This window comes from Passer domesticus, chromosome 5, assembly GCF_036417665.1.
Source record: "Passer domesticus isolate bPasDom1 chromosome 5, bPasDom1.hap1, whole genome shotgun sequence".
In the NCBI taxonomy this organism is placed as follows: Eukaryota; Metazoa; Chordata; class Aves; order Passeriformes; family Passeridae; genus Passer; species Passer domesticus.
Window position 1 is genome coordinate 49,041,642 of NC_087478.1, and position 134,221 is coordinate 49,175,862.

Here is a 134,221-nt window from a genome sequence, read left to right on the forward strand (position 1 = left end):
AGCAGATTATTTTCTCCCTCAAACCCAAAGGTGGGGCAAACTGCTGGATAACAGCACTGCAAGGCTGTTCTCACCCTCTGCCCAGGGTCGCTCCTGTTGCTTTCCCTCACCAAATCCTGAAGAAAGGAAGCAACTGGTCAGTATACACTAAAACCTCAAAAAAAATTACACATACACACACACACAGCCCTCAGCACTGGATTAGGGCCACATGGCAAACCTTCTTCTCAAGGAACACATTTTTCTCAGCGAAAGGGGAAGATTTTATTAAGTTAAAAGTTGAAGGGCACAGCGGAGCAGCAGCAGCTGTCACCTTGGGGAGGTTGGCTCGGGCGGGTGCGGTAGCAGCCTCACAGCTCCTCTTCCCCAGAAAGGAGAAGCCCCGTGGCTCTGGGCTCCTGCCAGTGCAGGTTCTTGCAGGAGCCAAAAGGGCAGCCACGGAGAGAGAGCTCGGTCATGTGGACTCGTGCCAAGGTGTCCTCTTTCAACCGTCTCAGGCAGGCACATCCAAGGCAGACAGCCCCAGCGTTCCTCCTATGGCTCGCGTGTCTTCTCCGCAGGTCCCTGGGGTGGCACAGGGAGGGGGCATGGTCCTTGCCGTACATCCCAGGGGGACCGTGGAGACATTTGGAAGAGAGGGAATATGTGCCAAAGGTGTGTGGCCAGGAGAAATGGGGCTAGGAAAGGGGGAAAAACCAGGTTCTCTTTTTCAGGTTAGAAAAATGCTGGTGATGTAGTAAAATTTTCCTCCTCCTCTTCCCCTCCTTTCCATGGGGAAAAAAAATCCTCTATAAAATATAATTTTCACATATAAAATCCTGAGGAAGGTGCATGTAAGGAGCCAGTCCAAACAATGTGCTCAGGTATGCAGGCAAAAAGGGTTCATCAAAAAAGCTTTGGGAGGGGAGTGAAGAGGTTGGGGGTGTGTGAGACTCCTCGCCAAGGTGGCAACGGATAGGGATTCAACCTCCCTCTCCCCATGAGTGAGGAATGGAGCAAATACAAAACAAGAACAGATAACAAATGTAGAGATGACCTAGAGAGAGACAAAACCAGACAAGGTTTAGAACGATTCCAGGGAACACAGAAATGCCATCCCTTCAGCTCCCTGGGGAGGTGGCTGTCTGGTGCCCTGCTACACTCCCACTCATCTCAGCACCAACAGTAAGCTCTGGTGGACCAGGGTGAGCCCAACACAACCAAGAAGCAGAAGCACTCTGGACAACAGGACGCCCTCATTCCTGTCACCCTGCTCCCCCCATCTGCGGCAGAGATGCCTGCAGGTGAGTGTGGCAGAAGGGCTGGGTCTAGTCGGGCCTGCTTTGATGCAGACCTGAAATCATCGTGCTGCGATAGGGAAACCACTTCAAAGGTGAAGGGAGCAGGAACACTGCCTACACAGGACTACCCACACTGTCACCCAAGCCACGGGGCGAAGGCCAGTATTTGCCTGGCTCCCACAAGCAGCCTGGTGGAGGAGTGATGGGCGCTGGCTGCAACAAGAGCACCATGAAAAGGGAGCTGGAGCCCTTGGGAGGACACCAGGGCCAGCAGTGCAGGCTAAGAGGATGCGAGAAGCAGAGAAGGATGAGTTTAAGCCTGAAGTTTCAAAACGGATTGGAGCAGGAAAAACTGGCAGCTTCCAGGGCCCTGCAGCAGCCAGTCTGAGCCACCTGCACCCACAGGGGACGTGCCAGCATGCCCAGGCTCACCGTTACTTGCTGTTGCACAGCGACTCCTTCTCCTGCAGAGCTGCCATGGCCAGGCGCAGGTGCTCCTTCAGCTGCTCGATCTCGCGCTCCGAGCGCACCTTGATGTGATTCAGCTCTGCATAGACGTCTTGGTATTTCCCTGAGGCAAATCTCTTGTCCTGCCAGGGGAGGGAGAGGGGTCAGGCAGGTTGCAGGGCTGATTTTAGGGAGGGTGGCAGCAAGGTGAGCCCAGAAGAGCCAGCAGGTGAGGAAGGGAGACCTAGCCTTGGGTTTGAAGCCCATCCCAATCTGGGCTAGGCAGAAACCATTCAGAAGAGGAGCATGGAGGTATCACTTTGCACACACCAGGCCAGGGAAGAAGGCAGAGACACTGGTCCCACAGCAGCAGGGATGTGCAGCACCAGGCTGAGGAGGTAATGTGGGCTTTAACACAGCTTGTGTGCATGTGGGGCAGCCATATGGGAAACATAACCCCACCAGGAATGCAGGCCACTGAGAGAGCTGGGTGCAGCTGGTTATGTGGCCAAAAACTGTGAGTAAGTTATAAACTCCTGGAGCATCACTGAATTCCAAAGTCTCTTTCAGGTTCCCCTTTGGCAGGGGCCTTTGAAAATTCCTCTGAAGGAGCTGCTGCCAGTGGAGGGAGCAGCACACCCAGAAACAGTGCCCAAGGAAACCCATCCACTCAGAGAGGGGACAACTAGAGGAAGCAGAAGGCCAGGCAGCCTTCATCCAGGTTTCCCACTTGCAGAAGGTGGTCTCCTGTCTTGTCCATGCTTATGTGTGCATACATCTGGGGAAATCAGCAGCTCTGTGACTCCTCCCTTGTACAAGGTCAGCCTGTGCCAGTCTGTGCTGCTGGAGCTGCTATGTGCTCTGCAGTCAGCAAGGACAGCACAGGCGACAAGAGGGTTTGTCTCGAGCATCCCATCAAACCCAGCCAGACCCTGCTGATAAGCAGCCCTGCTGCTTCCCTGCCTTCCCTCTCCTGCTCTTTCCCAATTGCTCCCAGAAAACACCAACCTTTTGCATCATCTGCAGCTCCTCCCGGAGGCACTGCACCTCCTTCTTTACGTACTGGAGCTCATTCTCCTTCACCCGCAGCAGCACCTGGGCCAGAGAAGGGGGAGAGGAACCAGAGGTGACTCAAGAGCCACCGCCTCGGAAAGGCCGGCAGGGCCTGGCGCAAGCACAGCGGCGGAAAAGGAAGGAAGGGCCAGAAGGGCTGGGGCAGGAAACGGCGCAAGCAGCTTGAGAGAGCAGCGAGGGGAGCCTTGCGCTCTGCTTCCTGCACCGCTCCATCTGTACCCCCTCCCTTGCTCCAAGCCAAAGCCATCAAGAGGAGACTCCCAGGACAGGCGGGGATGGAGGGGCGGGGAAGCCAGGGGGACCCAGGTACCTCCAGCTCGCAGGAACTCCGCTCGTTGTTGTGCGAAGCACGGTCCCCAGAGCCCCGCGAGGAAATAAAGCTTCGCAGCTTCCCGATCTCGTCCGAGAGGCGGGTCTGCAGCTCCTGCAGGCAAAGCCAAAAGATGTCAGAGTAGCCATGGCACAGAGCTCTCGCTGTCCTGACCATTCCACCTCCTTGGCAGCCCTTGTTCAGCTTAGAGTTGTAACCCCCCATGCACAGGTAATGGCAGCATCTACATCCAGCAGAACACACTTGCCATATTTAACGCCACAGTCAAGATGGCCTCTAACTCTTAATAATTTTATTTCTGATTATAAAAATCTCAGAAGGGATGAAATATGAACAAACAGGGGAGTTTTAACAGAGGGGCTGTGCTGTGTGAAGGAGGAACATGCTCCAATGCTCCTCTCTGCTGGCAGGAAAGCCATTCTCTTGCCTGATTTTTCTGGAGGAGGTCCTTCCCCTCCTGCTGACAGCGCTCCAACATCTGCTCCCGCTCTTCTGCCTTCTGGGTGAGCTCCCCAATTTCCAGGCACTTTTGGGAATACTGCTCAGACAGCACCTGCAGTTCCCGCTTCAGCGACTCCACGTCCAACCTGCCAAAGAGGCACCAGCTCATCACTGCCCCAAAACCCTTGCCAGCTCCTGGCCCCGGGCACTGCCTTCCCCCTGCCATGGCCAGTCTCTGCCCACATCAGTCATTCGCACAAGGCAATGTTCCCTGTGAACCCCAGCTTCAGTTCCTGCACTCCTGCACATGAGCATGGTGCTCCTTGGAGCTCCAAGCCATGCAGAAGAAACAGAGGAGCTTTCCATAAAGAAAATAGAGGGGAAATAACTACAGGTATGAGGGAGGTGCTACAGGGCAAAAAGCCAAGCGGAGGACAAACTTTGCATCCCTACAGCTGCAGCAGCCCTGGGAGCCACTACTGGAGACCCAGCCCTGAGGAGGAAGCCGGGGAAGTGGCAGCAGGAAAAGCCCAGGACTAGAGCTGCAGATGGAGTGTGGTGACAGTGGCAAAAGGCAGCATCACCGGGCAAGGGGAGTGACAGAGATGCTTTCTTACTGGTGCTGCTTCTGGAGGGCTTCTGGGAGCGAGCTGCATTGCTGGAAGCTCCGTGTCCTGCCCAGCTCCTTATTCATTTCCTCTCGGTGGGCTTTCTTCAGTGCCTCAATGGCTGCAGAGGGGGACAGTGAGAAATGGGTGATCAGGCTGTGCCAGCTTCATGGAAAACACACCAGAGAACTGGCTAAGCTCTCACCACTGCAGGTTCCCAGATCCCTGTCTGCAGATTCCCCCTCTTCCCTTTCTTCCCTCAGGGTATTCCCCACCATCTCCACAATCCAGGATAACCATGCTGCCAAGGGGACTAACACAGGGCACTGTGGGAGCTCTCTACCATTTATGCCTTGCCCACCTACAAGAAAGTGCTGGTCCTCTCCCACCCATCCAGAGGCATGACCCCATTTCCTTCAGTATCTTTACCACCCCCTCTCCACCAGCGCCACAGGAGCGAGAAGCACCAAAGCTCGTGCTCCAAGGAGCGCCAGCCTCACACCAGTGCAGTCAGCAGTGTGGCTCCAGATGACTGGGACGTCTGGCTTCTGGCAAGAGACATGTGGGGAGCAGCAGGAGGGAGCCAGCAGAGCAGGGGCACGGCGTGGTGTTTGCTCCTACCTGCTGCCGTTGCCGCCGCCTCCTCTGCCAGGAGCCGCTCCTTCTCCTGCCGCAGCCGCTCCAGCTCCCGCTGGTGGTGCCTCTGCAGCTCCTCCATCACTTGCTGGTGGGATGACTCCATCTCAGCCAGGCTGCGCTCACAGGCCTCCTGTTGTGAGGAGGAAAGGAGGTGTGAGAGAGCAGAAGAGAAGGAGGAAGGGCTTGGGGCAAGACAGACACCTGGCTCCAAGTCCAGGGACATTTTGAAAGAAGTGAGACTACTTCCCAGGAGGGTCTTTTCCTTCTGAAAGTGAGGTGGCACTTTAACCACTGAACACAACCATTTTACATGTGGGATACATATCTTGCAACTCCCCTTGTGCTTTACAGAGAAAGAATGTTCCTGTAGCTCTTGAAACTAAAGCAAGACAGGAACATCCCTCTTGGTCCAAGAGCTGGGAATAACATGCCCAACACCACAGTCCCAACCCTACAGCAGGCTGCACTGCCTGGCTGGAAGAGATCAACAGTGGGAACTGCATCTCAGTATCTGCCTTTTAAATGAAGCAGCACCCCCTGGAATCAATGAAAACTGAGCCTCCTCTCCTGAAAAGTGACACCCTGCACTACCCTGAGACATGATGGAGGCTGCCAAAGAGCCCTCCCCACAGCCTAGTGGTTAGGGATCCTCCTCACACAGCTCTCCCTCCTTTCTGATGGTTCTGAGACCAAGGGGATGGTTCTTTCTACGCTGAGTGCTATGATTAACTCGAGCTAGAGCAAAGCAAAGAGGTTCCCACCTTGGCACTATGCCTTCACTCCTCCTCCACATGCTGGCAGTGCCTCCCTGAGCCTCTCAGGAAGGATTTGTTCACCAACAAACCACACCATTGTGATTAATAGCCTAGACCTCAAGGACATCAGCAGAGAGCTAAGACATCATCACATCCCCCAACAGCTCCTTGCCATCCCATTCCTTCCCAGTGAGGACTAAGGCTCATACAAAAGACACTGGAACATGTTGTGTGAATGCAAACCCTTCCTGGCTACTCCTCTCTGCTGTAATGAGGGGAGCTAGGAAGCTTCACAGAACAACAGAGGAAAAGGTGAGGAATCAATTTGGTGACCTATCCAGGGACCAGCTGCAACCCTTGGCAGACAGAGAGAGTGAATCCTTTGGGGAAAGGCCAAGTTTGGCCTCAGATGTGAAATGTTGGCTTTTTGAGCCAAGTTATTAGGAAGATAAGGAAGTTCCTCCCCACTGCTTTTGATATTTTTTTACCATAAAGAGGCCTGTAAGCTGTAAATATTAAATCACGATAACACAGAGACTGGTAAGTGTCTGGGCTGGGTGCTACAAGGCTTGTGGGTTTCTTTATCTGTGCTAGGTACAGCCAGCCCTGTGGAACAGACTTCACCAGCCCCAATTTCCTGCCCTGCCATCCCACTCTGCCCCAGTATCTTCCAGCACGTAAGGCCTATCCTGAAAACCCCACTCTATGGTCAAACAGCAGCCTCCACACAGGAAATCCCTGCGGGATGTGACCCTGCTTGCTTTGGATCACTCCATGAGAGGGGAAAATAAATAAACAAAGAGAAGTGAGAGGATGAAGCATGAGCAAATTCTGCTTTGCTGGCTCTCCCACATGCTGGCCCAGCAAACGAATGGGCTGTGCTGTCAAAGTGACCTTCAGGGCTCGGGCTGTCCCCAGGGACTGGCTGACTGACTGACTGCTTCTAACAAGACACGTGGGAGCCCCAGTTAGCAAGAACCACATGTGGTGAGCACCAAACCACCAGGGAGTGACCAGAGGCTCAGCAGGAAGCTGCTGACCCCTCCTGAGCTGGGGGATGGCTCACCCCAATCCCAGGACAGCATTGTGCCCACATGCAAAGCAGGACACAGATCCTGCACCTCTCCCCAAATTATCCTTCTCTCCCTTTATAACCCTGGCCCCTTTAAGGCCAGGCAACATGCACCAGCCTTTATGTAATTAACATTGATTACAAATGGGCTCAGTTAGGGTCACCATGGCAACCCAATGATTAGCGATACCTGCTCGGCAATAAGCTGTGTGCCAGAATTTCCCAGTTTGGTACTGGGAGTGACCCCCCAGCCCCGGGTCCGGCACTCTACTCACCTGTGAGATGTACCCTCGGGGCACATGGCTGTCCCCCTGGGATTTTGCTGCCTCCCGAAGGCTCTCATTTCTGGCCCGGCAGGATTCCAGCTGCGCCCGCAGTGACTGGATCTGTGCCAGGGAGGACAGAGAAAGATCTTCAGCCAAGGGTGGAAAAGTGCCATGGCCTGACCAATGTGCCACATCCAAACCCTGGGCTTAGGGATGGGGAGGACAACACATGGCCAGTGGAGGCCTCTGCTTCCCCCGCAGCCTGCCAAGAGACCACACTGCCAAAGCCAGCCCCAGCCTGGTCAGTGCCAGCAAGGAAGGGAGGAGACATCCCAGCTTTCAGAGGTGGATCCATGCTGGAGGAAACCACCACAGCATGGCTCCTTTCAAAGGCTGGCAGGTGAAGCGCTTGCAGGCTTGGGAATAGCCAGAGAAGAAAGGCTGTGAATGCACTCCCAGGAAACATGGATTCCACACAAGTAGTACCAGCAAATGAATTATCCTGGACCGAAACATGCTCTGAGGAACCTCTGCAGCTGTGTGAGAGCTGGCCTCTAGCCTTGCATTACCAGGTTCCAAAAGCTTCCATGCACTTGAGGAGCCAGAAAGAACGAACATCTCCCTGCACCTCTGCTCTTCTGCAGAGCCTCCTGTAGCCAAGCACCAGGTTAAGGGGCCACCAGAATCCCAGAGACTCAGAGAGGAGCGATGCTCTTACCTCCTTTTTCAGCGCCTCGTTGGTGTCTCCCTGGCCCCCCTTGCTCTGGTTCAGCAGTGTTGTCAAGGGCACCCGCCGCAAGTCCTTCAAGGGCAGGTGCTCCAGCTCCAGCCACTTCTTCTCTATCTCCTCATTCAGACGGATCCGTTGGTCCTCCGAAAGCGGCGGAGTGGGGAGGTCCTGCTCCCCGGCCTTGTGGGCAGGGTCCCCTGCTGGGCCATCGCTGTTGGGGACCCTGCCGTCGGGGGTCTCGAACCACTTCCGCCTCTCCTCTGAACGCATGGCCAGATCCCGCTCCAGCTCCTCATGCCTGGCAGTTCGGTCGCAGACCTTCAAGCTCCCTTTCGTCCTCTGCAGGGAGCCCTGACTTCCAGGGTCTTGTGGCAAGGGAGACAGCTCCACATAGTCAAAGGCATGGCGCTGCCCCTCCGCCTTCCAGTGACTGCCCTTTGAGCTCCCCTCGGAGCCCGAGCCCGGCCGCGGCTGCTCCTCCGCCCGCAGCGAGCCTTTCTGGGGAACGCAGTTACGGAAGTTCTCCTTGTCACAGTCAGGGAGTCTGAAAGCAGAGCAGGAGCTGGTGAAGGAGAGGCGCTGTGTGGGAAAGGATGCCAGCAGAGGCATAGCCAACTGCTCACTGCTCAGACCCTCCCTCAGCCCAGCCTCACAAAACCCCACCCTGAGTGCAGAGCTGGGCCTGTAGCACCCCATCCCTCAGGGAAATGGATTTCTCCACCAGGCAGCAAGGATCCATCCTGGTTGCAGCTATGCTGGTGGAGAAATGTCTAAACTTAGAGGCAAAAAGCAGGTACAAGGAAGGGAGCCATCAGGCTCTCAACCCCTGTCACTGGCTGGTGTAACCAAACCACTTTCAGAAGGAGCAGAGGGCAGGGTTGCTCTGGGACTGGTGAGATTTCCAGAGGGGCCTTCCTTGCCTCTGCCAGTCAGGGCAGAGGGACAGCAAGGGAGAAGAGGACAAGCAGCACTTGGCAGCTCTTACTTGGTGACATCTGGAGCACTGACTGGGCGCACATTCTTCCTCAGGGCCTCAATCCAGTTGCGCCGGATGCCAGAGGTCATCGCTGACAGGGTGAAGACGGCATCCTTTGTCTGCAACAGGGAGGTGACAGAGGCCCTCTCAGCACTCAGGGGACGTGCAGCAGCTGCCTCTTGCTCCCTGAGACCCACAGCCACTTGCATACACCTGTGCTGGGCTGTTAGAAAGGCCACCCTCTGTCTCAGGCTCTTGGGGACAGGTGGAGAGGTGGGAGGGGTGTTGGAGGTGGATCCTTCATGAGACCATCTCCAAGCAAAGGCAAAAGAAACCTTGGCACACTGGGCCAAACATGCACTGGTGCAATCCAGTTGTTGAGGTGCCAGGAGTCAGGTGCCAGCACGGGTGTACGGCAGGAGGGCACAGGGAAACCCATACCATCAAATGCCCATCCCTGCACACCCACAGAAATGCCATTTCTCATGCTGCCTTAGCAGCCACCTCCTGCTGCTACAACAAATAGCCAAGGACAGAACTGTACTGGGGCTGGATCCAGGGTACAGGTTGTCACTCAGAGCATGGTCAGACAGGTTACATCGAGATCTGCAGTGCTCACCACTCCCCCCTGCAGCTGTGGAAAAGTTGCCTTGGCCAACACACTCAGACACTCCTGGCATTTAGCTTGGCTCCTGGACTGCCTCCAGCACAGCCTTCAGCCAGCCCTGCAAAGCCTCCTCCTCCTCCTCCTTCCTTCCTTTGCAGGGAAGCAGCCCTGACGTCCCAGAGCACTGTCACCCATGTGTCAAAAAAACAACCTTGGGCCACCAAGCTGGCACAAGATCTGTAGGAATTGCCTCTCAGCATCTCGGCACCGGGAGGGAGCACACATTCCCAGCCCGTGTCCCTCGGTGCCGCCGCTGCCGGGCACTCACGTGTATCTGGAAGCCATAGTTGCGCTGCACCGCGAACTCCGTCACATCCGTGCAGGAACGGAGGTCGATTTCTCCGTCAAGGTCATCAGCCTGCAAGCACAGCCACCCGCTAGGACATCAGTGCGCAGACAGCTTTGGAAAAGGCCACCTCTGCCTTCAACCCACGGTTCCCTAGGAGCCAGGCTCAGCTCCCCAGCACAGCGTGGGCTGCCAGCAGCACGGATGGAGAGCATCCCACATACCCAGCCACAGGACCAGCCCTTCTCCCCAACTCCCTCCACTGACAGTCCCCCCAGACTTTGCCACCCTGCCTTCATCCTCTTCATCACCGCTTGGCAAAGAGCAGCTTGGCACCTCAGCCATGCCACAGGAGGACATGGTGCTGCTGCTTGTCCCTGGTCACGCCAGAGCTGTGCTCCTCTGTCCCCGGCCAGGAAGGAAGGAAGGGCTGGTGAAAGGCTGGCTGTGCTTACCTCCTCTGCGTTCGAGTCCCGGTAATACCTCAGGCTCGAGTCGGTCAGCACGAACCAATGTTTCTTCCACTGCAGGCGCACCGGGCAGGGGGAGGGAAGGGAAAAGACAGGAGGGAAATGGATAGGCAGTTACCAGGGAAAGCGTAGGAACAAGGAGGGACGCTCTGCACTATAACCTCCCGGCCTTCTCTTCCCCCTCCTCCCTCCCAGATCCCCCTCGTGACCCTCAGCTGGGAGAGAGGCACTCTATGAACCTCTGTGTCCACACACCTAGCAAGGCGCCTCCACCAAAAGTTTCCCGCTGCCTTTCCCAGCAGGAGAGACCTCAGTAAACAAGGAGGAAGGAAATCAGCTGTCTCACCAGGGCTCTCCAGCAGCAGGGGACAGGGGAAGAGGAAGACTCTCATCTGAGGCTTACCTCTCCAGGCTCATCCAGGATGGACATCCATCCCTTCTTGAAATTGAGAAGATCCGGCTGGAAAAAAACCAGAGAATTACTGTCTTGGAGTGACCCACAAAAGGGCTTTCCATGCCATGGAAGGAGAGTCCCCTGTGGCTGAAGAAAAATGGGAATAGTCTTTTAGGAAACTCATGGGGCTATGCAACCCTATGGCAAAAGAAAACTGGGCATAGCTCTCAGCAGCAGTCATTCCCGTAAGAGGAAGCAGGAGATAAGGGAAGAGGTTTAAAAAAAGTAAAGGAAAACATGCAGCAAAGAGGTTTCCACAAGGTGCCTCAGAGGTATTTATTCAGAGAGGGGGAGGCAGGGACAAGGAGAGTGGGCAGAAGGGAGTGCTCCACCACCACCAATGGGGCTTGCCTCAGACATGGAGACAAAGCCACAAAGAACCAGACACGCCTTGTCCCAATCCTAGCTGTCCATGCCCCAGAGCTACGTCCCTCTGGTAACTTCACCACCAATCATTTATTAAAAACATAGTAGCTCAGCTCTCACCAAAAACCTACAGGAGGCAATTCAACAGCTGTGAAAACACTTTGACTTTAAACGATGTGCCCCAGGGTAGAGATGAAGTCAGTGCCTGATCCTCTCCCCTCTCCCTCCAAGGTTCAAGCCTTTCTGAGATTCTGAGAGTTTTTCTCTTACCCAGCTCTGCCTGCTCCCCCCCCACTACAGAGTCTGCCCTCTGCCCAGCCACAGCTACAGAAGATAAGGATGAAGAGAATTTCACCCAGATTACCCTGTGCCACAAAGAAGTTTCCAGGCACTCTCTGCCTCCTCCTAACCTCATGTCGCTGCTGCAGCATCCCAACCAGTTTATCTTCTTCCCAAGGTGGAGCACCAGAAAGCTGACTCAGGGGAACCTCTCTCCCTAGCTTTGGCCTCAGCCAAACAGGCTCGAGCTAGTCCCTCCTCCCACCCCTGCCGGCTCCCAGGAAGTTGCACCATCAAAGAATTCAGTCCAACGCCTCTTCTTCCATGGAAGTCAGTTTGCCAACCTGCCCCTTCTCAGGCAGCTGAACCAGGCAGGGACAGTGTTGGAGAAGTGATGGTACCAGAGCTGGACTTCCCAGAGGTCCAGCACCAAACCTGCCAGTCCTGTGGAAGCCACCAGCAGTCCCCACATGTCACAACCACCAGAGAGACAGAGCTGGAGAGAAGGAGGTGGCTCACCAGCCGATGGCCGCTCTACATCCCCTGAACAAGCCCAGTGGCCAGCCACACTGCCCCACAAGCCCAGCTCCCTGGCTGAACAGCCAGGCCAAGCCTTTCCCTGCTTTCATCTCCCTGAGCTGCTGCTCGTGCGTTACACCCAAGGTTATGGGGCGGCAAGAGCAGAGTGTGTGCCGACCCACCCTGGCGCTCTGGCTATTGGCTCAAGCAGGAGCAAGGAGTCCTGCCAAGGGGAGGTCACCGCCTGCTGCAGCTTCAGGCCAGGCCAGAAGCATCCGGCAGTCCTGAGCTCCCTGGGAAGGGAGGGAAACCAGAGCAAAAGGACATGGGGGGCTCCCAAACCCCATCTCCTGCTGAAGTGACAGGCACTGCTGGCAGCCAGGAGACACGGGGGATTTATGCACCTGCATCAACCCAGATCTATGGTGGCTCCATTGTTGCCCTGAGAAAACACCCCAAAAATTAATTCTTTCTCTGCGGCAGCAGCTCCACCCTTTTTCCCGTTATTCCTTCCAGTCCGGTGACTTAAGCTCCAGCTCTGAATTCAGAGTGGTGAGAGGGAAGGAAAGGAGACAAAACATCAAAGTACAGCCACCCCCCTCCTGGGACGCACGTGCGCCCAACAGAAGAGAGAGAGATGGGCAGGCTCCATGGAGGCAGAAAAACAATACAGGGAGACAGTGGGGCTGTTGTACAGATCAGCTGGGTCTCATCTTATTGAGGATTTACAATCCCAAAGCATTAGGTGCCAAAATAATTAATATTAATGGGATGCACGCCGCTGGAAAAACTGCCATGAAGTCCTGCCAAAACTGCTGCCCCCAGTGCAGTCCTGGGGCCAGAAAATCCCCCTGGAGGGCTTTTCCCAAGCAGGCAAACTGCACAGGGTTTCTGCTTTCCCTGCCAGCCTTAGGCACAAAGCTGCAGCTCTATAGAATTGTCTTGGAACTATTCTTGTCATAGTGGGGTCAGCACCACAAGTAGAGGCCTCAGTTGACACACAAAGTGCTTAAAGCCACTTTTCTTCCCTTCCCCACAACCAAATCCAGTTTCCTCACCCAGCATAAAAAGCCCAGAGAAGAGCGTGGGGCTCAAAGAGAACCCCTCATCCAGAGGAAACGGCCCAGCAGTGGGAGGAGGAAACATCCAGGAAAGCCGAGCTGCTGGGAGAGATCCGGGTGCCAGAGATGCAATGATGTGGCAGGATGCACCCCCGGCAGAACACGCAGCCCTGCAACTCAGGGCTGCGGAGGGCTTGGGGGGTGGTGGCAGTGATTTTGCCCAGTTGCATCCATACCCATCAGAGTTTTATGTTCAGCCCCACAGCTGGCCAGGTAAAGGCGCTGGAGGGGCTCTCAGGTAGCTGGGACATAGGTGATTTCTGGAAAGACTGGCTTGCAACAGCAGGTTAAGGATCGGCAGCTGCCTGCTCTAGTTGAAGAAGGGCTACAGGGAAGGTGATAACAGTCTGTAAGTATCCGAAGAATGTAAACACCAAAGAAGGAAAAGGGACAGGGTGGGAGCAAAGGAATTGCTCCCGGGTGGTACTGAGGCGCCAGGATGGAGAAGTGGAGGAGAAGAGGCTGTGGGAGGCTGAGAAAGCTCAGTGTCTGAGCAGGATAGTCAGGTGTGTCCTTTCATCACCAGCCTTTGTCATCACCCTGCCTCCTGCTCTTCCCAAAATCTCCTGAGCAATGTAGGTTCTGAGGCACTGCTTCCTCCCACCTTCGGGAGATGGTGCAAGGGACTTTCAAGCCTCCCGGAAAGCACAATGTCTCCGCTCCTCCAAAAAGGGAACCCACTTCATAAGGCGCGGGCCCCAGGCCAAAACACAAAGCAAAACCGCTCCAGCTCAGCTGGGCGAAAGCAAAATCACTCCCAGCCTGGAGCACACATGCAGCTCCCGAACCTACACGTGCAGTGAGGAGAGCCAGCGACGACGGGCTCTCCCTCTCCCACCGCCCCCGTGCGAAAGGCCGGCGGGCACAGCCCAGCCTGTCACCTCCCTCACCCCGCAGCGCCTGTGCCAAGCAAGGTGCGCCCCAGGGGTGGGATGCTCCCTGCCCCAAACCGCATCTGTGTACCACAGGGAGCCGAGCTCCCCACGCCCGGGGGGACACCAATTTCGCACCCGACTGCGGTCATAGGTGCGCCGAGCCGGCCTGGCCTCAGCCCGCTCCACGCTCACGCTTACCGGGGTAGGTGGTGTCCACCGGGGCCGGAGCGGCCACGGGGAGCCCCCGTGGGACCCCGGCGGTGATGGGGAAGGGGACCGAGGAAGAACCGGCACAGCCTCGAGTGCGGGGGCCAGAGTCCCCGGGGAGCTGCGGCTGCAGAGCCCCGGAGCGGCGGCTGACAGCTGGGGTCCCCCGGCCCCGGGGTGTCCCCCGGGCTCCGCAGGAGGGGTCCCCGCCACCTCGGCCCGCCGAGCCCCGAGCCCCAAGTCCGACTCACCGTCATGGCGGGGGCGCCGCGGCCGGCGGGGCCGGGGCCGGGGCCGGGGCCGGGGTCGCGGCGGGGCCGGGCGCTGGCAGCCAGGGCGGCGGGGCGGCTTCAGCGCCCGGGCGGCTGCCACGGCCCCACCATGCCCGCTCCGCCGCCCCGAGCGATCCCCGCGCGCCTCTTCCTTTTTTCTTTCTTCCTTTCTTTTTTCTTTTTTTTTTTTTTTTTAAGAAGAAAAAAAAAAAGGAAAGGAAAAGGAAAGGAGGGGGGAAAAAAAGAAAACCACCCCAAAAAACTTTTCTTTCCTCCCCTCAGAACTTCCTGGGAGGACCCGGGCAGGCCAATGGCAGCCGCCGCCGCCGCCCCGAGCGCCCGCAGCCAATGGAGCCGGCGGGGCGGGCGAGGCCGCCGGTCCGCACGGAAAGGGGCGGCGGCCCCGGGGCCCCGGGGACGGGACGGGACGGGGGCGATGCTGCGGCTGAGCCGTGTCCCCTTCCCGCCCCGCTGGCCCGGGAAAGGTGAAGCCCTGGGAGGGACGGGCTCAGCCGCTGCTGCCCCGGGAAGGGGCTGCCGGGAGCCCAGCCCTTACCCAGGCAGGGTTTGCTCCCAGGCTGGGGTTTTTCGAAGGCAGGGATTTTCAGCAGTGCACACAATGGAGTCCTCGCCTTGGAACCTGGGGCTGCTCGGTTTTATCCAGCGAACTGAACCCCTCTGGGCTCATGGCAGGGGTGGTAGGAGGTCATGGGGAGTCGCCCAGTGCCCCTGGAAAGCCATGCCAGCTGGCTGCAGGAAAGGGAATTGCTAGAGAGGGTTCCAAAGGAAAAGGGGAGAGGGGCTGTGCATCACAATATGCCAGGCTCCACTGTGCAATCACCGAGGTGATGCTTCTTGCTGCAAGGCAAAGGGAAGGTGCCAGAGCTCAGTGCTGAAGAAACCCGGCACAGCTGGGGCGATCTGGCCCGGTTGTGCATGGTGAGTTCGGGGCTTTGGGCTCCTCTCTGGCCTGATGCAGGGAAGTGAGGGAGAGGATGTCACCCGTTTCGAGTTTCAGAGGCCTTTGACAGCCTCTTTCCTGGCTGCAGTTTGTCCTTGTATAAAGAACAAAGGCAGGTCCTAGCAGAGGATGACCTGGCTGAGATGACTGATGTGTGCAGAGAGGGACAGAGGCAGGAACTTGTGTGCAGCTGCCAGCTACATGGGCTCCTGGAATACTTCCTGCAGCCCTCCAAAGCTCCTGCAATGCCAGTTTGCAGGAGTGCCAACACAATACATGGTATCTTCTTTCACACCACTAAAGCCCACTTCATCCCTGTGAAACCCTCGGTGCCATCACAGCACTGGCCAATAATAAAGCAGAGGAAAGCAGCTGCACTGAGATTTTAGTCCCAGATCTACTCTTTGCCCTTCTCTGGCTTTATAAAAAGGCTCTGTGCCTCAGTTTCCCCACCTGAGAAATGGGTGAAGGAAAATGTGAAGGGGAGTGTTGGTGAGCACAGCGTTCAGGACATCAGGGGAAGGCAGCACCATGCTGGACCTGCTCAGGTCAAGTGCTGGAGACCTAGGTCCTGCCCTCAGTGACCCCCAGAGAAGGGCAGCTGCCCTTCCTCATGATTCCCAGGGCCTGGCCCCTACCTTGTTGCGCTTCTTACTGGCATTCAAATGTGGCTGCGGGCTTCCTGAGGAGCCAGTGCTGCTTTGTGGTGGGAAGGTGCTTCCACCCAGCTGGGGCTGCAGGGGAGAAAGCAGGAGCTGAAGCCATTGGGGTTTAGTCCTCACCTCAGTTTCCTAGATCTGAGCATCCATCTCCTGGCGTGAGGCAGGGAAGAAAGCATCTTCCCTCCTCCCAGTGCCAGGCAGGCACTACAGTTTCCCTGGAGAAGCAGAGGACCCGAGGGAATCAGGATGCACATAACTGCAACCCAGTGGACCCACCCAGTCTGTGCTTGCCAGTTTTAGGCCTTGCAGGGCCCCCATCACCTCCAGCTCCTGCCCTACTCACATGGTACATGAGAAGACTCTTCTTCCCCCAGTCAGTTTCCAATGGCTTCTCAGGGCTGTGTGTATCTCGTGCGTGCTCGGGACCCTTCCAGTCCTCCTCCAGATGCTGTACTGGACTCTCAGGCCTTTTCCAGCTGTCATCCGGCCGTAGTCCCACATCCAGACATCTAGCAGGGTTTTTCCAGTCCCTTTCCAGCTGGCGCATCACATCTGCATGGCACACGGGCATCTCTTGGCGCTTCCAGTCCTTCTCCCACACCTGTGCTTGGTGGGCATCCCCCCGGCCCCTCCAGTCCTGCTCCAGTGGCCGTGTTGGGCTTGTGGGGCGCAGGGGCTTGCCCCGGCCTTTCCAGTCGCTGCTGGTGCCCTTTGCGGGCTGGGAGGAGGTCAGCTTTTCCCGCAGGCTCTGCCAGCTGCATTCCGATGGCTTCCTGGGCCCTGCCAGGTGCAGCGGCTCCCCCGGCTTCACTCGTTGCCTCTCTGCCCCTCGCACCAAGCTGGGAGGGGAGATCTCCTTTTGGCTTTTCCTCGTGCTCTCTGCACGCCTCCCGGGACTGAGGGCCCGTGGTGGTGGCCCTGCCCGGCTCAGCCTGACATTATCTGAGCCCTTCCCAGCGCCTGTGGGCTGCAGGGAATCCCCTCGGCTCTTCTTCTCCAGTGCCTGCCGTACACCCCCTGCTTGCCAGGTGCCTCGGCCCCTCTCCGAGTTTGGGGGGCGGGCAGGCTCCCCTCGGCTTCTCCAGCTTCTCTCGGTGCGACAGGGAGGGTTCACGGGCTCCCCTGCTCTCCTCTCCGGCCTGCGGGCTGGGCTCGCGGAGCGTGGGCTCCGGCTGCCTCTCTCCAGCAGCCAGCCGGGGCTGGCAGGGCGGGGGGAGTCCCCCCGGGTCCTGCCGGCCTTCTCGGGGTGCCGAGCTGGGCTGGGGGAACGCCGGGGCTCCTTGGGGTCTCTGCTGCGCTGCTCGAGCTGCCAGGAGAGTCGCTGAGCCTGGGTCACAGGGGAGAGAGAGCAGGGATCCTCTTAAAGAAGTGCCAATGAGCAGGACAAGATGGGATTAGGGCTGGCAGGTGATTTGGTTAAATGGTTCCCCGGAGAGCAGTTGCATTCCTGTGCATAGAGCCAGTCCATACTATAGAGAAGCCTCTTGCACCCGAAGGGTGAAAGGGCTGCTGCATTTTAAGAGCCAAGGGTCCCAATCCATGACAGAGGGAGAGCTGGGATTAAAGGGAAGAGGGAGAAGGAGAATGAAAGAGAGAAGCACGTGGCAGAAGAAGAGGAAAATGTGACAGGAAAAAGCAACTCAGCTTGCAGAGCTGGATGAGGTCCTGCTGTGCAGCCAAGCCTCACCTCCCTGGGCAGGTTGGGGCTGGACCGCCTCCGAGTTAGGTGGCCTTTGCTGGGTGGCACCGGCGTCTTGCCATCGAGCCGCTCCACACGGCCCTCCTCCAGAGCCTGGAAGGCCTCCAGCGTCTCTGATTTCCTGTGGGCACACACAGTTGGTCCAGCTGCCACCCTGCTCAGCTTGGAAGCAGAGCCCCTGCCAACCCTGCTCCACCTTAGCCTGACCCCACAGACCTCCCCCTGCCCCAGACACTGTGAGTGCTGTAGCCCCTCCCTGTCCCCACCAACCACCTCTGCTTTCATACCCTGCTGCCTCACCCATGTCTTCTTCACACTACTCCTCAAGCTTCCCTCCATCTTTACATCCCACCCACTTGCCCAGGATTCTTTTCCATTCCCTCTTTGTGTCCCATCCTGCCCTGTATACCAGTACTGGAGTCGCTCTTGCTCCTCCAGCTAAAGCCTAAACAGCTGCTGGGTACTTCTTGGCATTCCCTATAATTTCCTGAGTGGCTCCTACAGTGAATGTGGAATCCCTGAGGAGCTATTGGTGCTAGGATTGGGAAACACCCCTTTCCTGGCCCTTTTACTGTGGGGAGCCCTGGTTTGCAGCAGGTCCTGCAGCTTCCAGGTGGCTGTGAGGATGAGGAAGGTGGGCTGCTCCTTTCCAGCAGTGCAGCTTAGCTCCACCTTTCCAACAGCCTCAGCTGCCCGTGTGCTGCAATGGAGGAGGCTCTGAGCCTAGATCCAACCCTTGCTTTGAGGGAAACTTAAGCACAGCTGAAAGCTGAGCTCCTGCCTTCCTCCTGAAGCACGGCAATTCGGGAGGGGAGCCCCCCAACAGCACGGAAGGGCAATCCCCTGCCTCTGGAGCACTGTGGGGTCCCGTTACTTCTCACCTGCGCTCACATCCAAATATCCTCTCCACCTCCACTCGGCCAGGGCTGAGTGTCCGGGAACCACAGCGGTCAGCAGCGTCGCGCTGCCCGAGGCGCTTGGGCTTGGGCAGGTCTGCCAGCACCGTGTACTCCTGCCTCTCCAGCCCGTGCCGCGCCTCCGCGCCGCCGCCGTGCCCGTGGCACTCCCGGAGCCGTGGGCCAGAGAGGGGCCCGCTGGCACCCAGCAGGTCGCTGCGGGCCGGCGGGGAGCCGGCCGGGCCGCGCGGCAGGGTGGATGCCCAGGGAGGGTCTGTTTTTCGGTGCTTGGGCCAGCTCTCCTCGGGCTTCTGGCTGGCAGGACGGCGCTCTGGGACGGGGAGAAGGCCGTTACTGGGGGAGGCGCGAGCGACGCGGGATGCCACCACGTCCACGGCAAAGCAGGTCTTCGGAGGAGAGCTAGAAATGGTCCAGGAGGGCAGAGATAAAACCCAGACTCCCTCGAGGCAGGGTGGGAGCACTGGAACACTTCGAGCTGAGGGCATGCCAAACCATGCAGACAGAGAGCACCCGAGACGCCCACGGTTTACAGTCAGCACACACACAGATGGACTCTCACACAGTGCCCATGGATGTGTTGAACACTTCCTGGGACCAGAATTAGATAAAGAGATGCTAAATCTAAACAGAGATCTGCCTTGAACCTCAGAGACCCCTGGGTGGAAAGCAAACCAGAACCAGGATCTCACATAGGAGCAAACCAAGAGTACCTGCTTTCAGTGGACAGATTTCTTTCCTAAAGCCCTGTGCTTCAGTTCTCACCCAGGATCCAGAGGGAACAGGCTGAGCCCACCTGGGTCTGTCTGCCTGTGGGGCTCGTGACCGCACCTCCTCCTTATGGCCCAAGTAGCTCATCATGTCCCGTTTGCCCGATCCCAAAGTGTTGTCCCACAGCCGGGTCATTTCCCCTTCCTGGGAGACAGGATAGGGCAGATCTCTGCAATGGGGACTAGTAGCTTCTGTGGGCTGGAAGGAGGTAAGAGTATACATGAAAACTTACAGCCTGTTCAGCCCAAAGCTGCTGGTAAAAAGGAATCAGAAGAGGAGCTGTGTGTGTGTAAGATGATGCCAGACCAATGACGGCAAGAAACAACATAGAAAAGTCCACATGGGAGTATCCAAGAGCAAATCTCATGAGCTCTTTAGGGGGAGAGCCTCCGTTGTGGGGACTAAGAGTCTCAGCTGATCCCCCCTTGCATCTCAGGACCTTAGAATCATAGAATATCTCAAGTTTTAAGGGACCCATAAGGAACATCAAATCCACCTCCCTGCACATGATGGGCTCTTTCTTCCACCTGCCCAAGGCAGAAGAGCCAGAGGGGCAAATTCAACGTGTCTGTGTGCCCAGGAACCTGCTGAATGGGCCCAGCAAAAGCGGCATTGAAGGGCCAAGGAGCTGGGGAGACCAAAATAACCCAAACCACCAGAGATCCCCATCTCACCCTGGCAAGCGTGGAGTTGGCTTCAGCACAGGCGCTGGGGTCGGTGCCAGTTTCTCTGTGCTCGCCCTCAGCTCCGGGGCTGAGTGGGGGATACCGCCTGCTCTCGTGCCAGCTGTGGGGCAGGGAGAGAGGACAGCTGGTGGTCACCACAGCCCGCAGAGCTCAGGGGCGAGTGACAGCACTGGCAGCCCAAGCCACGCTGACTCAGTCTCTACTGGATGGGCAGGGGCTGGCAGATCCTGAGACCACCAGCCTTGCTCTGGAGGGAATGAGGATGAAGAAGACTCTTTCAGGGGCCCCCTGACCTCTCCAGGGTCAGCCCAGAGGAATGGTTAGAGGGCATGGCATGGGGGTTTCTCAGACCTTTTTCCCAGGCACCAGTGTGCAGAGCATCAGGAAAAAGGCAGCTGATTTCCCCCTGCTTGGCTTCCCGCTCCCCCTCCTCCGTTCTTCCCGCCGAAGGGGCCTGCTGGAGCAGCAGGGCTCCCGCTGGTACTCACCGCTCCGTGCCCTCCGCCGGGCCCACACACACGTATACCTCGCACTGCGGGGCTAAAATATGGAGGGAGTCCCAGGGCTCTCCTGGGGCCGCGTCGCTGCAGGCGTCGCGCCCTGTGACCTCCGTGCCATCATCCTGCCAGGCAGAAGGGGTGCAATGGTGCTGTCAGCGTGCCAGGGATGAGGATGAAGGCTGCCCCTTGGAAATGCCTGCTCCTTCTACCTCCTCCGAGAGCAGCCTGGCCTCCAGGGCTCTTGATATTTCTCCCAGCCCACCGTTGAGATTTTTCTCCTACACTGAGAGGCCAGGGAGGCCCAGCACGCTCCTATTTGATGCTGAATGCTGCAGACATCCCAGAGACTGCATGTGTGCATGAGGGTTCAGGGAAACTGCCCCCCCATGCCAGCACTGATGCTGCTGGTAGCTGCTCTCCCTCACCAGCAGGATAGCTCAGGGAGAGGCAGTGGAGCCGAGAGGAAGGAAGATTTTTGCAGAAAAGGCTGTAGTCCAGCCTCTGCCTCTCTCTGTCAGGGCTTGCAGGCATCTCAGCATCCTCCCTGGCCCCCGTTACCTGCGGGGCTTAGGAGCAGCAGAGGGGGAGGCTCCGGGGAGCCGGCTGTCTGCGCTGCCTTCCCTCCAGCGTCTCGCCTGCACCAGGATGCACTCAGAGCTGACAGCTCTGAGCAGATCGAGGGTGAAGGGCTGAGGTAACCTTAGAGGGCCCGAGGCCAGGAGGAGAGGGGGAGAAGGTGAGAAAGAGAGAGGAAGGCTCATTACTATTTCATCATCCCTGGCCAGTCGCTCCTGGAGGACGTCAAACAACACGAAACCCGCTGTGAACATGAAACCAGCTGCTGCCCAGTCAGAGACAGCCAAGGAGCTTGTGTGTCCAGTCCTGTCCCAAAGGATCGTGTCAGATCAAGGTATCTGGAGCACAAAACCTCATGAGATTTACCCCTCTCCTGCCTTCTCCCCTGGGAACATCTTGCTGAAGCTGCCCCACGGACAGAACGGAGCCCTGGCCCCAAGCCAACAGCTGAGGCCATAGGGAATCGACCAGGACCATATTTAAGGTGAGGCAATGCTGTAAATGCCAGCAAGCGTCAAGCAGAGATTAATGCAGGGCGGGTCCCTGCTCTGCCAGTCTCCAGTTCCCTCCCTGAGGCTTTGCATCTGTGACACCCCTGCTTTCCCTTCCAGCAAAAGGCTATCAAGCCCCTTGTTTCCAGTGTCCAGCACTTCCCTGCTCAGCTTGGTTCCCAGCTTTGGTCTGGCACAGTTAAATGAAGCATTCCTATGCCTGGAAAGGGATGCCTCATAGAGATTTTCCCCACAAAGAAATCTAGAAATCGTGGCTGAGCCTTTGTCTTATGGATTTCTATCTCTAAAAAGACAGGTGGAGTCCCAGTAAAGAGGCCCTTAATGCAGTGTCCACAGCCTGCAGGTGGGATGGAGGAGCTCACCTGGACAGCATGCTGGTGAGCCCCTGCGGCTCGGAAACAGTGCTGGCACAGGCTCTTTGCAAATATGTTGGCTTCAAAGTTCATGCAAGGCACGTCATCCACTGAACCAGACATTGTGCATAGCAGGGACGAAGATCTTTGGCTGATGGGCTGCTGGCAGGGGCCAGCCAGGAGAAAAAGGAGGAAGGAACAGCAGCAGAAGAAGCTGTGGAAGCAGGAATGTTATTTCCAGACTGAAGTTTGCTGGGAGACAGCTGTCAATAGTGGGATCAAAGGGAACCCAGGTACATGGTGATCCATATAAATACAGATAATAAAAGAATGTGCTCTAGCAGAGACCTCTTTTAGAAGGGGCAGTGCACTCTGAAATGACTGCTGACTCTCCTCTGTTTGGGAGTCCTTGTGAACAGAGAGAATGATGCACATGTCCTGCTATTTTGTTTGATGGAAATGGTCTTTCTCCCTCAAAACCCACAAAAACTAAACCTTTCTTCTTAAGAATGTTGGTCATAAAGGGATGTCTCTAAGCAGCTTAGGAAATTTGGAAACCCATTGAGACTCTTGTTAATCCTGCTAAAATTTTCAGACCTGTAGGACAGCAGACTGCAAAACTGAAGGTAACAAGCCTTGCTAGTATGACAGCTGGCATCCACATTTCTGTTCTGTTTTCTTGCAAGCATCCTGCCCACCACCACCTCCTCTGTCCTGCAAGATTTGAGAGTGAGTCCTCAGATTTGAGAATGTGATCTGAGCTGGGAGGGTTCTGCCTAATTTTCCTGGAGGGGGCACCAACAGAAGGACAGGAAATCAGACCAGCATCTGCGAGGTGAACATGCCACTGGTGCCGTAAGCATGGACATTTGAGTCAGAGCAGCTGATCAAGGCTACGGCTGCTCCTCAAAACAACCAAGGCCAAACGTCACTGCCAAAGCAAAGCTATAATTTTTGTTTGCCAGTGCACTCATTTTCAGTACAGCAAGTTGCACTAGGTGCCAGCCTTGCAGCATCCTTCCTCACAATGGGGCATGTTTGCTTGACTTGTTCACACAAAATGCTTGACAGGAACCTAAGCACTCCCCTGCCAGGGATGCAGCACAAAACACGCCAACATCGCTGCCCATCACTACCCGTGGACTGCCACCCGTGGCTGGAACCCCGGGTACCCCACTGCCTGATGGGCAAATCATCACTCCCCACATCCCCTGGGGCCTGCTGCCAGGATAACGCTGCGATCCCCAGGGCGTCTGGCATGCATGCAGTGCTCAGTGCTCCCAGTAACTCCCAGCAGCTCCCAGTATTCCCAGTATCCCCAGTACCTCGGCTTCCCCACGGCTCCCAGCACCTCGCCGCCCGCCGCGCTCCCCCCTCAATGAAGCTCGCCGTGGGAACCGCGGGGCGCGCGGCCCCGCCCCCTCCCCTCTGATTGGCCGCCGCCGGGCAGCGATTTGAATGCCGCCTCCTGATTGGGCGGCGGCGGCGCGCGGCCATGGCGCCCCCGGCGCGGGCTCGCACGTGTCGCGGGCGGCGGGGCCGGGCCCGGGCAGCGGCAGCGGCACCGGCACCGGCAGCGGCTCGGCCTCTGCCCTCCCCAGGGACCGCCCCGTGCTCCTCCGAGGCAGCACCCCAAGAGTTGGTCATCCCGAAGCTAAAACAGATGCCAAACGCCACCGTGTCCCAGCACAGCTCCAACTGGGGGTCATGCACAGCACTCAGAGAGATTTGACTTACGTGGGCTTTACCTACCCTGCCTGACCCTCGCTATTTCTAGCAGAACGCCCTTAAAATCTGTCCTCCACTGCTTCTTCTACAATTCAAACTCCTTCTCTTCCCGATGCTGGTAACAGTTACAAAAAATTCAATTTCACTTTTTGTTCATTCATTAGGGGCAGTCTGCAATCCACTCCTCAAACCCATCTACCTCACACAACCCATTATTCAGTCCCTGAAAGTTCTCATCGCTCTCCCAGTAATTTTTTTCCTCGAGTTCATTTCTGGAACACAGTGCTGGAAGCAGTAGTGTGACTGTACCAAGTACAGCCTTGAGCTCGATACACGACAAAAGCAATAACTACAGTGCACTGATTATCACACAGCTCAGGCACACACTGAAGATGCCATTCCTCCCTTTTGCTGTGCTCCAGTTTTCCCCCAACTGTCTGATCTTTTTGGCTCCCAGTCTGCTTTTGATCCTCTGTAATCCCAATTATATTTTTGTATGTGCATGTGTGCGTAACTGCAGCCTAGCCAGTGAAAGCCATCATGCATGGCAGTCCCAGAGTGGCAGCCCCAGTGTGGCAGCCCATGTCAAAGCCCTGCACCTCCGTGCCAGCCCAGGGCACGTGCACAGCAACGCGCAGGTGCCCGAAGTGACCTCGCTGCAGAACCACACGTGAAATGCCTGTGGAAAAGGGGCTTCACAGGGAGCTGCTGGTCTCTGTTTTTCCTTTACGAAGCAGAAGCTGCACTAGCATGTTCATTTTTGCAAGTACCTTATATTTTTCAAGTACCTTACATTTGGAAGCAGCCTCCTCCTGAGCAGCTAAGGCGAGGAAAAAAACCCAAAATGTTCAAATCCATCTTGAAAACAAGTGGAAGCAGCAAAGAAGAATTTTAAGCCAGTCTGGTATGAACTGTGACGTGTCTGGCAAACACTTCACTCACTGACTTGTGTGCAAAAACTCATATCCTCATTTCAATATATCCAGGGGTAGCCTGACTGTATACCCTGTGCATAACAAAAGCAGCACAGGGTATACAGTCACTGAGGGCTGAGTCAGTAATTCACATTACAGAATAAAGCTTTAATCAATCAAATGGAGAAATCAATAGTGTAGTGAACAATCCTGATGGTTAACACTGCATAGGATTTAACAGTTTTGTTCTCAGTTTTTCCATATGTTTTTTTTTTTTTTTTAATTTGAAAACTCATTTTCTAGCAGGAACTGAAAGATTTCAGAGCATGGAAGGGGCTGTTGGAGACTTCAGCTGACACTTGAGAAAGGCTCAAAAATGTTACTAGGCCAGGGAAACAGCAAACTAAAAGTGAGATTCTTCTAGATCACCTGGCAGCAAAATGACAAAAACTGAAGCCATTCTTAGCACCTCATCTGGAATACAATGAGGTCATCCAGCTCTGTCCCAGCTACCATGCCAGGCTGCCTACAGGCTGGGGAAGGCAACTGAGCCACATTCCACACTCCAGCAGATTTCTCAAACAATAGTGTATTTCTTTTACAGTGGCCATCCCAGCTCCAGAGCAAACTCCTCGGGTGAGGAGGCATACAGGTCACCTTCTGTCCACAGTCAGTCCACAAGGCACTATGTCCTGGAGAGAAGGGAAAGCTGCTGCATGATCCAGACCAAGGATGTCACCCTGTGCTCCAGCTTTGAGCTGCAGTGTCCTTGGTGTGATACACCTCTCCAAACAGAACTTCCCTCTCCTTATCTCCTTCATCCCTCTCAAACTCACTAGAGCACTCTAGAGCATGTAACTCCCAAACCAGTACAAGAAATGATTTATACTCCACGCATGGGACCTCTTGGATACTTTGGCTGAGATCCAGTTGAGCATAACACTTTTGGCCTTGCCCGAGTTGTGTTTTTGCAGCTCTGAAACACCCAAGAACCCCAGGTGAGACAGGTGGATAGGTAAGCTCACCCATCAAATCCCATGACCTTTCTGGAGTGGTCTTTAAGACAGCATTAAAAGGTGAGGTGAGAAAACCACACACACACCTTAATAATGTGACTGAGTTTATTCTGTGTTAGTGCTCAGAACTCAGCCCAGGATGGGACTCTGAATCCAAGCATACAAGGCACCAGTGGTAACAATGTCCACTTCCTCAGCAGTTACCTTCTTCAGAGGGGAAAGGCAAGTGCAAGAGGACCCCATTCCTTACCACAAGCACGCGTGTCCTGCGTTGCCTGGCTCCTTCCAGAAGCCTCCCCGTAGCAGAAATTGTGCTGCTGCTGTCAGTGTTGAGGTCATACCCTCCCCCTTAACACACTCTGGAGAACAGCTCTGTGTGCACACCCTACAAGGAACGATGGAGAGAGACATCAGGCTGGTGCCATTCACTTTAGCGGCTGGTGGCCCTCAGCATTGTTCTGATGTTCCTCCATGTGGCCTCAGGCACTGCTTTACTCTTTTCCCTCCCATTTCTGGCATGAGGAATCTATTTACTTGCCCATTGCTGGGTTGCAAATTTTTCTGGTGTGGGTTTTGGACACATAGGCCTTTTCTTTCTTTGTCATTTCCTTTTCAGTGCACACATGGCATGGGAGGAGGCTTGGCTGACAGAAGTAGAATACTCCAGGATACTCCAGGACAGAGGCCAGCACACTGCCTGGGCTCACTCTCCTCTCAGAGGATTCACTCACAGTTTTGCCACGGATATTCCTAAATCCCAACTATACAATTTTTTTTTCTTCCCCTGCTGAGGGCAACCACAGTAAAAAAACATACACTGAGGTCCTAAGAAGAAAGGCAATTAGCTGCTAATAACTGCAGCAACCCTGAGGTAAGGGACAAGGGCAGCCTGTGCCACTCCCACCCCGGAGAGGGCCACACACACACAGCAAGGGCATTAGGGCATTTCATACTCCCCTGAGCTATCGCAGTTACGATCGGCATATTCAGCAGACAATGGAATGAGCCATTCCTGCTCTAGCTGGCTCTGCCTTGCCACAGAAATAGCTCCTAGCTATTCCATTTTCCAAGCACCAGTGGATTTCAATATCCTTTAAACACCAGGAATTACCTCCCCCACTTTCCAGTTGGTACTGGCGTTAGCATCGCTCCCATTATGCTTCAAATAAGTCACAGATTTTTGTTTTACTTGGCAAAATGACTTCAAATTTATTCACAAAGTTACCCAATTTCACCTGGCACAAGTACCAAACAAAAAGTACCCCTGCATTCAGGTGTGGCACTGTGTTGTGTGGTGAAGAAACACAGGAGACAAGATGACACCACGTCTCCATGGAAAAAGGATTTACTGCACAGCAGAAATGCCAGGGCACTGATGCAGGAGTGCAAGCAGAGCTCTCCCAAGTCTCTCAAATTGCCCTGACAACGATGTGCCTGTTGCACTCTGCCCCAGATCCCCTTCTTTGATAAAGCCAAGTATCAGCTCTGAAAGGGGGGGCCAAGGACAGAAGGGTTATGCCAAACAGAGAACACAACCTTCAGCAGAAGTTTTTAAGATTCTGTGATACCCAGACACTCAGCTGCAGATCACTGCAAAAATAAATGGGTAGAGTGTCTGGTCACCCTGGCCAGTGCTCAGGTGGCTACAGAAAGGCTGAACTGGCCTGGGTTAATGGCTAGCCAGAATGCCATGTAAACAAGGTGCTTGCCCACAATGACAGGGACCCAAAAAGCAGCAGGCCAGATGTGGAGCACTGTCCCAGCTGGTGGTCTGAACATTAGTTTCTCTGTTAATCCTGGTCACGGCCCATTTTCCCAGTCAGCCGCCGACGCTGAGTCTTGGTGGTTCGCCCTGTGCAGGACTTCTGGATTTTCTTACGTGGGCCTTGCCCACGTTGGGATCTCTTTCTTTTTGTCTTCTTTTGGCTGTGCATGTGCAGTGTGGCAGTAAGAGAAGATATTCTGTGCAGGGCAGAAAGAGAAAAGTGTTTGGAGACCAAAGCCTGCAGAAGCAAGGCGACACCACCACAATAGCTGGAGAGCTCTGTGTGGCCCAGCAGGAATGGATGCCACACACAGCAAGACCCAGAGGAACTCTAAGCTATGCAGGAAACCTGCAACCCTCTACGCGCAGTGACAACAAAAATTAATGTTGTGAGCATCGTGCTGCCCAGACCCCACAGAGTTAAAGCAACTCTCCACACCCTTAAAGCAGCCGTAAAACCTGGCTACTGAAAAATGCAGAGAATGCCTTAGCTTTCAGCTTTAGGAGCCTCTGACCTTCAACCCTAGAGACAAGCTCTGCGGCGGTGAAGGAGGGGTGGGAGGAGCGGACGGAGCGCGGCCCGCTCCCGCTCCGCCAGCGCCCTCTGCGGGCCCGCACCGCGCAGCACCGCACCGCACCGCGCAGCACCGCACCGCACCGCGCAGCACCGCACCGCACCGCGCAGCACCGCACCGCGCAGCACCGCACCGCACCGCGCAGCACCGCACCGCACCGCACCGCGCAGCACCGCACCGCACCGCGCGTCCCGGAACCCAGCATCGCCACCGGCTTCCAGAGCCCGACAGAGGCACCGAGCAATCTGTACGCACTTTTCAGACAGGAAGGGGTTTCTGGACTTCTTGGGCATTGTTCTCACAGGCTTGTTCACCACCTCTTCCCCTTTCTCTTCTTCGGATCCATCAGTTTTTCCCTTAACAAGAAAGCACTTTTGTGATTCTGGTGAACTAACTAGTCACAGATGAAGATTTCTTAATTCTCCACACCCCTTGCTGTCCAAGTGTCAAGGTTTCCTGTTGCAGTCCCACAGAAGGGCACAACCAGAGATGTCCTACAGTAATCCATCCCAAGATCCAAAAACTTCAGCATGATCTTAATGGCCATGTGATTGAAGCTTAAACTTGAATGAACCAAAGGTCTTGGCTTTTGCTTAAATTACTACCAAGACATCTCTGAGTGGACTTTCAGATTAGATAACATTAAAAATATAAGCACAACCAACACCTGACAGTCTCTAAGAAACACATACAAGCTCTTAGTTACAATGTATTTTCAGAATAAAAGTGACCACAACCAGAACTGAATGGTTTCCTTATTTGTGGTCCAAGCACGGGATTAGGGAGAGAAAAATGTCTCCTCATGCTAACAGTAATATTTCTGAAGAGGACACAGGAAAGAGGTCAAGGATGGACCATTTGGCAACGTCTGAAATCTTGCTGCTTGTCTTGTATCAGCTTTTAAAGTATTACACTGTTGCAATCCAGTCCAGTAACACTTCATTTAACCAGGGTCAGTCGGGACTAGCAAAGTGTTCCAGAGAGGTGTGGAGTGAGCTATTCATACAGAACATTTCCTTCTCTTTAGAGGCCCAGTTTAAATTGTGGAATAATAGAAAAGTTATGAGCTTCCCTTTCCATCCCTGTTCCCAGCCAGCTGCAAGGCCTTGGTCATACTCAGAGACCACCAGCCCTACCTCACCAGCCCCAGGAGTGTGTACAGGTGATACAGAGAGGTAGCAAGAGGCTTTACCAGGGGGCTGGTCAGTCCCAGCTGGCGTGCTCCCGACAGGTCCAGGTCGCTGATGGTGGTCACTGTTACGATGTGGTTTGGGTGGTCGATGTTCACAGACTCCGTCCGCGATGTCACCAAGTGCTCCAGCTCATCAGCCTCCTCTGGGAACACAAGAAATCCTACACTGCAAAGTGCCCAACTTTTCACAGGATAAACTCACCTGTTTCTGATGCACTACGTTGGGCTGGGGGGACACCTGGCCTTAGTGTGCAGGGATAAAGGGCACAGGGGCCTGGCACTGGAGCCTGGAGGGCAAGCTCCTTCTCCCCACTGAGGGGACCTGCTGACACCTTGCAGATGTCCTCCTGCTCCTTCCTTTCTGTACAACCCCATGACTGGTGGGACAGAGGGCTGCGGGGTCACTGCTCAGATTGCTGCCCAGCTTGTCTGGGGAACACAACAGGCCCGAGCAGCTGTTGTGGGACAGCGTGCGAGCATCCCTGCCCCAACCCTCAACACCCACCCAAGGCTGCCGGAGCACGGGCGCCCACCTCCCTCCCCACCGAGGGCCAGGACGAGGGCCAGGACTTACCGAGCGCCTCCTCCCTCTCGCTCAGCATCTTCAGGTACTCCTGGTGCCGCTGAGGAACAGAAACAGGTCATGGGGCCTCTGCCCGCCCCTCTGGCCCCACTCACGGCCCGCCCTGGCGAGGGGACACATGAGACCCTTCCCTCACCTCCTCTTTAATTTTATTCTGCTCTTTCTTCAGCTTCTGTTTGATCTCCTCCAGCGCCGCCTTCCTCCGCTCCACCTTCCGCTTGTGGAAGCCGGTCAGGTACTCCCTGCCGCCGACAACACAGAACGGCCCGGCTTTCAGCCCCCGGGGCTGCCCGGCTTTCATCCCCCGGGGGCTGCCCGGCTTTCAGCACCGGGGCCGCCCGGCTTTCAGCCCCCGGGGCTGCCCGGCTTTCAGCCCCCGGGGCTGCCCTCCCTCACGGCCTGCTCCCGGGGCCCGCCCGGCCTCACCTCCGCTGCTTCTCGTCGAAAGTGACCACCAGCCGCCCCTCGCGGGCAGAACCCTTCTTGTTCTTCTTGCGGCCCATGGCGCTCCCACGCTGCTGCCGCCCGCCCCTTCCGCCGGAACCCGGCAGCTCTGCCTTCCCCCGGCGGCAGCCGCGGCACGGCCCTGGCAGGCGCCTGTGCCCGGCCCCGGAGTCCGGCCTGGAGCGGGCGGGCTTTGCTTCAGGCGTGGGAGTCTCCGGCCGCGCTCCTCGTCAGCTTCCTCCCAGCAAGAGATTCTGTGGCTCTGCCTTGTGCTGAGAGCGTGGCAGTGTGGCACCCACTCTCACAGTGTAGCCCGAGACTCGTTCTGACGCTCCAGACAGTTTTGTATCTACATCTCTTAAATAAAGGTCACTCTTCCTAATAGTTAACAGCTGCAGTTCTTCAACTGAACATTCTCCAATAGAGCTCTGCGTTTATTTCAAGCTGTTGTCATTTCTTGGTGTTAGCAGAGCATGTGCTCCTTTTACCCGGGGAAGGCAGTTGTGGAGATGGGTCTTGGCTTTGATGCTGTGCCCAAGTCGCAGCACCTAGCTGGACAGCCATGATTTCTGTAGTGGTGGAGAGAGGCACTGGCATGAGTTGGTGGGGGGTGTCAAGACTGCCATGTTCTGATGGCTTGGAGTGACACTGGCTGAGCTCCTGAACCTTTATTGCTCCCCTGTTCTCGCCATAAAAATGGGTGTAATGCCTGTGTGGTGGCCAGCTGATTTCGGTGGAAGCTTCTGAAGTGTTGTTGGGGCAGCCAAAGCCAGCCCCCAGCCCACAGAGCATGACGAGTCCTGACAGGAGTCCTGTCACAGCCTGGCAGTCACTTGTCCACAGCCAGCTTTCCTTTATCAGCTTGCTTGCTGCTTTCGCTCTTTTCCTGGTCCGTCCTTTCACCAGCAGAAATGTGGAAAAACCAGTTCTGTGGTTAGTTGCTGCACTTCCCTCCACGCCCATGGGGCAGGTCTCCTCCTCCTCAGTCCTCACGAACAGTCTGGGTGCACTTCAGCCTCCAGCCTCTTTGCCCCTGCCTGTGCTCAGCCGGCTCAGGTGCACCACAGGCCTCTCCGCCCTTTCCATTTACCTTAACCTTCCTCTTGTCCCTCTGGCTGCCACAGCTTGTCTCTCTGGTGGCTCCTTCTCGCCTGGATAACGCAGTGGGGTGGCCTGCAGGTGCATAAGGTGAAGGAGGCTGCCCTCCTGGCCCTGTCCTGTCCTGCCTGGAGGGATACCGTTCCGAGGTGATGGCTGGAAGGAACGAGCGGAGCATGAAGGCCCTGAAGGAAGTGTGGAAAAGAGCAGAGAACTCTTTGTGTGCGGATTGCGGGAAGCCAGGTGAGTCCCCAAAGGATGCTGGAGGAAGGGTTGGAAGTAGGGAGCTGGGGCTGATCTCTAGCACTTGCTTAGTGCTGGCTATCTGCACTGCACAGGAGCTGGGGTGGAGAGAAAGGGGTCGCATCGCTCTGGGCATTCATTTCCTCTCCCTTGAGGTGGGTTGGCAAGGGAGGAGGGAGAAGACGCTGCCATAGCACTGGTGGGAAGGACAGGGACGTGGGAATGCCAGATTAGCAGGGGCTCCATAGCTGCAGCACCGTGGGTTGTAGTCATGTCAGATCTCAAATGCAAATCAAGGTCATGCCCAGTCAGGACCTGACAGGAAAGCTCGCAGTGAAATCTTCACTTCTCCAGAAAGAAGGCATGATTCAGGAGGGCATTGTCTCTGCCATGACTCAGCTCTGAACTGACAACCTGCCACAGTTGCCTAGGAAATTTCATTTACTGAAGGGCTTGCCCTCTCAGAAGGGTACCCAGTTTGAGGTCCTACAAGTGCTGCTAAAAAGACCCATCTTACACCTCCAAAAGGAGTGTACTACCCAAGCCAAATTAAGACTGGGCAAATTAGTACAATTTTGCCCTATTTAATTATTCCAGGAGAGTTTTAGATTCAAGGTTGTTTTCCACTTTGTGAGCTAAACACTGTTAGGGGTTTGCTGTGATGCACTAAACAACTCCTGGAGTCTTTTCCCAGAGGTGGTTTCATTTTCCTCTGGGTGATCCTTTACACAAAGGGAGTTCACAGACCACTTTGGGGTTTTTCAAGATATAGATCATTAAAAATTCGTCAAAGTGATTGGAACAGGGAATGAGGGACCAATAACTTGGTTTTTCCTGACTGGCATCCATGCCTTGGGCGTTAATTACTCAGCTCAGACGAAACTGTGGCTGTCAGCTCCCTGTTTCTCAGGACTACATTCTCAGGTGAAGCTGAGACATCTCCCAGGGATATTCACCGCTTCTAGTTATACCCTTTTCCATATTCTCAGATCCTGACTGGGCATCCTCAACTTTGGGTGTCTTTATATGCCTCAGCTGTTCAGGAATTCACCGCAACATCCCTAGCATCAGCAAAGTCAAATCCCTGAAGATGGACTACTGGGATGATGCTCAGGTGCAGGTGAGATCTTTATCCCCATGGGTAGGGCAGGTGGTTTGAACTAGGCTTTACACTCAGTGTCCTGGTAAAATTAGTCCTTTGACCTCACACAGTTGGAATGTAATCCGGTTTAATCAGTCTCTTTTCTACTCATGAAAATCAGGGATAACTCTCCAGAACCCACTGGGCCAGGGAGGATACACTTGCTTTGTGTGTCTCCTCATGCCCTGTTACTTTATGGCAAATGCAGAGCTCTTGCAATGTATCTTACCAAGGCTTAGGGTCTTTGTTGCTTCAGATTACTTGTTTTCCACTTTCCAAGACCATCCAGCCTCAATGTCTCCTTTTGATTTCATTAGTCCAAGGGGAAAATCTTGGGCAATTCCATTATCCAAGAAAAGCTTCCAGAGATAATACAATCTCTTGAGAAAAGTGGCACTTATGAGAACTTGACTTCTCCCCGTTACAGCCCCCTCAACTCACTAATCTTCAGGGGACTGAAAATATTTTCTGGAGATCCAAAGAAAATAATCTGTGTCTTGTTGCTCTTTGGAAGAGGTTGGAATGTCCTTCTAGATGCCATTGCAGGGGTGTTGTGGAACCCTCCAGGAGATGTGGCACATGACAGCAAATCCACTGAACGTGTGCGCACCCAGCCTTACGGAAGTGACGTTTATGGCACTCTGTTGATTCAGGTGCAATCACTGTCATGTCTGAGAGTAGATGAGACCTTTGAGACCCACCTTCCTGCAGCCAGACTGCTTGGATGTTGCAATGGAGGGGAAGGAGAATGCTCCATTAGAGTTTGATATGCATTTGACCCTGTAGTGGGTCAGAAAGTAAAAGGTCCAGTAGGAGTCTGTATCAAAGGCAAGGCACTAACTCTCTGTCTAACTCTGCAGTTTCTGGCCAAGCATGGGAATGCTGTGACTAAAGCCATATATGAAGCTCACATCCCTATTTACTATTACCAGCCAACCTACAATGACTGCCAGTAAGTTGCTGCATACAGAAGAAAAGGGGGAAGGGCAATTCTCTGTTCCTCTAATTCCTGTAGTTCATTTCTGAGCTACCTGTCCCCTCTCTCCACAGAGTGCTGAGAGAACAGTGGATACGGGCCAAATATGAACGTAAAGAATTCACTGAGCCGGGAAAACAGCTGCCATATTCTGATGGTAAGAGCAGAACACAGCATCAAAACATCCTTGCCTTTGCTGGACATTTCTGAGCATCATGAGATGTCAGTGTTGCAAATCCCACAAGTACTCCTGAGAACCCAAGTGGTACTTACAGGGCTTCATTTTGGGGTGTCAAATTGTGGACAACATAGGCTGGCATTGCCACAGGTAGCTTAAAAGCCAGATGTTACTAGGTGGCATTTTTCAAAGACATTTGTTTTCTTGGTGGAGACAGACATCTACAATAAGGAATATCTGTCCTGCTGCATGCCACACCCTCTAACCAGGGCAGTTGTCCTGGGCAGTGCCAGTCCTGTGACAAAGGGCAATGGAGCCCAAGAGTCAAGTGGGAAGAATTCTGGTCCCACACCAAAGTCTGCCAGGATTCTAGTGCTCACAGGGACAGCTCTTACACTTTCAGAGGTAGTTGTAGGAGCAGGACTAGGAGGTTGGAAGAATCTGGGAATGTCTTTTGGTGCACACTTATCTGCACTGCAAACATGGGAACACACCATCTTTAGTTGTAAGTCAGAGGTGAAACATCTGAAGTGTTTACTCTCAGCCATAGTGCATCATGTTCTTTGTCCCAGAGGGGTGGTTGGGCCCCAGGCTGCATGTGGCTCCCTGGTGTCTACCATGCCTGTGGGGAATGCTATTATAAGTGGCTTTTCTGCTCCAAGGGGTGAAGGAAGGCATCCTTTGGAAGCGTGGTCGAGACAACGGACAGTTCCTACCCCGCAAGTTCCTCTTGTCTGAGAGAGAGGGATGTCTGAAGTATTTCACCAAGCAGGATGTGAGTATGGTGGTCAACTCCTACCTCAGTGTGTACTCCACCCATAGCAGCGGGGTCACAGAGATGTTCTGACTTCCTACGCATGTTTCTGGGGTTGCCTTGTTCATCCCAGCTCAGAGATGATAACAAAACATGTCACTAAAGAGAAGGGTCCCCTTCCTACTGTCAGAGTGGCTTTTCCTCATGCTCTCCCTTTGTGCTTCCCTCACTACTGAGAAAAGGACTGATCTTTCACTCCACTCCTATCCATCTGCCTGGATGTGTAATCCTGCACCATTCCTGGAACCAACCTCACCCCACTGTGATCCAAGTTGGCAAAGACCTTTTCTCTGATTGGTTTTGAGGAGGGCTACTTTCCTGCTCATTCATCTCTCTGAAATGAGTGGGGCAAAAGCTAAAATGCTGTCACAAGGGAGGGAATGGCTCAGGGTAGGGAGAAGCAGGACATGCCATCCAAAGAAACCTGGACAAGCTCCAGAAGTGGGCTGATATGAACCTCAGAAGGTTTAAAAAGGCCAAGTACAAGGTTCTCCACCTGGGTCAGGCCTCTGACCCTGCCTTACCCCAGGTAATCAGTAGCTCAGATCTCTTTCCTCTAGGATTGCTCATGCATAGTCAATGCCATTCTGTTTTCAGGCCAAAGAACCCAAAATCAATGTTAAAATAGATGTAATCAATGCTACATTCCAACCAGAGAAGATTGGGAACCCCAATGGCCTGCAGATCACCTACCTCAAAGACAATAAGACCCGGAATATATTTGTCTACCATGAAAGTGGAAAGGTATCTGGTTTTAGCATCAAACACTGCAAAGCCATTGAGGTGCTTTGAGGAGCTGCTGATATTAAATAGTATGAAGCACGGGTAGGATGGGGTGTGTGAGTGTGAGCTGCTGTAGGTAATAGGTTGGGGGTTCTGGCTCTATGTTTGTGTATCTGTGAGAGAGTTTTGCTGCAGGGAGCAGGGCAGGAGCACTGGCTGAGGTGGTTTGTGTGGGAGGAGTTCTATAGAAGATGTGCTGTCTGTGCATGTGGGGAATGGGGCACCGTGCTGGCTGTGTGCATGTGAGGGAGATGCTGCGGAGGGAAAGCTGACTGTGTCTGTAGTTAACACAGGCGTGGGTGGATTTAGATGCCCCTCTGTTGCTCTGGCTAAGCTTTCTGTCCTGTCCTGTTCCATCCTCAGGAGGTGGTGGACTGGTTCAATGCCATCCGCTCTGTGCAGTTCCATTACCTGAAGGTAGCATTTCCCATTGCCAGCGATAATGAGGTAAGGCAGCCCGGGAGTCTCCCGCTGCTAACATGATAAAAGAGCTCGTTAGTTACTGTTACAGCTCCAGGTACGGAGGTGGGAATTGCAGGGTAAAGACAGAAGGATGAGAAGGTGCTTTTAAAAGGGCTTGTGGTGGTCAGAAAATAGCTGCTCTCTGCTGGGCATTTTGGAGGCAGAAGTGATGCCTAGCTAGGCAGTTTGGGAAATGTAAATTTAGAAGGTGACTGAATTTGGGAGAATAGAAGGGTGGGGGAGGGAAATGAATAGCGAAGAGGCACAGCTAAGTGAATGTTACTCTTGCCATTTTGTCAGATTAAAAATCGTCTCACAAGAAACTTCTTGAAGGAGGGATACATGGAGAAGACTGGTCCCAAGGTGAGCCTGCTGTGGTAGAAAAAATCTAACAGGGCCCTGCCAGAGCACCACTGGCTTTCCCTACTTCAATATTTTTCCTGCTGTTTCCTCATTCCCCCTGACTTTTTAGACACCCGTGGGAAGAGTGTGTGTGCACCAAGGGAGGGGAGAATGAAAGGAAGGGGAAGGACACATGTGAAAGTAGATGAAGCCAGAGTCCCTGCTTTCTCCCAGAGCGACAGATCTCTCTGCATGTGTCTGTGTGTGCGTGACCTTACAGGTATTTAGTGTCCAGATTTCTCCTGTCTCAACTCTGGGGTCCTTCAGCGCAGTTCAGGAGCTGGGGACAGCAGCTGGGAGTGAATCACCCGATACTGACCCCCACTCTCAGCTCAGAAAGGGCGAGGAGGAGGTTGCTGTTAAGGCAGGGGCTTGCTTCAAACGGTGGGGATGGGTTTGGGGTATCCATTCGCACTGCTCGCAGCAGAGGGCACTGTCCCCTCACACATGTCACCTCTTCCCTTCACAGCAGAGAGAGGCTTTCAAGAAGCGCTGGTTCACGCTGGATCACCGCAGGCTCATGTACTTCAAGGATCCTTTGGTGAGAGGGAGATGTGACCACCGGCAGCTGCAGCAGCGGTGCTGAGGGCAGGGTCAAAGTGGGCACAGAGTCTGTGCTCTGCAGTAAGGGTGGCTTGCAGGTTTCCCAGCTGCTGGGAATGGACTCTAGGTCTTCCCCTTTCCATCCCTTTTAGTTCATCACATGCTTTCTGTGTTTGTTTCACTGCCTGCAAACAATGGGAACAGGGAGGGTAGCAGTGTAAAGGTGGTGATGGGAGGGTGACACAGGGAGATGAGCGCAGCAGTTTCTCTCTCAGACCTCTTGAGATTTATGCCCTTATTTTTTCCTTTTCACTACTGCCTTTTAGCACAGGCTCACTGCTCTTCCGAATCCCTTGACCAGCTCCAAAACCTTTTGCTGCTCCATCCCCGATCCTCACACACTCTCCTCCTGTCCTTAGGTGCCCTGTAATGATTCTCTTGTTCTGGGATTCCATAAATCACTATCTTTCCCTTCTGATGTGCAGGACGCATTTGCTAAGGGTGAGGTATTTGTGGGCAGTGGAGAGAATGGATATAGTGTCCAGAAGGGATTGCCTTCAGGGACACAGGGCAACTTCTCTTGGCACTACGGCATCACCATTGTCACCCCTGACCGGGAATACCTCTTCACCTGCGAGACAGAGACTGACCAGCTGGAGTGGATCAGAGCCTTCACTAGTGTCATCAACCAGGCCATGACTCCACAGGAATATGCAAGTAAGTGCCTGGATGCTGTTTCCTTCCCCTCCTGCCACTCCCATTCAGGGCATTGCTCTAATGCACCACCTTTTCTTTTCACTACAGTTGAAGCCTACTTCAAGTTTAAATCCTAGGAAGCCATGCAGGAATCTCACTATGACTGAACTCTACCTGGTCCTATTGGGTGGCTGTCAGGACAGGAGAGGAGATTGACATCAGAGAAACACAGTGCTCTTGGAGCACCCTTTGAAGCACTTTTGCCCTCATAGAGTATCCACTTTGTTTTGAGGGCCCGATTAAGCTGCTTCTTTTCGAGTGCAAGATTTTGTGCATCTGAATCCTCAGTACAACCTGTCCCTGTTAAATTGCTGTCATCTGACTGGATGCTGACAGGTCTTGCCTGTCAGCTGGGCCTTGGAAACTTTGGCACTTACTATGTTGGACGTGAGACCCTGCATGAAACCACAGCCACCCACCTGACACAAGACAAGAGCTGCCTGGCTGGAGCCAGGCACCACAGCGCGTTACAGGGGCTGCTGGACTAAAAGAGCCTGTTCCTTTACAAGAAATATCATACCTGCTGGTCACAGAGATGTGAAACATCTAGTATTTGATCAGCTAGTGCAGTGGTTGAGAAAGGTCACTTAAAAGATGTAACCTAACAACCAAATGTGAGGCTTGTTTCCTTCTGCCATGTATGGGCTTGAAAGCTTCTTCAGATGACATTTGTTTGCAGACCTTCCTCCAAATGCTTCAGAGACGATTAGGATATCATCTCAAAAATAATGTGGATATACATTTGGGCATGTGGATAATGTGTGTGCACACACGTAACAAAAAGTGATGGAGGCAGAATACTGCCCTAGGGAAGATACTGTGAGGGATCTTCATGCCAGCTGCCAAACTCGAGTCTCTATCAGACCAATGGAGAGGGGTTGGGTCTTGCAGAGAGGAGCTGATAATGTGTGTAGAGTTCTGAGTCTGCTGTCTGTACTAGAGCCTAGGGTTGATGCTGAATGTAGTAATACATGGATCTCTGCTCCCTCATTCCCTGTATGTCAAAGACCTGGCACTTTCATTCTGCCCTGCATATTGCATATATTTATCTTATCCATCACACGTACATGTCTGTATGTTCATGTTCTATTGGTAACAGTTAGCCTAAAACACTAAATCAACCCATGATTCATGTCTTAAAGCTCATCTCTCAAAGCTCTCTTGGGAGAGCTGTGCTTCACGTGCTGGAAGGAGTAGCTGAGTTCTGCTGGTGACTGTAGTATCTGAGGTGTTTGCAGTTTTATGCAGGCAGTGTGAGAGAAGGTATCTTGTGTTAAGGGGAGCTAGCTGGAATTAATGAGACAGCCAGTATTTTAATTAGCTCCTAAAGAAATAATTTAAAAATACCATTGTAATTTATTTTAACTTCCTAAATTAGCTGACATGTTAACTGCTGAGGTATGAGGTGGTTTCTTAGAAAAAAGTACAGACGATCAAACAAAAAGCCATAGCTGTTCATTGTATTTCCTGGGGCATGTGGACTGTGATTATTCCCATCAGAGCCAAATGGGCAGATTCACAGCACCCCTCTGCTTCTCTGGGGACCCCACTCTGTGCCATGACCACCACAATCTGTTGGGAGCATCAACTTTCTGGATGAGTAGAAGCATCACTCACCCTGCCACCATGGTGCAATGGAAATATCCACCTAAAAGTATATTTTCACTGCATTTTGCTGATCTCTTCTAGTTTGGAGCATGATTTTCCTGAAAACCAAAGGTCATTGCACAGTGTGGGGAGTACTGATGGGGTGCCTCCTCCTCCTCCCGTTTGCTGTTGAATTACCACTGCTGGATATGAGCAGAGGCATTTGACTCAGCCGCAATGAAGCTCATACACTGATGATGCAAAGGAGTGTGGCTGGAGCAGCCTGAAACCCTGAACTAAGAGCAGAGTGCCTGTAGTATGGCACAGCTGTGTCTGCTCCGCAAATCCTGTCCCACCGTGTCTTCCTACAGCGAGGGAAGGGCCGGGAGCATCGGGCACGGCTGTTGTGCCATGGTGGCTCGCTAGAAGGCGGTGGTGCCTCTGCAATGGCTTCTGCTCCCCGCTCTGAGGCCAGGCAGCTGCCCGGGGCTTCGAGGGAAGGAGGGGAAAAGCTTAGAGGAGGAGAATGGTCTTTGTGGAGAGGAAGGAAAAACCGAGTCTAAAATATCCAGTCCTTTGAGTCTCTGGGAGCTTGCTGCTGACTTGAGGGCAAAGGTGGAAAAGGGCCAGGACAGAAAACTTGAGAGGTGCTACCATCTGGTGGGCCTGCTTGCAAACTGGGGACTGCATCCACAACACCCAAACCTCAAAGGGCCCTGAAGTCCTTGGGAGGGAGCAGGGGACAGGTTCTTTCAGTCTGGCTTGGCTGGGGAGAGCTGTGTGGTTGCTCCCTGCCTATTGCACTTCCAGGGCTGGCCCTTGTTTCCCCTCTAAAGCCACAGCATGATGCTTTCCCTCCCTGCCATATTGTGGAGTCTTGTCTTTCAGTTGTCTCCTGTCTCAAACGAGGACATCTGTAAAAGGAGAAATGGGAAAAAGAAAGGGAAACAAGAACAAGGAGGAAGACAGAGCAGGATAAAGATGTGGGGGAAGAAAGCATGTCTGCCAGAAAGAGGAGGGAGCCAGGGGGGCTCCTCAGCTAGTGGCCCAGTATAAATTTGGAACTGTATTCACACTGGTGTGTGAAGCTGTGAGCCAGGCACATTCCTCCATGCAGTGGTCAAGGCAGCTCTCAGGGGTTGGTTCAGCGGGGCCTGGCCCACCTCTCCAAAGTCTGTCTGAGCTGAGCTGACAGACTTGGGAGCAGAAATCTACTTGTTCTTCTACTGTTTCTGTGGGCCCAGCAAACTCTGGAGAAGCAACAAGGCTAGCGAAGAAAAGAGACATTTCCTCCGGGCTGGCAGAGGTTACCTTGCATGTATTGGTCTTGAAGGAAAAGGCAGTGTCCCTTTCTTGGCTCTTTCATGGTTAAGGAAAACAACCGGGCAGAGCTTGTGATGGACAACATCAGCAAAATGGACTGGACAGTTGGAGGTGAGGAACAGACTGCTCTGGAGCACCCTGTCTATGTCTGATGAACTCTCCCCATTCTTCCCTTGGCTGTTTTGCTGTTAAGGATAGACGTGTCCCTTACAGCGAGGGCGGAAGGGAGGAGGAAGGAGCAGGTCTCTGACAGCTTGATTTGCTCTTGCTTAACTTACCCAAAGATGTCTTACAACACTTCTCTCATCAGCCCAAGTCCTAGAGAGGATCCCAAGGGTGGCAGTTTCTTGGAGGAAAGCAATGGTGGGGGTGATGACAGCAATGTCCTGGGAGGGGACAGCCTGGTCACAGGGCCGCTGGGCGCAGTGCTGCTGGTCATGTGCCTCACTGGGATGGTGGGGAACATCTACACAGTGGCAGTGGCCTCTGGCAGGGTGGCAGGCTGCTCAGCAGGCCCCTTGGGGGTCTACATGATCAACCTTGCCCTGGCTGACCTCCTGTACCTTTCCACCATCCCCTTTGTGGTTTGCACCTACTTTGCCCACGACTGGTTCTTTGGGGATGTGGGTTGCAGGCTTTTGCTCAGCCTGGACCTCCTCACCATGCACGCCAGCATCTTCCTCCTGACCGCCATGAGCCTGGAGAGGTACTGGGCGGTGGCCAAGCCTCTGCGGGCCCGGCGGGCCGGCAACGCCTGCCGCAGACTGGCCAGCGCCATCCTCTGGCTCCTCTCGCTCCTGCTCACGGCCCCCATGATGGCGATGACTCAGCTGCGGCAGGGGGACGGCCCCCAAAAGCGCATCTGCGTCCCCACCTGGACGCCATCGGCTTTCCGGCTCTACCTGACGGTGCTGTTCGCCACCAGCGTCCTGGCACCCGGCGCCGTGCTGGGCATCGTCTACACCCGCCTGGCCCGGGCGTACCAGTCCTCGGCCTGGCGCCGGGGGCTGCCGGTGGCCGGCCGGGCCCCTGCGCGGCGGCTCCTCTCCAGGATCTCCGCCATCGTGGTGGCCTACTGGGCCTGCTTCCTCCCCTTCTGGGCCTGGCAGCTGGCCGGGCTGTACCAGGGAGAGGGGCTGGGCATCGGCCCCACTGCCCAGGCCTACCTTAACTTCGGTGTCAGCTGCCTGGCCTACGGCAACAGCTGTGTCAACCCCTTCCTGTACACCCTGCTTGCCAGCAGCTACCGCCGGCGCCGTGGCCGCGCTGGGACGGGCGAGGCGCGGCCTGCAGCACCCTCTCGGCAGGCTGTGGGAAGGCACAGCATCCCCCCGGCTTTCAGGGAGTTCTCGGGGTCTGTGAGGGAAAGTGGGCAGTGAGCAAGCTGGGGGCATCCGACCTTCAGCTGGGGTCATCTTGAGAAATAAAAGTGTGTCGCCTTCTGTGCCAGCATGCAGTGTTTTCCATCAATGCTGTTGCAGTGCTTTCCCCTTTGCGTGGCTGCTCATCCTGCTCAGCTGGGCAAGCAGAGTGCTTGTCTCAGGGATCCTGACTCCGTCCTTAGGTCCTTCAGCTCTCACACACCAGCCTCCACCTTGCACAAGGCTGGGGAGTGGGTGGAAGGGAGCAGTCAGCTTCGATATGTCTAAATTATACATCTGGGGAACCTTTGCCACCCCTCATCTCCTTGCTAGCAACGGGCCAAGCCATAACAAAGTCAGGACAACAGTGAGTCATAGATTTCACAAGAACAGTGAGTCACTGCAAGAAACAGCCACGCTAGCAGGAGACCTCACTAAGGTTCATATTGCTGTGGTAAAGCTACCACTGAGCTCTCTTCAAGAAACCATCACAGAAAAATCTTAGAAGAATCTAAAGAAAGATTGCTAAGTGCAATTAAGAGGCATTGTGAGATTCCCTAGCCCAGGCAGTCCAGTACACTTGCTCAGCTTTCAAGATCAGCCCAGCAGAGGAAGCTGCAAGGAGAGAGCTCTCCTCTATGTCCATCATGACAGTTCATGGCACCCTCACCAGCACCTCGGCCCTGCTGTGGTTGAGGGAAATACCCAATTCTCTGGCCTACCAAATGTACCTCAGTCTGCCAGAGTGTGTCTACACCACTGTGCAAACTGAGCCAGGTCTCCTGCCTTGAGACCATCCAGCCTGATTCATTTCCATACGCTGAACCTCTCTTCTCCAGGAAGGATGGCTTCATCCTTATCAGGCCATGGGCAGAGTCCCCAAGCTATGCTGTCTCCTGCCATGCCAATGTGCAGGGTGGCAATGCTAGATGTCATGTTTACAATTGTAGGTGTAGCCCTAAAAAGAGTGTGATGTGATCATCCAAAGCGGCAACACAAGACTTCAAGAGAGATCCAGCTGCAGAGCCTCAGGTTGCTTGTACACCCCAAGTGCCCCTACCTTTCTGCTAAGCTCTCATTGCATCTGGTAAGCTTCCTGCTCAGACTCACAATTCCTAGCAGCCCAGCCTCTCGCTGCATGGGTACGCAGGACCTGGCAGAGCCTCATGAATTATGAAATAAGAGTGACAGGTACAGCTGCTTCAGGGAAAGTCCCTGTTCTCCAGCTGCTCTGGAGACTGCTTAATGTGAGGAATTAGCCCAGGCAGGCCTGCAGGGAATGCTGTAGTACATCAAATTGTTAGTGCTTTGTGTTGCTTGTGGCCAAGCCTTTCATCCCAGACCGACCTGGTAACTGCTGTGCACTGTGGATGGGGCAGAGCCCACCTTTCCTCCACCCACCAGGCACAGTATGCTCAGCAGGAGCACCAAGGCAGCATCAGACTGAGAGAGACCCTGAGGCAGCTATGCAGCAACATCAAACATGCCTGACTGCCCCAGACTCCCAGAGTGAAATAAATGGGCAGGAGATCTTTCTCCTTTTTAATGCCTTTATTAAGAAGAATCAGCTCAGGTGGGGAGAAATCGACCCGCCGCTGCTCCCAGGCGTGGCACGGAGAAGGAGGGTGATGCAGCTTTGTCTGCTGGTCTGCAGGCAGCGCTGGGGATTCAGTCCTCACCACGGGAGAGTAGCAGCTTCCTGCTTTTTTGTCTAACACCCCGGGGCGTCTCTTTAATCAACATCTTTTCAGGTTAGAAAAAGGATCCAAGCAGGTACGGGACTATGCTCCCATCCTTAGACATCACTTAGGTCACTTGTTGGCTCGTAATTTTAGGGGTTTTCCTGGGAAAACGGTAAAAATTCGGGGCGCAATGTATTTCTCATCTGCATACTGGCTCTGATGTCACTCCTATCCTTCTGGTACTTGGGAGGATGCGGGTGTCCCTCCCTGGCAAGCGGCCAGAATCAGGGGGACAATGGTTAAGCACCAGCCATTAACAGGTAATTGAAGAACTCCTCTTTTAACAGTGAAACTAACTTACAGCAACTGGTCTGACTTGTTTTTAACTCTGTAACCTAAAAAAAAAAATAGATAACTTTCTATTCATAACACAGAGTGTAGCCTCAGTTTAGACTGAGAAGTGCTCGGGTTCATGTGGGCCAAGTAAAAGGGGAACAAAAGCATAGAGCACACATCCTTAGCATCCCACACTTCAGCTGGACATTGCTGCCTCCCTCAGCTCTGGATGGAACAGGCAAAGCACAAGGGGCAGAATACAACCAGACACCTCCACATTACTGCCTTCCTGTGCCACAGCACAACACTTTGTGCTCCTGCAGTTACTGAAGAAAGGATTTGGATGAGGAACTCTCCACATGCTCTGCCACACCCAGCAAGGCAGCTTTTCTACTGTCTCCATGCAGCAGTAAGAGGTCCCAAGCACACATAGGAGTAGGAACAGCCTCTACAGAAGGCTGCAGCCAAAACTAGCACAGTGGAGGACTTTCCCCTCACTTCATGCCCCACTAGGCTCAGCTAGCACAGCCACTCAATGCTGTCTTGATGTCAGCCAGGAGTGCTTAGTTTAGGTAGAGTTAATTTGTTCAGGCAGTGTAAGGTGTCAGCCTAGACCTCAACAGCTTGTGACCTCACTTAAAGGATGCTTTTACTCTCCCCTGAGTGACAATTAGCCCCAATGCCTCCTGCTGCAACTCTCCTTGGACTTTAACCTTCTGTGTTCCCAGGCTTTTAACCTTCATCCTCTTCTCCATCCATGACTTTCAAGGACCAAGGCTGGGACAATTGCATCACTTTATGGTACTCAAGCAACTCTGGCTACCCCTCCCCACCCACTCCCAGCAAGGTGCCCAACCCATGAGGACTCGCAATATTAAACAGATTAGATTTTGAGACTTAGTACACCAAAACTCTTATTTATTGATTGTTTTTTCTGTATCTTTGAGATGGAGGTGTCAGAGGAAGTTATTCCCAGCTGAGGGACTGGAGTGTGAAGTCCCCTTGTGTATCAAAGTAGTCAAAGACAGAGAGGTTAAGCCGGTTAGGGAACGTGAACTGGTGGCCTGGCAGGTGGACTGTCACATCATTTTGGTTGACACTAAAAGTGATCTGCAAGGCAAATGGAAAAGTTAGAGAAAGTTTCCTTGAGCCTCCGCAGCACTGCTGTGCCACTCTCTGCTTCACAGAGTGAACAAGCTCAGTAGAATAACCTGTTCATCAACAGCAGGAGTGTTATTCTGGTCTCCCAAGAGATGCCCATTCTCTGCTCTGTTCAATAGCAACGTCTTTGAGCCAGATGGAGCTTAAACATTTATCCCCACCCTCCATCAGAGCTCAGAGCCCTGAGTCGTGGCACTGGCCAAGCAGGAGAAGCCAGCCACCGACTGAACAGACAGCCCTGAGACAGCCCTTGCAGCTGGGTGTCCTGTGCCAAACCCTCCCTTCACCAGAGCATGTACAGAGAGTGTGTATATATATAAATATATGCATGCCTCACCTCTGCTGTGCCCCCCTTCTGGAAAGGAAAGACAGCCTCCCTGTGCTCTGCACCCCACTCTTCCACCTTCTTGGAGTTGCACACGATGGTGTTCACATCGCCATGAGCATCGAAACGGGGATTGAAGTGAAGTCCAAGGAGGGTAGCATCCTTGCCCAGATTCATCACAAAGCTGCAGAGAAAAAAAAAGCAGGCATCAATACAGCTAAAAAAAAAAAAAAATCAATACTGTGGTAGCATGTTTCTTATTACCATGAGCATCCCTGGGTCTGTTTCTTCAAGTCCAGCTGAGGGTAACCTAAGAGAAACCCTTTGCTAAATTATACAGCTTCCCTAAAAAAATGGTGTTGTGGCAGTAAGGGGCACTTTTCTGGGGTGATAGGCTCCAGAGTGCCGTCCCGGGGAGAGACACCACTTCCTCAAAGCTTTTAACAAGAGAATGGATCATACACAGGGCCCTGAACAGAGTTATACACCCAATTCAATTCCCAAGGAGTCAGTTGCTTTCCATAGATTTCCTCAGTCCTGAACAGTTAGCTAGTGCTGCATCCTGCCTGACAGCCACTGCCTTCTCCCCATCCTGCAGGCAGCTGAAATAATTACCATGTCATTAGCTATCCCAAAGTATCTGCAACAGTAGTGGGAGGAAGTTTCCTAGCCTAGTGTCCACCTTGCCTTCAGGCCTCTCACGAAGATGAGAAGAGGCATATTATTTGGCAAGAGAAAGCCTGGGAGGTTTCACTCAGACAGTATCAAACTTCAAAGGCACTGGGAAGAGCTGGGACATGTTTCCTGGAACACCGCTAGTTCTGGTGCAGCAGGAACTACAGGCCCCAACTTACTTGCAAAAGGCACAGGGGCTGGGGGCTGCTGCAGAGGCTTCCTGAGCCACCCCAATCCCTGCACATTTAGGGCTACATTTCCACTTCAGCCCACCTGCCTGCTCTCCACCTTTCTTTTTTCCCCACCACCATGTGAGAGCACCAAATCCACTGGGGCACCATAAATGTCCCTACTCCTGGCCACCTTCGTGCAGGGGAGAGGATGTGGTGGAGCAGATGGTCTCAAACCAAATCTCAGTATAGACACAGCTTCCATTTCCTTTAGCCCTCACTAGAAGGATGTGGTCACTGCCAGCGTGTGCAGTTGGAACTTCACATCTGCTTTGGCTTATCCCCTTGGCAGTACTGTCTGCAATGTGCATTAGGTGATGACTCACTGGAAGCACTGCTGCTCTTAACCCCTTCTCCTCTTCTACCAAGAGACAGAGTCCTTTTGCCACCACCTTTTGCAGACCCCTCAGAGCGGTGCCCTGGCCGTGCCCGGGCAGCACAGCACAACTCACCTCTTGGCATTTGGTGCAATTTTCCCCTTGACAGTGAGGCGCTGGCCAGGCTTGAGACCCAGGTTGGTGCACACTGGTCCCTGGGGAACAGGGAAGCAGAGACATTGGCTCAGTACCTGCTGGATCACTTGTTCTGCCTTGGCAGCTTTCCCTGCTGCCTTACAAGACATGCTTTGCTTTGGACCCGTGGAGAAACAGGGAAGCTCCCTTGCCTTAGGGCATTGTACCAAGGACATCCCAGAGAAGTTACCCCAATCACATGGTACATTTGATTAGAGCTTGATTTCCTAATCTTTCTCCTGCTGCTCTCATCAACATATCTGTATTTCACAGCAGTGAAGTGTAAGCACCTGCACACTCCAATCACACCCACCCCATCCCAAACACACCCATGTGCCTGGCAGGGCTTGTGTCATCCCACACAAATCTGTCTGGGATGGATGGCAGGGATGGAGACTCCACTCCCTTCCCCTAGCTCATGTTTGAACTTCAAGCCTTGCCCAGGTCCAAGGGCTCAGACACCTTGCTTCCCATCTCCCAACAGCTTCAGCTTTTTTTTTATGTAGGCTTGGTATTTGCAAGAACATTCTTCTGCTCCACAGAGACACCTGTCCCCCACCTTCTCTCTAGGAGGACCAAAGCATCCTGGCAAACCCATATTTACTCATTTTTCATCACAGCAGAGCCAAGACCTCAAGAACACTGAAAATCTTTTCCTATCCCACCTTAAAAAATAAGCTTGCTTTTGGGACAGTCCCTGCTTAATCACTCTCAGCCTAATGAAAGGCAAGTCAAAGAAGTGTAATCACTCTTCTAACACAAGCATCTCCCTAGCAGAACAGCTGGGAAGGGATCTTGGACATCCAACCCCCCTACTAAAGCAGGTTCATGTAGAGCAGGTTGCAGTGTCATGTCCAGGTGGCTTTTGAATACCTCCTGAGCAGCAGACTCCACAACCTCTCTGGGCAACCTGTTCCAGTGCTCTGTCACTCTCACAGTGAGGAAGTTTTTCCTCATACTCAACTATAACTCCATTTGTTTCAGTTTGTGTCCCATGCCCCTTCCCAGAGTTGCTGGGCAACTCCGTTAAGAGCCTGGCCCCATACTCTTGATACCCTCCCTTAAGATAACCTCTCTAACTTCTTAAGGTATTTGAAGGTAGTCCTTGACATTCACAGAACACTTCTGTAAGGCACATTCCTTCCAAGAAAGAGAAGAATAACAACTCAGTGACTCATGAAAACTTCAGAGAAAGCAAGCGTCAAGGCTGCCCAGAGAAGATGCTCAGACAGCAATAAATGTTACTGCAGCAGCTTCTGCAGAGGAGAGCTGCAGTAGAACAGGTTACCCCAGCTTAGGGCTCAACCCAGCGAGCATTCCCACACGTACTGCCCCAAAGGCATCCTACAGGAACAAAAACCCACTGCTGCCAGAGCACAAAATAGCAGCCAGCCCTCTGTAGTGGATGCAGCAGGGATCATCCCTCAGCAGTAGCAGGCACCCAGGCTAGCACAAGCACCCTCACACCCAGCCAACACAATCCCACCTCCAGCAAGGGTGCCCGTCCCTTTCCCTACTCACGCAAGACATGGTGCTGCTCTGCAGGGTAGCGCTCCTCTCCACCGAGGTGCAGGGGTCCCAGGCAAGTAGCTCCTACAGCCCCACCCTTGCCTTTAAATAGATGGAGAGCTGAGCTGTCCCAGCCCTTCTCCACCCCATGCACCAATGGGACGGGTGGCAGGGGTTGGTTTTGGGAGGAGGGAGGGTCTATTAGACAGAGCTGCCTCCTCCCACACTCACCCAGCCTCCTCTCGGGGATGCTGAGCACAACCCGTCCAAGCAGGCTGTGGGCCGCTCCAGGAGGAGATCCAGCTGTGTGTGGCCATGAATCCAATGGAAAATAGTTTTACAATGAATGTTTTATTTTCCAAGGTTTTTATCCCACATGGAAAATGGTCATATGGATCGAGACTCGGCGGGAAGGGTCTGTAGGGAGGGTGGGGCTCTTCAGCTCTAGTTAAATCAGGAGTAGAAGAAATGTCACTGATCACACGTAGCGCCTCAGAAACTCTTTGCAGACCAGGTGAAACCCCAGTAACAGAGGACTGAAGCTGCATCCAGAGTCACCCAGCTGCACTGTGAATCCTTTCTGCCCCCAGAGACTGCCCAGCTGCCCAGCCTTTACCACCCACTTTTGTAGGTATGGGAACCAAAGGAGGGAAAACAGCCCTTTTTCTACAGAACCCACAGGCACCTTCAAAACTGTACAGTTCATTTTGGCTGCAGGGCAGAGTAAGCCAGGAGGAAGCCACCTTGGAAGGCTGGGAAGAAATTATCTGGGAAAGTGCTGTGCCTGGCTCTTGCTTCTACCCTGAACACAGCTAGGGGTCTGAGGAAGAAGGGGATGGGAGCAAAATGTTTCTATCACAATAAACCTTAGGATCTATATGTCTTTTATCTGCCTCTGTGTTCTCTTTGTGGCAAGTATGATTCACTGGGTGAAAGGATTCCTTTGGAAAAAGTTACCCAATTACTACATGGCTCAACTGTAATTACACTGAAAGAAGAGGGGAAAAATTCAGGCAGTGTGCCAAGCCTGTGGCTTAGAGCTCTCCTTGTCTTGCATATTTGTCTCTAAATCACAAGACGCTCTGTGATTTCCTTAAGAGGCCCAGAACTGAAACTCTCTGAAACAATTTTTTCTTCCACGACTGTGAGGCCCATCAGTTCCCTCTCTGCTGAGGATGTGAGAGTCCCCAGCCCTGTTACCCCCTCTAGGATCACCCCTGAGGATGGCACTGCTGAGTATTTCCAGGTGATGCCATCAATGCCAGCAGAGGTAGCAGGAAGACCCTCTTGCCTGCCTGATGGAGAGGGCAGGAACGGGCTCCAGACTTTGGCCAGGTTGCTGGTCACTCCACGACACAAGGGGACTAGAGTAAAGGCCAAAGTGGTCTTGTCTGCTCTGACATGCCTGTTCCCCTTTCTCCTTCTGGTCAGTTGCCTCGGGGGTCAGTCCTGAGCCTGATCAAGGGATCATGTCGTGCAGGACGAGAAGTGCTCCATACGAGGAGGAGAAAAAGTAGAGTCAGCCTCCCTCTACTTGGGATGTGTGTGTTATTAAATCAATTCCTTTCAAATCCAAGGTTTTGTGAGACTAAACCCCAGGCATCTCTCCAAGTACTTGAGCTGCTGCTGGAGCCATGGTCTAGGGGGCTGGACTGGTAGGGAGTGTTGGATGGGGAAGGGAAATGTGTAAATATTTGCTCTGTTGGAGATGGAGGTGGAGGGGGCCTTTTAAAAGCTATGAGGTAAGTTCTGTGTTTTCTGCAGCATTTCTGGCACTGTGACCAAGCCTTAGCAGCCACCAAGTCCTTGAGTTATGTCTGTCCAGGGACCTTCCTCCAAATGCTGCTGGGGAGATTAGAGACCAGCTAATGGCTAAGAGGTGATAATGAAGGAGGGACTACCATTCCAGAGAAGGTGCTTAAAGAGCTATTCACATCAAGGAAATTCAGGTTTCAGGCTTGAGTCTACCTCGGGCAGCCTGTATTTGTCTGCTAGAAGTCCAGGTGTCTCCACTGGCTTTCATGAAACCTTGAATTAAATGGCATTAGCACAACAGGCTAATACCACAGGCAAGGGGGCCATGGGATGCCCCATTGCCTGAAGGCCATGGGCCACCACCATCAGGACAATGTCACATTGGCCTTCCTGTTGGAGACATCAGGATGAGACGACAAACTCTAAAGCTGCAGCATCAGCAACCTCACAAGGGATGGCTGAACTGAGGGGAGGAAAGGTCCCTGCTCACCCTGGTGTCACAGCAGGCAGGGATGGTGTCCCCAGGTGTACTGACACATTGGAGACAGAGAGGTGCTTGCCTGTGATTTTCAGGAGCAATGTGGTGTAGGAAGAGCCACTGTGGGTTGAGAAGGGTAGATCCAGACTGGCTAAAGCTGGCAGTCTTCACCGCCTGTCCCCTCCTTCCTTATCAGTGTGCAGTGGCCAGCCAGGGGATGTGCCAGCACTTTAGCAGCCCATTTGATCTGCAGAGGATGCAGATGAGGAAGATGGGGACAGATTACAACAAACTTCAGTGTCATGGGCTTGTGTGGGAGGTCTACACTGGGACAGGGCTCTTCTCCTCCACCATTCCTGCCTCTCCTCACCAGAAGAGCTCTCCTGCATAACATTTTAAATCCCAGCTTTATATTAGAGGCAGAGTCACTGATCTGCATTGTAACTTGGGGAGCAAAGGTCTTTGCTCAGTCCAAAGGGAGTGAGTGGATGTGATGCTCTTGCTTCAAACAGTGCTCTTGTCCATGCCAAACTCTTGGCCAGAGGGAGCCGTGAGTGTGGAGAGAGGAGTGATGACTGTGGGATATGACTTCAGCAGTGCCTCACCTCTGGCTATGAGGGTGAGGCAGGTGGTGTTTGCATCTGCACCTGCTTTCTGCAAACTGGGGTTGTGTCCTGGACAGGATGGAGCCAGGAAAAGCAGGTGTAGAAGAGCCAGCTGCCATGATGAGGACAGACCAAATTCACAGACAATTCACACAGATGTTCAAGCCCAGGCATCACAGCAAAGACCCCACCAAGCATGTACTATGCTAGGTGTAGGCACCCCACTCAGGTCCTGATGTGGGCACCTCCAGTGTGGCCTGTGCTTCAGTCCCCTGCCTCCTGGGAGCAACTGGCTAACCTCTCGCTAGCCTTTCCTTGCACAATCTGCTCACTCTCCTTGGAAAGTGCAAATTGCCCTTGTAAGCAATCCCAGACAGTCCTCCAGCTTTAATGCCTTTGGGGCCTGAACCCATCCCCCGGTGCTGGCTGTGACCCGACATTCCCATACAAGGGACCACACATCCCTGTCTGTCCCTAGGGCTGCTCATGGTGCTCCTTGTGGCTCTTCTGTCAGGGTCCCAGCCTTCTCCCTACACTCTCTCTGGCACTCAAAGATCCCAGGCTGATCTCTCTATGCTGAGATGGCACGTTTTCTTGAGATCACAGCCTCCCTCATGCACATCCTCACACCTCCCAACCTCCAAGCTGCAATACACCTTAGGCTGAAGAGGGAAACGTGATTGCTAAAAGAGAGTTTCATCATTGTGAGCAGCTTTGATTTAGAGCATGCCTTCTGGTCTGGCTGATAGGCACTGGTGTGGCTCAGCATAGCCAGACTGGTCCTGCGGTCTGAGGGCTGGAGAACAGCTAGTGCAAGCTGTGGGGTTGAGTTGGAACACTGGGCTGAGCCGAGGGGTGGCTCTAAACAAGGCGGTTTGGCAGCTGCCAAAGGAGAAGCCCAGTCAGGCAAGTGTCTGAGGCAAAAGAGGGAAGATCTACCCCAGATCTTCTTGTGAGGGGTGCAGCAATAGATGGGGCATCCTGAGTGATGGCCTAGGAGGAGTGGGAAAGGGCCTGGCTGAGAAACAAAGCTCGCTTGTACACTGAGCTCTTCAGCTGGCAAAAGCCTGTTTTGGCTGCAGTTACTCTTCCAGTGATTTGCAACACCTTTCCACTGGGAGAGAACCTTTGTACCTGTTCAGCCACTTTGTGTTATGTGGCCTGTGGTATTTTAAACTAGGAATTAGGTGTGCTAAATGCAGATTTATTATGTTGCGGACACAGAGCCTCACATCAGGAATGAGCCACAGCAGGATCTCCCAAGCTTTGACTGCTGAAACATTTCCAACCACATCCAATTTCCTGGATTAGGAGCCGTCTGTGAGGCTCCAACTCCTGCTGACTCCAGAATCTCTGCTTTCATTAAATCAGTATGGAAATATGTTCCCAAGTGGTGAAGATAATCCTGCAAATGTTATCAAAGCGTACCTGGACAAGTGATTTATCCAGGCAAGCCTGATGTTACAGCTTGGGGAAGCAGGAATGACTCCTTGCACTAATGATGCTGGGATGTGTTAGTCACACCTCTAAGTGCATCCCAAGAGGTTCCCAAATCCATGCTCCCCACCTCCTCCCCTGCACCTCTGGCTGCTCACTCTGGGCTCCATCTTGCCTTTTGGGGTGCAAAGTCTGCGGTCTTTGCAGCGCTTGGTGGGGAAGGGAGTGCTCCTGGTGTGCCAGTGAGATGGTATCCCTGTGGCTGTGGGATGGGCACAGCACCTGGCCAGGGAGGCTGGCAGGGAGCTCGGTGCTGGGTCGTGGCCATGGGCACCATAGAGCAGTTGCCAGCCCACGGAGGTGGTTGGCCCGAGCTGTTCTGGTGTGTGAGATCAGTGAGGAGACATCCTCTGGTGAGGGTTAACTCCTCTGTCTGCTGGGGTGACAGGCAGCAGGATCCTCACCTGACCATGCTGGAAATAGTGACAGCACAGCAAAAAAGCCTTTGGTTACCTTGAGCGAAGGAACCTGACTGCGAGGGTGGGCGTTAGCACATCTTTAATCGGGAGGGCTCCAGGCCATCTGCTCTTCAGTTTAAGGACGCTTGGCCCAGGGCAGTACAGCAAAGGCAAGTCAAGGAGGAACGCTTCAGGAAAGCACGTTCTTGGTTTTGACACAGAGAGGTTGCTCACAATGACACAGCCTGGACCAGGGCGTTGCTGCATGTAGAGTATTTCCAAGAGCTACAAACACTGGTTAAACAAAGCCTAGCAATTTCTGCTGAGCTGGAGGGGAATAGCAAACTGGGGAGAGCTGGACAGTGAATGGAGCAAGTCTTAAGTTCTGCTGTGAACAAAGTATAATTAGGGACCTCATACAAGTCTGACCTTGAAGCCGATAATATTTTTCTTATTTAAAAAAAGTGCAAAATCAACTTCTGACTGGTGGCATGAATTTCCAATTTTCTTCAAATAAATCAAAGAAACAGAAGGAAAGGTAAAGATAGAAGTGAAAATGAGTTGGGGTGCAGCATGTGTTGTTCAGGTTGTGCAGGCACTGAAGGCAAGGCTTCAAACCTAACCTATAAGAAATGACAAATTTTGAAAGCAGGGCCGCAAGCTCAGCAGATGCTGACTATAGAGGGGAAAACATTGCCACTGCTTGTCTGGATGTTGGCTAATGACTTCCAGAGGGCCTGCAACACGAGCCCCGCACCACTGCTGCAGGACTGAAAGGTATAATTGTGCTAAAATATGATGCCGAGAATTATTCCTTGCTGCTCATTAGTGCTGGAGGTTCAAGGGCAAGGGAATGTAGCTCCATGCATGAGGGTCAGATGTTTCGTCACAGGTGTGCTGGAGCAGGAGAGCTGCTGGCTATTGCTTGACTGTGGCCACGGGCTCTGCGCTGCTGCAATACCCAAATTGGTGTCCTTGAGGTGGCCTTAGAAACCTGCCATTTATTGAGCCTATTTCAAGCCTAGAAACAACCTGCTGAGGCATATTCGCTGTCTCATTTTTTGCCTTTTGTTAAAGTGACTTCTGAGATGCGCCAGGCAGAGTTTGTTTGCTGTACTTAATATGCAAATTGTAAGTGGATGCTGTGTTTGAACATGTTGCAGCAACCCAGGTGCTGGTTTCAGGTCTTCCAACAAACAGTGCTCAGGAGAAGTATGTTCATGGAACACAGGCACGTCCTCCTCCAACACCCTTGAGACCGAAACTCAGCTGCATGCCATTTTTCAGCAAGCAATGTGTGTAAAAACCAGTGTGGAATGATAATCCTGAAGAAAAAGGTTGCCGTGAGCAGGCTTTACTGCCAGGAATGACAAGAAGCCTGAAAACATCTGTTTGGTATTTTTTTGTGTGTATGGGAAGTGGTACCTAGGGTGTGGGCTGTGATGTTAGTCTCCACACATGTCAGAAACAGCAGCAGAGATGCTCAGGAGGTGAGACCGGCAGGGAGCCTGAGCACATCAGGTTTTACCCCCTGAGACAAACCCTGCTTGGGCCATTTCATCTACTCTGGCAAATGCATTCATCTGCAGCCAGCCCACGAGCTGGCATTACGGGCACATCTCGTGCTTGGAGAGCCTCCAAAGCACGTGGGACCACAAGGCATCAACACAGCTGAACAGAAGCCAAGGCAGGCAAAAGACCAACTTGGCCTTTCCAAAGGGGAACGGGGCCCCACCAGACAGCAAGGGCTGGAGAAAACAGAATTGTGTTGGGCAGCCATGCAGCTGCTCTCCCTGGGGGTCCTGTGGGTGGCACAGCTCATCATTCCCCAACATGGATGCACCCTTCTGGCAGGGACAGAGCTGCTGCAGCCTGGGACTGTCCTCCACGGCTTGACTGGGGACCCTGAGTCCCCCAAAACGCCCCTGGGGGTTTTTCAGTAACATGTGCCATCCTTCACTCGGTGCCCCAAACATTTCGGTGTCAGTGAGCTCTGTTAGGCAGCTGCTGCCTGCCACCCTAGAGCCAGCTGGAACAATTACCCTGGTAGGCTGTCTGTTATCTGCCAGGATCAGCTGCTGAAATGGGAGGGTGTTTCAGCAGGGCTTGGCACCCTCATTTCTCTGAGGCTTACACTATTGGTGGGGGGAGAAAGTGCAGGGCACTTTCTGATGCTATCACAGTTTGGAGGCTGTGGAAAGCACTGGGATGTGTCATTCACTGCCACGCAGCTGGTTCCCACTCCCTTGCAAGGGGGCCCAGACACCCTTGTGGCTGGTGGGCACACACACATCACTGCTGTGATGAGGCTGTGTTGCTCTTTTGGGAGTTTTTGCAAATGGATTCTTCCAAAGAAGCCCTTTGCAGAGCCATCTGTGCTGCTGCCACCAAGGACATCCACCCCTCATCGTGTCCCACACAAGGGCCTGCTCCCCCTCACGTCTGGCTTCTCCAGCTTCCCTTGCACCCTGGGCAGAGAGCAGGTGCTGAAGCAGCCCACCAACACCCAAGCTGGGCTTTGCCAGCCTGCAGCACCTGGGAAGAGCTGACCTGTGGTGCTCAGCCCAGTCCAAATGTCAACTGTCCACGCCTCATGCGAAAGGTAGGATCCACACTGGGCATCTCCTCGGTTCCCTCCTGCACATCCTGAGCTGGGGCCGGTTCACAGCAGCAGCTGGTGGGGTGGTAATGCAGGTTATTTTGTCAGGAGCACGAGCTCTCACACTCCCAGCACTGGCAGCACAGACATACTCTCCCTCCTGCCCTGTGTTCCTGGGCAGAAGCTCCTTGGGCTCCTCAGCCTTTCCCAAACAAAGATCAGGTCATTTTTCCAGAAGAAGGCCAAGGACCAGCTCATGTCCCAGTACAAGTGGGTGACTTGTGAGACAGGCAGGAAGCGTGTTGATGCACTTAGTGCCACAATGAACAACATGGCTTTGTTCTACAGGATTGTAGTCTTGCTCTTGTGATGGACATGGAGGCCAAGCACTGACAAACTCCTGACTTTTGCTGGGGGGATAAATCTTGACATGCCAGCCAACTGCTGTGGGACAGTTTTGAGGATTTTATGAAGCGTATTTAGCCCGTGGGCTGCTGGTTGAGAGATGTTTTGGTAGAGAGAAGGATCACAGATTGAGCAAGGGGATTGATGAGATGTAACATCAGCTTCTGATTCACCTTGTCACAGTGGGAACCTGGGGGAAGAGGGTTGATGTTCACTTGCAGCATCCACACGCTGGTGCTTTGGTGACAAGCTCTGCTCACATGAGCATGGACCCTGCTCTTCTCACCCAGCACAGAAGGTGAGGGTGGGTCCATCAGCCAGCCAGGTGTTTTTGGATATACTCTCCCTTCCCCATAGGCAGCTAGTCTGTGAGGCATGTCCACGCTGTCTGTTCAGCCCACAGCAGGTTCACCAGATACACCATGAAGCCAAGGGCCCCTGCACCATCCAGAAGGTTCCCTGTACAGGGTGGATTGTCTTCAAAAATAATGGATATCAGAGGTACTGGCCTCCAGGCCCTCAGGCATTTGCTCCAGAAGCAGGCAACAGCTGGGATTCATTATTTCTGTTCCCAACAAAGCAAACAGGGGAAAACCAGGGGGGTTCTCTTGGTCTCTGCACTGGCTATATTTAGTCAGGCAGGTTCAATTTGTAATATAATCCACCTCCTCCCATTTAAAGGGAAGATGGGAGATGAGAGAAGTCCCCAGGTCAAGCCCATGATAAGGAGGTAACCTTATAGGAAAAGCTCTGTTCTCAACAAGGTCTGCTGTTTTGTAACCTTGCCCCAGGTGGGACAGGACCTTTGCAGGACCTAGCCCTAAGCCAAGCTCTGGGCAAGGCATCCCCCATACCAGGCAGGGTGAGCATCCTGGACTTGTTTCATTGGCTCTGCTGGGAGCAGAGAGAGATTGCTGCTGGCAGGAGCAATCCAAGGGCCACTGCTGGGTGCAGATGTTGGGTTGGAGCACTGTGAACTTGGTGCTGGGCAGCCCCAAAAGAAGACAACTTTTTTAGAGCTCAGTTTTGGCACCCCATGAAGTGCCTGCCAGCCCAGGAGCATGTGGAGATGTCCAGAAATGGGGGCCAGCCTCCACACCCCTTGGTGGCTGCCAGTCTGCTGTCTGTTCAGGATAAGAGCTGTCAGGGAGGACAGTCTCCCTGGGCAAGCAGGCATGAGCTGTGACTTTCTTGGATAGAAATAAGCAGGGGGCAAAAGCCCCAGCCCTCCCAAAATGCACCCCTTCTTAACAATAGTACTGTCAGCAAGGACTTGTGCTGTGTGACAGAGCTCCCCATGGCTCTTGGGCCTTATCTAACCCCTAACAAGATGCAGGGAGACATGCCATTCTGACAGTCCTTCCCTGGAAAACAAAGGCATTTGTCTCTCTTTGTGGTGTCCCGTTTATTTGGGGGAAAGGGAAGGAGAAACAGCAGAGAGCAGAACAGGGATTTGCCCCACGTGGTGCTTTATTCATCTGCCCTGGGGGTGCAAGCTCAGCTTTGTGGGCAGGGGATGTTTTACCTGCTGAGCAAGTCCATGAGGACCTGTGCCCACGAGCAGGGATGAGTGGTGCAGGGAGAGCAGTAGCTGGGACAAGGACCCATCAGGTCTGGTGGGGCTGGCTGCTGAGGAACAGTAGACAGAACCTCTTCTCCAGCCATGAAGGTTTGGGTCTGAAGAGGGTGGGCAAAAATACAATCAAGCCTGTCAAAATCAGCCAGGCCACTCAGTCTTCCCAAGCTGGAAACCCACCCACTCGGCACAGGTTCCCACCCCACCTTCCCTGGAGCCTGGTCCCCTCTCAGAAAGACCCAGCCGGTCTCTCTGCTTGGGTGGCACAGAGAAACAGGGCTCTGTTTCCCCCTCTCCTCCTGCAGGGCTGCGGGATGATTGCCTGCCATGCTCAGCTCTCCCTGCTGGTGTGAGAGGGTACCCATGGACTTGCTCGACAGGTAAAACCTTCCCTCCCTGGGAAGTCTCTCCCTGCATTTTATGACTGCTTACCTCTGAGCCAAGGATGCCTTTTTGGCAGCTCCAGGAGAGGGCCCGGCTGGGTGCGGAGTGCTGTTTTTCTCTGGGATTTTATTACTTGCTTTGTTTCTCAGGGTGTCTCAGTTGGCCTCCCTTCAAGCTCACCATTGCTTCATCACTATCCTCTCTTTTCCTTCCACCAGCCCTGCACAGACCCCACACATGGCAGAGAAACCACAGGCAGCACCTGGCACTTTCCAGAAATCTCTCTGGCAAAAAGAGACACAGCTGAGCCTTGCTACAAGCTCTGTGTATACTGAACCATCCTTGTGATGTGTTTCATGGGCTGGGAAGGAGGTGGGGTTCATGCAGGACCTCTGCTGCATTCCCATCTCCTTCTTATCCCTGGCTCTGCTCAGAGCAGCCCTGACAGAGAAAACCCAATCCCTCATACCCATTCTTGGGAATCACAGGGCTGATGAGGTTTGGTCAGGTCAGCCTCAGAGATGCTGGGCTCAACCTCTTGAAAGCATGCAATGTGAGTGAAGAGCATGACTGACCACAGCTGGTCAGCTCACCAAACTTTGGTCAGCTCACCAGAGGCAGCTGCTGCTGCCTGGGCAGCAGTCTCAAGGACTGACCCTGGATGCCAACCAGCTCCTCATCAAGCTGCCATTTCCCCTTTGTGAAACTTGCTTTCCCACTGCAGAAAGGTTAGGCTGTGCCTAGCACATGGCTGCATCTTATCTCACTTGGGACACTGATGGTTTTACCCCTCAGAGCGAAACTGAGGTGCTGGGCTCTGCACTGCTGTCCCATAGAGAAGTGGGAATATGCTTGGCCATGCTGTGAGCTGACCATCCCTCTTCAGGCAGGAGGGTAACAGCTGGCTCAGAGTGATATTCTCATGGGGAGACTGGACACTTCCTGAGAAAGGCAGGCTCTTGGCAAATAATGTGCCACGAGCACTCTCTAGGCAGGGGGTGAGAGCTGCTGCAGATGGGATGGCCTAATTTGCTGGGCATGTGCTCTCCCTTTTTCAGGGCAGACTCACACATAGTTTGGAAAAGTTTGTGGCCTTTGGGTTTTTTTGGCCTGGCACAGGTCTACCAAAGATAGAATGACACCCCTATATGTTTGCAGGGCCTCCCTCTGTGCTGAGTGCCCAAGGATGGGTGGCTCAGCCCAGCCATGCAGAGCCCCAGAACTGTGCCAGGGTGTGGGTACCTGCAGTGGGCAGGGAGGGGTGAATCCCAGGAGAAGCCAGAAAGCAGAAATGTGTTATGTTTCACAGCTGAGCTCATACATCTTTTTTAGCTTTCTGTAGTATTTCTAAAGGCAGTATACTCTTTGGTCCCTCCAAGAGGCTGAAACATGAAATGCACTGCTTTTGTTTCTGACTTTCCTTTTTAATGCAGTGCTGTTCAGTCTTCTGGTTTGTGCATGCATGGTTCCAGAAACAGCATGATGTCTGCTAAAGAGAATCATCCAGCACTGTCATACCATGGATCAGACCTCAGCAGCACCAGCAGTGCCGGTGGGAACACAGACTTTAGCATGTGGCACAAGAGAGTCAGAGCTGGCCTGGTCAGGGGGAGGGAGCATGGCCGGTGAGCAAGCAGTGTTTTGGGATGAGAACAGGGATCCTGAGACTTCTCAAGGCAGCTCCTCCCTGGGGGATTGCCATACATCTCTGGGTCCCTCCCATAACCCACCAAAACAGTTTTGCCTGTACATTTTGCAGAGGGCTGGCACACCAGCTGTTATCACAGAAAATCTGGGTGCCTGGATGGAAGCCTGCCTCTCACCCACACCGTGCACAGGTGGCTCCCCGGGCTCCCACTGCTGGCGGCATCTCACCCTGGCTGCTGGTGGACCAGGTCCCTGTCCTCCTCTGTCTGCAGCCAGGACAAGCACCGACAGGCCCCAGCTCCCCAGCAGCCTTTGCCCAGCTGGCAGGTTTCAGCTCTGCCTGGGGAAACGCAGTGAGCTCCCTCTCTGCATTGCACCAGGGTGCCAAGCCCAGCTTCACTGCTGTCTGTGCCTGTGGGACTTGTGACCACAGCCCTGGCTCTCCCAGGGCTGGGATAGCTGGATGTGCTGTGGTGGCAGCCTCAGTGGTGTGGCAGCTGCTCTGCTCTGGCTGTCTGTGGCCTCTTCCTGTTGAAACATCACTCCTTGAGGGCAAACCTGCCGGGCACCAGTGAATGAGTTGGGATGAAGGTGAAGGCTGCCAGTATTACATCATCAAGTTTGCATTGGTGCAGCTTCCCAGCATCCTGCAAGCACAGTCCCAGGTGCTGTCCTTCCCCCTGCCTGGCCAGCCCTGTGTAGCTGCAGAGGAGAAGGGGCACTGTCCAGTGCAATCTGGCTGCTCACCCACTGGATCAATAACTGCCCTCCATGTGAGTCTGGAAATGGGCACTGCACGTGCGTTTGGGATTGCTGTACCCCTCAGAATAGATTGCAGGTGCCTGTGGATGTCTCCCCCATCCTGCTCCTTTCAATAGAGATTTAAGTACCTGCAAGTGCTGCTAAGGGCTTTACAGAAGTGCCTGAACACATTACATCCTTTTTCATTTTGACTTGGAAAGGCAAAACCAATGTGCTATAGCTCTGAAAAGTAGATGAGACTCTTGTAGTGATGCAGCTGATGGAGCAACGAGTAAAGCAGCAAACAGGGTATCTGGTGTTCATCAGGAGTGGATGAAGAGTACTGCATACGTCAGCTTTGGAAAGGAGGATAATGTGCAAACTGGAAAGCATACATCTACAGTAATTAAACTACAGAGCACTGGGGGAGGGCATGGTCCCCTGGAAGTATGACAGAAAATGCCCGCCACAGAAGGAGCTGATTAAGCATGCACAAAAGAGAGCTGTGACTTGGATGCAGACTGCAGGGCTGTTGGCCACACTGTGTGCCATTTGCTCTCCAGGACACAGCCTTGTGCTTGCCAGCAACCAAGCTCTCCTGAGCAGAGACGCTTGCGTGACCAAGCTGCTGCTGAGCGGAGCTGTGGGCTTAAGTAAGAATGAGCTGTGATGAGAAACAGCTCTGGAGCAGGGAGCTGCAGCTGCAGGGTGGCTGGCTGCACCCAGGGAGCCAGCAGCAGTTAGGGCCCTGCAGTGTCAACAACGTCTAGTAAAAGAAGCTGACACCCAAAGTACAGCCAAAATTGTCCGTGGGTATAAATCCAGCTTTTCAGCTCATGGGAAGGGGTCTTGTTGAACAACTCAGAGGAATGCAAGATTTGAATATGCAAAGGGACAGGATTTCACACTCTTTCCCCAAGCAGCTGCCATTTATCAACCCATATTCCTGTGAGCTCACTCATATCGGCTGGGACGACACCCCACACCTTCCCATTCTACTCTCCAACCTTCAGCTGTTCACCCCTGCTGGCAAGCCTCCTGTCTTGTCGTGAAAGCATTCCTGTTGCTGAGCATCAGACTGATGTGAAAATAACTGCGCTTTTTGCAGCACCAGCTTGCGTTGGGTTTACAGATCTATGGAGAAACGCTGATGTGGAACCTCCCACTCCTTTCCTCCTACTGAGACAGACAGACAGACAGTGGGCTCAGGCAACAGTGAAAGTGAGGTCTTGCTGGAGAGCAATTTCAGCTGCACTTCTTTCTAATAGGTTTTATTTTTGTCTCTTACCATGCCCACACCGAGGCCTCTAGGTATCAGCCAGCTGTGTGCTACAGGACAGGGTAACAGCTGGTCTTGGCAGGCTGGATGGTGACAGGGATGCACAACTCACACTGTCATACAAGGAACAGCCAGGCAGTGGAGGCCCTGGTAGCGGTAACAGAAAGGTAAAAGGAAAGAGAACATTTCATGGGAATGTTATGAAATGGAAGAAAAATCTGGTGTCAATTAACTCCAGCCAGCATAATAGGAACACAATACAGGAGCCTCCTACCACAATACAGGAGCCTCCTACTTCTAGATTTATTTCCAGCCTAAAGAACAATAGTCCAGGGGATGGGAGGGTGAGATCCCTGGACTGATGCCTTACCAGAGTTGTCTAACTGACTTATTGCACCTGGCATAGCACCCAAGCTCAAGAGACAAGGAACATATAAGGATGATCCTTTACAGGTGTCTTGCCCCTCTGCATTGCAGAACAATGCCAGGACAAAGGAGGAATTATGGGTATTAGACAGGATGCCTCCATGTTCTGAGCCTGGAGGCTTGCTGCCAGAAGAAGTCCCAGGGTAATTAATGTACTCCTTTTCCAGGTAGATGTATATCTTTCTAAGTCACTACAGGAATCAGACAGGTTTTCCTGATGCTGTTTGTGTCCCATTGCTGGACATGCTGTCCTGGAACAGTTGTGATACACCCAAAGGAGTAGTGACAGAGATTTGAATTGCATCAGCAAGCAGTACTATGGGGTCTGCCTCAGATCCTGCTACTTAAAGGGTGTGCCAGGCAGGAGCGTGTGCTACCTGCCACCCCAATCCCTGAGGATCAGATATGCTCCTCTAGAAGGACTGTTCTACTGCTGCTGGATCATCAGCGAGTGACAAGTGACCAAGAGGAAGACTACTTCTGTAGGAAGCTCTTCTGAGAAAACCAGGCTGCCCAACACTGCCCCAACTGACAAGAAAGCAGCTCAAGAACCTGAACCAACAGGCAGACTTCCAGCAACATTGGCTCAAAGGCATTCAGAGTTGCTTATGGCCAAACAAGTGTCAGACACAGCATGGGATTGCTCAATGACATGGGTCCTTTCAGCCCTGAAATTGTTGTGGGAAGGCAGCTAATGAGACTGTGATGAATTTCAAGGCAGTGAGCACCATGCAGCAACCTAAACACAGCCTACGCTCCCCACTGGAGGAGTATGGCCACCCTGTCTCCTGAGCTGTGTCAGTGTCCAGGTAACCAAGACTGTGGCAGGCATGTCATCCTCTAGTTGTACTCAGGTGCTGAACAGTGGCATATTGCCACTCTTCACACGTCTAGCCTCAGCCTTGGCAAGTGCACAAGCAGGGACTGGCACTGCTCTGTGCCACTCACAGGCTCTGCCCAAACCCAGTTGAGTCAAAAGCCTCCAACACTAGGCCAGAGAAGGACACCAAGTCAGGAACACCTCTGTTTCCTGAAGGAAGCCTTGAAGGGCCAGAATAATGTTATCCCAGCAGGTGGGAAATCTCTAATCTACAGCTCACAAAGACTGATTCCTCTGGCTTCTATGCTGCAGGGATAAACTATCTTACTTGCACATAGGCAGCTGTAGTATGACAGTGGAGTGAGTGTAACAGAAACACAGACCTGAGTTGTTTCATCTTGATTGAAACAGGTCAAGTATGAAAGCAATTCCTGCCATAAATTTTACCCAGGTACCACTTTCTGTCCAGCTTCTGTGGAAGCCAGGCTAGAGGTTAAGCAAGGGCAGAAAGGCTGGCATGGGACTTTTGAGTGACCTGATGGACAGCCATTAAAAGGACAGGTTTCTCTCACCCACAATGTGTGAAAAGAGCATCTCAGTGCTCAGCAATATCCTATACAGGCTGGAAACTGCTAGAGCTGCACATCCAGCAGGCTAAAGCACAGGGCAGAACAACCTGGATCATCACAGGCAGCTCCCTGTGATCTGGGAATGTTTCTGGCATCACATCTCCCTTGTCTCCATGCTTACAGAGCTGACAGTGCTTTGCTGCAGTGGTGTACTGGTGGAGTCCTTAAGGGTTTTTAATTTCCCTCAGCAAGTTCACCATCTCCCAGGGAGTATAAGGAACACCAGAACAGCTTGTCTGCCAGGGGCACTTCCAATACATTGTCCACACGCAATTCCCAGACAGAGTCCAACAACAGCAGCAGTTCCTAGATGTGCATGTCATTCTAGCATGTCATTCTAGCCATGTCATTCTCCGGGGCTGCTTGGTGAGTTTTCTGGGATCAGAGTCCACAGAACAAATGAGGCAGCAGTAAGGAAGGAAAAAAAATTTATAATGATTGAGAGATAGCAAAGGGGAACCCGAAAATCTATGTTATGGTGGGGATGGGACAATGCCCTGAGTAAAGAGTGAGGAGAGGGAAGCTGTGCTGCAGAGGAGGGACTTCTACCCACACTGCTGCTGCAGGAAGAGTAAATGCTGGCTGGTTCACCAGGGCAGGCAGTAACAGGCTGCTGCTCCTCACCTTCTCCTCCTCCCTGCTCCAGCTGCTGCGGGACAGGGTGGCGCCAGAGCCGCCTGCCTTGGCAGAGGGGGACTCTCACATCAGGTTGGGCAAGTATCGAGCGAGTTCCTAGGATCACGATCCTTTCTTGGCTCTGGAGGCACTTTCCCATGCAAAAAAACCCTCCTCTGTCCTGCCAGTCTCAACACCTTCCAAATTGTCCCAGTTCTATTACCATGTCATGTGGCTGAACATTAACAGCTTCCCAGCCAAGATGATCTCTAGCTCCTCAGGTTAAAGGCATCTGCTCACCAATTAATATCTTTGGGCCCATTTGTTGTCTTCATGAAGTGTCAGTCACTTGACCAACTTGACAATATTCCATGATGAAATGGCTGGCTTGCTTGATGAGAGGAAAAGCAATGGACTGTAGCAGTGTGTTTTTTGTTTCATTAGTATGCTTACTGTTTGATTTGTAATTTTGTAGTTTTCTTATGCTGTCTTTTTTGACCCCGCCCTTTCCCCAGGACTTTCCTCACTCCTCCTTTCATTAAATGCCAGTTTCTCCCTGAACCTGCCTTCCCTCGAGAAACTTCCCTGTCAGTTTTGTATTTCTCCAAACTCTATTAGTTCACTGAAACGGTTTTCCTCCCTTGAAATTCTTTTTTGGTTTATACATTGTATTCCCTGCCTTGTTTTTCACTCCCAATTCTCCTGATTAGTTAAAGATTGTATCCTCCCCTGAGACCTGGCCCCGTATACAAGTCATTGTTTGCCCTCTGTTCAGGGTCCTGGGACGCTGAGAGGGGAAGTTTTACCATGGAATAAAGGTACCCAGTTCCACCCCAGGACCCGTGGTGCTGCTCTTTTGTTTCCATGCTGAATTCCCACTGGTAGTGGGATTTTGCAGAACTCGGAAGGGGTGCTGTCACACTCCTGTCTGTCACCATCTCGCCGGGACAAACGACACGGGACATATACCCTGACTTCAGTAAGGCCTTTGGCACTGCCTGCCACAGAATTCCCCTAGAGAAAAGAATGGAAGTATGGGCTGGCTGAGGTAACAGTGAAGTGGACAGGAAACTGTGTGAACATCTGGGCCTAAGAAAGCTGATCAGTGGCATAAAGTCTAGCTGGAGGCTTGTAATTAGGGGTGTCCCCCAGGGGTCAATACTGTTGTATTTATTCTGTTTAGCATCTTCGTTAATGAACTGTAAGATGAGTAGAGTGTACCCTCAGCAAGTTTGCTGGTGACACAAAACTGGGAGCAGCAGCTGACACACCAGAGGGTTGTGGTTCCATCTAGAGTGACCTTGATAGGCTGGGAAAATGGACTGGCAGGAACCTCAAAAAATTCAACGAGGAGAAGTGCAAAGTCCTTCACCTGGGAAACATTAACCCCAGGGACCAGTAAATATTGGGGACCACCCAGCTGGAAAGCAGCATGACAGAAAAGGACCTGGGGTCCAGTGCTGGGCCCAGTTCTGGGCTCCCCAGTACAAGAGTCAGAGACATACTGGAGAGAGTCCAGAGAAGGGGCACGAAGATGACTAAGGCAATAAAGCCTTGCCCAGAGCAGGCAATGCTCAGCAAATTGCAGCTGACATCATCCAGCCAGTGGTTGCCACAGTAACTGCACTTATGGATGAAGGACAGGAGTTTTCTGGTCTAATGGAACAACTGCCACCTGTCTGGGTGTTGTTTCTGTTGCACAGCAGGGGAGGGCAGTGAGCTTTCTGAGGATGAGAAAATAAATACCTTTACTCACACTACACCAAGTGGGGCTTCCCATCTGTTCCACCCTCCTGTGTGCTGCCACAGCTCTACACTTCACAGCCCTGTCCTCCCTGGCAACTGCACTGCTTCCCTAAACACTCAGCCCAAGAAGAAAAGCTGTGTTAGACAAGAGGAAATCAGCTGACTTAGGCAAGAACCATTGCTTTTTTCAGTTTAAACAGCAGATGTTATCTGCAGCCCTACCAGACCTATCCCAGAGGGAACCAGAGCCTGAACCCCATGAGGATCACAGACCCCTTATTGTCAGCAGCTGGATGGATGTCTGACAGGCTTGGGTAGGGAGCTCTTCACCCCCAGGGGTGCTGTCAGTCTAGTTTCCTAACAAGATCTGCCCACATGCACATCCATTGCATGCAGGAATGACACTAGTAGGGGGAGCCACACAAAACCAAAGCCTGGCAGAGCTGATGGACCCCTACAGTGCTGCTCCATCTCCGTTCAGAGCAGGAGCAGCTGCACTGATGTATACAGGGCAGAAGTCACCCCTGCCTAATGTCCTCACCTACATGAGGAACCAAGGGAAGGACAGATAAACCCTTCTGCTCCAAGTCCACCTCTGCTTCACGGCAAAGCCCACATGGAGAGACACAGCAGATGAAAAGCTACATGGTCACAAGAGATAGGGATCAACCATCATGTCTGCTGAGCTCTGCCTTCAGCAGCAGTCACATGAAAAAAACCTACTCTGCAGGCTCACCATTTGGAATCCAAAGGACAAACTCCAAAGTACCTTTGGAGGGGGCCCAAACACAGGCTGGAACACTCTGACCAGCCACTGAATTTCCTGTTTTGTTTCCAGTGTGCCAGCCTGGGAGACTACAGCCTGCAGCATCCCATCTGCTGCCTGGGAGAACTGGAAAGAGCAGAGCAGACAAGCGTTCACCCTGAAAGCACCCTAGAAAAAAGGGGGCATGCCCTGGAGATGTTCTCACTGTGCCCAGTCTCCTCTGTAGACCCACGTGTAACCAACTCAGCCAGGGAAATCTGCAGCCATACTGAGCATTTCTGGCTGTGGCCCCGAAGTCACAAGAGCAGTGCTTCAAATTTCAGCCTGATACAAGAACTGAGAGCTCTGAAAAATAAAAACCAGGGTCTGGGTATCTCTAGATTGGCAAGCCAAGTTAGCAGACACATTAGGTCTCAGTCTTGCTCTACTTAATGATGCAAGTGTTGATCAAGTACTCTTTAAGGGACTACCAGTCCTCTGATGGCCTAATTGGACATGGGACAGACAAAAGAGAGAAATGGGCATGTACAAAGGGGACTGATTAAAATGACAGGCAATCTTCAGAAAGCTCTTTGGATGTCCTTTTCTTTTGGAAGGCTCTTTCCTAGGTTATTTTGGACAGAAAAAACAAAGGCACTTAGAACCTGGAACCATCTTAGGGACAATAAGTTGCATCCATTCCTCCTGTGTGAGCTGACCCTTACACAGAGCACAGTTATGAATGCTCAGTGCTGATCTCTCCAGCAGGAGATGGGATGGGACGTTTGGTTGCCATCAACAGCAGTTAAAGGGGTCTGACAGACAGAGGGGAGGGTTGGTTCCTGTGTGGGGAATGGAGGCAAAGTACATTTGAGTCACTTCCAACTTTTCTTACCCAATCCGTTTTCGCCCTCTGGGCTGGGAGTGTGGACAAACCCAGGACATGGCAACTACAGTTCAGTTAAGGTCACCCCAGGGGCACGGTGACAGCCATCTCCCTGTCACTTACAGCATAGCGCCGTCAAGAAGGGTCACAGCAAAGCCTTGCCTGGGCAGTTCTCAGCCCCCTGCAAACCCTGTGCACATAACAGTGGTGGCACCTCACCCCTTCCCCAGCAGGGCCACACACATCACTGGGCTAGCAGAGGGCAGCCTTCAGGTGCAGCACAAGAGGTCACTGTTCCCCAGCAATGAATCCTGGTGCTGTGAAATGCAAAGGCAGCTGGCAAGGGCTGCATCTCTCACTGCTCCAGCTGAGCTGGCTGGGCCCTGCACTCTCCACCACAGCCGGTGCTGGGGCACCAGGGCTGCAGCAAAGGGCAGCTCCAAGACACCAGCCACCAGACTACCCAGCTGTCCTGTCTGCCCAGCAGCACCCCCTGGAGTGAGGAAAGGTCCTGCCATGTCCTCACCTGTGAGGGCTCAAAGATACCTAGGGCAGTTCCATCTTGATGGGAAAAAAAAAAAAAAAAAAAAGAGGTAATTTCCAGCCTATGCTCACACTTTATTATATACAGAGACACAGTGAGTGTAAGAACATCAACATGGGACATGGACAGTAAGGGATGCCCAAAGGCACTCCCTTCTGTCCCCTTGGTGCAACCAGTCAGCATAATTTATACAAATAATACAATATTTGAACAATAAATAAGTTCGATAAATTAGATCAAGAAAATAATAATAAAAAAAAAACATAGAAAGACAAAGCAGCAAGGAATGATTCTGAGGACTGTGACACATTCACAGCAGTGACAACACCATCACCACCTCACCTGCACACTGGCAGCTGGAGCACAGACCCCCATCAGCACTTTTCTCTCACTGTACTATGACAAAATCCAACTGAGAAGGGGCAACCAGGGAGAGTCATGCAGTTCAACATACCAGTGCTGTGTTGTCATGGTCTAGGAGCCCTCTGTCCTTCAAAAGCCCCTGCAGAAAGGGTGCTTGAAAGCAAGGTACAACTGCAGACCCACTGTGCAGTCACAGCTTGTCTGTTTGGCACAGGAAAAACCCTCAAACTGGCCTCTTCTGTCCCTCAGATGGACACTGGCACAGTTATTAACTGGGGCAGGGGGGTACTGGGGGAAACATCTCTAAGGAACAGGGGAGAGAAGAGATGAGACAATGCTCTCTTTCACTTGTGGGAGGCAGAGATGCTCTCATTCATGATTCCAGAGGTCTGGCACACTCCTTCCACGTGTCCTGGCACTGATAGACACCAGGTGGGTGACAATGCCAGCCAATCCCCTGGCAAGGAGGGGGCTACCACAAGGTCTGCAGGGATGCTGCTCAGAAGTAAAGAGTTACAAGTCAAAGGACAGCAGTAAAAGGCCGCCACTGGTTATCCAAGGGAAAAATAACACTAAAGCAGCCAGTCCTGCGCCCCTGGAGAGGCCACACAGACACTGATTTGACCCCCCTGGCAGCCTCACGGCCTCCAGCTCTCTCCCAAAGATGCTGGCAGTGAGGGAGACAAGGACTCTGTCCATCATGGATAGCTCTCAACAGAAAGGAGAAAACTTGAAACCTGTCCCCTTCCCATTTTGCCCCAAAGAAGGATGTTGGCACGTGAAGAAACCAGGAATTGAGGGAATAGGGCAGTGAGAGAGAAATGGGAACAGATGGAGGTCTGGGATGGGGAACCTGACCCCTCTGCCCTCACATGTACAAGCTGTTACTCATCCAGGCCTGGTATCAAGTCTGCAATACTGTCCACGTAGTAATTGGGCACCAGATCCTTGGCGGCGGCGCTGTCGCTGGCCATGTAGGCCTGCGCCTCTTCCAGGCGGGACACGCCTGTCAGGGTGAGGATGGTGGCAAGGCCGCAGTTCTTGCCGAAGAGGATGTCTGTCTCCAGCCGGTCTCCCACCATGAGCGTGCGGGACGGGTCGACCCCGAAGCGCTCCACGATGCACTCAAACATGTACGTGTTGGGCTTGCCCACCACCAGCGCCTTGCGGCCCGAAGCCGTTTCCACCGCGGCCGTGAGGCTGCCAGTCCCTGCAGGGAGGGAAGGGGAGGAACAGAGCTAGCGGCGGCACACGCGGGACGCCGGCAGCCCCGCTCCGGGAGCTGCCAGGGATGCCCGCTCGTCCTGCCGCTCAGGGAACCGCCTGGGCCAGCGATGCCCACCCGTGCCACCAGCCCCTTCCCCCCGGGGCGGCGCGGGACGGGGCGCGGGCTCACCGGGGGTGCGCTGGCCGTCGCTGAGCGGGTGCCAGGGGTCGGGGTCGGTGGCCACCAGCAGGCACTGCGGGTCGCGCAGGTAGCCGCAGGCCTGCGCCAGCTTGGCGAAGGTGAACTGGTCGTCGTAGCCCACCAGGACGGCGCGCACGGGCTCGCCGGGCGCCGGCTCGCCCTCGCCCGCCAGCCGCAGCCCGGCGTCGCGCACCTCGCCGCGCAGCCCCTCGCCGCCCAGCACGAAGACGCGGCCGGCGCCGCTGCCGTTCCCGCCGCCGCCGCCGAGGAGGCGCTGGCGGAGGAAGAGCGCGGAGCAGAGCGCCGAGCTGAAGACGTGCTCGGCGCGCACGCCGCGGAAGCCGAGGCGGCTGAAACGCCGCTCCAGCTCGGCCACCGAGCGGCGGCTGTTATTGCTGACGAAGAGGGCGGCCTTGCCGCTGCGCCGCAGCCGCTCCAGCAGCTCGGGGGCGCCGGGCACGGCGCGCTCGCCCGCCCACAGGACGCCGTCGCAGTCGAAGAGCAGCCCCTGCGCCGGGCCCAGCACCTCCCGCAGCCCCGCGCCGCTCAGCCGCCGGCAGCTCGCCATGCTGCCGCCGCCGCCGCCGCCGCAGCCCGCCGGCCGCCCCGCCCCGCCGCGCCGCGCAGCCAATCACCGCCCCCCGCCGCGCCCCGCCCCGCCGCGCAGCCAATCACCGCCCCCCACGCCCCCACCGCCACCAATGGGAGGCCCTGACGCTCCCAGGCTCCCAAAGCGACGGCGGCGGGAGGGGGCGGGCACAGGCCCGGGCCGCCGCCCATTGGCTGGAGCCGCCGTGCCCGGCCCGCGCCCCCCGCCGTGCCCGCGCAGCCGCGGAGCGCCCCCTGCCGGCCGGCGGGGCTGTGGCAGCGCGGGCGCCATTGCGGCCCGGCCCGCCTTGCCCGGCCCTGGGCGCCGGCCCCGCTCCGCCTCCCTCCCTCACTGCCTCCCTCCCTCCCTCACTGCCTCCCTCCCTCCCTCACTGCCTCCCTCCCTCCCTCCCTCCCTCCCTCCCTGCCTCCCTCTCTCCCTCCTTCCCTCCCCGCTGCGGGCCCCGCGCTGCACCCTCCGGCGCCTCAGAGTGCCCTGCTCACACCGGCCTGCGGCTTTGACAACAGCTTCTCAAATATCGGCAAGATATCAACAGAAGCGCTTGGGCTGGAAAAGCCTTCAACATCATGGAGTGCCACCTGAGGCCGAACTGCCCCGTGTCCGCCAGCCCATGGCGCTGAGTGCCGCTCCCAGCCTTCCCTTAAACACCCCAGCACAGTGACCCCACCGCCTCCCTGGGCAGCCCGTTCCCGTGGCTAATCCCTTTCTGTGAAAAAATTCCTGCTGATGTCCAGCCTGAACCCCCCTGTGCAGGCTGTGACTACGTCCTCTCGTTGCCTGGGACAAGAGGCCGATCCCCAGGTGGCTACAGCCGCCTTTCCGGGGGTTGGAGAGAGCGATCACGGCGCTCCCGAGCCTCCTTTTCTACAGGCCAAACAACTGCAGCTCCCTCAGCCTAATTGAACATGCACTCCAAATATATGCATCTATATCTATATATATATATATATATATATATCTACATATCTGTATTTATATATAACCCATCTCACAGATGATCCTGAGGCAATGCATTTTAAGGCAAAATGGGGCTGGGGTCATGGCTGAGCGAATGGCCCTACGGGGCCAAGCTGCCCGTGCTGGCCCGAAAGCTGCAAGCAGTGACCGGGCCTGCAGTGGGGGATCCGGGCAGGGATCCGGGCAGGGATCTGGCAGGGATGTGGTAGTGTGGGGAGGTGGAGACCGAGACAGGAGAGCGAGAGAAGGCAGGCAAAGCATGCCAGGTGGTGTGAGCCACGGGAACAAGGCGGAGGACGGAGAGGCGCTATCCCTCAGGCCACCCTGGCACTTCCACGGCGTCTGCAGGGTCCCAGAGAGGGGCCAGGTCCCGTCTCCCCAGGCTGTGATTCCTCCACGCCTCTCCCCCTGTTCAGTTCTCTGAGGGCTGTCCTTCTGGGGCCGATGTGGCCGGGGGCACCTCCTCTGCGGGTGCCACACAGTCCGCGGCAGCCGCCGCCGTGCCAGCCTCGCCGGCGGCAGGCCTGGGGGACGGCGGGGCCTCCCGCCTGAGGCGCGGTGCCGGCTGCGGAGGGAGCGGCGGCGGCACGGAGGGGGCTCGGCCGGGCGCTGTCCGTCGAGGCAGGGCTTTGGGGCTGGCAGCCTGGGCAGGAGCTGTGCTCCGGGGCTGTGCCACAGGCGGCGGTGGCACTGCGGGTCGGGCCGGCGCTGGGCGTTTGCCTGGAAAGAAAGCGGAGCTGGGCTGGGCTCTCTGCAGAGGGCAGAGCGGCTGCAGTGCCATGGGCCGGGCAGGGGGTCAGACAAATTGCCCCTTGCCCAGCTCCTGTCCTGAAGACACGAACACACACCAGCTTTTCTGGGGGCTTTTCCCTCTTCCCCTCACAAAGGGCCATGAGGTTTGACACCTCTTTAGCGGAGGCGTTCAACCCAACACTGAAGGACATAGTTCGTCCATCCCACGGTCCCATCTTGGCTGGATCCTGGCCATGCTGCCCTGGCCATGCTGCCCTGGCCAGAGGCCTTTCCCCTCATTTGGCAGGAAGGACATCCCCAGTGCCCACTTGTGTGGGGAACAGCAGGATGATGACTTAACCACAGGAGGTGGCACTGAGGGGTGTAATTTCCCAAGCATCTGGGGCACCCCAACCTTTGCGGATGCTGTTGTCAGTCATCGCTGGAGCTGGTGGCCCTGCAGCTTCAGGAGATGGCCTGGGCAGTCCTGGGGATGCTGGCTGGGACCTGGCCTCGGGGTCCCTGGCGGTGCTGTGCAGAGAACAAGGCAAGTCAGGCTTTGGTTGGGCATGGAGCTCCTGGCTGTGAGGCACCTTGCAGCCACCTGTGAGGGTATGGCCCTGGTGTGGGGTGGGATGGAGGGAGGACATGGGGAGAGCTGGCACAGCCAGAGCCTCTCACTCCCATCAGACTTACGCCTCTCCATCCAAAAGGGTGGGAGTGCTGGCTGGAGGGGTCGCAGGGGTTGGCTCTTCCTCTGGGGCAGGCTTGGAAAGTCCCGTGTTTGTGGGCGGCATGAACATGCCTGAGACATTGAAGTCTACCTCTGGGTGAAGAGAAAGGAGGAGATCCTGTGAGGAAGCGCTTGCCATCCAGAGCAATGACCCCACAGCAGGGAGCCAGAGCAGCCTCCCACTTCTCTCCTCCTGGAGATGGAGAAATGTTCCCTTCCCTTCCACTCCCTGTCACTCTGTGCTGTGCCCCACCAAGTGATGCCTTGGCCCTACCTCCAGGGAAGAGAGTGTCCACGTTCTGGATGAGGGCTTCCACCACAGCCTGGATGGAGGAGACCGAGGCCAAGTCCAGTTGCATGGGGTCTCTGAGAGACAGGGGTGGGGGAGGCATCAAAAAAGGGTTTGGGGGTATTAACCCCAAGTGGGTTTTTGTGTTCATTCCACAGGGGTCAGGGTCTGCCGGGAAGGCAGCCCAGCCAAGGGCCATGACAACATGGGTGATGGGCTTTTTCCCTGTCCTGGGAACCCTGGTTTGGTGTTGGAGACCAGTGGTGTTGAAAGCCACCCATGTCATGAGTGCTTTGGGTCTCAGCCCCCTCCTCTGCTATTTTGCAGAGTGGCTAAGAGGACATGTGCTTGGTGAAGGGACATGCAACCTGGGGAGCATGGGAACAAGGGACAGGACTTGAGGATGGAAGAGGTGTAAGTGCTTTAGACCAGCCTGAAGGCTGCTGGATCAGCCTTTGCCATGGCATTTGCCTTCAGGGCACCCCAGCTGGGGCTAGGGAGTTGCCTCCCACCCCTTCAAACCAGACCTTACCCTGTGCTCTGCTGCGACCACAGCAGGTTTGGGCCCAGCACAATGGCAATGTTGCTGGGGGTCATTTTATTCACCTCCTGGTGTTCAGCCAGCTTGGCCAAAAACTTGATCAGATACCTGTGGGGTGAAAGGAGGGCAGGGGTTTAGTAAGTCGGGATTTGAGGAGGGAATGGCTACCCCTGGTGATTGCCTGGGGCTGAAGAAGCCCTGTTCCAGCAAAGCACCTGAGGTTGTTGTAGCTGTCCTGGGGCAGGCGGCTGCAGGTGTCTCGCAGGCTCTGCAGGCGGCTGTCCATGTCCTTTAAGCTGTAAGAGAGAAGGAGCAGCAGAGCTCGGCCTGTTCCCTGTGGCAGAAGGGGACACAGTGGACAAGGAGGAAGGGCAGTGTTGGCTGCCCCGTGCAGGCCATAGCCCTGGGGGTGGAGATGTGCTGCTTTGCTGGGCAGTGAAGGCAGGACAGAGGCTCTGTGTCTGAATCTCCCCAAGTGGGACACAGCAGCCCTGCTCCAAGTGCCTGGAAGGATGGAAGGGGTTGACTGGGGGCTTTTTGAGACGTGCCAGGGATTTCCACCCCAGTGCCTGGACCCACCTGGCCGCTTTGACCCATTCATCATAGAGTTCAAAGGTCATCAAAGGCTGGGGCAGCTCCCGCAGGTAGGATTTCAGTGCACCTGGGAGAGAGGTGGAGCTGATGGCAGCTGAGGGATGACAGGCACTGCCCAATCATGTCCCCCCACCCTGCCTTGCTGGCACTCACCAGCCACAGCGTGGGGGTCTGAGTAAAACTCCTCCAGGGCATTGGAGCCGCTGGCCAAGCTGCTCTTCAGCTTCCTCAGCACTGAGGCGCCCGCTGCCAGCCTGAACAGTCCCTGGGGATGGGATGAAGAGGGACGGGATGCATTCTGGGTTTGGGAGGAGTGCATCTAGGGGAAGAAAGGTGCTGAGGGGGTCTGGAGCACTCCCTACCTCCTCCTTCATGCCGGAAGCCAACAGCATCATGACACAGGCTTCGATGGGAAGCGCAATTTCCCGGCCCAAGCTCTTGAGGTGTGTCTCTAGGGACACACCGTAGTACCCTGCCACTGGGGTGTCTGTTGTGAAGGAAGGTTCTGGAAGAGGAAGGAAAATGTCAAGAGGGATGGCGGACTCTGGCACCACCCAGCATTTGGCCATGGCAACATCCTGCTCCAAGCCAAACTTGGCTGGCTACAGAGGCAGCTCAGGCAGCATCCCCAGCCCATGTCAAGCTGTGGCCCCCAACCTACCAGCCCAACACGGTAGGCAGCAGCAGGTGTAGGGAGGGAAAATGAGCCTTTTCCAGCTTTGCTGGCCACACTTGTATCCCCCAGGCCCAGCTGCAGCCCTTGCCAGGCTGCATGGAGAGCCAGTGAGTACCTGTCTGTCTGTGGCATTCCCTCAGCTCTGCTAGAGCTGAGTCCAGAGATTCCAGTGACTGCCGGTGGTACTGGGCTTGGATTTCCAATAGCTGCCAGGAGGGGGACAGGCAAATAGTATTCAGTTGGCACCAGCCCCTCTTGGAGAGGTGCCCATCCCCAGGACATTGCACCCACATGAAGACAGGACAAAGAGGGAGCTGCAAGGGGAGCCCACCTGGGGTCCATGGGATTGTGTCTGTAGTGAGGGGTAGAGGGCAAATTGGAGAGGGATATCATCAGGACTTGTTTGCTCTTGGTGCTAGTGGTGGCATTAACCCGCAGTGGCTGGAGCAAGGCCAGCTGTAGGCATCTGCTGATGCTTGGATCTGTCCCCTGCCCTGCTTGGGGGCACTTGGTGTGGAGGAGGGCAAGGCTGGGCTCAGACATGTTGCAGTTGATGTTCACACAGTGGGGAAAGGTGAGACAGAGGACTTACTTTGATGAAGTAGCTGGCGTAGATATCCTCTTTGGTGGAGAAGTGGTAGAGGTCAGCCATGTACTCATCCTGGGAAGGGAGACACAACGAAGAGCAATCTTCCATCCCCACCCTGGCACCCAAGGAGGAGGAGACAACTTCATGAAGCCCTTTCACCTGGTCTGTGAGTGGTCTAGACAGGGTCTCTGGGTGCAGTGGGGCTTTCTCCTTGCTTCCATTAGTTGTGTTTGGGTAGTGGCAGCAACCTGCCCCATGATCAAAGTCCTGGCACAAGTGGCTCAGGAACAAGAGGTGTCTGCACCTTCAGCTCCACTGAGCTCAGGAGCTCTGCCAGATGAGGTGCTGAGCTTTTCAGAGACACAGGGCAGAAGTGGAGGAAGCTGATGGGAAACTTCCCTGCCACCCATGACAGATCCTAGCTCAGCTGTTTTCCAGCCTGAGGGGACCCCATATGCTCCCTCATTTGGCCCCTGGACCCTCCTCTGTCCAGCAGCTTGCACTTTGAATTCCTTTACTCCTTTTCTTCCCTGGGCTTGGGCCATCTCCCTGTTTCTGCTTGAGGGGCCCATTGCTTTCAGAGGGCAGGACACGCTGGCTGCAGTCCATCTCAGCGTGGGGTCACCTTGGACAAGACTGCTGGAGGGGAGCAGGTCTGCAGCCCTGGAGCTGATCCATAGGGAGAGCAAGTGACCATCTCACCTTGCACTGCTCCACCTTCCTCTTCACCTCCTCCTCTTCTTCCTTCAAGAGCTCCAGTTTGTTGGCAGCAGAAGATGCCCCTGGGCCAGCGCCAGCCCCAGTGCTGTTACTGGAACTCTTGGCAGCTTGGTTCAGCCTTTGGGGTGGGAAAGAAGAGGCACATTTATGGTCTCAGTGCCAGGAATATTGGGTAGAACAGGTGTGCAGACTTTCAGAGAAATCTGGCATGGCAAGGGCTACCCCTGGCAAGAGTTGGAATGAGGTGATCTCAGTGTACCAAGCAGCACTAGGACACTTTGCTGCCTTTACCAGCAGAGCTGCCCTTCTCTCTGGTGCTGTGGAATCAGCATCTGAGCCCAGAGCAGGATGCACCCACAGAGAGGAGCTAGCTGGGTGCTCCTGAAGGGCTATTGGAAATTGTCTGTCCAGGGCAATTATCCTCCTCCCTCCCCCAGCCTGTGTGGGGGCTGTGCTCTGTATGCCCTGGGCCCCAGGGCTGCAGGGTGCCCCATACCGGCTCTTGATTGTGTTCCAGTCAGAAATCAACTTCTGGAGCATCTTCTTGCGCTTCAGGATGGTGGGGAGCTCCTCCTGGGGGAGAGAGGGCAGGAGTGAGTGCAGGAGGCGTGGGGACACAGGAAGGAGTGGTGAGACTGGAGAGAGGAGCCAGTGCAGCAGCCAGGACTACCTCACTGAGCTTGTTGAGAGGCTGCAGGACGTCGTGCTCCAGGGCAATCTCAAACTCAGCCACGATTTTGGCCAGTGAGCTCTGAATACAGCAGCCCATCTCCAGGGCTTTCCTGTGTGGGACAGAGATGAAAGACTGAGAGGGGCTGGAGCCATGCCCATCTCTGACCCAGCAACCCCACTGTACCTGTACCCACGTGGGACCCTGAGCCAGCCCCTGGCCCTGCTCTGCAATTGGAGGCTGAAGGTGCTGGCTGTCCCTTCTCCCAGTGCAACACCAGTGTTTGCTCTGGGGACATGGTTTGAGCCATGGTTTGAGCCCCTGAGCCAAGACAGTGTCACTACCAGGATCTGGCACCTTTTAGGGTCACCCTGGCACTTTCTCCCACCAGTACTTACCCAAGACTGGACTCTGTGTCCAGTTCCTTGAAGCTCTCAGCCATCGCCATGGACAGAGCCATCAAGGGCAGCTTCTTCTGCACAGAGCCAAGGATTTGGGAGAAAAGTGGTGACACCATTGTGCCTGGCCACACTGTGGTGCTCCTCACCACAGGGCACCATGGGTTCATGGTTCATGGGGTTCAGAGTTCATGGGGGTTTGGGAAGGAGCATAGACAGCAAGGGCTTTGGAGGGTTATTCAATGCAAAGCCATTGTCTCTCAGGAGTGTCCCAAATTAGTGATGGTTGGGAGGGTTGCCCTGCTCTGCTCATCCCAGGCACATGCTGAAGGCCACTGCTGACAAAGGGATCTGGGCCTGGCACAGCTTTGGGCCACCCTTCAGCAAAGCTAGCAAAGCAGGGGGCTGGCATCCCTGTTTTTGGCAAGGGACAAGCTGGGGTGAGCACAGGCTGTGGTGGGAAGATTTTTCTCACCACTCGCTTGTCCATCTCGGAGCCACACTGTCCCTGCAGGCAGGCTTGGAGCCTCTTGGACACACTGTGAGCTGCTCGCTTGGCCGGCTCAATCCTCTGCTCAATCTGTGGGCAGAAAAATGGGACTGGGGAAGCCATTTTGTCAGCCATGGGCACCTCGAGGCCATCTCCCCACTACCCAGCTCTGGGAGAGGATGGCCGCCTGGGTTGGTTTTGCACGGGCTGGTTTTTGGTAGCGGGGGGCACAGAGGTGGCTTCTGTGAGAAGCTGCCAGAAGCTTCCACCATGTCCAGCAGAGCCAATCCCAGGTGGCTCTGAGGATGGACATGCTGCTGGCCAAGCCTGGGCCAATTGGAGATAGTGGTGATGCCTCTGTGAAAACATATTTAAGAAGAAAATAAAAACAAAGTGGGGACACATTTTTTTCCTAGCCAGAGAAGAGAAGGAGGTGAGAACATGTGAGGGAAACAACATGGAGACACCAGGGTCAGTGGAGAAGGAGGGGAGGAGGTGCTCCAGGCACTGGAGCTGAGATTCCTCTGCACACCATGGTGAGACCACGGTGCAGCAGCTGTGCCCCTGCACCCATGGGGATCCACAGGGGACAGAGATCCAGCCACAGCCCCTGGGGGAGGTGCTGACACTGGAGTGGGAGGAGGCTGTGATCCAGTGGGAGACCCGCTGAGAGAGGGCCCCTGCTTCCAGGCTGGAGCAGCTGTCCTTGGATGACTGCACACCGTGGAAGAGTGACCCATGCTGCAGCAGTTTTGGGAACACTGCTGCTCAGGAGATTTGGAGCCAGGCTGCAGAAGTTCACAGAGAACTCAGGCCTCCCGTGGGAGGGACCCCATGGTGCAGCAGAGCAGCAGAAGGACTCCTCTCCCACAGTAGGGGAAGACAATCTCGGGTGATGAATTGGCAAAACCCCCCACGCCCTGTCCCCTGCACTGTCAGTGGGAAGGAGGGAAGGGCTGAGGGAAGAAAAGGTTTCTAAGAGTTTATTTTACTTCTCATTATCCTCCTCTGATTTTGTTAGCAATAAATTCACTTTGTACCTCTAAGTCGAGCCTGTTTTGCCCTTGGAGTGTTTTCTCCTGGTCCTTAACTCACAAAGCCTTCATTAAATTTTTCTCTCCTCTGCCCAGCTGTGGCAGGGGAGGATGAGTGAGCAACTTTCGTGGGTGCATGGCATTTGGCCAGTGTCAAAGCACGACACCTGCCCAGCCTCCTGCCACAGCTGGAGCACCTGGTCCAGTGAAAAAGGAGCACAACTCCTGGTGAGGATTCATCCCTCTGTGAGCAGTTGGGAAATCCCTTCCTGGTAGCAGGAGTCTGCCAGTCCCTTGACACCATGGTCCTGAAATCAGCCTCTGGCAGGCGGGCAGATCCCAGCCCCTGACTGGGACGTGCTGGCAGGGCGAATGGCAGGCAGGAGCGGGGCAGGCTCCCACGCCCAGGCACAAGCAGCCACAGGCCTGCCGGCCCAGCCCACACCTCACCTGCAGCAAATCTTCTGACAGGAGCTCAGTTGCTTCTTGGGCTCTGCAGAGGAAGGAGAAGGAACCATAAGCGAATGGGGATGGCCTCCACCCAGCTTCTTTGGGAAGGCAGGTCCTTCTGCATCCTACCCGCCTCTCTTTGGGCTCCTGGGAGCAGGAGACACAGCCTGGACCATCAGATACAGGGCTGCGGGTAGAACGGGCCTGGGAGGCCAAGAACAGCAGGAGCAGGGCAAGGGAGCCAATTTTGCTGGCTGCTGGACACCCCATCAGACAGGGTTTCCAGTTCAGTGCACCTCACTCAAAAAGTCCAGATGTGACCTGTGTTGTTGGAGTTAGAGTGCTCAGCAGGGCCACAACAGGAGCAGGAAGTTTGCTGCCCCTGACTGGCCCATCTCTCCCCTGAAGCTGAATCCAGGGCAGTGATGCTGCAGTCTGGCACGTGTCTTTGCAGGCCAGGGCACTCAGTAGCTGTGGGGCCTCTGGTACGGGAGCAAGGGTGTCCTTGTGGTCCAACTGGGGTCCAAGACCAACACCAGCCCCACCACAAATGCCTACACAAACCCAGCTTTTTGTGGTTCTGCTCAAAACCAAATTCAAAACCCATCAGCCATCATGACCCTAAAACCTCCCTGATACTTCCAGAAATGCCTACACAAATCCATCTTTTTGTGTTTCTGTTCAAAACCAAATTCAAAACCCACCAGCCACCGTGACCCTAAAACCTTGCTTATGCCTCCTATAGAGGAAGCCTTGCTTCACAGCCTGCTATCATTGCTATGTCCCAGGAACCCCATTAGATTTCCATCTGCTGCTGATTTTTCCCCAGCTCACATTTCTCTCTTTTCACTGCCTGCCAAAGCCAAAGTAGGACAAGGATGGGGAGCTGCAGGAAACATGGCTGGTTTGGTTGAAGGCAAGCAAGATCATGTGAGGTCATGGCCATAGAGGAGAGGCTCTACAGCAGGTGAAGAGCTTGCTCTTGGACTTCACAAGGTGCTTGAGGCTTGCCTGCCTGACATTAAGCAAAAAGGAGGCACATCTGTCATGGAGATGAGAAATCTTGAGGGAAGAGGGATGGGAAGGGGCATCATGCTCCCTTCCAGGGAATGCAAGAAGAGCAAGAGGCTGCCAGCACACAGGAGCTGCATCCTTGTGGTTGATTTGCTGGGCTGGCTGGAGGACCCCAGTGGTTCAGGGGACACGCTTGGTCCCACTTAGCCACCCAGTGCTGGGAACCTGCAGAGGTGGCAGTGGGAAAGGGAGTGAGGGGGCTGGGCAGCGAGGGCCCAGCCCTGTAATTTCAGTTCTGGGTTTTGCAAGGGGAGAGCTTTGGAAAGCCAAAGAGAAAAAGAAGGAAATGGCAGAGGTAGAACAGGGACAGAGGGTTCTGTGTGAAGCTGTAAGTCCTCTGTGGGTCCATCTGAGCACCCCTGGTTCTCTCCTCAAAGGGCATGCTGGGCTGCTGACGCTGCTGGGCTGGCTACAGCTGTGCAGGGCATTTGGTTCCTGTGGGGCACCCCAGACTCAGCAGGGAGGGCAGCTCCCAGCCTGATCCCCCTCCTGGTCATTGCACAGCCAGGGGCATGTGGCTGGAAGATCCCTCCCCATTGCCCCACTGCCCCACATCCTGGCGAAGCCAAGCTTGGGAAAGTCCTGCTTCCTGGTGAATGTGGGCCCTGGGAGAGGTAGCTGGGCTTGAGGATCATTTACTGCTGAGCAGCACCAATGCAGCCTTCCCAAAGCCACTCAGCTTATGCTGAAGATGCTGTAAACCCTGAAGGTTCTCCCCTGCTTTCCCCTTTTCCAGGCCACCAGCCCCAGCACAAGCCCTCCAGGACCCGCATCCGCTCCCTCCGGTACTGGCAGTGGAGATGTCCTTACCTAATGGTGGCGTTGGGATGGGACAGCTGCTGGCGCATTCGATTGAACTGTCTTTTCATCATCTTGAGAGTCAGGAGGAGACCACAAAAGCTGCTCTGCTTGGCCGTACCCGCTCAGCTCCCCTCGGGAATGCTTGGCATCGGATGTCTGCAGCCCCTCTTCTCCCCGGAGCCACTTTGCTTTTCCCGGAGGACCTCTCCCTCCTTACTCCTCTTCTTCCCTCCCTCGTTCCCTCTTTTTCAGTTTCCCCCGCTGGTCCCCTCCCTAGTCCCTCCCTAGGGATGCCCTGCCTGCTTTCTTTTCCCCTCCCTTGAGCTCCGTTCTCTCGCTCCCTCTCCTTTTCTGAGCTTCCTTCCTCCTCCGTCCGCCCCTCCGCCACAGATCAGGTAAGAACAGTTCAGAGCTCCTGCTCCGTTCTGTGTTCCTGTCACCAGCCCACAAGTAAAAATAACTTCAGCCCAGCCTCAAAGGGGAAATTTTATTACAGCACACACATAACAAGGCAGGACAAGCACATGCCATGCCGAGCCCGAGCGAAGGGCCCACGCTCTTTCTTGCGCTGTCTCAGCTGGGGTGGTTCCCCTTCCTTCCTTCCCGTGCCCACCACCAGCTGTGCCAGCTCAGCTGCCCGTGCAGCTCGTAGGGGCCGATGTACACCCTGCCCCACCTGGTCACCCGCTCTGCCACACTCCTCAGCACCGCTCCGTGCTCACGGGCACAGCTCCACCCTCTTCCCCTGCGACATGCCGCCTTGTTGTGACAAACGCGGCGAAGCACAAGCAGCAAAGCCACCCCTGCACCCCTGGGGCTGCTTTCCCTCCCTGCCGTCGCTGAGGCTCCCCGGAGCCACCGCAAAGCTGCGGCCAAGGCTGCTGCCTTGCGCCTTCGGGAGGTCCCTCCCCCCCGGAGCAGCTCCTCCGAGCAGGGCCCGCAGTTGCACGGGACCGCAAACTCCCGGTTCTCAGGCTCAGCTGTTGCCTGCTCTCTGCAGAGCTGCACCAGAGCTCATATCCTTTTTTTTTTTTTTTTCTCTTTTTGTCGAAAAACATCCACTTCGCACCACCACGACTTTTGGTGTTGACTCTATGAGATGTGTATCTCACGTTATTTGTGGCTACCTGCAGATAGGACTTTTCACCTGCACTGAGAGAGGGCAGAGGTTGCTGTTGGCTGGGTTACATGGCTGGCAAAGGAAGCAGCAAACCAAACCAAAAAGAGAAGCGGTCAGCTCGTGGGCAGAAGAGGCAAGCAGCAAAGGAAAATGAGGCAGAAGGGGCACTCTATCTGTGCCCTGAACCTGGAGGAGCAAAAATTTGAGGGCTGCTAGGTTGTGCTTCTTGGCAAGGGTCAAGTCTGCAGTTACTGCAAAGCAGTGCTGGCAGCTGTTTTCAAGTGGTTATGGGGTGACAGAGCACCACTGTCCCCCTGCCCAAAACACCAGGCTGTTCTCAAGCTGTGCCAGAGCACATCTGATCCCCCACCATCAAGCCCTGGGCGCTCCTAACAGGCAGGTGCTTCAAGCCCCTGTTGCAAAGATGCAGCAAATCCCAGATCCATCAAGGGGTGTCTAGACCGTTCCTTATATCCTGTATCAGAGCTGCTCCCAGCCAGAGGAGATCCCCCTTTGTACTCCTGAAATAAAACTGCCTCATGGAGCCGCTTCCACGTGCTGCTGCCAGCAGTGGTGAAGCTGCAGTCATGTGGGGCATGGGAGACAGCTCAAGCCCTTTTTCCCCGTGGGCTGTCAGGCACAGATTCCTGCCCACTGCCTCTCCATGGGGCAGGAGGGAAGTGGGCAGCACCCAGTTCACAGCCTGGAAGTGACTGCTCTCAAAAAAGGAATTGAGAACTGCCAGGGGAATTCCACCATCCCTGCTCCCTGCTCATGGGAGCAGGGAAATCATCGTGGCAAGGGCCTGAGTGACTGCGGGATGAACTACGGGACTGAAGGGGCAGGACTTGAGCTGGGCAGGGTGCAGAAAAGCTCCTCAGGGGTCCAGGAAGGTAAGGGCCTTGGGTCAAACGACAGAGGAGCAAGATCCGGAAAGAACTCTTTATTTCCCATAAATACAGCAGATTCTTCGCGCCGGGCGTCTCGTTTTAAATGTTTGTTTGTTTTCTTCCATTTACAGAATTTTGCACTGAAAATATATACAAGTCTATTCAAGAACCAAACAAGATCTGCAAAGAAAAAACCCATACAAAACCCTGAAGAGATGGGAAAGGGAAGTAAGACAGCAGAATCCCAGCATAAAGACCTTGCTTCCCCCTCCCCTTTACTGCCCGCTGTGCCCAGCTCTGAGACTCACCACCTTCGCTGCCCTGAGCCAGGAGTGTGAGGCACCCTGCTCGTCTCCATCTCACACATGCTTCCTCCTACCTCTGGCAAACCAATGCAGAGCACAGCTTCCCTCTGCTTTTTATGATCAGGCCCTCTCCAAACCAGCTTAGGGATGGGAAGCAGCTTCCATGGTTTTAAGTCCCATGGGATGGGGGATTGCTTGGGATGTGCTACCCTCGGTCTCCTCTATGCCTGCAGATCCCAGCTCTTATGTCACAGTGATCAGGCAGCCGGGGCGAGCCCCCTCCCCGCCACAGGGAGCCAGGCCTGCCCTCAGCTGCAGCAAAGGTGCACAAGGCACAGCTGAACCCCCCCGCGCCCCAGTGCAGAGCTTGGTGGTGATGAGCTGGGCTCCCATCTCGCCCAGCTCCCAGCCCATCACTCACCCCTGTGCGAGAGGACGCTGAAGAGCTGAGAAAACCCCCCTGCCCCACCGAGCTCTGCAGCCCAGCCAGGGAAAGGAAGTCTCACTGCTGCTTCCTCTCCCCATCTGCCAGGAGGCTGCAGGCAGACTGAAACCCCACAGCACACCCCTCTCTGGCCACCGTTCCCAAAGCCTGCTATGATAGATAAAGCCTGTGGGAATGGTGTAGGCTTCCCTGCTGCAGGGGTTCAGAAAGCCAGTTGAAGAGGCTGGGAAGGCACAGAGCAAGCTCTTTCCAGCCCGAGGCCCCACCTCTCACCAACAGCTCTGTGAGCAGCTAGGACAGAGATATGTGATGATCACTCGCCCTGACCACCCCCACCTCCTCCAAAGCAAAGACAGCTGTCTGCTCTCTGGTGCTGGAGAGATACCTAGGCTCTGCTCAGCCCTGTTCCTCATCAGCTCCAGTGTGATCCCACCAGATGGAATCACTGGGGCCCAGCTCTAAGGAGGGGGCAAGGGGGACAAGAGAGAGCACCATAGAGCACGAAGTAGCTGAAGGGCTGAGAAGTATGGAGGGGGCAGACAAGGAAAAGGATCTTCCTTTGCTAGGCTTTGCCCTGGGCTGAGATTGTTATAGCTCCCTATCCTTGTTCCCCTATGCACCTAAAGCAGGAAAGCAGGGTTAGAAGAGAAGCTGGACAGACTGGGGAGGGAGCGTCATCCTCAGAAGAGCAGGGAAGGCAACTGTTCACACACATGAAGCTTTCCACTCCACTTCTAGTCCTGTGAGATTAACATCTCCTGGCATCTCTGCTCTCCTCCTTGAGGCATGCTCCCTCTGGCCCTTGCCCGGCCATCTGGAGAATAGAGCGTGAGCACCAGCTCCCACCCACCCTCCCATTTCCTCTGGCTGCTCCAGCCCCACAGGGTTGGCTTCCCAAGGAATCTTCAGTGTAGTGCCTGCAACATGTGGCCCTAGAGGTTTCCCCAGGATTCTGGAGGGGGAAACTGGTCCACGTCCCCAATTTCATTGTAGATTTGCTCTCCCATGGTGAAGGTCAGTTTGTACCGTAGCCTCACTTTCTCCTGGAGATGGGAGAAAAAGGATAAGCAGTCAGAAGAAGGGGAAGAAAGGCATGAGGCACAAACCATTCACATCTCAGATACTGCTGAGTAGAGGGAGCGGGGATAGGGGAGTGAGGCTTTGCCTAAGCACCAAGACCAGCCCCTGTTTGTGCTGTCACCTTCTGTGGGTTAGCGAGCAGCAGGACTTGGGTGATGGCACTGGGGTGGACGATGGGATTGAACGCTGGCAGCTCAGTGCCTGAGGGAGGCTGTAGCTTCACCTTCATTATCTAGGGAGAGAGTGAGAGAAGAGAGTGATCACATTCCTGAGAGTGACTTGGCAGCCAGAAGCCCTGCTCCTGCACTTGGGAAGCTTCCGCTGCCTAGTCAAAGAGAAAAACTGTGCTAATCTGAAGGTAACACAATTTGCGCCCATGCTCACAGAGCTCTCTCCATCCACCCTGCTTTTCCTGCAGAAGTAGAATCATGCCTTGGCCCAGTTTGGGACCTTGGCCCCAGCAGCTTCTTACCTTGGGGACGGCAGACTGAAAGACAATATTGCGGATGGGCTGCGGGGCCGTGCTGAGCATAGAAATCACCACCACAAGCACATCAGGCCTCTCGGGCAGGGCATCCTTAGCAAAGTGGAAGAGGACACGGAAGCCATGCTGATCATACACTGTCACAGGGAGAATGCTGCCTGTGGGAAAGGCAGGGACACGCAGCAGTCAGCCAGGAGGGAACTGGCCTGACAGCACCTTTCCCCATCACCCTAACTCCATAAAAGTGACAGAGACACCATTCCTCTTCAGCCTCCACAAAATCCAACAAGCAAGAAGTTTCTTCACATTTTTCCCTTCCATGTGTGCAGGGTTTAACCCCCCCACACCTGCCCCCCCTCTTTTCCCCCAGCTCACTGGGTTTGATTGACTCCAGAGGCACAGTGATGTTGGCCAGCGAGATCTCCTGGGGCAGCACAGTGGCAGGAGGCCGTGGTGGCACTGCAGCACTTCCTGCTGGTGTGGTGGCAGCTTTTGGAAGCGTAGCAGGGACAGGCAGCTCTGAGGTCAGAGGCAGCGTGGGGTTAGGGGAAATACTCTGGAGCACAGGCGGAGCACTGGGATTGTGGGCTGTGGTGCCAGAGCTGCTCCTGTTCTGCAGATCCCTCAGGGTGAGCCGAGGGGGTGGTTGCTGCTTCTCCCTGCAGTGGGGAGAGAGAGCAAGGAGTGGAACAGGGCACTGAGATGATGTCCAGCACCCCAGAAATGGAAACAATGCCAAGGGATGTGAGACTGCACTACCGAGGGCTTACCATCGCACTTGTTGAGATTCTGGAGGCAAAGACTGCTGCAGCAGTGTCTTGCCCAGGAGGTCCAGGTCATCCAGGCCACTGCTGCTAGGAGATGGTTTTGGGGAGGATGCACCTGCATCTGCTTTGACTGGTGGTGTTGCCATGATAGGGGTGATACTGAGCTCATTGCTGTCTGATGACTGTGAAAAGAGCACACAGGAGAGCCCCAAAGCAGGGCTGCCTATCAGCACCAACCATCAGATGTGGCACGTTCCCCTACCTACTTTTGTTGCTTTTAGCACCCTCCCCACCCTCTGCCCTAGCTCCCAGCACATTACCTGGAAGCTGTTCCAGCCACTGCTGTCACTGGCCTGGACAGGATGTGGTGCTGGGTCATTCAGGCCTGCCAGGAGTATAAGCAAACATGAAGCTTACCTACCAAATCAGCCACACCATTAAACATGGCCTGAGTAAGACACAGAAGGAGCAGGGTAGAACTACCAATGTGGTCTCCATCTCTGGCCCCCATGCTTGCATGGGGGAGAGCCAGGAGGGTGACAGTGGCTTTCTTCTGTCCAGATAGCTTCATTTATAGTTCAGTTCTCACTGCCATCGGCAGAAAAATGACTACTACTGAGCTGACCAATCTGACTGACCATGTTGTCTACTTGATGCTGTTGTACTCAATGGCACTTAGGAAACAGACACTTTGTTGTGCAAAGCAGGACTCTAGAGCCTTCTAGGACTGGCACCTCACATGATTTCATGTGAACAGTTCTGGAAGTCCCATGCATCTGTTGTCAGTTCATGACTTCAACAGCAAGCAGAAAACATGAGGAGCTGGGGGTGACCCACCCTTGTGATCCCATCTGGGCATGGCCGTTGCATCACTCTTGATTTACCTGCCAGGTCAGTTTAACCAGAGCAAATCAGTGGGCTCATCCCTAGAGGCTCTCTCTGACTAGCCAGAAAAACACCATGGGACTGAAGTTCAGAATCACAGCAGAGTCCTTCCCTCCTCTCCCTCACACTAAATGAAGAAACCTCTTTGTCTTTCATTATTCACTTCTACCAGAGCTCTCTCTTATTCATGTTCCTGCCAAAGAAGAACTATCCAGAGTCAAAGAATGAAGAGCTTTTGCTCTGGATTTCTCACCTAAAGACATGAGTTCATCATCCAGCAAGGAGACAGAGCCAGCTTGGTCAGGCACAGGGACTGCTGAGCCACCTGAAAGGGCGGGCAGGGCTGGGTAGGAAGGGCATGTTGCTGGAAGCTCCAGGCCAGACAGATCTAGAAGTGCTGAGGTGCTGCCTGCAAAAAGAAAAGAATCTGAAACGTTATCCAGTCCTTATGCAATGTGGTGAGGCCTGGCTCCCATCCTTCCTCACAACTCCCTGCTCTCCCTTCCAGTTCCCCTTCTTCATGCACCAGTCACATCCACAAGCCATTTCCTTATCTCACCAGCCCCACTCTAATGCAGGTTTCCTCATTCCACTTCTCTCAGTCCTTTCTTACTCTGCAGGAAACCAGCAACAGGGTCCCTCTGCTTGACCTTCCTGTCCCCATTCTTCAAGTCTCCTCACCTCGAAGGGGGCTGGCCACCGTCTCCCCATTGATCTCCTCTCCCCGTACAAGCTGCTTGTAGAGATTGATCACCTGGGTCAGATTGTCATTGGCTTGCAGAATCTCCGCTGAAAATAAGTGTGAAATAGTGAAGAGAGTAACTTTTATACCCTAGGTCTGTCTGTTTCCCACAAGCAAGGCCCAAGCTGCTGCAAACAAAACCACTGCAGAGAGCGTTTTTACCATTGCTGCTGCAGGCTGCACCAGGGTACACTGACACCTCCAGGGCAGTCCCAGCAGCAATGAGAAAGGTCAGATATGTTTACCTAGAGCTTCATCATTGTCTTCTGTGTCACTGGCCAGCCGGAAAAGCATGGGCCTCATGCGCTCACAGCGCTGATACAGCTCCTGGGGGAGCAGAGAAACAGTGATGAGGCGAGCATCCTCAGCAGCAGGACGCTCAGCTGGGTTGCAAAATAGGCAGGAGGATGAGGGGATAAGGGGCACCCATTTCTGCTAAGCCCAAGGAGGATTCTGGGATTGTCTTTCCTCACCTTCATTAGGTCCTCGTTGCTTTCCGTTGTCTCTCCCTTGCTGTAGTTTGTCACCATCTCTGTCAGCAGCTTCACGTTGTTGTTCACCTCCTCAATGGCATTCACCCTCTTGGAGATCTTCTCCATGCGCTTTTGGTCCTGGAGGGGAAGCACATGGGGAAGGATGTACTCACTTGGAGAGGAGGAAGGCCAGGCCAGCCAACCACCCTGGACTAAAGCCCAGCAACACCGCCCTCCAAAACAGCTCCCACTCCAGTGGAAAACTCCAGGTCATCTCTGGGCAGGAACATGGCAGACAGGGATGGAATTGCTGTAGATCTAGTGCTGCAGCAGGGCTTGGGCCACAAAATGCACCCAGAGCCATTCCTCCAAGGAGCCAGGGGATGGCAGAACTCACACAAGGACTCTTTCAAAGCTGCTGCAGCCAAATTTTGGGCAGAAGCTCCATATGTCTGCATGAGGTCACAAAGCCAGTCCTTCTTTGGTGCCAGCCATCACCACCCAGACCACAACCCCCCAACTCCCTTCTTCCCCAGTCACACCTCCTGAACCATCTCCTTGATGAGCTTGTTGGCAGCCCGGAGATCCTCGGGATGGGAACTTTTCAGGAGGCGAGCCAGCGTCTGCAAAAGAGAAGATACTTCTGAGCCCAAGCTGAGGCATGGCAGCCAGAGTCACTCTTGCAACACTAGAGCCAATAGCTGCCCCCATCCCAAACCTGTATCTGGCAGAGGCAGTGCACAACTCCAACCATTAAGAAAGCCAGCCACAGGGAGAGAAGTACAACTGGCCTTCCTTTTCCTGTTGTAGTTCTGGTTATGCAAGCTAGGTCTTTCCTGAAAATCCCCTGCATTCAAAACCCGCTCTGGCCTGCCCATTACCCACCATGGAGAGTCTGGAGTGCAGCAGCACTGGGACAGGAACAGAGCCTGCTTTATGCAAGAATTGCCATGGCATTGTAATGTACTCCTACTCGGACATCTTCACATGCCTCTTTGCTGGTGAAGAAAGAGAGCTCCCACTTCCTCTCCACAGTGAACAGTCCCATTGCCCATCCACAAATCCTCATTTGCAGACTCTGACCTATGGAGGCAAACTATATCCCTTGCAGCAAACTGGCATCACACTCCTGCTGCAGAACTAGACCCAGAGGAGCCCAATACTTGGTTAAATGTATCAGCACTGATACTGCAGAGGTTTTCCTGAGTGGTGACACAATTCTCATGGAAAGACAACACAGGATGGGTCCAGGTGGCTGTAAGTGGTTGGGCAATAAGTAGATTGCAGTGCTGGGGGTGGGGAAGAGATAACAACAGCAGCATCTGGGGCTGGGATTTAAACCTCATGGCCAGATAACTCCAAAGTCTAGAGAGCTCACAGCAGCAAACCTCCCCAAACCTGCTTGGGCCAATGCCTCACCCTTTGCACCATCCTGCAGCTAAGTGCTCCAAAGGTCAAACAGACCCACATGCCCCACTCCTCTGGATGTTTCCTTTGTCATGATTTTGGAACAGGCTCTCAGCATTCCTGTAATGCGTTTTCTAAAGGACAACATGTGCAGCAGGGACCTTGACTCTCCCACATCTGGGGACATAAGGTACTGGAGCAGGAAGATGATGCCCACTGTCCCTCTCCTTGCACAGAGCCCTTACCTTGGATTTTTCTTCATCATCAAAGATGATGTTCTTGGGCCGAGGAGGAGGCGGTGGGAAAGGAGCATCATCAGGAAGTTTGGGGTCACACTTCACAATCCCTGCAGCAGAAGGAGCGATCAGGAGGATTCAACCATGCAAGGATGGCACTGCCACTCAGGTCTTTTTTCCCTAATGGCCCACCAAATCCAGCTGGGACTCAGGGTGTGTGGGTTAGCTCGTGCTACACAAGATCCTGGATTGTGTTTCCATTCCCCATAAATATCCTCTCTCAGAAAATTACAGCATATACTGCCAAAGTACTTGTAGCCCTTCAGCCCCAGACCTTTCCAGTGCTCCATCTCCCATGTGAGCAAGCAGATGTGGCCTCCAACCCAGCAACTCCCTCTGCTCAGCCAGGAGCCCCAAGGCACCTGCTCTGACTCCTGACCCTGGTGCTGAGACAGACTGATGGATGCCTGGGTCTGGGCAGAGGGAAGAGAGAGCTTGTTTCAGATTTTTCCCAGACCAAAAATGAAGGAGGGCAAAACCATCTGTCCACTGCCCCTTGCAAACCACTGCCTCTCACCTTGCTTCTTCAGCATCTGGTAGGCTTCAGATATCTTCACCTCATGAGGCAGCCCCAATGTCCAGCTGTACATCAGCTCCAGGATCTTGGACTTCACTTTTTCTGATGTCCGGCTGCCAAGATACTAGAGGAAGAGAAAAGAGGAGGTGTGAGGCTGATCTGAGCCGTCGCAAGCCTGGCCTGTTCCTCTCCTCGCCCTCCCAGGGGAAGTGAGACCGTTCCTAACGGCACAAGGAGGAAAGAGGAAGCAAGCAGGAAAGCTCATGAGGGCCTTGCAACACTCCCATGCTGTGCCTGGTTTCCATCACAGGAAAAACAAGAGGTGTGAGAAATGCTGCAGCAGCAGCTCCTCAGTGACACACAGGGACAGGTGGGGCTCAGGCAGGTCTCCTGTCACCTTGTGAAGGCAAGGGTCCTGTGAAAAGAAGCTGCTCAGCCAGGCAGCCCTTTACGAATGAGGGCACAGCAGGGCTGGCAGAGGGATGTGGGTAATGGTCTCTGAGGCAGGGCCCGAGCAAGGTGAGCCCCAGCAGACCAGCACCCAGCAGGTGCCATGCAATCATCTTTCAGCCTTTTCACATGGGTCTGATGGGAGCACTGGTGGCAGAAACAGGGCACGTGCCACCAGGAACAAGTGGCTTAAGGCAGAGGACTTACTCTAGGGTGCCAAGCAAGAGAACTTTGGGATGCTGGTGTCACTGTCCAGGGCTATTCATCATCACAGATCACAAGCTGTGACTGGCAGACAAAGGTTTTCCTTAGTCATATTTAGCCTGTGTTCCCTTAACTCTACGCTTGCTGGTGTTCACTGCCTTGACTGAAACAGGGGAGCCCGCACAGCTTGTTCTGCTGCAGGAACAGCAGCATCAGCAGAGGAGCAGGTACTGACTTGGTCCTTCAGATGGACTGGCCAGAACTCCACTGGCCAAGCATGGGCTTGCCCTCCAAGAGTGTCTCAATCAGGCTGGGACACCCCAGAGAAACATGGTCCTGTCAAAGCTGGGGGAGGTTCCTGGGCACATGCAGCACAGACATGGAGCCCAACAGGGATGCAGGGAAGGTGACTCCAGGCACACACAGGAGCTCAGCAGTCTCACAAGTGCTGGCTGCACCATGTGCAGCTGGCCCTCAGCTTCCTACAACAAGAATCAGCCTGGAACAGAGGGGTGAAAACTCACTCCCCACCAGAAAACTCATTGGGAAACAAGATTTCCTACTAACACTGCCCTATTTCTCCCACATCCCAGTGGATGTCTGAGCCTTTTTCTCAGGCACCACTTTTTCCCAAAGCCCTCCTGCCCCAGGCAGCAGCTGCTGTGAGACCCACCTTAGGGGACACCACCTTGATGAGCTCGTTGAGGAAGCGGAACTTGCCCACCTCGTCGTGGAAGCGTTTGCCACAGCTCTTCATGCAGGACTCCAGCACCTGGGAGAGGGGCCACGTGAGTCCCAGCACGGGGCCAGCAGCAGGAGCCAGCTCCTTCCTGCTCCCCCCACCAGGTACAGAGCACAAAGGGACGTCCCCTGTTCCCTCACAGGTGGTGACACACCCTCCCACGGGGAAGAAAGATTCCTGTCTTTGGGGCCAGTTTTTGCAGAGATGGCTGAACACCCCATCCAAAGGGTTACCCTTAGAGAGGTCACAAACACCAGGGTTTCAAAGTATGGATCCACTGCATGAATCCATTAAGAATCCTTTAGGTTGGAAAATACCATCAAGATCATACAGTCCAACCATTAACACAGCACTGCCAAGGCCAGCACAACAAAAGCCAAAAAGCTTCCTATTCAACTTCAACAGGCTATGATCCTTCTAGGAACAAAACCTTTCCAAGTAACCTCTCTGGACTGGTGGAACCACCTTCAGTCCCTCTCCCACCCAAGGGCCCAGGTGCTCCAGGGCTTTCTCAGAGGGAATTCAAAGCTTCCCATGCCTCTCCAGTCAAGCTGGAGCATCTCCACGCCCTGCCCCTCCATCTAGTTCTACCAGCCTGCAGATGCCCTTACCGTGAGGGCCTGGATAGCTTCCCATTCCTGTGGAGACTGGATCTTGTGGGCAAGAAGCCGGGTGGCAAGTGGAGGACTGGAAGGAGCGAGGGGAAAAGAAAAGCTCGCCGGTTATTGACAAAGTGTCTGGTATTTCTGCACTTCTGTCTGGGAATCCAGAGTTCAAAAGCATGTTGCAAGTTGAAGATGCTGATAAGGCACTAAGACAGCTCAAAATCCAGAGGGAACCTTCCATTAGTGGACCCCTCACCAACCCCCACCTTCAGGGCCTCCATGCCTATTCAGCTCTGGGGACAATCCCACTGGATTTTGCTGGGTGGGAAACCATAACCAGGCCTGTGGCCTGGGGAAAGGACAAAGCACTTACCCCTCTAGCTCCTTATTGAGCTGCTCACAGAACGCATTGATACCATCCCAGTCCAGGTCCTTGTTCAGGGGGTTTGTGGCTTTGTCTGCGGGCAGGAGGAGGGGACGGTGAGGAAAAAACCCAACAGGCTCCCACTCTGCGGGGGGACATCACTGATCCCACTCCCTCCCTGCCAACCCCAGCGGGTGCAGCAGCAAGGGACGGCGTGGGAGGAGAAGCACGCTCGTGTCCACTCGCCCCTTCCCACGGCAGCCCTGCGCACAAACTCTCGCCCCCTCCTCCCTGCCGACCCACCGTACCCCGGCTGGGCCCTGGGGTCCCGCCCGCCGCCCCCGGGCGCGCCCGCAGCCACGGCCACCACGGCGACCCCAGCCCTGTCCCCACACCCCTGCGCCCCTCCCCGCCCCATCGGCAGGGGAGCTGGCGGCGGCCGCACTCACTGATGCGCGCCTCCAGCGTCTCGGGCTCCATGGCGGCGGCCCGCGGCTGCTCAGCGGGGCAGCGCCGCTCCGCCGCCGCCGCCGCCCTGCCGCCGGGCCCGGCGCGGCCGCGCCATGGAGAGCCCCGCTGCCTCGGGCCACCGAGAGCCGGAAGTCGGCCGGGCAGAGCGCCGCTCCGCCGCCAGCGCGCCCCCTGCTGGCCCGCGCGCCCGCGCCACCATCCGCTCACCGCGAGGGAGGCGGGAGGAGGCGGGAGGAGGCGGGAGGAAGCGGAAGGCCCTCCCGGAGAAGGACACAGAGGGCAAGCGAGCGCGGGGCGGGGCGCAGCGCCGGAAAGCAGCGGCCGCGCGGAAACCGGGCGAGCCGGCCCCTCCCGGAAGAAGCGCTGTTACTGGCAGGTGAAGCCACTTCCGGTTCGGAGAACGGGCACTTCCGGCGGGCGGCAGCGGCGTGTCCTTTAAAAGGACACGGGCCCGCCGGGCGCCGCGCCTGCGCAGTGCGCGCCCGCCTGGGCCCCGGAGTGGAGCCGGCGTCTGGTGTCGGCCAGTAATAAATATAAATATATAAATAGAAATGGCAGCAAGTGCGGTCCCCTGCACTGTGCTTTAAATAGCAGCTGATCTCCGGGCAGCGGCCGGCCTGGCCCTTCTGCCTGGCCCAGCGGCGTGTGGGGCGGGCGGGGGATGCCCCAGGGAAACACTGCCCGTGTGCGCCCGCTGTCCGTGTGTGCCCGCTGTCCGTGCGGCTCCGGGGATCCCGCACCAGCAGCGCCTGGCCCCTCCGTGCTCCAGGGCCCCCGGCAGCAGCAGCACGGCTCCGCCCCGACTCGCTGCCTTGGCAGTTTGCTTCGCTGCCTTTCACATCTGTGGGCAGCGCCGGCGTGAGGGGCCCTGCCCCGTGAGGGCGGCGGGGTTCGGGCCCGGGGTGGGAGCACCGGGCAGCCCGCTCGGAGCCCCGCGCCCCCCGGCTGCGTTAGTCATTCACAGCGCTGCTCCCTCGGCTGACGCGGGAACTGCCCTCTTGTCACACCTAATGGCTTTTCCTGATGGATGGCCATTGTTTTGGTAAGGGCTTTCTGGCCATTAAAAAGCACTTTTTGGCGCCCGAATGCAGTTCTTTTTTTAACTGTTACCGCCTTGCATCACAAAGCCCTTTGAAAGTGCTTTTCATAGAAAATTGCAACATCCTTCCCCTGGCTGTGTTCAGGCACGTTTTACGCAGATTATTTTAATCTTATGAGTCAGCCCTGCCTGTCACTATTCCTTTGATTTTTCTGAGAATCCTGAAGTCATCCCTAGGAGCCCTCAGGTCATGTCCGATCTGCATAGCAGGCACGCACCGCTCCATCCCCCGCAGCGGTGCCTCTGAATGAGAGGTTTCGCAGGCTGGTGTTTTACACAGCCCCCTTCTGCTCAGGTTTCGGTCCGTCTGAGTCTCAGGCGTGTTTGTTTTCCTGTCTTAGGCAACGCCCAGTGGTTAGCGAGTCCGGGATGAATGGAAGGCTGCACCTCTTCTCGGCTGGTTGCAAACAATGGCGAGTGAACTCGTGCATAACAGTCCTGTCAGCGGCGACCTTGCTTTTATTTCGCACAGATTTACGAGTCTCTCTCCCCTTTGGTACATCTGCTTTCCATACAGCAGGGACCCAAAGTGCAGCCAATGGAAAAAGAGATCGGAATGTGAATCTTTGCTCCCTGTAGGAGCGGCTAGATGATGTGTGAGGAACAACCTTTCTCCCCTCGATTTATTTTTACCGACAGCTGGAATTTTAAGCTAGGTTTGGACGGAGTGAGGCGCTCCAAGTTGTAATTAACACTGCTCCGGATGGAAAGTACTGGAGCTACAATTAGCTCATAGCCAGTTGCGGAGGAAAGCGATAGCGTGCAAGCCAGAGGCCTGGATGAGCACAGCTCGTGGGGTCAGAGTGTGGACTGTGCTGGGCACAGGGGCGCAGTCCCAGGTGGGGCACAGGGGCACAGTCCCAGGTTGGGCACAGGGATGCAGTCCCAGGTTTGGCACAGGGGTGCAGTCCCAGGTTTGGCACAGGGGTGCAGTCCCAGGTTGGGCACAGGGGTGCAGTCCCAGGTTTGGCACAGGGGCACAGTCCCAGGTGGGGCACAGGGGCGCAGTCCCAGGTTGGGCACAGGGGCACAGTCCCAGGTTGGGCACAGGGGCACAGTCCCAGGTGGGGCACAGGGATGCAGTCTCAGCTTGGGCACAAGGATGCAGTCCCTGGTTGCCAGGCTCCGCAGCACTGCCCGCAGAGGGCACCAGCAGGCAGGGAGGGGAGCATCTTCCTGAGCAGCCCGGGCTCAGCTAATGCTCACTTGAGGTGAATCCCAAACAGGCCCTCTCCATTCTCCTTCTCGATCGGGAAGGAAAGGCCTCCCAGGAGAGGCCGGTCTGCCTGGGAAAGGGGTTTTCCACCTGCCAGGTCGTCTTCTGCCAGCCAGAACCACCCTGTCACCTGTCTCTGTCCCAATGTGTGTTTGGTTTCTCTGCCGTGTTTATGTGACCCCTGTGATGTTTTTCAGATGTGCTTGTGTGCGCTTCCTCCTGGGTTGTCAGCTCTGGCCCAGGACGTGAGCTCCCCTTTCCCCATCATATTCCTCTTTCTTTGGCAAGGTGTTCTGCCAGAGACCTTTCACTTTCCTAAGTTTGGTACTGTGTGTGTGTGTTGTTTGTTTGTTTTCCTGCTCTGGATTACTCCAGCAGCCAGTTCCTGGGGGGTTGACTCAGTTTTCACTCTGCTACTTTCTCTTGGAACAAGCAGGCAGCAGCTCTCCTGACATCACCTGGGACCATGCACCTCTTGACACAGTCCTCTGGATTTGCAGTCCTGCCATTCCCTGACCTTGGCTAATCTCCTTCCTTTTGCAATACTTTCAAGCACCTTTCCCAGCAGAGGGTTGCAATTAGAGAGGCAAGTATAGAGTTGCATACTTCTCTAGAGGAAGAGCAGGTTTGAGCTCCTTTAATCTCATAGGAAATGTCTCCTTCCCTTTCATATGCAGCACTTTCTTGTATGCAGTCATCTACCAGGATTGCTCCCTTCCATTTCTTTCAGCAGTTTCCCTTTCAGCTGTAGGAAGACCTGTCCCCGGTGATCAAAGGAACCCTTCTGCAGCTACAGGAGCAGAATGAGGAAACAGGATGCTGCATAAGGGATCAGAAAACCTGCTGGCTAGATCTCTGCAATTAAGCATGTCTTCAAGCAAGACTCAGGGAAATACTCAGCTAATCTTGCTGCCTCAGTTTCCCTGGTTGTTAGCATGGGGGTATAATTTGATTTTCTTCCTTTGGGGAATTGCCTTGACCTCTGTACACCAATTTTCCTTTCTGCATTGGTGCTGTCATTAGAGCAACTGGCTCAGCGAGACAAGTGAGAGAGGCAAATACCAGAGTTAGGGGTGAGCTGTGCAGCTCCCTGTTTCCTCGTGTTCAAGCCTCGCTTCCCAGCTCAAGGGGTGTCTTCATTCCTTGACTGAGCCGACAGCAGTTCCCTTCTGTACAGTCTGGGGAGTGAAAGCATCTCCTTACACCCTGGGGAAGGCTCAAGTGGGTTTTGCCGATGCTGATAGCTTCTTTCCAACAAGTATGGGGTATTTGGGGTGTGTTCTGAGAACATGGAAATGCTCTTGCTGCTGAGGAACTGTATCTGCAGCAGGCAAAGATGAAATAAAAAACTGATGGGACGGAAGCCCTCGTTGCAGCTGTGGCTTGGGGGCTGGTAGGTTTTGTAGCTGGAAGCTGAACAAGGAGAGGATGGCCTGCCAGGTTAGAGTGAGCTGCTGGAATTTATGGGGCTGAAGTGAGCACTGAGGGCCCGCAAGGGGGAGCCTCGATGGAGTCATTCACAGCACTGCTGATGAGATCAGCTCCAGACTGGAACAGATCCATGACCAGTGCTGTGCACTCGGTGCTCGGGATTCGGCAGAGGCTCTGGAAAACATGAACAGATTCACCCATTCTTGCTTTACTCCTTGCTTGCAGAATTGCAGCTGGCAGGTGGAAGGGGCATGATTAGAGAGCACAAGTACTGGGGGGAGAAAAATAGTTCAAGGGCCTGGATTTTTGCTGAGATACAGTTTGGCTCTAAAGAACAGCAGGAGGGAGAAGGAGAAAAACCCTATTGCAAAGACATTTTTCACGGGCACCCAAGCGTGATCTGAGCAGAAATTGGCAACGTGAAGCTAGGCATCCTGAAGCAAATTGAGGAGCCCAGCTGCAGCAAATCCCAGCTCCTGGGTGATGAGCACATCCCCGCATTGCGGCGACAGCGAAGCGTGGCTCAGTGAAGCGTTTGCTGGGGATGTTTAATGTGGCAGCCGCCCGGGAGCTCGGAGGTGCACTCGTGTGCAGCCTCTCTTTTCCAGCACGGCGCAGGGAGGAGGCTGCAGAGTGCCCCAGTGCCGACTGCACGTGTACTCGGCTCTGCAGCTGGCTCAAGCGTGGCATGATGAGCTTGTATAGATGGGTTTTGGCCCAGGCTTGAAAATCCCCCATTGCCAGCAATCTCGTTTTGGCTGCAGCTGCCTCAGGTTCCCTAGGAAACTCCAGTGCTGGCTAAAGTCCGGGTGTGAAACAGCGGGAGGAGGCAGTCGGGCAGTGCCCTCCCTCCCTCCAGCCTGGCTGCTCAGTCTCTGCCGCCTGGCACTGCAGCCAGCTTCTGCCCCGCTGCTGGTGATGGTGGGGAGCAGCAGGGCAGAGCGATCCCGCTGCTGGGGCACGGTGGACATGGAGCTAGGGATAAAAAGAAAGCTGTGACCCAAGAGGAGGGGAGGGAGACGCTGAGTCTGCATACGCAGATTACCCAAGGGTGGACCTGGCTTTTCATAGGCTCCTTTCTAGTCCCTCTGGCTTCATCTGCTTTAGTAAGTGCAACAAGCACAGGGCTGGGCCTGAGCATTGCCTCAGGATGATGGCCTATGCAGTGCAGTTGTTAGCAATCCCCTGCCTTGGTTTTGAGCAGTGTCACAGTGCCCAGGCATGGCTGGGAGACAGGGTGGGCTGGGGACTGTTCCTAACAGAGCCTTGTTGCCATGCTTTTAAACTCATAGATGGAAGTTGTCTTCTGCTCCTTGGCTTTCGGGGCCAAGGGTGAAACAGCTACACCCTGTAAGCCCAGGTCCTTCAGAAGGCAGGTTTTTGAAGTCCAGTCACCTTCAGCCTGTATATTTATCCTCTAATTTTCCAGCGTTTTCCTCATAGAAGTTTGGGGAATGTCATGCAACAGGTCGTGAGTGAGTGTGTGGGATGTAGGTGTGTGTGCCAGACTGAAACTGGGAAATGCTCTGTCTGCTGGGTATGGCTGAAATGTGGGTTGTGACTCAGTGTCCAATACTCCATGCTATGCATCATTTGACCTTCTGTCATGTGGGGTGGGTGAGGTATTAGGAGAAAATGTTGCCCAAGCAAATGAGGTCAGTGTAGGGACCTGCTCCTGGATGCAGGGATCAGACAGGCCTGGGCTCACAAACACGTGGAATTTGCCCCTCTGGCTCTCCTGCTTGAGGCTGGCAGGACAAGGAGCCCATGGAGCACAGGCTTCTGCAAGAACTTCCCATGCACACACACCTGTGTCCTATTTCCCCTGCCACCCCAAGCCACACAGGTTTGGGAGCTCAGTCAGGGGGCAGAACAGGGGCAGAGCCTCGTGTATCCCCATTTAATGTGCTGCTGACAGATGCATCCCCCAGCCAGAAGAAGGAGCAGGTGCATTTGACCACCCTCTGCCTTGTCTCCACGTGGAGGGGCTTTATTCAAGCAACTCACTGTTCCCCTCAGCTCAGCAGGCTTTCCAAAGGCAGTGTCCACGTTCTGGATCGTGCTGCAGCCATGTTGCACTTTTGCTGTCCCTGATGTGCAGCCTGAGCCCCCTCATCTTGGAGGGGGGGGGGAGATGCTCCTAGCAGAGGCTGCTCCTCTTTCCACAGAGGCTGCTCCTCCTGGAGCAGGACAGCTTTGCATCTGGAGTAGCCTGGTTCCCAGCAGCGGTGCTCCGGCTGAATTTCAGGAGGGTGGTGTGTGCTGGGATTTGATAGAGTTAAAAGCTGTGGTGTCATGGCATGGCTCAAGAGTGGGCTATGAGACTTCTTCCCTCTGACTGCTGTGCTTCTCCTGCCGGTGTTCAGAGCTAGTCCAGATCTGGCTCATCCTGAGCCAGATCTCAGGGAAGCTGTGTCTCTGACAGAGATGTTCAGGAAAGATTCCCACCCCTTTCCTAATGAGGCTGAGTGAATAATAGAGATGTTCCTCAGGGATGGTGTTGTAAGCAGTGCTACGTGCAAGTTCAGGACCAGAAAGCAGGTCTCCACTAGCTTTTCCCTGCTGTGTGGATGTGTGTCCCATCTTGACAGAAGAGATAAGATATCTGCCTGCAGATGGGAACTTGCCTGGCAGTGCAGCCACCTGTCCTCACATTGTGCTTATCAGATCTCCCAGCTTGGGAAGTCTGTTTGAGTCTGTTTGTTGGCAACGTGTTTGAGGCTATTCAGCCTGGGATATGATAAGATTAGTCTGGGGTGAGTCTCGTTGAAGGCATTTAGTTTCAAATACTCTTTTCCCCTCTCTGGATCAAGCATCCTCCGTCCAGGAATCTGACTGCCATTAAAGCCTGGTGTTTGTTTTGCTGCTGGGGGCTCTCCAGGAGGGGAGTAGCACAAAGAAACTTGAGGGCTGTTAAAGAGACACAGCCAGGTTCTGGCCCCTGCTTGTTGCCAGTGATGAGGGATAAAAGGACAGCAGGAAAAGGCACAAACTGGAAGGAAGGGAAAGAGAGCCAGAGAGAACAAAGAGCTTGGCATGACTGCTGGGAATGCAAAATAAACATCCACTGTGCTCAAGTGAGGGCTTATGTAGTAGTGGCTACATGGGTCAGAAACAAGAGTAGAGGCTCAATGGTGCAGTCCAGAAAAGGGACAGGATGCCTATATGGGACAGGGTGTCCCTTAGTGCCCAGCATAGTGCTGGAAAGGGAGACGAGGTGTCCCATCAATGCAAAGCAGTCACTGCCCTGCTCCCTGGAGTATCCTGTGGAGATGAAATATCTCAGGGCAGTGCTGTGGCCCAGCTCTTTCCCTGTGTCTCACTCTGAAGGTCCATAGGTATTTCTGGTGGCCTTCTGGAAAGTGGGAGAAGAGGAATATGGAGAGTCATTTGTGTGGGCCTGATCTTTTCTTAGATCTCCTTCAGATGCCTGCACTTCCCTCTTTATATGCCCTTTTCCTGCACTGAGTCAGTCATTTGGGGATTTGGACTCCCTTTTTTGGCAGCTTTTCTTTCCCATGTTCATCTGGTTTGGTTTTTACTGTTTCATTTTGCAGTGCCATCAAAGGGAGTTTGTTCAAGCTGATTTTGCAGCAATAGATAGTTTTGACTTGACAACGCCTTCCTTTGCAGACCTCAGTCATGGCCTCAGCTCCAGGGTGGGTTGCCCCTTCAGATGCTCTCAAAGCTGATGTGTGGTAAGGTGGCTTGCTGCTTCCCAGTGGAGATGAAGGATACTTGGCTTTAGTGACGTGAGCATGGGAGAACAGACTTTTTTTTTGCTCCCCTTCTTTCCAACCTATGAGCTGTTAATTCTTGTGGCTTTTCAAAACTTGCTATTTCTCCCTTAGCATTTCTTTCTCTCTCTCTTTTTTTTTTCCAGTGGATGAGCCACCATTGGCATTGTGCCTCGTGCATGTGACTCAGATGGATTCTGCTTGTCTGAAAGATTCCTGCAAGTCCTCAGGAGTTGTCCAACCTGCCTGGGCTCAGCGCAGGAAGCCGTGAGAAACACTCTGAAAGCGAGTCCTGCAGCCTCGTTGTCCCTGCGCGGGATGGAGACTTGGCAGTCACTCTCACTTCTTGGGCTCGCTGTGCTGTGGGGTTGAATCCAGGATGGCTGCTCTGTGGAGGGAGGTCCCCAAGGACCTTTTGTGTAATGGTGCAATGCTGCATTTCTCTTTTGCTTATTCTAGTTCCAGCCAGCTGCTCTCATGCTGTCTCTGTTGTGGGAAATGGTCCCCTTGAAGTCAGTGAAGTTGGGCTTGGGGCATCTTGGAAGTCCCATGGCTTCCACTGCAGGAAGACTTCTGTTCTTTGAATGCTTCTGGTTTTCAGATTTAATTGGACCCACCCAAGGGCTGATTTTTTCCAGAGGCACTGAATGCCTCAGTACCTCCTGCTGATAGTAGATGTGTGATGAGAGACCGGCATCTTCGATACTCCAGCAGTATCAGCTAGGGGAGCACCGCTTCCTTTTAGCTTTTTGCACAGGTTTGCAAAATGATTTGATTTTATTTGATTTGATTTTGTGGCCATGAAAACTTTAAGATGAGAATCCAAACAGGAGGAGTTGATTTTGGATGTGAACTTGGGTGTCTGTGCCTCAATTTCCTCTTGTGAGGGAGCTGCCACCTTCTTTGCTCAATGATAAGATAAAACTGTTGCAGATGATAATCTTTTGGTGGAAGATGCAAGTGGACCATAAGACCTCATGAAGCTAATTCTTTGTGGAGTGCTCTTTGGAAGATCCTTTTCCCATTAAGCTAATAATATCTCATCCAGAAGAAGTAAAGCTGCATGATCCCAAAAGCCCAGGGAGAGAGAGAGAAGCTGTGAGCTTTCTATACATCTTCTCTTTCCCAGTAGGGAAGCTTTCAGCACAAGTAAATTACTATCTCCAGGCATGTTTTTGAAAGCCTTTCCCACAACCCACATTCCTGGCATGCACCTGTGGGTGAAAGAATTGGAGAGATTGAGTCTGAAAATGGAACTGGGTGGCATGCCATCAGTCCTCCGACCTCCCTTCTCCATCCTCTGCCATTTGTGGTCATTCTCCTGCCAGAATCTGGACATTCTCATGTCCAGAAGACATGAGTCATCTGGCTGCTTGGGTTGATAAAAACGACCCCTTATCAACCAACTTCCTTGCAAATGAGCCATCTTTCTCCCCTTCCCTGTGCATGGCTCAGACCACACAGAAATGTTTATACAGACTTAAAGCTGCCTGAGACAGACATTCTGTGCAACGGTACAAGGACATAACTTGGAAACCATCCATCAGAGCACATTTGAGGTCCCCCATGGAGATGGGAGCTGCCAGCCACTGTGGCACCACCGCCCTTCTGACAGAGGAGGGAGAGAGATGGAGTTTGAGGCTGTACTTGTTCCCTGTGCTCTTAATGCAGATTCCCTTTCTCACTGCTGCCCCTGGCCCTGAAGGAAGGTGTGGGGTTCCCCCCATATTTTAGTTCTTCAGCTATCTTTGTCCTTTCTTCTTTTCCCCCACATCCTAAGGAAGAGAGATTGCACCCTACAGCTGCAGAGGGGCGATGTTCGTGGAGAGCCTACTGGGTGCTGGTGGCCTCTAATGTGTTGCCCAGTTTAGATCATGGATGCTACTTCTGTAGTTTCCACAGGTGCTCTGGATGATGCACTGTGAGGGAACTGAGGTAAGAGGGGTGGCAGGAGATTAACCTCTAGTCCTTTGTTCCCTCCCATTTTACTTGATCTGAATGTGGAGCCAGTGCTTTCTCTAGAGGAGCTATCCCACTCTGGGTAACATCTTAGGCAGGAGCTTGGTGCTCCCAGGCACTTTTTTCTTGTGCTCATCCTTGCTTTGGCTTCTGCATCTCTTGGACAATTCTCTCCTGTAAACACCCTTCAGATCCACAGACCTGCTTACCCAGTTTCTTGCTTACCTCAGTGTTTGGCTGAGGTGAGTACACTTTGTTCTTTCGGTCCTCCTCCGTTAGGAAGCTGGCTGACTTTCAGAGCTCAAGGATCACTTGGGTGTAGGTTGCAGCACTCTTTGCTAAGAGACCTACCAATACCTCTTGACTAAAGGGGAAGCCAGTCCTATTCAGGAATTTCTGTACTGAGCATCTCCATTAGGAGGTGGTGGAAGCTTCTGCTCAGTTGTATCCCGAGCCCTGGCCTCTGAAAATCTACCCCACAGCACTCTAAGACAGGGGTCATTCCCCCCTGAGCTTAATGAAGAGAGGAAATCAAAGCAGAAACAGTCCTTAATCACAACTGCCATGAGGAACCACAACCAGGGTCCAGATGAGGTCAGAGAACACAGTTTAAATCAGGTCACTGCTTGAGATTTATTGTGTGGAGTTTTTCTTTTTTCTTTACTCCCGCACTGAAATCTTTCCCCAGAGGCTATTCAAGGAAATAAATAGCCAGTGGAAAGGGACAATAGCTTGCTGTGGAGTACAAATTATATGAAGCAGTAGGAAATAATAGCAGAGTAAGCAGCTGCTACTCCGAGAAAGAATGCATGGTTGATCTCTCCAGCTCCCTTTGCCTTGAGCAGACACTGATGCCTGGTCCAAGGCACGGGCTCCCTTGGTGCCTGGAGTGCAATATGGGACGGGTACCTTATCCATGCTGCAGTGCCATTCTCCAGTGCCACTTTTTGGTGCCTAGATAGCACCAAGCCTTTCATGAGGGTTCTAAAGGGATCTCTCCCCTCTTCTTGCTGGGCTTGGGTTGATGTGGAGGCAGTGGCACATGCATCCATGCACCCAGCATGGCTGCCTTGCCTTCCTCTATCTTCCTGATGCCTTCTGGTGGTGACCCGTGTCAGTCCTGCAGGGACTGTTCATAGCTCACCTTGTCTATAGAGAATGTGTTGGCTGCCCTCTCCTCTGAGCCCCTTGCAGCCCTTCCTCAGAACACTGCTGAGAGAGATGGTGGGGACGATTTTGGCGTGCTGGTATGGATTCTGGGGGCTGTCTCTGCCACAAAAGGCCCTGAGAATCCTCTAACTGAGTCTGCCTTGGCTGGGAAGCGGGGAATTCTGTGGTTTTCCTCAGGGCTTCACACCTAGCTGGCTTATCTCCTGCCCAAATAAGAAAACAAAATAAATACTGCTGCCAGCAAGGATCCTGCTGAGGATCTTGGCAGCCTGCTGGGAAGGGTGGCACTCAGTCTGTTCTCAACAGCTGTGTGGGTGCCCTGTGGCTGAGGTGGCAGCTCTAGGCTATGGTACATCAGATGCTGCTGTCTGGAGGCACCCCAAGGGTCCTGAGATCCTGTTGGTACTCCTGGTGGCCTGAGATCACCTCAGGACTAGCAGGAAGGCTGGGAAAGGTTGTTGACCCCAAAATCTACCATGTGGGACCTCTGCAATAGAGCTGCTGCATTTTATGGGGTGAAAGCTCTCTGCAGGGGACCTGCCCTGCCATCCTTCTGGCTGAAAGCCAACATGCTTGCATTAGCCTCTTCTCTTCTTAGGATATGTTTGGGGTTATTTTGTTTTCTCCATAGAAAATTGCAGGCCTGCCTGCTCCCTGTTGGAAGCTCACCCTGCCCTTGGGTCACATGTGGCCCCCACCCTCACACCCAATGACCACCTGCTGGGTCTTTGCTGTCCCCCTGGGAATGCAGCAAATGTTCCTCTGGTCACAGTGATGTGAACATGGGTGTCCCATACCAGTACAAGCCAACTGCCCTCTGGCCTGGGTAAAAATCTAGGGGGCCCTGGAGGGGTACTCCCAATCAGATATCCTATTATAGGATCATCTCTCTGGGGAGTGAAGGTTCCTGGATCCTTTGCACCAGTGGCTGCCAGCTTCCACAGCTATTGTTTATGTTTTCCTTACTGCACAGATCCTCCACCTCTTTTGCAGATGCTCTTTAGCCGGATTTCCTCTTTCTTTGGGATTTACATTCCCATGCTATCATTGTTTCCCCAGGCTTTCTGCTTTGCAGTGTCAGCAGGGAAGTATCAACGTGCCCCTGTCACCCTCCTTTCGTCATCCCAATCGCCACCTCCAAAATTCTCCAACTGCAGTGGAGAATTTTGACTTTTCTGGGGTCCCTAAAGTTTCATTCCCTTCTGATGTGGGGTGTACATACCCTGCATGAGGGTGACCATGGCTGGAGCACAGGGCTGGTGTCTGACCATATGGAGGCTCAGCTCTGCAGACAAAGGAAGTCGCCAGTGCTGGCAGAGTTGCTGCCTGGCTTCCCACTATTGTTCCCAGTGGCAAATAAAAGGGGGGTGAACGCCCCTGCTGAGCATTGTAGGAGGGGGTAAATGTTATCTTGATAAAATCTCATGGCCCCTCTCTGAGCAGCTCGTGCCTCTTTCGTGCTTGTCTCCCTCTCTGCCTATTCTTGCATCCCTGGTACTTGTGGCAAGTTTTGCTCATCCCTCAGAGAGAATCACAGAATAGGTCAGGCTGGAAGGGCCCACAGGGGGTCATCTCCTCCTTGCCCAACCTCCCTGCTCTAGCAGGATCATCCCAGAACACACTGCACAGGATTGCATACTGATGGTTCTGGAATATCTCCAGTGAGGGAGACTCCACAACCTCTCTGGGCAGTCTGTTCCAGTGTGCAGTCACTTGCATTTCCTCATGTTCAGGTGGGACTTGCTGTGCATCAGTTTCTGCCTGTTGCCTCTTGTGCTATTGCATGGCACCACTGAGAAGAGCCTGGCTCTATCATTCTCACACCCTGCCTTCAGATGCTGATAGACATTGGTGAGGTCCCCTCTCAGTTGTCTCTTCTCAGGGCTGAACAGGCCCAGCTCCTTCAGCCTTTCCTCATAAGAGAGATTCCCCAGTCCCTTCATCACCTCTGTAGTCCTCTGCTGGACTCACTCCAGGAGCTCCATGGCTGCCTTGTACTGCTGAGGAGCCCAGAACTGGACACCGTAGGAGACACACACTGCTCTCCCTCTCAGGCAGCTGTAAGGAAGGAGTTAGTAATTTGCAGTATATGCCTTCAACAAGGGCTTGGTGGTGAACTTGTTGCAGAAAAAAAGTCACGAGTGCCTCTGCACAACCCATGAAGGAAGCAAGTTTTCAGTTTTGGTTCAGTTCAACTGAACCAAAACTTTTCAGGTCAAAGTTCAGCTGTGGTGTGTTGGATAAGAAGTGAACTACTGTGCAGGTGCTAGAAGTGGGGTCACAAACAGGACACTTGTTTTTTGAGGTCCTTGTCTCACACAACCCCCAGAACAGACCCCGGTGACCATCGAATGAAGATCTGAGTGTGTGCGATGGCAGAGCCATGCCTACTCTTGCCTCACATGCTAATGTGGAACTGAAAGTCACTTCTACCTCTGCTCTTTACCCAAATAAGGGACTGCATAAGAGTTATTCAGGAAATAAAGTGTGCTGGATGAGACCGCACCATCAAGAACCCAAGGCACAGAAGGACCAACGGGAGAATGCTAGATCCATGGAGGTGACTCCCTTCTACTTGCTCTATCTTGCTGCTTCTCCCCCTCTCTCTTTCTCTCTCCCTTTCTCTTTTCCAGTTGAGATTAATTTTGCAAAATAAAGTCGGCATTGTTGAACTGGCATTTAGGCTCCTTTGCACCTTAATTTGGGCAGAGTGAATCAATCATAACATTTTAATGGGTTTCACCATTTTCTGACCCAAAGTGCTGTTCAACAGTTCCGAACTTTTACTCTTTTTCCCACCTGGTGGGAGATTGACCCTTTGAGGGAGGTTGAATCTCTAAGGGAGATTGACCAAGCCTTTACTGTTACTTTTACTGTCCCTCTGTGGGTGACAGCTCTTTTCTGCCTGCTGTGCCCAGATTGTCTCCCTCTGAGGGAGACCGAAAGAAAAATCGTTATCAAGGGTGACCAATGTAAAGCTGAAGTTTTACTCTCCCCTGGAGAAATTTTCTTCTCTCCTGCAGGGTTGGAATGGGCATAAACTGATTGTGATAATGTACAAGCAATAGCTGACCACATTACTAGTTTGCAGGTTGAATGAAAAATGGGATGAGGAAAAGGTAAATTGCCCATGAAAAGTAAGAAGGCAAGTTATTTCTGCAGTTTTGGGAGGTTGTTTATCTTGCGTGCAAAAATCAAAAGCTTCCTGCCACCTGAAAAGGGTTGCAGATGTAAAATTTGAGTTTGAAGTCAGAAAAATGAGGTGCTTAGAACAGCATTGTCTTTTGAGAAAGGGACACAGGAGAAATTGTAAAAACTAGTAGATATTATTTTAAATAAAAATGAGTGATTAGAAAAACTGTTGTCTGCAGCTGAAATATGAGAAAAACAAATGCAGAAGAATCTAGGTAAATTACTTGATAAAATCCCACATGAATCATCCTCCAATTCAGTCCAATATCTATATTGGACTGAATATACCACCCATCTATAGGGTGGTATATTGTGAGGGTCCTGAAACATGGAATGGGAACATTTGGTACAGTGATGATGATTTAGAGGCAGACTCTCACCCTACCCCAAAAGCGGTAGAAGTTCAGCCTTTAATTGAAACTGAAACTGTAGATGAGGGGGGTGGAGAAACCCATACTACTGCTCCCTGCAGAGTAAGATACATTGCTGGAAGAACATTCTAGATGTTCAGGGGAATACAAAACGGAACACGAGTTTCCCTTTTGGGCAGAGATCAGATCTTGCTGAGTGAGGAAGAGGCAGAAAGATTCTGGTGACATAAGTAATTTTAACTACTACCCAGGTAACCATAACTGCTCATTGACTACCTGAGCTGCCTGCTGGGCTGGGGGCACAGACCCACAGGACACAGGAAAGCCTGCTGCTGTTTAAAACGACAGGATTCTCAGATCTGGCAGCCTCTGTGCAAAAGGCAGCGTGTATTTAAGCAAGGTATGAAAGACATCAGTGAAGGAGAGTCCTGATGGTAGCTCCTGTCAATCCAGCCCTATTGACTCCTTCCCTTCCTGGCCTTCCAGATAGGCTGAAAATGTTTGCATCAAATGCCCAAGATCACATACAAATGGATGGCACCATGAATATTACTGAAGCAGTGGCACAACCACCTATAGACCAAATTCACATACCTACCTGGTGTGAATTCACCCAGGAAATGGGGAATTATGAGTGCTATATGGGATGGGTTGGAGCACACTCTGGGAAGCCATCTGAACCCCCTGGTGAGTCTGTCAAATTTATACCAGTAAAGCAAAGCCAAAATCTAAAGCAAGACTTGATTCAATTGACAATACCTGCTGCTGCAGGTATTGATAGGGTGGTGACAGAACTAAAGTTTTCTGTGTTACACTTGGGAAGTGAAAGATAGTTCTGGAAAAATACATAAAATTATTGTCAGATGGATAATGCCCTGTCTTTAACCCACTGTGCACTGGTTAGACAGAAACTGAGCAATTCTGTTTTATGGTTTTTCCAGGTTATAGGGATCCTACATATTAGAAACTACACCTAGAGCTGAGGGTTCTCCTATTCCAACTTGAGGCATCCATGGGAGTTTTTAGCTTTTCTGCATACTATGTCTTGGGGGTTTGAATTTGTGTATGTATCTCTAAGTTTTGTTTCCAAATTTAACCAAGTAATGAAGGTTAACAAGTATGGCATTTATAAACTGTGTTGGAAAGATATGCCTTGGTTTAATATGTTTACACTTAATGAAAATAAGCAATTACTACTTGTTTGCTTTTGCCTAAGTCTGTAGAAGACCCTCTTCTCATGGGTATATTTACTGAGACTGGAATACCCAGGATACAGTTCAGACAGCAAATCCTTACTCCCCAGATAAAAAGCCAGTTACTGTGCAATTTAGTCAGCCATTCAATTTTGCTCCAATATTTGAGAAGGGGACCCTGGGCTCTGTATTATCCCTGCTGCAGGGCAGCAGTGTGATGTGAAGGTGTGTACAGGTGTGCTGTGGACACAGCAGTGTGGTGGGAAAGAGACCCAGTGCCAGAAAACACCATCCCCAGCACTGGTTCCTGCTGGTTCCATGCTCAGCCCATGGAGGTTTCACAACAGTTTCAGCATCCTCCACAGCAAACAAATTTCCCAAGCCTGCTGGACTTTATGACCCCTTGCTTATGGGAAACACCTCCGGGGAAGGAGTGCTTATCAGAACTTCTCCTTTCTCCAGGATGTTTTAGGGAAGGGTAGAAGCTGTCTACCAGTTGTCTGTGCAGCAGCAGGAGCACTCAGGTGCTCTCTGCAGGGCTTGGGAGGGGGACTGAGGGACAAATAGTTTCCTGAGCCTTGACCTCCTCCTCTGTCTCCCTTTTCCACTTGACTTTTGGAGTCTTACAAATCAGGAGCACTGTCTACTGACTTACATCGTAGCTCTTACCTGGGAAGAAGACAGCAGGGGTGATACTCTCCTGTGAGGACAACATTTCTGTATTTAAAGGTTAGGGAGGAGGGGACTATTGAATCTGAAGCGGCCTGGTGTGTGGCTCCTCAGGCTAAAAGGTTTGGGTCTGGATGGGACTTGAACAGGAGGCTGCAGAGAGCTGCCACATATGGCTACTGCAATCCACACAGCTGACTCTAGAGCCCCAAGAAGGGAAGGAGCTTGGATGCCACTGTGTCACTCCTGCAAAGTTCACTCTGTAACTCATGCCATCTAGAGGGAAGGTGTTGGTTGTCCTCTCCTCCAAGCCCCTTTGAACCCTTCCTTGGAGCACTGTGGGGAAAGGATGGCGGAGACCATGTTTTCCTGCTGGTAGGGATTTTGGAGCTGCCCCTTACCACAGAAGGAAGGAGCTAGGATGTTCTTTTGGGTGAGCTGTTACACACAGGAAAGAAGTGAACATGGTGGTTACACCTCCTTGGCCAGCTGGGAAGATGTTTGTCCTATCTCATGTCTACAGTAGCACCTCTGAGGGCTTTGTTCTTCCATTGGGAGCCCACCAAGGAGGCTGGGACTTGCTATTATTTCCGGGAATCCCTAGTAAGAAGTGCACATATGGAGGTTTTTTCCTAGGATCAAAGTCTTCTGGCTTAATAGCAGCCGTTGGAGCTTTGCAGAGGCAGGAGTCATGTTAATGTGTAAGCCACAGAGAAGTTTAGAGCTGCAAGGTCCTATGTGCAAAGCATTTCTGAGCTAAACTGCTGGTGTCTCCCTGCCTGGTTGCTCTGCTCTCTGAGGAAAATGACTGTAAGGGCGGCTGCTCCTGTCCTCTGCCACCCAGGGTCCTCAGCTCAGCAAGGCTGGATGAGACTGGCAAGTCATAGCCACTCTCACCACTTGCATTTCTCGAGGAGCATTGGCTTTCCCCCAAACCCTGGACAGCATCACTCTGCTTTAACCCTCTTTCTATCTCTGCTGTCCTGCTTTCTCTTCATTCTGCTGAGGACAAGCCACTTTTCACTTCCTCTCTCTCTGATGTCTCTTCTCTCTTGCGGGTTTCACTCAGCCCACTCTTCTCTCACTGAATGAGAAGTTCACACAAGACTTGCAGTGTGGAGGGTTTTGTCATGAGAGCACCAGCTGAGAGCAATATATGTTCTCCTGGCTGGGATGCCCCCAAGCAGCACCCTCTCAATTGCAGTGGCAAGTCAGGAGGAATGGCTGAAGGAGCCCCACAGACTATTTTTCTCTGCCTTAGGGAAATATTGAAATCTTAAACCTGAATATGAAGCCTGGGAACACCCTGAAGGTGAAAGGCAAAATATCTGCTGATACTGTTGGGTAAGTACAAAGAAACCACCTTGGCAGGCCAGGGTTGAAGGTGGGCTATAGAGGAAGGTGGTTTTCCAAGGTTGCCAGATACAAAATAGCACAATGTTATACCACCTGTAACACTGATGGAGGAACTGGGTTCAGACATGTGTGTTGGATCTCAAGTCTTCCAAGACCCTCTCCTGTCCATGCATATGACTTTCCTCATGCTCATTTATAGCTTCAGCATCAATCTTGGGTGCAGCTCAAGAGATCTGGCATTTCACTTCAATCCCCGCTTCAATGAGTCTGTCATCGTCTGTAACTCCAAGTGCTCCGATTCCTGGCAGACGGAGCATCGTGACCGCCACCTCCCTTTCTTCAGGGGCTGCACTGTCAAGGTGAGGGTGCCAGCATGGCCTTATGGGGTATGTTGGTGTGGGGGGTATGGGCTGTGAGGGGAAGTCCCTGGTTAGCAGATTCCCATGCCATGGTTTTCCCGGTCCCACCCAATACCTCCTGCTCCCTCACCATGGCCCCTCTTCTGGGTTTTTGGTCCTGATTGCCATTTCCACTCCTCTTTCAAAACTGCAATGCTGTTTCTGGGAATTTTAAGTGACTCATGTCTGTCCCATGCTTTGTAAGTGCTTCCTGGCCCCTCCATCTGCCCAGCAGGTGAGTGTACCCAGGGCATGTATGAAAGTAAAGGCAATCTCCAAGAAGCATGGTTTTGCTGCTGTTAACCTTATTTCTCTCCCTCCTTCCTATGTAAACACAGGCTTTAAGGCAACCCCGAGTTTGGAGCAATGTCCAAAAGCCTCTCCCTCAACTCTTCTGTCCTAATTACTCCTGGAACTATGCTGCCAATCTGCCCTTTCCCTCTTCCTGCCAGCAATGCTGTCCTATTTGCTGCCTCACCTTATCTGATGTCCTAAATCACTAACAGAGCTGCATTTAGTAGTCCAGTTGCTATAGCTGTAGAGAGAAAGCTTGTTTCCTCAGACAGAACTGGCTCTTGGGGAAGGCATAGTGAGGTGACAGCTTTGGGGAGCATTGCCTTTAGATTTCAGTGACCAGTGATGCATTCTTGCCCTGTCTGCTTGTGCATGTTTATCAGCAAAGCTCCTTTTTCTGAGTCCTGGTGAGCTGCTGAGGGCATTGGAGGGTCAGGTTTATTCTGCCCTGTTCAGAGGAGAACAGTGGTGTACACATTCCATATGCTCTCTGAATACATGTAAGGACATACCTGGGTTTAGCTCTGAGTTTACAGTCTGAGAGGCTGAAACAGCCTCAGGAGAGATCCTGTTCCCAGTCATAGTCTATATTCCTGCTTAGACCCTTGATATCAACTGCTCACTTCCCGAGTCACCCTCACCTCAACCCGCAGCACCTTGCTTAAGGTTATAGTGGACAGGTCTGACCCTCTTATGTAACAGTCAGGCCTTTTGCCTAAATGCTGACCTCTGAATACCCTCCTTGCCCCCAATTCCTGCCCTTCTTTCTCTTTTTTCTCCCAGTTCTTCATTGAAATGCTGTCAGACAAATTCCGCGTGAAGCTGCCGGATGGCCATGAAGTGTGCTTCCCCAACCGGCACGGCTACCGCAACATCAACTACGTAAGCATCGTGGGAGGCCTCAAGATCATCTCCTTCAAGCTGAGCTGATGGGCACTGCCTCCTAGCTCTAATAAAAACCCAAGCCAGTTTTTGGATTGCTTGTTCCAGCTCCTTCGTCTTCTGTGAGAGCTCTGTGTCCCTGTGCAAGCCCCTGACAAAGCCCAAGGTTCTCCCACCAATAGGAAAGAAGCCATTGTTGGATAATGCCAGGTACCCTCCAGGGCAGAACAGGCTGTGGGGTTGAAGGGATAGTAGGCAGGCCAAAGCAGGTTGTAGGTGGGGTCCAGGATGAGGACACTCTATGATTGCTGGGGAAATGGTTGTGTAATCTTTTCACAAAGCTCCATTACTTCCTGCAGCTGAGCTTTCGGGAAGGGGGGATGGTGAAATGGGAAGGAAGGCTTAAATGTAAATGAAGGGCATTTGATGTGGCATTAGGTGCTACAAAAGTGCATCATTAAAAGGTGGCATGGGTGACAGCACCGGTGTGCCCCCAGCCAGCATTCCTGTCACAGATAAGGGATTGTCTCCAACTTTCCCTTCTAGCTCACCTCACTTATCTGCTGGCACATTCCAGTCAGGTTAGCCATTACTCTGACATTTCCACAGAGGATCCTACTCATCGAAAATCAGGCAGTGGGATTTGGGCTGAGTTATGTGCCTCAGTACCTCCTTGCACAGGACTACAGGCAAATAGACCCAATTACGACATTAGAGCTGCTGCTCTAATTGAAAAATATCTTGCCAGTCCAAAAGTGAGACTGATGTGTGACAGCAAACATTGGGACACTTTGAGCTGGGTGGGAGGAGAGCAGAGTAGAAGAGCATCTTACAGAGAGCCTGGTCCAAGGCAAGGTGTCAGTGTCCTTGCCCTCCCTCTCCACTTGTTCACTGCCTCAGATGGAGGGATTGGTGGCTGGGGCTCCAGCTGCCATAGCAAGGAAGACAATCAGGGCACAGCAGCCAAGGGGACGCACCAGAGAAGTTAGTATCAAAACTGTTTTAATGAGGACAATAATAAGTGCATGGGATACAGAAGAGAGGCAGAAAGGATAATTCCGCAGATTGGGTCTTTGGTTTTGTGTTATGGTCTGGGAAGCAGAGGGCAGAGGAGAGCTCATCCTGAGAGCCCAGGTGCCCACCCTGGAAGGTGCAAGGGAGGATAAGGCTGATCCTGCTGGCTGCCAGTGGCAGCCCCTTGGGGAGGCTGGGGAACATGGGCTTGCCCTTAACCTTGGTGGTCTGGCTGCAAGTGGCACTTCCACGTGCACCACGTGCACACCCTGCAGCTCTCCATCCTGCTCTGAAGAGCTTCCTGGCAGAGGCAGCTGGGTGGCGGGTGAGCTGCGTGGGAGCAGAGTCCTGCAGCCACGGCCCAGCATCTCCTCCCACTGCACACGCCCTCCTGTCCCAGAGAACAAGGGGGGTCCTGTGAGGGTCCCTCCGCTGACCTCAGCCCCCGAGCACGCTGGCTCCACACCATGGCACAAAGGCGCTTCTATGAGGGCCGGTTGGCACGCGGGCCAGCGTGGGGGACAGCTCATTCCAGGGCGGCTGTGTCACCCAGGGCCACTCGGCAAGGGACATCAGCCACGGTGCACATTGCCCTCGGGAAGGGGCGTGCTGAAAAGAGGGGTGTGTGTGTGGGGAATGGGCATGGGGACAAGGATGGAGACACAAACTGCGCCACCACCGTGAGGATGGTGGCACAAACTGAGGGGCTGCAGAGGAATCTCCTTGTTCTGAGGCAGGGGGGAAAGAAAGGAATCAGTGGGAATACCTTTTAGGGCCTGAACTGCAGAATTTGGTGACCTGACAACTTGCCTTTGCCACCAGTCAGCCAAGAAGTTTCTCCCCTCTCAGTTGCCGAGGGGAGTGTGGGTCAGGAAGGAAGCTGTCCTAAATGGTGCCCAGCAGCAGGAGGCAAGTGGAAACATTCCTGATTATATCTGTGCATGCTGTCACCTCCCGAACACCGAGCACACAGCTTTTTGGGGAGGGCAGGGGAAAAGAGAAAGCTCAGCTCTGTGGGGTTTACCTGCCCTTGGGACCCCAGCTGACCTTCCCCTGTTGATAGATGTGCTATTCTGAAGGGTCTTGCACCAGCTGGAGCTGGGGAAACCCCATCCCCTACGTGCCAGAGCTATCAGTGGGAATATCTCTGGGGAGGCATGTGTGCCATTGCAGAGGATGGTAGGGGACATCAGTGGAAGAATGGAGTATGTCCCCAGACATGCTGGTGGAGCTAGGCTGAGGATTGAGAGAGAGGGTGCTGGGGAGAATGGGATGGGCTAGGAAGGATTGGGGGTTCCTTTGGCACATGGGAATGTTCCTTTGATGTCTAATGGCCGTGAGGCTGGAGAAGGGGTGCTATGCCTGGCTCTGTGGAGCCCACTGGCCCTCTGCAGCAGCCTGGCCCAGCCCCAGGGAGCCCCCCAGGACATGGGCTCTCCTCCTGCCCTCCCCGGCCTGCCCAGTGCCCCCACTGGGTCTGCTGGTGACACTGGCACCAGCGGGCGGGGCACAGGGAGGAGGGCAAAGACCCGGGCACCAGTGTCTCTGGTGGGGCCTGTGACGGGCAGGATGGCTGTTCACACCTTGACTTCATCGTCCTCTTCCTCCTCCTCATCGGCATACTCGAAGGAATTGCTGCGGCCCCCTCGGGCACCGCTGTAGCTTTCCTGCAGGCTGGAGAGCTTGGTCTCCTCCTCCTCCTCTCCTTGGCTCCAGCTGGCCTCGGGGGACCGGCTCTCCCTTGTCACTTGTGACCCCCACAAGCTGCTGCTGGGGCTCTCCCACGGGGTCTGTGTCCGGGCCTGCCGGGGACCCTCACCCTTCTCCGAGCTCCGCGGGGTGCTGGTCCCGCCGTAATGGCGGGCCAGGACCTGGGTTGCTCGGTCGAATTCTCCAGCCTCAATGGTGCAGTCGTTCCAGTGGCCTTGCCACGGGGACCCTCTGGACACCGCCCCTGGCCCTGAAGCCCAGACAGAGTTCGCTCCAGCGCCTTCAATGGCACGTGCCTCTCCGTTGGCATGGACCGACAGGCCCGGCAGTGAGCTGGCCCCGGACAGGTTGCTCTGCCTGGAGTGGTCCCAGAAGCTGGATGCTGCCTTGTCCTCTTCTTGGGGTGCATGCAATGCTGGAGGGACCCTGTCCTTGGTCCCCTCCTCACACAGGAGGTGTGGGCCATCCTCCCCCACCTCGCTGCCATTGGTTTCAGAGAAGCTCATCACCTGGAGGAGCTCGCTCATCAGGGAGGGCCCCAGGTCTAGGCGGAAGGACAGCAGGGAGTCGGAGCGATCCAGCTCATCTTCCCCAGGACAGGTGCTCTCTTGGGCCTTTTCCAAGCGAGGGACACGAGGGATGGTACAAAATCCAGACTCCAGCCCTGTGAGGCAGAAGGTATTGCTGGTGAGGGGGCAAGCCTGACTTACTTCTGCAGGGCACAGGGACACTGCTGACAAAGTGGCTCAGGTCATGCTCCTGTCAGTGGCACTGGCCTCTAAAGGACAGGTCAGTGTCTCTGTGGACATCTCCAAAGCCCAGTGTTACAGCAGAGGGTCTCCAGGTGGGCTCTGGGCTCCGTAAGATGGCAGTGGGGGCTGAGCCAGCAGGTGAGACCAGGAGATGGCAGCATTGCCTCAGCCTGCCTTTCCCTGGGAGCCCGGCCAGCTCCCCCGGCTGCTGCAGGCACCCCAGATCCAACCCCCACCCCGAGACCTTCTGCTCCAGACCGCCCTCCCTGGGGAAAAGCTGAGCACAGCCCAGTGCTGTGAGGCTGGAGAGGAGCCACACAGATGTCCTGTCCCATCCTTCCCACAACCCATCCCCAAAGGGCATCCTGGCTGGCAGGGAGGGATGTGAACACGATGGAGAAGGGTGGATGGAATCCCTAAGGAATAGCACATGGAGATGTAGAGGTTGGCACAGCTAGGGACAGGGTTAGAGCATCTGTGTGGAGGTGGGGAAGGCCATGCTGTGGGTCCCCTTGACCTCACACCCTTGGAGTGGGAATTGCTCCATTGTCCCAGCACCTTTTTGGCTTCCTCAGGGAAGCTGCTCAAGTGAAAGGTGTAGGGCTGAGGGTAGATGGGGGGTGCTCCCTTACAGCTACTGCACACAGGCTGCCAGCTGTAAGGGAGGAGAGGGACAGAAACAGAGAAACCATCCCCGCCCCGCTTAGAGGGACACCCTGGGAGGAGACCTTCCAAGGGCAGGAGCAAGGAGCATGGCTCAGAGTCAGGTCAGGTTTATCTGCTTGGAGGGATTGTCAAGACTGGACAGTCTTAAATATCCCATCTCTCCTTAAAACCTTAAGTTCCTCAGTGGGGAGGAAGCTGGGGCATGGAGCAATGGAGAAGGGCTGCAGAGGATGCTCAGTACCCAGGCACCACCTCTGCCTCGCGCTTCACTCACCGTAGGCCTGGTGTGTTTTGGAGAAGCTGTTGGAGGCACTTTTGAAGGAGAACTTGCTGGTTAGGCCCCGGCCGCCGCTGCTTCCATCGTACATGCCCTCATTGAGCTGCGGCAGCGACACGGCGTTCTTGATGATGGGCGAGACGGCCGGGGGCGCGGGCGAGGCCCCCACCTGGCCCCCGCTGCCGCGCCGCCTCAGCGGGCTCCGGCGCACGTGCCGCAGCGTCCGGGCGAAGAAGTTGTTGGGCTTGGCCGCGTCGGCCCCGCCGTGGTTGCTGAGGAAAGAGGTGTCCCCGAAGACGTCCCCACCGCGGCCCACGTGCATGGTGTGCCGGAAGTCGCCCAGCGGCGGGCTGATCATGTCCGGCGTCAGCTCCGACTTCAGCCGCCGCTTGCCGTGGGAGCCTGACACCCAGCTCAGCACCGGCAGCTTCCCCAGGCTCATGTTGCACCCTTCACCCTGCCTTTGAAAAAGCTCCAAAAATCAGCCCTCACCAGGCTTCCGGCACTGGGGTGGCCTGTCACATCCCCAGCCTCCCCACTGCTTGTGCTCCGATGCTCTTGGGGTGACAGTGCATGTCTCTTTGGCTTTCGGCAGTTTCCCGCTTCCCTGAGCTACGTCGCGCTCATGAAATCACCCTCAGAGCGTACGTCCTCAGTGGAGAGGACAGCGGTGGCACGCAGATGTCCCCAGGGGGTGTCTGGGTCACCCCCGTTCTGCAGAGGTCACCGGAAGCTGTGTCTGGTCGTGGATTTAGGGGTTGATCCACTGTCTTGTACTGCTGCTGGGAGAGTGGGAGCCGGTCACGGATGGGGCAGCAGGCAACAAAGAGAGCTTCAGGTGGACTGGCAGGGCAAGAGCATTGGTCCCCTTGTTGGCCACCTAAACAAGGCAAGAGGAACTGTGAAGCCCTTGGACAGGATTTTCCCAATCCCATTGGCTGTATCCACAGAACTGCCTGAGGAGGTTGAAGGAAGTGCATAAGGCAGTGCTGAGCTTGCTACTGGCTGCCCCTTTATCTGGCCCTTCTCTTGGGGAGGAAGAAAAAGGCTTTCCTCCAAAAATATGTGCTCTCCCTCACCTTGCTGACCTACCTCAATAGGCATTAGTTTCCCGTCTGCAAAGCAGCTTTGCCAGACCCACGCCACAACACAGGCTGAGGATTTCCCTCCGAGGCAGAACCTCCTCCCAGAGCAATGCCCTGCTTGGCTGCCCCAGCTCCTGGGGCGAGAAACCTCTCCCTCCTTTTTGCTATTCAGATGAACCCTTGAGGAGAGGGTGAGGCCTGGGGCCCATGTGCTTCTCAGGGAGGAGTGGTGGGAAGCAAAAATGCAATATTTGTATATTGCTTTGTTTGTCCTTCACTGGCTGGGTCCCGGGTGCTGGGCAGACATGTTGGAGAAGCAGGGAGTTGCCAGTGTGGGGAGGGCAGCTGCTCTGCAGACAGGGGAAACTGAGGCACGGCGAGGGAGGTGATTGCCTGAGGTTGGAGGAGAAGGTGGGGTGGGTCCCTGCACTCAGGCAGGACTCCCAGAGGCACTGAGGGGCAGGCAGGAAGCAGCAGCTGGATGCACGGCAGGGTGATGACCTCCCAGTCAGCGGGGAGGACTCTCAGATCAGCAGATCCCCTGCTGCTGTGCATAGCAAGTGGGAGAGGGTGGGCTGGGGAAAGGAGAGGATTCGGTGCCTCTCAGAGTGTCCGTGGCCTGAGCAGCCAGCTGGGGACGTGCCCTTCCCTGTGCTCAGGTCTGTGGCATCAGAGCTGAGTCCCTGCAGCAGGGCTGGCTGTGGGGGACAGCATGCCAAGAGGTGACACAGGAGCCTCACGTCTCCATGTGCTGGGACCCCCACTGCTGCATGGCTTCTCCTGCCTTCCCCATGCCTCTCCTGCTTACCTGTGCATTGCCTTGGAGCAGCCAGGCAGTGCCAGGATGGCAAAGGCCCTGGAGAAGGAGAGCCCTGGACATGAAATTGCTTTCCTGGCTGGCTAGATGCATTTTTGCTTTGCCCTGGCCGTGTTTGCTCACCCGGGGCCTCTCTTATCTGCCAGGGGTTAATGACTGGGGAAGGGAAAACAAACCTCCCCCAGCAGCGCCCAGCACCATTGGCTGCCTCCCCAGGGTGGCAGTGGCCTCCTGGGGTGGCAGTGGCTGGTGGCAGCAGGGACAGAATGGTGGCAGGCTGGGTTCCTGCTGGCCCCCAGCTTGTGCAGCTTGTGTCTTCCTCCTGCCCACAGAGGCCAGGCAGGGCTGCAGCCAGGACAAACCAGGCACGTGGCAGATTTGGGGTGAGGGGATAACTGGGGAGCTATTTCCTTTCTGTGGCAGAAGCCCACCCATAGCTATTGGGTCAGGGCTGTCCTGGAGTGCAAAGGAAACGACTGGGCTGGTCCCTGCAGCACAGCTGGGCTCTTGGGACCACAGGGAGAGAGATGTAACCGTATTTTTGAGCTGTCCCCAGGATCTCCCAAGGAAAGCACGTGACTCTGGGAGAGGGGATTAGGTGAGCTACAGCACTCAAGTTTTCCCTTTCCTCTGCACATTGGAGCCCCTGAGAAACCCAAAGTGGGGACTGTCCCCTTTAGCATGCACTGTACCAGCCAGGGCTACTCCTACCCCCACCCCAGCTCCCCCCACAACACAGCTGTCCACAGCCACCCCTATGGGGGACACCACACCTTGGGATGGGGTGGGGAGGCAAGGAAAAGGGGAAATGTGGGAGGAGAGCATCCCCTTGTTCCCTATCTGGACAACTATTGAGTGAGGGAGTGGGGTGGAGGAAAGTGTTTCTCCTTCCTTGTCTCTTGGTCACCACAGGGAAGCAAGCCAGCAGCTCCTGGCCCCTGGCTCTCCTTGCCTGCTGGCAAGCAGCAAGCACTGGGAAGAGGAGGGAGGGAGAGAGTGAGGGAGGGAGTGAAGCAGCTGGTGCCCAACCCTACCTGGATGGCAGGTTTCTGGCAGGCCTGCTGGGCTTTTCCTCCTTCCAATCTCCCCCTTTCTCTTCTGTCCTTCTGCCCCTGGTGTGGCTCCCTGCCCGCTCTGAGCCCTCCCCGTTACCCGAACAGACTCCTCCAGGCCAGGGAAACTCGTGATTCTGCGGGCAAAGGATGACCTGTGTGCTGTCCTTTCCTCCACTGGGCAAAGGGACCCCTCTGCCTGGCCACCTCTCTGTCCGGGTGCCACCACTTCCATCTGGCAGCCCTTGGTGTTTGCCAGCTCCTGGCACAGCAAGCCCACAGCCCACCACGACCTCCCCTTCCCCGGCATGCCCTCTCTGGCTCCCTTCTTGCCTCCTCTGGGAAGCCCCCTGCCTTCCAAGACCCACTGGCAGCACCTCCTCCTCCTCCTCCCAGCCTGGCCTCCCCCGTTTCCCCCCGAGTTCAGCTGGTTACCACTGGTTTTCCACTAGCTGGGAATGGCCAGAGCTGTTCTGCTTGCTGGGAAGAGCGGAAACCAGAAAGGAGGGGAAAATAATCCAGATGTCTAGTTGGAAGGAGCTGCTGAAAGCAGCCTCTTCCCTCCCCCAAAGGGGACATACTGCAAAAGAGAGTGAGAAATTTGGGGTGGTCTCAACAGCAGGAAGAGCGGGTGGAAATGGCTGTGGGTGGCCAGGAAGGCTTTCCCAGCCTTCCTGAGTGATGAGAAACCTCCCTTTCCCTGAAGGAAGGGAGGCAGAGTTCCCCTGTTGGGTGACTGCTTTGGGATGAGGAAAGGCAGCAGGGGCAGGATTTTGGGGAGGGGGAAAGGGGCTTGGCTGGCCGGCTTGGGCCCCCTTCAGCCTCCCTGGAGCAGTGCCGGGCAGTAGGCAGACGCCTGAATCTGACTCCTGTGCTGCTGGCTGCTATATATACACAGTGATATCTCTGTATAACAAGGATATTTTTCCAAGCAGACGTTCTGGGACATAGAGGGAGGCCGGAGCTATGGAGGTGGGCAGTTTCCAGCCATCCCTTCCCTGCCCACTTGTGAAAAAGTGCTCCCTTTCCTCCTCCACACCCCTAAAATCGAGGTGCCAGAGCCTGTGGGGCTTTGAGGGGTATCCGGAGCAAGGTTTGGGAGACAAGGGGGGTCCTCCTGCCTTCCCCCATCCGTGGGACCCTCTTCTCACTCCCTTTCCTTCCCGCCTCTGCCCCGTCCCGTGTCCCCTCTCCTCGCTCCCAGTTTCCTGTTGCATTCCTGCTTTCTGCTCCCTTTATTTTTACCATCCTTCCCGTCTCTACCGCCTTGCCACCCCTCCCGCTTCTCCCCTCTCCAAACACCCTCCCCACACACCCTCTCCACCCTCTCCCTTCTTGTCCCAACACCCCCCTGCCCCCAGCTCCACAAACCGACGAATCAAAACTTTCAGGATTTACCTCTTTCGAACCAGGGTTATTATTTTTTCCCCGTCCTCCAGACGAAAAGTTACGAGACACTCTCCGCAGGCCCCTGCAACTTGTTCCAAGGATCACCGGTGCTGTGTTCCGGAATGGAGCGGGGGAGAAAGGGGGGGCCTTGCCCCCTCCTTTTCCCACGGCTGTCCCCCCAAGGCTGGCTCTCCCAGGCTGACGCCCTGATGCCACGGGAGAGAGGGAGCGAGGCTGCGGGGAGGGGACGTGGGAAGGAGGAGGGCGGGCTGCAGCACCGCCGGGCCAATCCTCGGCTCGGCGAGGAGACCGGAGAAAATGAGATTTATTCCAACTATCCAGGACAGAAAACTTCAGGAACTTCTCTGCCGCTCCCCTCCTCCTCCCCGCTTCCCCGGTGCCATTTCCCGTCCGCCGGCATTGGCTGCCTCCCGCTCCCGGCTGCCGGCCTCGGTGGGCTTGGGGGAAGGGGAAGGCCAGGCTGCTCGCTAGCGGGTTGGAGGAGCCCGGCTGCAGGGCAAAGGCAAGGGGCTGGAACCCTGTGTGTGTGTGTGTGTGTGACCCCTCGATCCCAGACTGTTCGGATGTCCCAGTGGTGTAGCACTGCCAGCACTGGGGTCTGCGGGCACTGGGTGGTCGCAGCCGGAGCTATGGCAGCGCTGGTTGGGCTGGGCAGCAGCAGGATGACAGCCTCCCTGAAGGCCACTCTGGTGTTTGTGACAGGACAAACGGGGTCAGGACGAGCGTTAATGCATCAGGACAAGCGCCATGCCAGCGACAGTGTGTCAGACCCGGCTGAGGGGGTGGCAGCGGATAAATGGAGGGAGGTGCTCTTTGGTGGCACCAGGGAGAGCTTCTGCCCACATGTGGGACACCACATCGCTCCGGCATCGTGTGTTGTCCCTTGATGGTCACAGGGCAGAAGACCCTATCAGTGCCAATGAGGGGCAACCTGCTGCTGGGTGTAGCATCATCAGTGCCATCGGTGACCCTCATGGCCTTCGGGCTTGGCTTGGTGGCTCTGCTGGGGACCACTTGGCCACGCACAAGCACCTATTCAGGGCCCTGTTGAGGAGAAGGGAGGTGTCTCTGCTGGTGAAGGCGAGACAAGACTTGTTGGGGTTAAGTAGGGCTTGGCTGAAGGGATGACAAGATGTCTGCAGAGATGTCAAAATGGAGCCTGGCCGTTCACTGCGCTCGGGTGGCTTGTGCTGGGGTGCCCAGGCAGGAGCACCTTATTGCTCAGAGGTTTGCTAAGCAGCAGTAGTGGGGTTTGGCACTGTTCTCTGGCTTCTCTTCTGCGAAATGGAAGTAGGAGTTTCTGCCTTCTGTGGAAATTTCCTCCATTAGGAATTAAGACTGTATGTGCATGTTGGTGGTACTGTAAGTGGGTCTGTGTCTTGGAGGAAGATGGAAGCCTAGCTCTGACAGGAGATGAGCTCTGCCATCAGTGAGGAAAGGAGGAGAAATCGTGACATGCATCCTCCTGGCTTGCCAGGGCTATGGTAGGCATTCCTTCCCCTAGGTCCTGCTCAGTGGAAGCTAAGGGGGGTGGTGAGAGAGGCAGGAAAAGATGCTTTCTTTGGGTCTCCTCCCTCTGCGTGGCCTGCCAGGGCATTTCCCCCCACCCTGCCTGAGGGGCTCTCCCTCACCCCCATCTCTGCGCCCTGCAGCAGAGGCTGCGTCAGGAAGCAGAGCCTGGGCGAGGGCAGCCACCTCCACAGGGGAATGCAGAACAAATCTTTTCCAGATGGGACAGGGGCCACGTTCTGCTTCTTGCAGGGCGGCCGGCTCTCCACTGCCTCCTTCTCACTCCTGCTCCAAGCATCTCTGTGCTCCGGGCCAGGATGGGCTTCACTTCCAGGAAAGCATCTGGAAATGCCTTCTCTTCAGCATCCTTCCCCAAACCTGTGATCTGGCAGCCATGCCAGCCAAGCTCTGTTTTGTACTTCTAGGTCTAGCACTGAAGTGCTTTGGTGACCTCAGGGGTCAGGCATCTGCCAGCTCTGGATCTCAGTACTCATCCTGGCCTCTTGCTGCTCGGTTACACCCCCTTCTTTCATATACAACACCCTGGAAAGTCAATCCATGCAATCCTGCTTCTCAGCCTATTTATCCACCTCAGCTGATAAATGAGAGGTGGCTGTGAGGCTGGACAGTGCTGCAGAGTCACTGCACCACCCAAGGGTGCCCTGGGCAGGAGCTTATGCCTGGACCCCTCCCAGCCCAGCTACCTCATTTACCTTCAGTCACCCCAACCTTTCATCCCATCTGTAAGCCTAAGCCCCAGGCAGCAGCACCAGTCTCACCATTACAGAGAGACCGGCTACTGGGCTTATCATGGAGCAGACAAGTGGCCCAGCAGCTTTCCCAGGTGAGGATTTGCTTTGACTACCACAACATCAAAGACAGGGCTGTGCAAATTGCATCCCCTCATCTTCCCAGCACTCATCCCTCCATCACAGGGTTGAGGTCTTATGGGTGACTGAAAGTGATGGGCAGGGAGAGAGGAGTGGATGGAGGTGGGGGGGCTGAAGTCTCTGCCCCACACTTCCTGGTGCTCAGTCCTTCATCCTATCTCACTTTGCAGTGCCTTCCGCTCGCAGACTCGATGCCTGAAGGAGGCTGATATGGGACTCCCTTCCAGTAAAGAAAAATCCCTCTACTCCCTTTCCCCAGTGCCTGGGAGAAGCCAAGGGAAGGTGATGAGGGCATCCCAGCTTGTGATAGGGTGCTCACCCATGGGTTTATATTCCCTGCCATTTCAGTTTGCTGCCTTCCCACCTGCCCTCCTTCCCTGGGAAATTTCCAGGGATGGACCTCCAAGAGCACAACAGTGCTGGAAACTTCCTGAAGAGAGGGCAGGCGGGGGGCTCGGTGGGAAGGGGTGCCTTGCTCAGTGCACAAGAAGCAGATATCCTGTTGCTGCCCAGGGTCTCTGCTCATATTTCCTCATTAACTGAAAGTGCTGCTCGTTTGCAGGTGACTTCCAGATGTTTCCATTCTTCTCTTGGGGCCGTGAGGGCACATACCACATGGGTATGGGGATTACTGCCAGCAGCGGGGTGGGGGGCAGAACCCTGCCACGATGGGGATGGGGGTGCAGAGAGCTCCCTTGCCCCACCAGGCATGGCCTCACCCAGCTCCCCCTCACCCTGGTGCTGTCAGGTCCCTTCTCCCTGCTCCCAGCCCATGGCCCTCGGTGCTGCCTCCAGTCCATGTCTCGCTGCCCTGGGGATGAGCTGAAGGCAAAGCCGGTTTTAGGGTGAGCAAGCCAGAGTGGTGGCAGGAGGTGACACCCTGGGGCAAGGGATAGGTGTAAGCACCCAGCGTCTTGCCAAGAGCATCCCTGGTCTGATGCCAGCTCTGGCTTTGCAGGCACTGGGTCCCTCATGACCTGTAGTTTCTTCACTGGGGCAATTTCTGCTCTGGCTGAACCCCCAGATGTGCTCGGCCAGGCTCAACCCATTTTTGTGCCTGTGCTGTGAGTCCCCCACACTGCCTGCTGCCTTTGAGATAACCAGGGAAAGGGGCTGGAGCGGTCTGGTTCCCAGAATCCTTGTGCTGCACTGGGGAAGGAAAGCAGGGAGATTGTGGTGAGCACCACCAGGCAGGCAGCAGCATTGGGTTAGACCCACTCGTGCTAGAAGTGGGGTGGATAACCCTGTCAACACCCACTTCTAACTTTCCCCACCAACTCCTCCCTTCCCCTGGAGCAATGGGAGGCCGAAGGAATGGGACTGACCACGAAGGAATGGGACTGACCACGTCCTGCTTGTGGCATTTGCAAAGGGGGGAGTGTGTGCTTTTCCCCTGGGAGCAGGGCTGGGAACTCAAAGCCTCGGGGTTTGCCAAAGCCCAGGAGGAGGTACGGATGAGTTCCCAGGCTTGCTGGCGGGCTGCCTCCCTCCCTCTGCCCATCTCCTCCTATCCCAAATATTTTTGTCTTTCCTCCTCCCCCCACACTCCCCAGCTTCCTCCTGGTATGCTATTCCTGTTGGCCAGGGATGTGGGGTGCTGGAGGGCTGCTGTGGGTGTTGTGGGGTGTTGTTGGGTGTGAAGATGGAGGGACAGATCCCAGGACAGACCCTGATCTATGCTTTCCCTCCAAGTTTTATATGGACACAGAGGAGAGGGAAGGGGGGTTGGGGACATAGCTGGGAGGGGGAGGGAGGATGTTGCATAAACCAGAAGTAATCCAGGAACAGCTGCCTGTGGCCTGGAAACACTTCTGTGATTCCACGTACTAGGAAAGGAGATGTAAATATAAAGATATATATTTATGTATGTAGACTACATCTCCCCAGAACAACCCCACCCTTGATTCTCCAGTTCTTTTTCACAGACCTTGTAAAAGTCAGTGCAGGAGGGACTGGGGGGAGGGCTTAGGTATAAATTTGGTGTTTGGAGAAGCAGCTCTCTCTGTGCAGGGGGGTCTGTGAGTCTCTTTGCCCTTCCTCAAATATGTTCCCTTGGCAGGACAAGGAGGGGGAGCACATCTACTTGTGAGAGTTTAAAGCCCAAGCAGGCTGGAGGCAGCTGGGATGGAGGTTGTTAGGGTGGGGAGAGAAAGGAGGAGATGGTCAGGGTAGGAGGGATGCAGAAGGGAAGGAGGGGATGGGGGTGAGTGGGAAACCCTGGGCCTTTGTGAGGAAAGAGCCTTTTGGAAATGAATTGCATGAGGAGGTGCAGAAAGGTGTTCAAGGGCTAGCATGCATGGGAGAGGGGACCATCAAGGAATGGGAGATGCATCCATAGAGCAGAGGGGGAGTGGCATGCGGGGGTGAGGAAGGGTACAATGTACAGAGAGAGGATATGGGGATATAGGGAATGGGGATATAGGGAATGGGGAATTAAGAGATAAGTTGTCCATGTTGGGAGTGGGAGACAATGCTTGGGGAACCTGTTCTGATCAAAGGGAAGAGGTGAAAGCCAGGGGAGTGGTTGGACACAAGGCCTGGACAACTCTTTTATCCTAATGATTTTGCCTGTCCATCCAGCCCATGTATTTTTGGCCCACGGAAGGAAGGGGGTGGGGATGCAAGAGCAGCTAAAAATAGGGGTGTCCCTGCCCATTCCCCCAAGGCGTCTGCCTGCCTGTGGGGTTGCTGCAAGGATCTGGAGGAGGGGAGCAGACCCAGCCTCCTCCCCATGGCGTCTGGCTCTGCTTTTGTTTGTCTCACAGCCCTACAGGGACAGGAAGAGGCTGCGGGGCTGGGGAACAATGGCTCATTCTCCCGGAGTCTGCGCCTGCGGAGGAGCGATAGGGGACACGGGATGGTGGCCAGAGGCACAACCTCCTAGCGCCACTGCTGCAGGGCTTCAGCCCCCAGGAGCTGATGGGCTCCACTGGTGGGATGCAGGGGGACCTTCCCCAGCCCACCCCTCTTCCCCAGGTTCCTGTGCCCGGATGCAGAGGGGATGAGGGGCTGACTCACAGTGGGTGCACTTTGTACAGGAGGCCAGGGAGGCAATGCTGCCAACCTGAAGTGCACTGGGAACACGTTCCCAACCAGCACTGGGGAATGCACTGTCAGCCTCTCTCCAGCCTCTGAAACCTGGAGTGTGGCTGCAGCTTGCACCCCACAGTGGGAATGTCTCCAGGTGGGCCTGGTAGGGATTTATCTGGGAGCTGTACCGTGCCTCTGTCCCAGCTGTCACTGTGCTCCCCGAGGCACTGCCAGTTTTGGTGGAAGCTCCCTCCGTGCCCTGTGCTCCCTGCTGTCTGGGAGATTGCCAAGGGGCATGGATATGTGTGCATGGTGGGGGGTGGTAAATCCTTTTATCCTACCTCTTTCTTCTCCAGACCCTCCTTTTGAGGCAGTGTCTCTCCCGGATGTTAGATCTAACAGCATGGTGCTGGAAACTCCGCAGGGAGAGTCTCTCCCCACACTTCTCCAGACTTAGCACCTGAGGTAGGGGAGAGGTTAGGACACATTTTGCAAAGATTGAGCAGGAAGGGGACAGAAGAACCTCCCTGATTCCAGCCCCCTTTTTTTTCAAGGTCTTGGATAGTTGGGGCTGAATGCTTGCCAGGGCTCCTCTTGTTTACTCAGCCGGGGAGCTGACACATCCAAGGTCTCTGCTGCCTCCACTTTCCCACATGCTGCTGGCCGGCACATTCCAGGGCAGAGTGGAGATCAGTGCAGAGGCATACCAGAGGTTTCCATCCGGGATGCCATCCCTCCTCCCTGCTCTCCCCAGGCATCCGGCACCTCTTGCCAGGTTGTGAAGAGCAGGCATCACACGTGCTCAGCATCCTGGGCCTTTAGAAGCCAGGGCTTGCACAGAGCCCAGGCGTGGATGGGGACCCCAGAGACAGGGATATGCCTCTTAAACTGAATTAAACGGAATGCCTTCAGCAAGGCTCTGTCCTTCCTCCTGGTTCCCTCTGCAGGTCTCAGTCCCTTTCCCTGGCATGACCCATGGTACATGTGTGGAGGAGTTGGGGATGCCTGTCTCAGCTTAGTCCTCCTTAGAGGGACCTGGGGGAAAGGGGTAACACCCACCTAGGCAATTTTAGGACGGGCACCTATTCCTGCTTGCTGAGGGTTAACGGCACTGGGCTCTGCAGCTGCACCCTTCTCCTGCAGGCACGGGCTCTGCTCCCTCCTGGGCAGCAGCCCAGACCTCGTGTGGCTGCCTTTGGTTTTGGGACAGAAGGCCACAAAGCTTTTAAAAATAAACGCCAGGAGATAAAGAAGGGTTTGGAGAGCTGGCTGCAGGGCGGGGCGGGAGCACGGCTCTCGCCCTGTCATTTGGGCTGGACGCCTGTGTCCCAGCGCTGCTCCCACCTCCTCCGGGGCTGCTGGCATCTTTGCCTCCTCCGACCCGGGGCTGCTGCAGGCAAAGGACCGCCGTGACCTCTCCTTTTCCCCCGCACGCTGGCCCACAGAGGCCCCTTTACGCCAGCCCCAGCGTCTGGAAGAAGGGGCCTCGTCTCCCTCCTCGGCTGCCAGAGGAAATGCGGAGCCTGGAGGTCAGGGGCCAGCCGGCAGCTCCTCCCGAGGGGGGCAAGCAGCCCAGCGCTGGGGCTTGCATCGTGCCGGCGCCCGCCGCAGAGGAGGGGAGGGGGGCAGAGCCCTGGAAGGGGGAGGGAGAGGGCCAGGCTCTTCCTGTTTATGTGACTACCAGACCCCCAAGAAAGGGAAAGGACTTGGAAAGCGCATTGCTCTTGGGCGGGCTCCAGCAAGCGACTGTCTGTGACTCTTAGCCCAGGGATTGCATCTGTGTGGCAGGGTGTGACTTCTTTGCAGGGGAAACGGGCATCCAGCTCCAGGGAGGGCTAGGATTGCATTCTGGGGCCTTGTGAAGCTCTGTTCTAAGGGAGAGACTGTGGTTGGCTTCCTGGGAAGTGAGGGACAGCTCCTGCTACATGCCAGGCTTTGATTCCTCCCATGGTTGTCTCTGACTGACGCTGGTCTCTGTGGGATGGTCTAAAGGGCAAAGACCCACTCAGGCCAAGACAAGGAGGTAGCTGGGTATTTTGGCTTTGGGACAGAGGAATGGGGAGCACTGGGAATGCCAGGCATGGAGGAGTGTTTAGGGGAGGGTGCCTGTTCAGCCGTGATGGCTCCAGAACAGATCCCTAACAGCCACCAGAAGGGCTGGAGGCCTCCCATGTTATCTAGGGTCACATCCTGCAGGGCATCTGGTGTGGCCATGGTGGTATGTGGAGGAGGAAATGAGGTCCAAGATGCCATGCTCTTTTCTTCACCTCTGGCACCATACTGCTCTGGCTTAGGTCACATCTGTACCGAATTTGTCATAGCTCAGCTTTGTTTTGTAGTCCTTGGCTCATGCTGAGTGTGGGTGGAGGGGTGCTGGGTGCCACCTCTGCTGGGTGCCCTGGAGGACACACCATTAGGCAGCATTAACAGGAGCAGATGGGAGTTACAGCCCCTTTGCAGTCCCACAAGTGAGCGCAGGCCTGGCTCAGTGCAGCAGCTGTAGGATACAGATAGCTGAATGCAGTGTAGGTCATAGAATCACTGAATAATAGAAGTGTTTGTGTTGGAAGGGACCTTAAAGTTCATCCAGTTCCAACCCCCTTGCCAAGGGCAGGGACACCTTCCACTAGAGCAGGTTGCCCAGAGCCCCATCCAACCTGGCCTTGAGCACTTCCATGGTTGGAGTATCCATTCTGTTTCTCTGGGCAGCCTGTTCTGGTGCCTCACTGCCCTCACAGTTAAGAATTTCTTTCTGTATCTAATCTATACCTGCTCTCTGTAATTTTAAAGTCATTCCATGAAAGGTTCTTGGGAAGGGCCCCACAGCCAGAAGAAGGAGCCCTGGCAAGTCTGTGGGGCAGGAACAGGCACAGCCCTTGGCTCCCCATATCCTTCCCTTTGCAAGGGCTCCAGCTTAAGGCCAGGCCGACCCAAAGCATTTGGCTTTGCCCAGCCACGTCCTTCCCCACGGGGTTGGCTGGTGGGGTGGTGACACCCTATGGCTCTGCAGCAGTGTTACAAGCGATGGTGGCACTTGGCTGTTCTCTGCCCTCTCTGCAGAGACCTTGCCCTCTTAGCGTGCACTCAGCTCTTCTCCCTCTTCGTGTCCTGGACAGGTTTGCTCTCCAGCCAAGAGGGAAAGCTCCTGATGTAGTCCTGACCTGTCCCTTTCCCTGATCTGGCACATGTTCAGGGTGAGTGTTGTGGGATGGTATCACCTCTCCTGCCTCTCCTCCATCAGGCTCTGGCCAATCTCAGCCTGACAGTGACTCAGGGACTCTGGCAGCTGAACACCCTGGGGCATGTTTATGTACCAGCTCAGGAGAAGAGACATGGATCATCTCAGAGAAGAGGAAGGGAAGATGGAAGTGGTGTTTTCTATCTATGCTTCTTCCTTTCTTCCTGTTGAAGCATTCAGAGTATTTCTGAACTGGGGTGAGCAGAGCTCCCAGCTAAGCAGCTGATGTCTTGGTGACAATTTGTTCTTCTGAGTTCAAACTGCTTACAGACATCATCATCTCTATGATGACATCTGAGCTGCTTCTTCTCACTGTCTCAGTGTCTTTGCCTTCAGCTGCCCTGTGAAGACAAGCCAGGGTTTGCCTCTTGGTGCTTCTTTGCTCCCATCCTAAGCGAGTGTTCCTGGGAGAGGGTGAAACACACTTGGTCTGGGCAGCTGGCCTTGTGGAGGGGCTCACTGGTGATCCTGCAGTGCAGTGGAGGGTGATGTGTACTGTCTGGGGAACCTGTCCATCCCACAAGGCTGGAGTCTGCTGGGGGTGGAGTGGGAGGGCTTTCTTTGCTCTGACTGGGTGGGTGTCCACATAGGTGATGGAGGGGTTGGGAGGCCAGGATGGAAAGGGCTTCTAGGTGACTGTTTGAGGAGGTCTAGAGGAGGATACAGGGGAGACAGAGAGGAGAACTGGTACATGTGGGAGTGCAGAGCAATGGCTGGCTGTTACAAAGCTATCTAGACACATTGATTTCTGTTCTGCAGTCTCACCATCCCTCTCTGACTTCTAACCCAGACTGATGACCCTGCCTCATTGAACCCATTTAACCCATTGCTGCAGGTCAGCTACTTGTTTTATTCAGCCAGCCTGGATCTGGGGCAGTCCTCATTCACTATGACAGATCTATATCCCAGAAAGCAGAAGTGGGACTCAGGGAGGACAGATTGCCCATTTCTACTCCTTTCCTGCTACCAAGGCTGGGGTTAGTAGAATACCTGAGTGATACTGAAACCAGCATGATTGAGACAAGCTCGGGGTGTCAGGAGCACTTGTGGGGTCCACAGCCAAGTAAGAGTCTCAATTCAGTGGGCTTGCAGGATGCTAACTGGAGACATTGTCATTCCCAAGCTTTTTTTTTTTTTTTCCAGGATAATGCTGAGGTCGTATTGTGATTATGCTTTGAATGTTGGTTTACATGCAAATCTGTCCCACAGTTGTGTCCTAAGAGGTGGAAACCACTACTTCATACTTGTGTTCAACGTCCCAGTTTCAAAGGGGTGCAGCACCCAGCAGCTGGGTGAGGTTCGTGTGGTCACATTGACCTCTGGTGGCTGCAGCCTTGGCGTGCAAGGAGGCACTAAGGCAAACGGGCTGGGTTTGGTGAGCTGCTGCTTGCTGCAGTTGAAATGCCGTTGGGTTTGCTCCTTCTCTAGGCTCCATTCCCCACCACCTCTCCTCTTAGACAGTAATTTGTTTTCCTCTCGAAGCGGGTAACCACTCTTTGTGAGTACACCCTCAGTCCATGTAGTTCTTCTCCCTAAGACACAAATCCTGCTTGCACACAGCCCAGTAAACATCAAAGGCAGATCCTTTGTTGGAGAGCTGAATTCACTCCCAGTTTCTAGACGGAGTGGGTCATATCTGGGGAGAGCAGACTGCTCCCCTGTACTCACTGTAACCTCTGTGCTGTCACCCTTCAGACCCTTCTTATGCAGCCGAGGGCAGACCTTAATGGTCCTCTTGCAAAGGGTGACCAGCCTGGCTTCACAATGACCACTGAGACGGACTCTTGATTGCCTTGTATTCTGGAGAGCAAGGGGAAAAAAAGCTGGGACTAATCCCACTGGGTTAATGGTTTAAGAATAAAGCAACTGCTGAGTTGGAACCCCTTTGCCAGGGGCAGCTGGGCAGCCTTGGAGTGAGAAAGCCCATCCCAGTGTTTCTAAGCCCATCCCAGTGTTTCTAATCCCGTCATTCTGCTCTAATTCAGGTCTTCCTTGTGACCCTGCACGCCTCTGGTGCCCTAAGGAGGACACAGATTTCTTGGCAATGCCTTACCAAAAGGCTCCCACATGCTTTTGCCTCCTGTAGCTCCAGGCGATGGGCGTGTGCGTGTGGTGAGGGGGAGGAATGCTGAAGGAAATATTTGCTTGTTTTGCTATCTCCACACAGATACACGCATTTCCTTCCTGCTGTAAAGGCCACTCGGTTTTTGAGGGGGGACCTCATTCCTCCTCCCTTCTGCAGCCACTTCTGCGAGGGGAATAAACCACTGTCAGTGCTGCAGCGCTCTTACATCTGCTGTTAAAAGTGTCAGGTAAAAGAGCAGCCAGTCAAAGTCCTTGCAAAGGCTGTTAATATAAACGCTGAGTTTGAAGAGTGACGTTCAGAAAAGCTTTTTTTCTGTGTGGGTTAACTAATCCAGCGTGAAGCAGTGTATGAGCCAATTAGACCAGGTTGGAGTCGATAATTCTGTTTCACAGATAATTCTGTTTCACAAGTCCTTTTGTGTATTTGGCATTTGTTTTGTTCCACACAGGAACAGAAACTGCAGAGAATTTCTTCATGACAGCAAATTGTGTTGGGACAGCTATTGCAGGGTGGAAGTTTTTATTATTAGGGGAATTATTTCAAACTCACTTCCTCAACCTGACTTGGGAGATCACCCTGGAGACCTTAGTAAACCTCCCCCCTAAAACTTCAATGGAAACTGTAAGTCTCTGCAAATCACCAGGCTGCAAGAAGCTTATTTTGATTGAGGAAGGGAAAAAAAAAAAAAAAAAAAAGACCAAGTAAGAAATATATTGCTGAAGATGTTCTGAACTGGCTCACATTCTGGACACTGTGTGGGTAGGCAGTTTCAGCTGTGTAAATTTACTGTGCTTCCCAAAACACATGGCAAGACTTTACAGAGCACCCAGCTCACCATCTGTAACCACAGCTTCAGCTTTGTACCCATGGCCTTTTAGCCACACATTCAGGAATTTATTGAATTCCTGCCCTGCTGCAGACCTTCCTAAAGCTATTTCCAGGCAGGGGCAAACAATGCAGTGATGAGGCATGGCCAGCCCAGCTCTCCACAGCACGGGCTCACTCGCCTGGGCGGGATCCCTCTGACCTCTTAGTGCCGCTGGTCACCCCACACCGCAAGGTTCTGCAGAAAACCCAGCAGCTGCCACACTCTGTGCCATGTGTGCTAAACCCACCTTCTGGTGGTGGAAATGACACGTGGCTCACCACTTGCTAGCTTCTTATAGGTTTCCTCTGTGAGCCCATGTGGCTTGGAAAGTTTTATCAGTGCAACTATTTTGGTTACAATTTGAAAAAAAAAACACAAAACAACAAACCAACAATACAACAACAACAAAAAACCCAAAAATACAAAACCCACCCAAACACCCCAGTGTCATTCCTAGTGTGAAATCAAGTGTGGCAGCACAAAAGCAAGTGCTACTGGTAAAGCTATTTTGGAAATGTAATAAATATCTGGCTGTGATCACATACAATCTGGTGGGACTGTGTATCTCCAGCAAACTGGGGGTGTCTTGTACAGCTGAAGCGTCCCTCCAAAGCATGAGTTTTGCATCCTTGTGCGCCCACACCCTGGCCAAAAAACAAGTGTGGAATGTATTGTTCCTCTCAGGAGCTGTTGGGATCAGATATCCAGCCCAGAGCCAGGGGTGGTCTTCTTGCTTGTGGAGTACCTGCCAAGCTCAGAGACTCTCCATGAAGGAGAACAGGTAATAGAGCTTGTAAATAAATTAAAGAAATTAGTCACTTAGTCAGTCTAAGGACCTGCCCTTATTGCAGTACCAGTCAATTATTGAATTATTTATTTTTCTCTGGATTGGATGTCTGAGACTCTTCCGTGGGCAATCTAGGGTGAAGATATTTCTTTAACTGTTCTTGATGTGGGACCTGCTCTGTCTGATGTCTGAGTGCTCTGAGTCACAAAGCAGTGCAGCCACTGCCCGTGGGGTCAGGGTGGGTGGAGGAAGAGGATTGCTTTGTCATCAGCCTTGAGTTGGTCTCTGTGTGAATGAGAGAAACCAACACTTGCTTTGGGACTTTTATCAGGATTGTGAAGATCTTATCTTCTATCACCACATAATACCCAGCTCAGGAAGTCTTTTCACTAGAGAGGGAGAGAGAGAGACCTGAGTTGTTTTTCAGAGAATACCTAGCAGGCAAAAATTGACATGGCCTGAGTCAGAATAGGTTTCCAGCAGACAACCTTGCTTGTACTTGCTTTTCATCACTCAGCTGGATGCCTCTGGCTGGAGGTAAGGGCTGGAGACGGGAGCTGTGCCCTGCTGCTGGTGTCCTGGGTCACCATGTGCCCTCTGTGTGGGAGCTGTGCAGTGCTGGGCTTGCAGGGGTCAGGAGGGGGCTGTTGGGACCCAAAACAACAAATTCATGTGCTCAGAGTGTCAACCAGTGCCTGTTGGGATGGATGCCATCCAAGGGCAGTTGGCTGAAAGCCCCGCGTGCGTGCCCGGCGTTTGCTCAGTATCTGTGTATATTTTGCCACAAAAAGGCTGTGTGCTCTGTGCATCACACGGATGCACTCTCAGT

The 134,221-nt window shown here is 54.1% G+C and overlaps 10 protein-coding genes across 17 annotated transcripts; 3 read left to right on the forward strand and 7 right to left on the reverse strand.

Annotated features, from left to right (window-relative positions):
• Nucleotides 1–239: 239 nt before the first annotated feature.
• Nucleotides 240–23,186, reverse strand: TRIOBP (TRIO and F-actin binding protein). Of its 6 annotated transcripts, XM_064420271.1 has the most exons (20): nucleotides 23,095–23,186; nucleotides 21,779–21,983; nucleotides 20,317–20,450; nucleotides 18,339–18,773; nucleotides 17,446–17,578; nucleotides 16,102–17,085; nucleotides 15,735–15,830; nucleotides 10,446–10,502; nucleotides 10,028–10,096; nucleotides 9,555–9,644; nucleotides 8,629–8,738; nucleotides 7,632–8,187; nucleotides 6,923–7,033; nucleotides 4,803–4,950; nucleotides 4,191–4,302; nucleotides 3,560–3,719; nucleotides 3,112–3,225; nucleotides 2,736–2,822; nucleotides 1,713–1,870; nucleotides 240–1,036 (listed from the first exon to the last, which is right to left on the reverse strand). In XM_064420271.1, exons 2-19 carry the CDS (start codon nucleotides 21,890–21,892, stop codon nucleotides 1,715–1,717), a joined length of 3,666 nt encoding a protein of 1,221 aa, XP_064276341.1. In that variant the 5' UTR covers nucleotides 21,893–21,983; nucleotides 23,095–23,186; the 3' UTR covers nucleotides 240–1,036; nucleotides 1,713–1,714. The 6 variants fall into 6 exon arrangements, with proteins under 6 accessions (XP_064276341.1, XP_064276343.1, XP_064276342.1 ...); XM_064420273.1 differs by lacking the exon at nucleotides 15,735–15,830 and having other exon boundaries at nucleotides 23,095–23,185; XM_064420272.1 differs by lacking the exon at nucleotides 23,095–23,186 and having other exon boundaries at nucleotides 21,779–22,090.
• Nucleotides 23,187–24,558: 1,372 nt separating this feature from the next.
• Nucleotides 24,559–30,126, reverse strand: NOL12 (nucleolar protein 12). The gene is made up of 6 exons (XM_064420288.1): nucleotides 29,969–30,126; nucleotides 29,679–29,784; nucleotides 29,534–29,582; nucleotides 28,960–29,102; nucleotides 28,023–28,123; nucleotides 24,559–27,389 (listed from the first exon to the last, which is right to left on the reverse strand). Exons 1-6 carry the CDS (start codon nucleotides 30,043–30,045, stop codon nucleotides 27,218–27,220), a joined length of 648 nt encoding a protein of 215 aa, XP_064276358.1. The 5' UTR covers nucleotides 30,046–30,126; the 3' UTR covers nucleotides 24,559–27,217.
• An 854-nt stretch (nucleotides 30,127–30,980) lies between these two features.
• Nucleotides 30,981–38,458, forward strand: LOC135300630 (arf-GAP with dual PH domain-containing protein 1-like). Its single transcript, XM_064420286.1, has 11 exons — nucleotides 30,981–31,327; nucleotides 32,317–32,447; nucleotides 33,329–33,420; nucleotides 33,519–33,601; nucleotides 34,285–34,397; nucleotides 35,034–35,180; nucleotides 35,583–35,666; nucleotides 35,982–36,044; nucleotides 36,553–36,624; nucleotides 37,112–37,343; nucleotides 37,431–38,458. The coding sequence occupies exons 1-11, from the start codon at nucleotides 31,237–31,239 to the stop codon at nucleotides 37,457–37,459; spliced, it is 1,137 nt and encodes a 378-aa protein (XP_064276356.1). The 5' UTR covers nucleotides 30,981–31,236; the 3' UTR covers nucleotides 37,460–38,458.
• Nucleotides 38,459–39,362: 904 nt separating this feature from the next.
• LOC135300631 (urotensin-2 receptor-like) lies at nucleotides 39,363–41,716 on the forward strand. Its single transcript, XM_064420287.1, has one exon. The coding sequence runs from the start codon at nucleotides 40,577–40,579 to the stop codon at nucleotides 41,669–41,671; it is 1,095 nt and encodes a 364-aa protein (XP_064276357.1). The 5' UTR covers nucleotides 39,363–40,576; the 3' UTR covers nucleotides 41,672–41,716.
• A 2,856-nt stretch (nucleotides 41,717–44,572) lies between these two features.
• Nucleotides 44,573–48,234, reverse strand: LGALS1 (galectin 1). Its single transcript, XM_064420289.1, has 4 exons — nucleotides 48,096–48,234; nucleotides 46,515–46,594; nucleotides 45,170–45,341; nucleotides 44,573–44,781 (listed from the first exon to the last, which is right to left on the reverse strand). Exons 1-4 carry the CDS (start codon nucleotides 48,102–48,104, stop codon nucleotides 44,638–44,640), a joined length of 405 nt encoding a protein of 134 aa, XP_064276359.1. The 5' UTR covers nucleotides 48,105–48,234; the 3' UTR covers nucleotides 44,573–44,637.
• A 20,735-nt stretch (nucleotides 48,235–68,969) lies between these two features.
• PDXP (pyridoxal phosphatase) lies at nucleotides 68,970–70,247 on the reverse strand. The gene is made up of 2 exons (XM_064420290.1): nucleotides 69,618–70,247; nucleotides 68,970–69,431 (listed from the first exon to the last, which is right to left on the reverse strand). Exons 1-2 carry the CDS (start codon nucleotides 70,195–70,197, stop codon nucleotides 69,106–69,108), a joined length of 906 nt encoding a protein of 301 aa, XP_064276360.1. The 5' UTR covers nucleotides 70,198–70,247; the 3' UTR covers nucleotides 68,970–69,105.
• A 980-nt stretch (nucleotides 70,248–71,227) lies between these two features.
• Nucleotides 71,228–81,290, reverse strand: SH3BP1 (SH3 domain binding protein 1). Its single transcript, XM_064420292.1, has 18 exons — nucleotides 80,997–81,290; nucleotides 79,113–79,155; nucleotides 77,614–77,718; nucleotides 77,139–77,215; nucleotides 76,741–76,852; nucleotides 76,567–76,643; nucleotides 76,053–76,188; nucleotides 75,354–75,422; nucleotides 74,877–74,967; nucleotides 74,448–74,590; nucleotides 74,239–74,350; nucleotides 74,071–74,152; nucleotides 73,707–73,787; nucleotides 73,483–73,599; nucleotides 72,936–73,027; nucleotides 72,625–72,754; nucleotides 72,344–72,459; nucleotides 71,228–71,916 (listed from the first exon to the last, which is right to left on the reverse strand). The coding sequence occupies exons 1-18, from the start codon at nucleotides 81,056–81,058 to the stop codon at nucleotides 71,609–71,611; spliced, it is 1,953 nt and encodes a 650-aa protein (XP_064276362.1). The 5' UTR covers nucleotides 81,059–81,290; the 3' UTR covers nucleotides 71,228–71,608.
• A 3,286-nt stretch (nucleotides 81,291–84,576) lies between these two features.
• On the reverse strand, nucleotides 84,577–93,377 carry GGA1 (golgi associated, gamma adaptin ear containing, ARF binding protein 1). The gene is made up of 17 exons (XM_064420293.1): nucleotides 93,213–93,377; nucleotides 92,773–92,857; nucleotides 92,406–92,481; nucleotides 91,726–91,824; nucleotides 90,399–90,522; nucleotides 89,831–89,931; nucleotides 88,721–88,801; nucleotides 88,179–88,316; nucleotides 87,951–88,032; nucleotides 87,645–87,752; nucleotides 87,217–87,372; nucleotides 86,399–86,463; nucleotides 86,082–86,260; nucleotides 85,687–85,970; nucleotides 85,300–85,469; nucleotides 84,949–85,059; nucleotides 84,577–84,790 (listed from the first exon to the last, which is right to left on the reverse strand). Exons 1-17 carry the CDS (start codon nucleotides 93,241–93,243, stop codon nucleotides 84,680–84,682), a joined length of 2,001 nt encoding a protein of 666 aa, XP_064276363.1. The 5' UTR covers nucleotides 93,244–93,377; the 3' UTR covers nucleotides 84,577–84,679.
• Nucleotides 93,378–106,133: 12,756 nt separating this feature from the next.
• LGALS2 (galectin 2) lies at nucleotides 106,134–112,289 on the forward strand. Of its 3 annotated transcripts, none has more exons than XM_064420294.1 (4): nucleotides 106,134–106,406; nucleotides 110,533–110,615; nucleotides 110,827–110,986; nucleotides 112,103–112,289. In XM_064420294.1, the coding sequence occupies exons 1-4, from the start codon at nucleotides 106,230–106,232 to the stop codon at nucleotides 112,247–112,249; spliced, it is 567 nt and encodes a 188-aa protein (XP_064276364.1). In that variant the 5' UTR covers nucleotides 106,134–106,229; the 3' UTR covers nucleotides 112,250–112,289. The 3 variants fall into 3 exon arrangements, with proteins under 3 accessions (XP_064276364.1, XP_064276366.1, XP_064276365.1); XM_064420296.1 differs by lacking the exon at nucleotides 106,134–106,406 and adding an exon at nucleotides 109,955–110,081; XM_064420295.1 differs by lacking the exon at nucleotides 106,134–106,406 and adding an exon at nucleotides 110,124–110,147.
• An 897-nt stretch (nucleotides 112,290–113,186) lies between these two features.
• CDC42EP1 (CDC42 effector protein 1) lies at nucleotides 113,187–121,324 on the reverse strand. Its single transcript, XM_064420297.1, has 3 exons — nucleotides 120,973–121,324; nucleotides 116,618–117,500; nucleotides 113,187–115,589 (listed from the first exon to the last, which is right to left on the reverse strand). Exons 2-3 carry the CDS (start codon nucleotides 117,060–117,062, stop codon nucleotides 114,793–114,795), a joined length of 1,242 nt encoding a protein of 413 aa, XP_064276367.1. The 5' UTR covers nucleotides 117,063–117,500; nucleotides 120,973–121,324; the 3' UTR covers nucleotides 113,187–114,792.
• Between the last annotated feature and the right edge of the window lie 12,897 nt (nucleotides 121,325–134,221).

Excerpts from the sequence above, each read along its gene's own strand:
- TRIOBP (XM_064420271.1), bottom strand. The coding sequence starts at position 21,892 with ATGTCTGGTTCAGTGGATGACGTGCCTTGCATGAACTTTGAAGCCAAC. Across the intron at positions 17,579-18,338 it reads ATATTTGGATGTGAGCGCAG|GAAATCAGAGACGCTGGAGG; the intron begins GTGAGAAGTAAC and ends GTGTGCCCACAG. Across the intron at positions 1,871-2,735 it reads AGCTGCAGATGATGCAAAAG|GACAAGAGATTTGCCTCAGG; the intron begins GTTGGTGTTTTC and ends CTCCCCTGGCAG.
- NOL12 (XM_064420288.1), bottom strand. The coding sequence starts at position 30,045 with ATGGGCCGCAAGAAGAACAAGAAGGGTTCTGCCCGCGAGGGGCGGCTG. Across the intron at positions 29,785-29,968 it reads TTCGACGAGAAGCAGCGGAG|GGAGTACCTGACCGGCTTCC; the intron begins GTGAGGCCGGGC and ends TGTCGGCGGCAG. Across the intron at positions 29,103-29,533 it reads CGAGAGGGAGGAGGCGCTCG|AGGAGGCTGATGAGCTGGAG; the intron begins GTAAGTCCTGGC and ends TTGTGTTCCCAG.
- LOC135300630 (XM_064420286.1), top strand. The coding sequence starts at position 31,237 with ATGGCTGGAAGGAACGAGCGGAGCATGAAGGCCCTGAAGGAAGTGTGG. Across the intron at positions 32,448-33,328 it reads GGGATGATGCTCAGGTGCAG|TTTCTGGCCAAGCATGGGAA; the intron begins GTGAGATCTTTA and ends CTAACTCTGCAG. Across the intron at positions 35,667-35,981 it reads CCATTGCCAGCGATAATGAG|ATTAAAAATCGTCTCACAAG; the intron begins GTAAGGCAGCCC and ends CCATTTTGTCAG.
- LOC135300631 (XM_064420287.1), top strand. The coding sequence starts at position 40,577 with ATGTCTTACAACACTTCTCTCATCAGCCCAAGTCCTAGAGAGGATCCC.
- LGALS1 (XM_064420289.1), bottom strand. Across the intron at positions 45,342-46,514 it reads ATTGCACCAAATGCCAAGAG|CTTTGTGATGAATCTGGGCA; the intron begins GTGAGTTGTGCT and ends TTTTCTCTGCAG. Across the intron at positions 44,782-45,169 it reads AGAAGGGGGGCACAGCAGAG|ATCACTTTTAGTGTCAACCA; the intron begins GTGAGGCATGCA and ends TTTGCCTTGCAG.
- PDXP (XM_064420290.1), bottom strand. The coding sequence starts at position 70,197 with ATGGCGAGCTGCCGGCGGCTGAGCGGCGCGGGGCTGCGGGAGGTGCTG. Across the intron at positions 69,432-69,617 it reads CGACGGCCAGCGCACCCCCG|GGACTGGCAGCCTCACGGCC; the intron begins GTGAGCCCGCGC and ends CCCTCCCTGCAG.
- SH3BP1 (XM_064420292.1), bottom strand. The coding sequence starts at position 81,058 with ATGATGAAAAGACAGTTCAATCGAATGCGCCAGCAGCTGTCCCATCCC. Across the intron at positions 74,968-75,353 it reads ACGCCAGCTACTTCATCAAA|CTATTGGAAATCCAAGCCCA; the intron begins GTAAGTCCTCTG and ends CCCTCCTGGCAG. Across the intron at positions 73,028-73,482 it reads TGGTCGCAGCAGAGCACAGG|AGACCCCATGCAACTGGACT; the intron begins GTAAGGTCTGGT and ends CCTGTCTCTCAG.
- GGA1 (XM_064420293.1), bottom strand. The coding sequence starts at position 93,243 with ATGGAGCCCGAGACGCTGGAGGCGCGCATCA. Across the intron at positions 88,033-88,178 it reads GCAACGAGGACCTAATGAAG|GAGCTGTATCAGCGCTGTGA; the intron begins GTGAGGAAAGAC and ends CTGCTCCCCCAG. Across the intron at positions 86,464-87,216 it reads TGATGAACTCATGTCTTTAG|GCCTGAATGACCCAGCACCA; the intron begins GTGAGAAATCCA and ends TACTCCTGGCAG.
- LGALS2 (XM_064420294.1), top strand. The coding sequence starts at position 106,230 with ATGCCTACTCTTGCCTCACATGCTAATGTGGAACTGAAAGTCACTTCT. Across the intron at positions 110,616-110,826 it reads ATATCTGCTGATACTGTTGG|CTTCAGCATCAATCTTGGGT; the intron begins GTAAGTACAAAG and ends GCTCATTTATAG. Across the intron at positions 110,987-112,102 it reads TCAGGGGCTGCACTGTCAAG|TTCTTCATTGAAATGCTGTC; the intron begins GTGAGGGTGCCA and ends TTTTTCTCCCAG.
- CDC42EP1 (XM_064420297.1), bottom strand. The coding sequence starts at position 117,062 with ATGAGCCTGGGGAAGCTGCCGGTGCTGAGCTGGGTGTCAGGCTCCCAC. Across the intron at positions 115,590-116,617 it reads CAAAACACACCAGGCCTACG|GGCTGGAGTCTGGATTTTGT; the intron begins GTGAGTGAAGCG and ends TCTGCCTCACAG.